The sequence below is a fragment of the Nelumbo lutea genome, chromosome 8 (assembly GCF_056320005.1).
Source record: "Nelumbo lutea isolate HS-2025 chromosome 8, American lotus-T2T, whole genome shotgun sequence".
NCBI lineage: Eukaryota > Viridiplantae > Streptophyta > Magnoliopsida > Proteales > Nelumbonaceae > Nelumbo > Nelumbo lutea.
The window spans coordinates 54101559-54245737 of NC_142691.1; the positions used below are offsets into that span (position 1 = coordinate 54101559).

At 40.8% G+C, this 144179-nt stretch overlaps 3 protein-coding genes, 1 long non-coding RNA gene and 1 pseudogene across 10 annotated transcripts in view; 3 read left to right on the forward strand and 2 right to left on the reverse strand.

The window, feature by feature from the left end:
* The first annotated feature begins 9894 nt into the window (after window positions 1-9894).
* On the forward strand, window positions 9895-65080 carry LOC148844222 (glutamate receptor 2.7-like). Of its 7 annotated transcripts, none has more exons than XM_088956750.1 (7): window positions 9896-11142; window positions 11249-11309; window positions 11852-11941; window positions 13043-14358; window positions 42790-43102; window positions 62435-62826; window positions 62917-65080. In XM_088956750.1, the coding sequence occupies exons 2-7, from the start codon at window positions 11279-11281 to the stop codon at window positions 63271-63273; spliced, it is 2499 nt and encodes an 832-aa protein (XP_088812876.1). In that variant the 5' UTR covers window positions 9896-11142; window positions 11249-11278; the 3' UTR covers window positions 63274-65080. The 7 variants fall into 7 exon arrangements, with proteins under 7 accessions (XP_088812877.1, XP_088812876.1, XP_088812874.1 ...); XM_088956748.1 differs by having other exon boundaries at window positions 9896-10795; window positions 10882-11142; window positions 11249-11941; XM_088956747.1 differs by having other exon boundaries at window positions 11249-11941.
* On the reverse strand, window positions 63551-65341 carry LOC148844223 (uncharacterized). Its single transcript, XR_016102881.1, has 2 exons — window positions 64837-65341; window positions 63551-64349 (listed from the first exon to the last, which is right to left on the reverse strand). It is a non-coding gene; the product is annotated as an uncharacterized LOC148844223 (long non-coding RNA).
* A 30130-nt stretch (window positions 65342-95471) lies between these two features.
* LOC148844224 (Nucleotide-diphospho-sugar transferases superfamily protein) lies at window positions 95472-96705 on the forward strand. The gene has a single exon (XM_088958378.1). It carries the CDS (start codon window positions 95617-95619, stop codon window positions 96604-96606), a length of 990 nt encoding a protein of 329 aa, XP_088814504.1. The 5' UTR covers window positions 95472-95616; the 3' UTR covers window positions 96607-96705.
* Window positions 96706-126547: 29842 nt separating this feature from the next.
* Window positions 126548-136878, forward strand: LOC148844225 (cyclin-D3-1-like; annotated as a pseudogene).
* A 7205-nt stretch (window positions 136879-144083) lies between these two features.
* The window catches only part of LOC148844226 (UPF0481 protein At3g47200-like), a 3719-nt gene continuing 3623 nt past the window's right edge, over window positions 144084-144179 (reverse strand). Inside the window, exon 2 of the mRNA XM_088959706.1 lies at window positions 144084-144179. This exon is cut by the window's right edge and continues 1689 nt beyond it. Within this exon, the coding sequence (XP_088815832.1) occupies window positions 144098-144179 (82 nt within the window). The 3' untranslated portion in view covers window positions 144084-144097.

Below are 144179 nucleotides of genomic sequence, written 5' to 3' on the forward strand. Positions count from 1 at the left end.
AGATTTAGAAAACAGAGGCTTGCTTTGCAACACTCCAATCCTTGGCTGAAGTTTGAAAAGAAAATGGATTTTGTTGCAAATATCTTCTGACCCTGGCTGAGGTATGAAGAAGAAATGGAGGTCTGCAATCGTCTATTAATGGTGTCTGCCCAGCCAAGGTTGGGTTTGCAAAATATTTCTCCTGTTTTGTTCTCTCTTAAACCTTCATTCTTTCACTTTTTCTCTATTTTAACTTAAAAAATATATATAGAAAAGAATAATGGATGAATCAGGAAAGTAAGACCCACACATGTGAGCCGAGATGCATGATAAGTGAGACGTGTCTAAATATGATTTGTAGTGCACCCCCGCACACACCAACATGAGTGCAGGAGATCCGGGCTCACCTCACGCACTTAGGAGCTATAAACCCGAAATACTTTCTAATCTCGTCAACCAGCACAAGCTTCTTCTTACCTTCAGGAATAAATATTGAGGATGTGAAATCAGATAGCTTGGCGACCCAGATATTGTCTAAGAAAAATATTAATGGGTCTAATATCTCTATGGATGATGACCTTGGGAGTACCCAACTGAACATAAGCGATCAACTTTGCAATCTCCGTTTGAAATCCTTTAATTTACTCTACCGTGGTAGCAACAAATAATTTCTTGAAAGGTCATCCTACTCTTTCTGAAGAATATGATCCAAGAGAAATCCATTGGGACCAAATTCATAAACTAGGCCAAGAGCCTTAGCCTCTAAGCAACATCTCAAGAGCCTCAAACTTCTTAACAACCAAAGTAGCACGACTTTCATGAATTCCTTCATCTACAAGACATACGATCCTTCCCATTGCAGAATTCAGTTTTCGGCATAGACATTTCTGCATTGATTTTTTCAATACAAACATTTTCTTTCTTCAAATAGAGTGTGCGGTTTGATGTGTTGATACCTTATCCATAATTAATTCAGCTTTAGATTTAGTGTTATTAATGTATTTGTGATTTGTATGTATTTCCCTAATATATTCAAGTGCTTCCATGTTAGTCATTAATAGCCATGTATTTTCAAAATACACCTATATCTATATCCCAATTGTCAATAACATACTTTAATCCTTAATTTCAAAAAAATCAAAATAGATATTCTCTATTTTCTTCCATCTCTTTCTTTTTGGTCTGCCATATTGAAACTCCATGACAAGCTCAACATTGACTTTTGGAAATTCTGCTGAGACTTAGTTTAGAAGGAGTACAAATACAAATATGTATTGTGCATATACGTACAAATTAATATAAAATATAAGATTTTGCACTCTACAAATTTGTGTTTGTACTCCTTCCCTGAGCCTGATTGTGTATGGAGTGTTTATACGTCAGTGGGCATTTGTCATTTATCCCCCAATAAGACACCTAGCCATGGCACAGGGCAATATGTGGAATTTTTGCAAGAACATAAAATGACATACTCAAATGCATGGTTTTCAAAACTGGATCGAATTGGATGATCAAACCGAAAAAATCAGTCCTAAAATCTGGATTTTCCCTCAAAACCATTGATTTTGGTCAATAAACCACTGAACCGGATGGTTAACTGTTCGAACGGTTTTGACTGTGTTTTTATTTTTTTGATTTTTTTGTCAACAGTCTGAACATTTGGTTTGACGCTGACCAGTTCGGTCATCGAGTCGGTTTTAAAAACCATGCTCGAATGACTTTTCCCTTGCCACTTCGTCAATGTTGATGTAATATCTGGTCAAATTTAAGTGAAATCCAAAATTCTGTGGGTGAATAAATAGTCAGAAGTTGCAGTAGAACAACCTATAGCAGTTGATATAAAAGAGATCTTGCCTGCTGAGCTAACATACGTCAGGTAATAGCCAATCAACAATTTACGTACATACCATGTTCACTCGTAACAAAAACCTATCAACATGTTTGTTTAGAAAAGCTTGTTTTTTTTTTTCTTTTTTTTTCTCTTTTCTTTTCTAGCTATGTTTGGTTTGAAGAAAAAGGTAGAAAAAAGAAAGAAAAGATAGAAAATTCAATATAAGATTTGTAAAAATTTTCTATCTTTTCCTACATTTTCCTTCAAACAAAAAATAGCCTAATTGAATGAATATTTGAATTTTCATAATTGGTGTTTACTCTCAGAATACATCCATAATTAGAATAAGGCATCACATATAGCCACTTCTGCTACTAACTTACTAGTAGTGCACAGTGTGCACACTTGCCCTTGGGTTCTTATCAAACTAGAACATTAATTTCAGTGAAAAAAATATAAAATTGAAATTGTCGGTTGCTAAAATCAGAGCTCACCATCACTGTAGTTCGGAAAGGTAACACATTTAAAAACTTTGCACTTCGAACATAAAACATATGCAATCCTCAACAAGAGTAAGAGAGGCTTGATAGTGAGTAAACACCGATATGAATGCCCGTCACTACAGAAGGGATCGCTGGTAAATATGAAGTATGTTTTTTGGCTACTAAAATAAGATCATTTATTGAAAAGGAAAAATTAAGATCATTTATTGAAAAGGAAAAATTAAGATCATTTATTGAAAAGGAAAAATTCTTGATTAGTACCTAATAATTTGGGTTTAGTGTCATTTTGGTCTTCAAACTTTAAAATGCAACAATTTAATATTTAAACTTTAAAACGCGACAATCCAGTATTTGCTGTTAAGTAACTATTAACCAATCGTTAAGTGATATTTAAAATGCAATAATTTAGTATTTAAATTTTTAAAACGTGACAATACAGTACCTGCTGTTAAGTATCTATTAACAGTCGTTAAGTGACATTTGAAAAAGATACAAATGCCCTTCGAGTGTCATCTAATTTTCTTTATCAACCGTCCAAACATTGGCAAAAAATTAACAGCCCCAAATCTTTGCCTCTTCCATTCAAGAAAGTTGGAGTCAAATTAGATGACACTCGAAGGGCATTTGTGTCTTTTTCAAATGCCACTTAACGGCTAATTAACAATTAGTTCACTTCAGGTACTGGATTGTCATATTTTGAAAGTTCAAGTACTGAAATTTCGTATTTTAAAGTTTAGAGACCAAAGTGGCACTAGGCCCAAATTATAAGGTACTTGATGCTTCGCGATCTGGGCACTCCTAACTGGCAGAAACCTGGCTCCTAGCTGGTGACGGACGGTACCTGAGACGAAGAGGAAGGTGAAGAATTCCCGAGGAGCTCGCCCGGCAGGAACACTCCGATGCTTAAGTTAGAACTCTGAGAGAACTGAAGAATATATATATATATATATAGCGAGAGAGAGAGAGAGAGAGAGAGAGAGAGAGAGAGAGAGAGAGAGAGAGAGAGAGAGAGAGAGAGCTAAGAGTGCAGATGGCGCAAGTTCAGTACCTTTGCTCCTTGGGGATCAGGGTCCTTTTATATTGGAGTTCTGTCAAATCAGGCGTAATCGCCTTTGCCGCAGCCGTTACTGCCAGAGTTGAGGTGGCGGGTGCAGGCAGCTGTTGTAGGGTACGGACCTGTCAGGCATGCCACATCTTTTAGAAATGGCAGGCACGACGCTGCCTGACGAGGGACGTGGGTGCAGCCTCCAGATTCGGCAGGTACTGTTGTCAGGCAGATCTTTCCTGCAGGTTGCCGAACTACTTTTGCACCGAGCTACCTTGGGTCGAGCTATCTTACACTAAGGTGCTAGGGGTGCGCCGAGGTGCTTATGCTTGAAGCGGGCCTTAGGCAAGTATGGACAGGAGTGTTAATGGTGCTGAGCCAAAGTGTTTCCACTTCGGGATACCTAGTCGCAGGTTGGGGTGTTCCCTTCTCAGGAAGGAAGAGCTCGGGTCTTAAGAGGAGCTCGGGACTCCTTGCTTAGAGGGAGCTCGGGGCGCTCCACCCTTAGAGAGAATTCGGGGTAAGCTGGGTGTTACTTCCCGGCGAGTTGCCACATCCACTGATTTGTCCGGCCGGGCTCCGACAAGTTCGTTATGCCGAGTTATGGCCAGGCCATCACGCTGAGTTGTCACTTATGCCAGGTCATGTCCACATGTCCCCGTCCTATGAGGTCAGGCCAAATCACCCCCCATCAATTGCCCCCCACTCCCCGTGCTGGGGGTTCTGACCCAGCGCGGGGAGTCCGTGGTATGCCGGGTAAATTTGACTTGGAACTCAGGCCTTTTTGTTAGACAACTCATTGGTCGGACCAATTCACTGCTCGACTCAATCAAGAGCAACCCGAGTCGCGTACGGTTCACGCGTGGACGTCGCGCAATCTATAGACTCCGCGGACGTCAAAAAATGCGCTAAATCGATTTCGCCTCGGGGTTGCATATCCGGTTTTCTTGAGAGCCGTCAGATCGTCTTGATCTTGACCGTTGATGCTCGTGTATAGTGGCTATAAATAGTGGGGGTCCTGGTCATTTTTCCCTCGCCATAAGCTCTCAGCATTCGTCTAGAGCTTGCGTCTAAGGTCTCCAGCTCGGGTCAATTCACCCCAGTTCGGTTGCTTTTCCTTGGTGAGTCCCCTTAGCTTTTCTTTCAGTTTCCTTATTTCTTCTAGTTCGTTTCTTTCTATTACCATGTCTAGTGTCGATAGTCAACTGAATGAGCCCGAGGTGGTACCTCGGCTCAGGGTGGTCCAACCGAAGTCCAGTCTTCTCATGAGGCACAAAAGGCCTCGAGTAACCTGGCGTCCACCTCTCACCGAGGTCGAATGTCGGATAAGTTCGGTCCTTCCATCATGACCCTAGAGAGACTCCGGTACCTTATCAGGCAGTACATTCTCCCCAAGGAGTACACTTACAGCTTGCCCGCGGGTAACTTTCCTTGGGAGCACAGTCCTGACGAGATCGTGATCTTTAGGGAGCAGCTCATAGCCGGGCTCTGCCTTCCTCTTCATCCTCTCATCGTAGAGGTCTTAAAACATTTCAACATCGCCCTAGACCAGCTCCACCCGAACTCCATTCGTAACGTGGTCGGAACCATCTCCCTCTGCTTTGACTACGTCCTCTTCCTAGACTTAGATATTTTTTGCTCAATCTTGTCAATAAAGAAGAGCGCTTCAAGCGTTCTCCCCGAGCACAGGCGGGCCTACTACCTATCCCCTCACCCGGGCTTCAAATTACTACACAAGCTTCCCAGCAAAGTTCCAACCTGAAAGCAGGACTACTTTGTAGTCTAGAACACCGCGGGGTGGCCCTTCCCCACTCATTGGAGGGCGGCTATTCAAGACCCCGACGTCATACTGGACAAGAAGACAAGGGAGACGCTCCAGTCATGGGCTGAGCTCGAGTTTAATTACAAGGATTATATCGCTGAGAGCAAGCTCATACAAGCCGGCTTGAGACCGGGTAGGTTCTCTTACTTAGTACCTTGCTTAAATAGCTAGTACTTTTGAGTTTACTAATGCTGAGCTCTATTGCAGGACCCATGGAAGAAGAGAAGCTTAAGGGGGAGAGGCTTTTCTACCAAATGAAAGGGAGAAAGAAGCGAGCTGCCAAGAGAGCTCGGGTCGAGTCTCCGCAGGTCCCCACCTCCGAGCCCGAGCCTCCGTAGGTCCCCACCTCCGAGCCCAAGCCCCCGCAGGCCCCTACTTCTGAGCCCGAGCTTCTTGATGCCCCTCCGATCATTGAATTAGAAGAGAGCTTGCCACCTCGGGAGCCCGAGACGACGGTAGAGCCCTTTTCTAAAGCAGCTGTGGAGCCCGAGGTCGACACCGAGGCCACTGATGCAGATGTTGAAGCCTCCACCGAGCCCGTTCGCGCAACTGAGATGGCAATTTCTAGTTCAGGGAGTCAAGAGGGAGCCCGGAGCATTCTGATCCCACGGTGCAGCCTTCGGAAGAGTAAGAGGGCTGTCTACGTCGAAGAGGTCTCCGACTGGGCCGACCTCACTCCTGCCACCCACTCAATGGTGGTAAGTTCTATCACTTCAAAGAGTCCCCCTCTCTTTTTTTTTTTAGCCACTACCTCTCTGGTGCTAATCGACCTTCTCTTGTCAGGTGAACTCCATCGTGCACGCCCTGACCCTTCAGTCTAAAAGGTACCTGAAAAGGGCTCTGGCTGCCGAAGACTCAGCTCGTGCAGCCCACTCCAATCTGAGGGCAGCTCACTATCAAATCCATCGGCTGGAGAGCGATGCTACAACCCAGAAGAACTTCATAGGGGCACTACTGGTAGAGAAGGAAGAGTTGGTGCGCGAGAGGGACAGGCTGATGAGTGAAGTGAACGTCCTCCGGGTAGACAAGGAGGCCTTAGAGCTCAAGGTGAAAGGCCTTAAGAAGGATAAAGGGGTCCTGAAGCACGAGGTGGAGTTCCTCAAGGCCGATATTGAGGAGAAAACTGAGATCTTCAACCAGGCCATAGAGGAGACCAAGGTTAAGGCCGCCCTAGACTATGTCAGATCGGACAAATTTGACGCCGTGCTGACGGAGGCCTATCGTAAGGGCTTCAAGCTTAGTAGGTAGTTGATAAGGCACACATACCCCGAACTCGACACGAGCGCCATCACCACCTCACGGATCACGGACGAGATAGCCCACCAGGCCACAGAGGACCCGGATTCTAAAGAGGAGAGCAACGGCGAAGAGGCAGATGCCACTGACCTGGCTAAAGCTCCTGAGGAGGTCCCGAGTAGAAATGACAAGTCCCCCAAATAGTTTGTGTAGTCCTTGTACCTTGAGCCTGCAAGCTCAGTTTTAGTTTCTTTTCTTTTTTACTGAGCTCGTTGTATGGAACTCTCAATCAATGAATTTCGCTTTTTTTTTTTGCTAAGTATTGTGCACTTAATACTTTTGCTAGAGTGACTGCTTTATCCGAACTGTTAAGTGTCCGAAGTAGGGTTTTTCATTTGTCGCCTCCCCGAACTATCTCCCAGTACCTTGTAGGGGTGGCTTTTATAACGTACACCGAGGTGAGAGACATAGTAAGGCATATGCCCGAACTGTCTTCCAGTACTTGACTTGCTGGCTATCCCTAGCGGGTCCAACCCATTGTATGCCGAGGTGGGGCTAAGCGCCGTAGGGTCCATACCCGAGCTGCTTTCATCCTTGGCATACTATGCACTGCAGTGCTGAGGCCCTTGGTCCATACCTGAGCTGCTTGCGTCCTTAGCATACTAAGAAGTCGTGGTTGAGCCTCACTATGCTAGGCCAGGTGCCGACTTCCACAGGTACTGCAATCCTTCCCACGGGCCTGACTTCCTCTCCGCTGAAGCCTACCAGGGGAGTATTCGCGGGCTTGAGGTCGCTTTCTTGGAGTTGGAGCTGGTTGAATGCTGCTTTGGAAAGGACATCCGCCGAGCTGCCCGAGTCGACGAGGACTCGCCTGACTTCAAAGTCATTAATCTTTATCTTTATGATGAGCGCGTCATCATGGGGGTAGTGGACCCCGTGCGCGTCGCCCTCTGTGAAGAAGATCGGGTCTTCCGTCCTCGGCCGCTTTGAAGGATTCTGCTCTTCTCTAGCGGCCTCGCGAGCCGACGTCCGAGCTGCGGCCAAAGTGCAGCCCGTGACAATCGAACCTCCGAAAATCACATGTATAGTCCCCCAAACTGGTCTCTCTTCCGGGGGTTGCCTCTGCGGTTGCTCTGCCTGCCTATTGGGTTCGGGAGCATTTCTACTCTGCTCCCCCTGTCGACCTGCTTTATTATTATTATTATTCTGTACAAAATTCCTCAAGTATCCGTGACGGATGAGCTCCTCTATCTCGTCACGAAGGTTCTTACAGTTTTTGGTACTATGACCGTGGTCTTTATGGAAATTACAATACAAATTTTTATTCCTTACATTAGGGTCTGCCTTCAACCGAGGTGGCCACTTCACATTCGGGGCGCCCTTGATGGCCATAAGGATCTCGGCCCGCTTCGCGTTCAGGGGCGTGTAGTCCGTCCTTTCTGCTGCTGGAGCTCGGAAAGGCTGTCCTGGCCTTGCCCCTCGAGCTTGGTCCTTCTTCTTCTTACTATCGCCCTGAGTTGAGGGCTCTGTCTCCCTTTTTTTTTCTCAAGGGCCTGTTCACCTTTCTGGTTGATCTCCTCCTCCGTCCCTATAAACTGATCCGCGAGCTTGAGAAACTCGGTCACAGTCTTGGGTTGATTAACAACTACGTGCTACTTGAATTCTTTATGGGTGATAACTCGCTTGGCCGTAGTGAGCCAAACTGCGGGGTCCAGGTCGGGTATTTGCAAACAAGCGTCATTGAACCGCTTGGTATAGCTTTAGATGGACTCCCCTTCCTTCTGGACTACGCCAATGAGGCTCTCTTGAGTTCTTGGGCATCTCTTGCTGGTGACAAAATGGGAAACAAAGACTTGTACGAACTGTGCCCAGCTTCTTATCGATCCGGGCACAAGGTTTCGGTACCATGTGCAGGCTACCCCTTTGAAGGTGGTGAAGAAAGCCACGCACATACAGGATTCATTGGCCCTTGCTAGGTGCATCTGGGACTGGAAGGCATCCACATGGTCGTTCGGGTCGAAGGATCCATCATACTTATCCAGTGGGGGAAGCTTGAAGTCCTTCGGCATAGGAACAACAAGAAGTTCCAATGACGCCGGAGCTCGGGCAGATCGTGAGTGGGAGCTCGGCGAGCTTGGCGGCGCCTCTACTGCTTCCTTGCTGGCTCGGCGTTGGTGCTGCTGGCTTTGGTATTACCGAGCTCGATGGGCCCAAGGAGGGGCTCGGACTGCTGTTGGTAGCTACGAACTGAGGGGCCTTGCCTCAAGTCTGCGGCCAGCACCTCGAACTGGTTTTCAGCAAGTGGGAGCTCGAACTGCGAATGCTGAGGCGACGTAGGCCTAACTGGCTAGGAGCCCCCGACTTGATTGCAGGCTGCGAGGCAGGGGTAGCTGGTCTCTCTTTCCCACCGCGAGACGATGTCGAGGTCTCTTCCTGGCGAGAAGGAAGTTCGTTCTGGTGGGGTTTGGTTTGCCGCATGGCCGGATGCTGAGGAGGGAGTGGCTGCTGGGCCTGAGGCAGTGGGGGAAACTGTTGTTGATACTGATACTGGGAAACTTGGTGCAGCACTTGCTGCTGATAAAGTTGAAGCTGCTGGAACTGCTGCATTTGAGCTTGCATAGCTCGCATGCGTTGCATCAGGTCCTCAAACTGGCTTTGGCTGGCCATCGGAGGAATGATGGAGGGTTTAGCGAAGGTTGTTCTGATCGTAGAGGGAAGTGAAACGTTCACGGGTGCCACTGTCCGAGGCACATTCAGAGTGGGAACTCCGTCCGCAGAGAGGGGGACGGTGAACTGTCCAATGCAGACAGTGGTAAACTGGGGTTGTTCCTCAGAGGCGTTTTGGTTTGTACCTCGTCCGACATTGTTGAAGGAAGCCATGGATGCTGAGTTCTGAGAGTTACAGAGATTGGAGGAAGGCTTTTTGAAGCGGTTCCCACAGACGACGCTAAATGATGCTGTGCCATCTGCACTCTTAGCTCTCTCTCTCTTTGTATTCTTTAATTCTCTCAGAGTTCTAACTTAAGCATCAGAGTGTTCCTGCCGGTCGAGCTCCCCAGGAATTCTTCACCTTCCTCTTCGTCTCAGGTACCATCCGTCACTAGCTAGGAACCAGGTTTCTGCCAGATAAGAATGCCCGGATCGCACAACATCAACACTAATCGAGAATTTTCTCTATAGAAAATAAAGAGAGATTACATCAGGAGGAGATTCAAACCACAACTTAGACTCGACCAACACAACGAGTAAGAACATAGCGAATGAGCTAAAACATTATGAGTACAAGGACCTTATTTGATTAGGTGACTGATTCCGTTTTACCCCAAAACTGTTATTTCACCAAAAACCTTATTTGATCAACAAACCGTTGATCCGGACAGTCTAGCCATCCAATGGTTTGACTATTTTTTAATTTTTTTTGTTATGACAAGCCGTTCATTCGATACAAACGATCGAACCATTCGACGTAGGAACCATACCCTGACCGCTTCGTTTTCCGCTTCGGTTTCAAAAACCTTGGATTATAATGAGACAATCATCGATGAAAGAAGCAGAAGCCACATGAAGCTTGATAGCTAATTGTACTGCATGCCACAGCCCCCACAATTCAGCCAACAGTGGTTCATCACCCACTACTGGACCTGTAGAGTGATTGCTATACATGCCATACCTGCACCACTGCACGCCCATTTTTAAAAGTGCCATCAAAGTATACAAGATATCTGCATCAATGGAGTTGGAAGGGGCCAAAGAAAACGTTTGCGCTCGAGTGCAAGGTTGTCACCTGCATGAGCTGCCAAGAAATCCCTATGTTGTCTATTTACTTCTCTAATGATCCCCTAATTCATTCTTTTGATTTTTTTTCTGGGTGTCTGGTAAACGAAAAGGAATCAGGAGAGCATTTGGTCAAGAAGTAAAACAAGGAAAGTATGAGCGGGAGGATGTGTGTAGATCGCTGACTGTGTGGAGAAACTCACTCTAGCTCAGTTGTAATGGGTTTACGGTGATCGATTCTGACGGGAAGTTGGTTTTTAGGGTTGACAATTATATGGACGGTCATAGGGAAGAGATCCTCCTCATGGACGGCTCAGGCAACCCCCTCCTCACCATGCGTCGCAAGGCCTCTCTGTCTCTCTCTGAATTCTTAATTTTTTTCATGAATCTTCTGAGCTTTAATTCGAGTGTGCTAGGCCATTTGTTTAGAGGATCTTCTTCACCCAACACCAGATTCGTTTACGTGATTGAAGACTCCTACTGCCAAAGATCGTGCCAAGTGCTCGATGAGTCGAGGAAAGTGATGACAGAGATTAAGAAAAAGGAATCCATGTCCCAAGGAGGAAGAGGAGGAATCTCCTTCTGTGTGTGTCTTTCTTTTGATCGTACGATCCGGTTTCAATTATGTCTTGCAACGCTCCTCGTTTTATTTCTTGACTAAATGTTCTCCTGATTCCTTTTCATTTACCAGACACCCAGAAACCGCCAGTTGAAAAGGGAGGGAGTGAGAGTGACTGGCGAGGGCAGAGTTCGGCGAGTCTCGGGCGGAAAGTAGAATGGAACGAAGGAGAAGCTGACGGCGCACGCACTAAGCAAATACACGAATCAAAAGACGCATGGCGTGTCCTCATGCTGCGCGAACGGTGCGAGAATGGACTCTGCCCTGATAGAAGCCGAACCCCACATTGACGTCTTCGATCTTGACGCAAGCGTCTTTCGTTCAAAATACCGAGTCTCTGTCTACCGATGGACACGTTCTAAGGCTTATTTATATATTTATTTATTTTTCTCTCAGTCTGGTGTTCAACCTGATGCGAATTTATCTTCGATCATTGCAGGAAGGACGGTAGTGTGGTCGGATTCCTGGAATGAGTGGAAAATTTTCCCCTTTTTTTAAAGGTTGGAATAATGGAATTAGTTTTTTTGATGAATTTATAATGGAAGAAGTTGACTGCAAATATGGAATAGTGAATGTGAAAACGTTGACTGAATTAACTCCCTTTGTCCCTTCTCTGATATTAATTGGTGGAGCTCTCTGCTTCACCAGTTCAAGTTTGGTTGTTTGTTTGTCTGCTTTTTTTTTTTTTTTTGAGGGGGGGGGGGTGTGTAAAACTTTCAAATTTCAAGTCAATATGTTGACCATGAATTCCCTGTATCTTGCTGGAACTCTCTGGCTCAAGGTTTGAACCCTTGAATTCTTTCCCAGTATTCCTTTTAAATAGTCTGAGATAGCTTAGAGGTCGGCCATACAAATATACAATTTCTTTGCTCACGGATGAAGAATCTAGTACACCTCTCTGTTCTCTTCTCTCTTTCTGTAAACTTCTACTCCAATTGGGCGACAGCCCAAACTAGCAGCAAAGTACATATCGGCGTCATTCTTGATTTGAATTCAACAGTTGGAAAGGTTGTTCATGACTGCATTTACATGGCGCTCTCAGATTTCTATGAAGCTCACCATAACTACAGCACCAGGCTTGTACTCCATCTACGGGACTCAAAGGGAGATTCCATTAGAGCAGTGTCGGCTGGTACCTACTATTATCTTATCTTTTCTAAATGCTTAAAATAAGAATTAATCCAAGCAATTTAGAACTTTAAAGTTTCTTTGGCCAACTTTCTAACTACCAAAGAGATGTAATTGGCAGGGTTGACTCATCCCAATACATTGGTTCCACATATGAGTAGAATGATTTTTAAATATGCTAATTTAATGTTTCTAGATGAGTAATACCAACCAACTGTTTGATTCTCAGAATTTTTAAAATAAATATAAAATGTAACCTTCTTTTACTAAGCAAATTATCGAATAATATTAAACAATTAAATTTAGGAAGTTAAATCATCTTTGGAGGGGCCCTATAAAACTAGGTAAGATTCTATGTTATAAACTTTAGCTTTAGCTGCAATACTGTTGGTTGCCTTATCATATTTTCTACCTAGGCATACAAATTCTACAATCTAACATCTATTCAAGTACAAAATGCTCTCAACAAGGGGAATTAAACAGTAATGAAAAAACATAGAAATTACCATTAACAGCCTGTACAGTTGTATGGGAATTTGATTCTACTATAATTCATTTTCCAAAGCTCCAGTGAAAACTAGAAGCAAAACCTCCCTTTGGTACAACAAAACTACCAATATTACTTTGGGAAAACAATCGTAAGGTTATATAACATACACAACTTTAACCTTGCTTGTCAGGAAATTAGACCACATTTGTGGCAATGGCAACTTTGGAAAATTCCTGTATCTAAACTTTTCTCCCATAGAAAACGTATAGTTAAAATGTACAAGTTCCTTTATTTATAAGGTGGAATTTTTCCCTTTGGCTCCAATAAAAAAAAAAGAAAAAAAGAAAAATCCTCTAAGCCCACAAGCCCAGTTGCACTGCATATGTTATCATGAAGCTGGTCTGTGCTTGGTCTTGATTGCATGATGATCCCAATTCCCTGTTTCATCATGGTCTTTGCTAGTCCTAGAATCATCCATGGCAAATTATCAGTTCTCTAGTCATCTTATGCTACTGGATTACATCAAAATCTCTTTTCCTTGTACAACACATTGGTTCAAGCTTGTCTATTCTCATGCTTTTTGTTTCAGTCTGTTAACTTGTGCATGGAATGCAGCTATCGATCTGCTACAGAATTTGGAAGTGCGGGCAATCATAGGACCAGAAACAGCAGCCTTGACTAATTTCATTGTTGATCTTGGAGATAGAACTCATGTGCCAATTATATCTTTCTCTGTGAATAGCCTCTTTTCATCCTTAATCCCAAGTCCTTATTTCATCCAAGCAGTGCAGAATGAAGTCTCCCAGGTAAAAGTAATTTCCACCATGATTCAAGCATTTGGATGGAGGGCAGCCACTCTAATATATGAGGATACTGATTATGGAAGTGGTATTATACCTTATCTGACGGATGTCTTCCAAGAAATAGATATTAGCATCTCATATAAGAGTGTTATTTCTATTAGTGCTACAGATGATCAAATCCTGAAAGAACTCTATAAGTTGATGACTATGCAGACAAGAGTATTTATTGTGCACATGTACTCTACACTTGGCTCACGCCTTTTTCTCAAGGCAAAAGAGGTGGGAATGATCACCAGAGGGTATGCATGGATTATCACAAGTAGGCTTGCAAATTTAATAGATTCAGTGGACTCCTCAGTTCTTGATTCAATGCAAGGAGTGCTTGGGGTAAGATCTTACATTCCCAGATCAAGGAAACTTGATGATTTCATATTCAGATGGAAAACAAATGATGTAAAAAATAGACAAACCATGGGAAGTGGTAAGATAAATATCTTTGGATTGTGGGCATATGATGCAGCTTGGGCACTTGCAGTGGCTGTAGAGAGGACAGAAAGGGTTAATTCTTACTTCCAAAGGCCATCTATTGACAAAGGCTTGACCAACCTATTGACTCTGGGAATATCTCCTGTCGGTCCAAAGCTTCTTAATGAGATCTTAAAAGCTGAGTTCAAAGGTCTAGGTGGTGAATTCCACTTCATAAATGGACAATTACAACCATCTCGTTTACAGATAATCAATGTGAATGGAAGAGAGGAAAAGGAAATTGCATGTTGGTCCCCATCAAATGATCTTTCCGGAGGACCAAACCTGAATAGCACAAAAACATATGCTTTTTTCCTGGCAAGTCTAAAATCTCCTGTTGTCTGGCCAGGCAAATCAACAGAGGTGCCTAGAGGCTGGGAAATGCCAACTAGTGGGAAGAAGCTGAGGATTGGTGTTCCAGTTTGGGGATTCAAAGAATTTGTGAATATGGAAAAGAATGTTTACAACAATTCTACAAAATTCTCTGGCTTTTGCATAGACTTGTTCGAAGCAGTAGTGAAGGAATTACCATATGCTTTGCCGTTTGAGTTTGTCCCATTTTCTGGGAGTTACGATGATCTTATTTACCAAGTCTATCTTCAGGTACATTGAACTCTTGATTCTTGGAAATTGTTCCCAATATCTAAGTGGATCTAACACAGCTAGCTCCCCCCCCCCCCCCAAAGAAAAAAAAAAGGGAAAAAGTACATTTTGTGTTTCCCTAACAAGGCACCATAATTATTAGGATCCTACTATTTTAGACAATTATGTTCTTGAATATTTATGTATCTGTTGGATGATATATTTTTACTTACTGCAGACTTGTAGATAGAACTAAAATCCCAATCAATTGACTCCTCCATATAATCTCTTTTCTCCTTTTTCTTTTTCTCTTCTATTCTACACTGATCTTATATATTTTTCTTTGTTTTTGTTCTTCTTATCATCAATATAAATCACAAGTTAGTATCAAAGCAGTAAAGCTACTACATTTTCCTCACTTTTCATGAGTTTGAAGCACATTCATGGTTAAAGTCAGCAACCTGTATTTAGATCAGAGATTTTTCCTGGTTTTTAGGGATTATTGGAGATGTTTCGAGAAACTATTTATATCCTAGGAAAGGGTCCTAGAGATCTGACTTCCCAAAAAGCAGAAAAAAAACAGAGTTGTAGTTATTTGTTGAAGTTGTTTGCATAGTTTTTAAGGCGCCAAGGCGAGGCTAGGCGACTGGGGGGCACCTCGTCGCCTAGTCGCCTAGGCGATGGATTTTTTTTTATGTTAAAAACATAAATCCTAGGGTAGTTCCGTAGGTATCAGAACCATATTTCTTTAATAATTATTCATGATTTTCATAAGAAAAGTATAAATTTCATATTAAAGCATAGAAAAATCAACATATTCATAAAAGAAAAGGAAGAAGGAAAATAAAATTAAAAAAATATAGGGGCTGAACCCTTATTTTTGTTATAGGAAAATAAGAAAATAAAAAGTATTGGTAGTAGTAGAAGAATTTAGCAATGTTTGTGTTGATTAAACCCTAATAAATAAGAAAATAATAAAAAGAAATTAGTATATAAACACACAAAATTATTATTTTTGTTTAAAAATTTCTATTTTATAATTATAATCTCAAAAAAGAATGAATAAAAAAGTATTTTATAGTAGGAAGTAGAAAACTGCTTGGTGATTAGGCGAGGCGAGCCTCAAAGGGCGCCTCGTCATCTAGGCGTCGCCTTGACAACTATGGTTGTTTGGTTGGATTTAGATTATTATTTGCTTTTAAGAAGAAGAGAAATAGAGAAGAACAAAGAGTGGGAAAGAAAAATTGAGAGGCACACAGATGCCTAATCTCTTCTATTGTTCATTACGAAGAGGTTTGTACAATAACAAATTTACCCCTGATATGTGTAACATATACCCTTAATAGCGTATTTCTTAACCTATTTGATATTAAATCCTAAAAAATAGATCAATCAAGTTAAAAGGCTACTAGGCAATTCGAACTTTTTGTTAGGATACGAACATACAGAAATTGGTATACAGCTTTGGAACTTGAAAATAGTTAGGATATCAAGTATAATATTTCCCTTCCCATGAGATAGGAGCCAAAGACCTATCAATCACTCTATCAGCAATGGATACTTTCTTCTTGCCCAAACACTATTGATAGGAATGAAATAAAAAAGGGATACTAGCCATTTGGTCCATCCAAGGAATGCATTGATTGCAGATGTGGAAGCAAGATTTGCAATTTCTCAAGTAACTGTAAGGACACAATTGTAGTAAGTCCTATACCAGATAGTGAGGGTTATGAAGGTCCAATTGGACTTCCCACACTGTTCTCTAGTTGGCATAAAAACTAGATGTTCTAGGGTTTGTAGAAGTAGAGAAGGAGAAAGAGAGGAAGAAGGATGTATTGAAGAGAGGAGTGTGTGTTACTATTCACACCCTCAAAAAGGTACTTATATTTTGAAGAAAAAATTACAAGAAAGCCCATACTTGGGTGCCCGAATACAAAAGATGATGGCAAGACTAAAACACCATTGTCCAAGCATTTTCAACACTCCCCCTCAAGATGAGCATATATGTCAATCATGTGCAGTTTGACAAGGTTTTTGGCAAACTTTGGATGGTGAACACCCTTAGTGAGGCAATCAGCTAGTTGGTCTTTCGACCTTACAAATGGAAGGCAAATATCTATACTAGAAATTCTCTCTAATAAAGTGTTTGTCCACCTCAATATGCTTTGTACAATCATGTTGAACAGGATTGTAAGCAATATTTATGGCTACTTGGTTGTCACAATACAATCTCATTGGTGTATTTGCTTGGATGCCCATCTCAGTTAATAAGGTCTTCAACCAGCGTAGTTTAGACACTTCATGAGCCATCACCCTGTACTTTGCTTCAACACTAGAACAAGCAACAACAAATTATTTCTTACTTCTCCAAGAAACCATATTGCCTCCAACCAAGGCACAATAACCAAATGTAGATCTTCTATCATCAATGAACCTTGCCCAATTAGCATCTGTGTAAGCTTCAATGTTTAGATGGCCATGATTGGAATACAACATCCCTTTATCAGGGCATCCTTTTAGATAAGATAAAATTCTATTGACTGTTTGCATATAGGATGTTTTGGGTTCATGCATATATTGGCTAATCGCTCCAACTACACAAGAGATGACCCACTCCAACTATAGTAGCACTAAACTTGTGGTTGGGATCAATTGGAGTTTGTACATGCTTACACCCTAACTTACCAACTTCATGGAGCAAGTCAAGAACATACTACCTTTGTGACAAAAAAAATCCCCTTCTTGGATCTTGCAACTTCAATGCCAAAAGTATTTGAAATCACCAAAATCCTTAATCTTAAATTTTGAAGCAACGAAGAATTTTAACTAAGAGATACCTAAGATGTCATCGCCAACCACAATAATGTTGTCAACATATACTATCAACATTGTTACTCTGCCATCAACTCTTCTTATGAACAAGTTGTGATCTTCTTGAGATCAAGAGAATCCAATCTTTAAGATAGCATTTCTAAATTTGTCAAACTAGACTTTAAGGGACTGCTTGAGCCCATACAGGGACTTCTTTAAGCAACAAACTTTTCTTTCACTATTAGGAAATCTTACTCTAAGTGGTAAGTCTATATAAACTTCTTCTTGCAAGTCCCCATTAAGGAAGGCATTCTTTTCACTCATTTGATATAAAGGCCAAGAGTGAGTAGTAGGCAGCAAGAGACATGATCACACGAATAGAGTTCATTTTAGCAACTAGAGCAAAGGTTTCCAGATAATCAATGCCTAAGGCTGAGTGTATCCTTTGGCCATAAGCTCTCGATTGAGCCATTTGCCTTGTGCTTAATAGTGTAAACCCACTTACACCCGACAAGAATCTTATCAGTGGAACAAGGAACAATTTCCCAAGTTTGGTTCTTTATTAGGGCCTTCATCTCTTGGTTCATAGTTTTTTTTTTTTCCCAATGAGGGGGCTGCATTGTCTCTGTAACACTACGGAGGATGGAAGAAGAAGAAATAGCAGAAATACATGCACAACAAAAGGGTGAAAGACCATCATAAGATACATAGTTAGTAATAGGATATGTGCTATATGTCCTCTTTCTTTTTTGGTTGGCAATAGAAAGATCAAAGTCAGGATTAACAACAGAATTATTAGGAGGTTCAAGAGTACCTGAATTTGAGAGATTTGATTGTGATGGGCATTCATTTTTAAGAGACACCCTCTTATTGTGCTTGACGAAAAATTGCTGCTAGGACCGAGGTTGATACATAGGAGGAGGAGGAGGAGGAGGAGGAGGAGGGGAAGGAATACCATCGTTATAAGGAAGAGAGGGAGGAAAAGGAGGAACAAGGACAGGAATCGGAAGACAAAAGGAAGTTTGATCTTCACTTGAATTTTCCCTCTGAAGAGAAGAATGAGATGACTGGAGAAAAGAGGACTCTAGAAAGGTAACATCCTTAGAAATATATCGCTTGTCCGAGAGAGGATTAAAACATCTATAGCCTTTCTAGACTGAAAAGTAACCAAGGAAAACACATTTAATTGATTTAGAGTCAAACTTATGTTGGGTAGGATTCGTATCATGATCAAAACAAATACAACCGAAGATCCCAAAGGGTAGATTAAAGAGGGGTTCATCAGGGAAGAGAAGCTGATGAGGAGACCGAAGGTTAAGGACCCTTGATGGAAGCCTATTATTGAGATACACAACTATCTCAACAGCATCACCCTAAAATTAGGTGGGAACATGAATTTGAAATAGTAAAACTCAAGCTACGTTAACCACATGCCTGTTCTTCCTTCCAATAACTTCATTTTGTTGTGGAGTATGACTGCATGAACTTTGGTGAATAATTTCCCGATCTTTAAGGAACCCATGCAAATGGTTTTCAAAGTATTCCTTGGCATTGTCAAATCTTGTTAATTATTTTCTCAAGCTGCAGCTTTACCATATTCATGAAATTTTAAACAATCATATGAACCTTATCCTGACTTTTCATCAAGTAGAGCCATGTATACCGACTATAGTCATCAATGAAGAGAATAAAGTATTTATACCCACCCATGCAAGGGATAGCATATGGGCCCTAAACATCAATATGAACCAAATGGAAAGCAATATTACTTCTTTTACTAATCGCAAAATATGTGGTTTTACATTGTTTGGACAAATGGCAAACTTTACATTTAGGGTTCATTTTTGACACCGGATTAAACAAGTCTGGAAACAAAATTTTTATAGAACCAAAAGACATATGACCAAGATGACAGTACCATAATTTCAAAAGACTCCTTTTCTCATGAGAACAAAACTCAATTTGGCTCGATATCCATGCTCTGAAGGTCCACCAAAGAGGTATCAACTTCATGCCCACTTTCAATCATCTTCCTCGTGCTCAGGTCCTAGAAAACACAATGGGTAGATCCAAGAGAAATTATAGGACTTTGTAAAAGAACTTACAGACAACAAATTTTTATGTAATTGAGGTACATGAAGAACAAATCCGAGAAAGGTTTTGGTCAAGTTGTAAATCACACCTACAATAATCTGATTTAAAAGAAAAGAAATGGGAGAAAAGAGATTGAAGAGAGAGAAGTGATGGAGGAAGAAGATGGAAGAAAAGGAAGAAGAAGAGAGTAGTTCAAAACCTCTCTTCAGCCTCTAATGATCTCTTTTATTCTTTTGTTGTAAAAAATAAGGACAATTACAAGAATGCCCTTAGTAGGGCATCCATCACTAAAGACAACAATAAAAAAAGAGAAAATTGGCTCATAGCTAAGCCTACTACCTACTAACACAAGTCATGAACATAACTTAAAGAAAAACAAAGAAATTAAGGCCCATTCAATCCATTATCTCTACACTCCCCCTCAAGCTATAGACATCAATCGTGCCCAGCTTGCTTGCACAATGTTGTAACTTTTCCTTGGGGACACCCTTGGTGAAAGCATCTGTTAACTGTTGCTATGAGGCAATAAAAGGAAGGAAAACTTCTCTGGAAGCTACCCTTTTTCTCATAAAATGCCAGTCAATTTCAATATGTTGTCCTGTCATGCTGAACTGGGTTGTGAGCTATGTTGATCGTAGCTTGATTATAGTAGTCGATCAAGACTATAGTTAGTCTTGGATTCCAAAGGATTTCAGATTGAGAAAAGTAGAAGGAAAGGGAGAGAAGAAGAAGAAAGCAAAAGTACACAAGGGTTTTGAAAAGAAGGGATAGATCGAATGAATCTGTCGTCGCCACTCTCTCAATATTTATATGTTATGTTCACTAATTGTAGGAAAGGACAGAATTGCCCTTAATGCTTACATGGCAAATAAAACAATAATAAACTGAAATAACAAGCTGTCTAAAATAACTACCAACTAACACTGACATAACTAACAAAGATTACATGTGCTGTCATACGAACACAGTGGGGACCACAGCCGTGGGGCTCACATCAGTGTTTTCTACACTCCTCAAGTTGGGAATAGATATTTGTCATTCCCAACTTGCATAGGTCTACCTCTAACTTCTTCCTTGGAACAGCCTTGGTGAGAAGATTTGCGAGATGCATGTTGGAGGTGATATACGGGAGACACACTTTTTGTGATGAGACCCTTTCTCTGACAAAATGTCGATCAACTTCGATATGTTTATTTCTGTCATGCTGCACCGGATTGTGAGCTATATTAATAGCCGCCTGATTATCGCAATACAACATCAAGGGCTTCTCATAATCAATACCCAACTCTTCAAGTAGTGATTTCAGCCACTCCATTAGCCATTGATCTGTATTCAGCTTCGGCACTAGAGCGAGAAACAACACTTTGTTTCTTACACCTCCAAGATTACCTCCTACAAGGGCACAATATCCAGAGGTAGACCTCCTGTCATCAACACTCCCAGCCCAATCAACATCTGTATAGACCTCCACCTTCATGTGATTATTATTCTTGAACAATATACCTCTACCTGGACATTTCTTCAAGTATGCTAATATTCTCTCAACTACAAGAAGATGAGTAGTTCTAGGGGAATGCATGTACTGGCTGACAACATCGACTGCATAACTGATGTCTGGCCGTGTGAGACAGAGATATAGGAGCTTTCCAACCAACCGTTGGAACATAACTTTGTCTTCAAGAGGCTCTCCACCCTCTGCACTGATCTTGTGATCTGTTCAATGGGTGTATCTGCAGGCTTGACACCTAACTTTCCAGTTTCTGCCAACAAATCTAGAATATACTTCCTTTGAGAAATAAAGATCCCCTATTTAGATCTAGCAACCTCAATACCCAAAAAATATTGCAGTACACCAAGATCTTTCACCTCAAACTCTTGATGAAGGAGCTGTTTGAGGGACTCAATCTCACTATTATTATTCCCTACCACTACAATATCATTCACATGTACAACAAGCAAGGTCAAGGAAGAGTTCACTCTTTTAACGAACAATGTATGATCTGACTGGGCCTGTACATAGCCAAATTTTCCAAGGGCTAGTCTAAATCTATCAAACCAAGCTCTAGGGGACTGCTTTAGTCCATACAATGCATTCAGTCGGCAAACCTTCTTACCCGTCTCTGCATCATAAAATCCAGGGGGCAACTGCATGTAGACTTCTTCCTTTTAGTCTCCATTCAGAAAGGCATTTTTAACGTCCATCTGGAACAAGGGCCAAGAGTAACTTGCTGCAAGGGCTAATAGAACTCGAATAGTGGTCATCTTGGCTACTGGGGCAAAAGTCTCCAAGTAGTCTATACCATAAATCTGAATAAATCCTTTTGCAACCAACCAGGCTTTGTACCTTTCAATGGAGCCATCAACATTATGTTTTACAGTAAATACCCATCTACATCCAACCGGTTTCTTTTCTTTGGGTAAGTCAACTAGCTTCCAAGTATTATTTTTCAAAAGGGCATCCATTTCAACTTTCATTGCATCTTTCCACTCAGGAACTGACAAAGCTTCTTGCACTGTTCTGGGGATAGGAATATCAACAATGGAAATAAGAAAGGACCTGTAAGAAGGAGACAGACGATCATAGGATAGAAACTGGGAAATGCAGTGAGCTGTGGATGTGGTGCAACGCCGTTTCCCTTTACGAACCGCAATAGGGAGGTCAAGGTCATCCGAAGGAAGGGAAGCAGCAACAGTGGAAGGTATCTCAGTGGGTCCTGGACCCGATAAGGGGACTGCAGTACCTGGATCTGGATCCGCAGAAGGAACTGGGGCTGGCCTGGATTGCTGATGACCAAAATCAACCTGCCTCAATCGCTTGTGATAGACTTTCAACTCCTGATCCCTCTGACAACCCTCACCATTACAGCCCTCATCACTCAATGGAATGGGTAAAGGAACCTCCGATGAGTTAACCCCACTCTCACTACGCTCCCCCTGAGGAAAAAGACCCAAATTCTCACTACTCTCCCCTGAGGAGAAGCCCTAGGATAATAGGATACCTCCTCAAAGAAGGTGACATCCATCGAAACAAATCTCCTCCCCGAAACAGGATCATAGCAGCAATAACTCTTTTGAGATTGTGCATAACCGAGAAAAATGCATTTGGAGGCCTTAGGGTTAAATTTGGAATGATGAGGTTCAAGAATCTGAACAAAGCAGGTGCAACCAAAGGTTTTAAGAGGAACAGTAAACAACTCCTTGTCTGCATAGAGAAGGGTAAACAGAGGCTTCATGTCGAGAACCCGTGAGGGAACCCGATTAATGAGATACACTGCCGTGAGAATAGCATCACCCCAGAAACGGATAGGCACATTGGAGGTAAACATAATGCTTCTAGCCACCTCCAAAATGTGCCTATTCTTCCTCTCGGCAACCCCATTCTGCTGTGGTGTATGAGGACAAGTGCTCTGGTGAATAACCCCATGATCGAGTAGATAAGAGGCCAGTGGCTTGGCAAAGTATTTTTTTGCATTATCAGATCTGAGGATTTTGATTTTGACCCCAAACTGGGTTAAAATCATTTGATGAAAGTTTTGGGTCAGAGCGGGAACCTCATCTCGAGAACGCATTAGGTAGACCCAAGAAAAATGGGTATAGTCATCAACAAACAAAGGAAAATATCTATACCCCCCCCCCATAGAAGGGATGTGATACGGGCCCCAAACATCGGTGTGCACAATATCAAAAGAATTACTACTTCTTTTATTATTCAAGGAATAAGATGTTCTACAATGTTTGGCAAGCTCATAACTCTCACATCTCAAATTTGACATTTCAACAGACTCAAATAAAGTAGGAAACAAACTCTTCAAAGACCGAAAAGATAAATGATTTAATCGATTATGCCAGAGCATAACCGGACTCACAGACTGAGAGACAAAAGACTTCTTATCCATAGGCTCTTTCCAATGAGAACTCTCCCCAAGAAGATAGATCCTGTTCGTCTCACGGCCAGTCCCAATCACCTTCCTCGTCTCCAAGTCCTAAAAAACACATCGGTCAGGGAAAAAGGTTACTGAATAGTTCTGATGTTTTGTAATACTACTGACTGAAAGCAAATTAGTATCAAGTTTAGGAACATGCAAGACTGAGGATAAGGAGATAGTATTAGATAACTTGATGGCACCCTTGCCAGAAATGGGAACAAGGGAGCCATCAGCAATGGATACTTTATCTCTACCAGAAGATAAGTGATAAGTAGTGAACAGTGATGGCAAGCTAGTCATATGGTAAGATGCACTTGAGTCTATTACCCAACAATGTTCAGTGTTACCTGGAGCTGAAGCATGGTAAGCTGAGGCCCAAGTACTTGAATGAGCAAATGCTGATGTGGTAGGGGCTGATGGTGACTGAGATGACTGAGCTGAATTCCCAACCTCCTTTTCCAACTGTATTAGGTCAGCCCGAACAACAACTAAGGTATCTAGGGGCGTGCCTTTTGTGCTCGATGAGGATGTAGAATCGGTATTCATAGCCATATGAGCATTACCCCTTTTATTCCTTAGTTTTGCTGGGACTAAATGAGGGTGCAGCTTCCAACATGTATCTTTCTTATGCTTGGGTTTCTTATAATGTTCACATACTAGATCTTGCTTATCTTCCTTCTTCATGTCCCTTTCTGTATCACCCCCAGACTTAGGTTTAACTGCTGCTAGGACTGGGGGGAAGGGCTGATGCTGCATCATAACCTTTCTTCTAGTCTCTTCACTATGCACTAGGGAGTAGGCTTGAGATAAGGTCACACTGTCTCTTGTTAGTATTTGTTGTCTCACAATGTCATAATCAGAATTTGGGCCACCAGCTAGATATTCAAACACCCTATTGGTCTCGACTTGCTTTCTATGGGTCTTTGCATCTTTTGGACTTTTCCACTCAAGACTCTCCAAATGGTCAATTTCATGCCATAGAGATTTCAAGGTAGAGAAATAAACAGAGACTGGTTTCTCTCCTTGTTTGAGGTTATTTACTTCACACTTCATTTCATAGGCTCTAGCAACATTAAGGGGTTGGGACTAGGTCTCTTTCATGACATCCCATATCTCCTTGACTGTCTTTGCCCACAAGTAATTTTGGCTGATATGTGGCTGCATAGAGTTGCATAGCCATGTCATAACCAAGTAGTTCTCCTGAACCCACTTGGTATACATTGGGTCCTCCTTGGAAGGTTTCTTTCACATCTCCCAATAGGTAGCTAAGTTTTCCCCTTCCCCCAATAGCCATTATGGCCGATTGGGCCCATTCCAAGTAATTGGATCCGTCAAATCTCACAGTTGTAATCTGAAATGCAGTCTCAGACATATTACCAGAACTGCTGTTCCCAAAGACACCTTCCCCCTGATTTTTGAACTCCATTCTTGGTTAAGAAACAGTAGTTAAGAACTATTAGGGCTACTGTAATAGAAAACAACAGTTAAATAACTGATCACAATCAGAAATCTGTATGAAATCAGTTCAGATCTGATCTGAAACCAATCGGCAGTCGGAATATAATCAGTCCGATAACAGTTCTCACCCCCAAAATAGGCTCGGAAGCCGAAACAGGTCTAGAAACCACTTAGAAAACAACCTGTAATGCTGAAGTAGAATTAGGGTTTTAATCGTAGGATTAGGAAAACCTTTGTGAGAACATAAACAGTGCTCAGCCGTACCTTTCAAAGGATTCACAGTCAAGTCTGGTCGTAGGGTTAATGACAAACCCTAAAAAAACTGATCACCTCTGGGAAAATAAAGGAGAGTTTGGCCGCTCCTCCCAGATAGGTCCAACTTATCTTGACTGACAACAATCTCAAGGGAAAAATAAAAACTTACCCAGAAAACTCTGATCGCTACCTTCAATCGTGGCCCGAACCCTAACCTTCTCTGATTCTTCCTGATTACCAGAACACTCTCCAAGCCTCTACAAGCCTTCGGACAACTGCGAAACCTTTCTGGTAACCTCCAAGAATCAGCCAACGAACAATCCTTTGTAAGCTTCCAGCCCTAGACAGTTCTCATGTGGTCGACTGGACTAGACACACATGAGAAACCCTAGATAGGCTCTGATACCAAGTAGTCGATCAAGACTACAGTCGGTCTTGGATTCCAAAGGATTTCAGATTGAGAAAAGTAGAAGGAAAGAGAGAGAAGAAGAAGAAGAAAACAAAAGTACACAAGGGTTTTGAAAAGGAGGGACAGATGGAATGAATCTGCCGCCGCCACTCTCTCAATATTTATATGTTATGTTCACTAATTGTAGGAAAGGGCAGAATTGCCCTTAATGCTTACATGGCAAATAAAACAATAATAAACTGAAATAACAAGCTGTCTAAAATAACTACCAACTAACACTGACAGAGCTAACAAAGATTAGATGTGCTGTCATACGAACACAGTGGGGACCATAGCCGTGGGGCCCACATCAGTGTTCTCTACAATTATCACAATAAAGCATTAAGGGCTTATCATGTGTAATACCCATCTCCTCTAGAAGTGACTTGAGCCATAACAACTTTGAAACTCCATGTGCCATTGTGTTGTACTTTGTTTTAGCTGAAGATCTGTCTACTACTGACTATTTCTTACTTCTCCAGGAGACGATGTTCCCTGCAACCAAGGCATAGTAACTAGATGTAGATCTCCTCCCAATCGACATCTGTGTAAGCATCTAGCTTCATGTTTCAATGCCTAGAGAATAGGATACCCTTTCTTGGAGTTCCCTTCAGTAACACAGAAGCAACCATATGTATGTGTCTATGGGCATTCATAAATTGGCTAATCACACTAACAACATATGAGATATCTAGTCATGTCATGCAAAGGTATAGTGACTTCCCTAATAGTCTTTGGAACACTCCCCTGTCTGCCAAAAGCTCACCATCATCATTTGAGAGTTTATGGTTAGCATCAATAGGTGTAGAAATAGGTTTGGCACCAAGTTTTTCAATCTCCGTGAGAAGATCTAACACATACTTCCGTTGGGTGATAAAGATGCCTTCTTTACACCTAGCAACTTTGATTCCCAGGAAATATCTCAATTCCCCTAAATCCTTAATTTCAAATTCTGAGTTAAGGAATGTCTTGAGTGCCTGAACTTCCTCTGTATCACTCCTTGTAATGACAATGTCATCAACATAAACAATGAGGAAGGTAACTTGAGTGTCTTTCCTCTTCACAAACAAGGTATGGTTGGACTGTGTCTGTGTATAGCCAAACTCAACAAGTGCAGCTCTGAATCTATCAAACCAAGCTCATAGGGATTGCTTGAGGCCATAAAGAGATTTCTTCAACTTGCATACCTTGCCCTTTATTTCCTTATCATACCCGGTGGAAGTGACATATAAACCTCTTTAGTCAAGTCTCCATTTAAGGAAGTATTCTTTACATCAAATTGATATAAGGGTCAATCATAACTTATTGCTAAGGATAACAAAACTCTCACTGTGGTCTTTTTTGCAATTGGTGAGAAAGTCTCCATATAATCAACTCTATATATTTGAGTTTAACCCTTGGCTACTAGCCAAGCCTTATACCTCTCAATGGTGCATCAATATGATACTTGATTGATAGTGAACACCCACTTACATCCCACTGGTTTATTTCCATGAGGCAAATCCACAATATCCCAAGTATGTTTTTTACGAAGTGCTTCTATTTTATTTCTCATAACCTACCTCCATTTTGGCTTAGACAAGGCCTTTGTAATTGACTTGGGTATAGGCTGAGAAGAAATGGAGGCTAATAAAGAATAATAATATAGGGATAACAGGTTGTATGGGAGGTGTTTGAAAATACAATGTGTTGTACATTTCCTCTTACCTTTTTTCACGGCAATAGGTAGCTCCAAGTCTAGGAAGGGAGGTTTTGGAGCAGGGTAAAGGATTTGTCCTCTCTTCAGGGAATGAGAGTGTTTGAGGCTCAATTATAGATGAGGGAAGAATCTAATCATGTTGTAGTCTTTGTCTCTAATACCACCTTTGAACTTTGAACAAAAGAATGAGTATTAAAAACTGGAGGACTAGTAGGAGGAGCAATAGGAGTGGTAGAACTAGGAGACAAAAGCTATGCCATTGGAATAGAAGGAACCATAGGAGACTCAACATCAGGATCAAAAGGAGAAGGCAGAGGAAGTGGTGAAGAAAACACTTCACTGGAGTGCTCCCCTTTAGAAGAATGACCATAAAATGGAAGTGACTCTACAAAGGTAACATCCATGGATACTAAACAATTTCCACTAGTGGAATCAAAATGGCAATAGCCCTTTTGTGTAGAGGCATAACCTAAGAAAATGTACTTCTAGGTCTTCGGTTCAAACTTTTGTCTCTAAGAGCTTGGGACATGAACATAACACGTGCACTCAAAGACACACAAGGGAATAGGAAATAATTCATTCTCAGAAAACAGGACAACAAAGGGAGATTTGAACCCCAAGAATCGAGAAGGCATGTGGTTAATAAAGTAGGTAGTTGTTATCGTTGAATCACACCAAAATTTCATTGGAACATAGGAGGCAAAAAAGATGCTCTTGGCTACTTCAACAACATGTCGGTTCTCTCTTTGCTACCCCATTTTGTTCTGGAGTATGAGGACAAGAACTTTGATGTATAACCCCAAACATTTCAAAGTATGAAACGCTATCATTCTCAAAACATTCTTTAGCAATATCTGATTAGAATATCTTGATGTGGATATCAATTTGGCTAAGCATAAATTCATGAAATTGTTTTACAATTTTGGGTATTTCAGCATGAGAATGCATAAGACAAAGCTAGGCTTAACAAGGAAAATCATCGATAAACAGAATAAAATATTTATAACTACTCATGCAAGGTAAATGGTATGGCCCCCACACATCAGTTCCAATACATACTTCCTTTGAGAGATGAATATCCTATTCTTGGATCTTATAACCTCAATCACCAGAAAAATATTTTATTTCACCTATCTCAAATTCTTATTGTAGTGACTTCTTGAGTGCATCAATCTCCCTTAGATTATTCTCTGTAACAACTATATCATCCACATACACAATCAGTACTGACACAAGTGCTTCTCTCCTCTTCACAAAGAGAGTGTGACCTGACTGGGTCTGTGTATCCAAAATGGATCAATGCCCCATAAACCTGTCAAACCATGTCCTAAGTGACTGTTTCAAACACTATAATGAATTTTTCAGCCTGCAAGCTTTTCCCTCACCAACATTCTCATAGAAACCGATTGGAAAGTCCATATATACCTCTTGCAAATCACTATTAAGGAATGCATTTTTAACATCAAGCTAAAAGACCAACCATGAATAAGTAGTTGATAGAGACAAGAGAATCTAAACTGAGCTCATATTAGTTATTGGTGCAAAGGTCTCTACATAATCTATACCATAGGTTTGTGTATACCCTTTTGCAGCCAACCTTGCCTTGTACCTCTCTATGTTGCCGTTAGCCTTGTACTTCACATTGAATATCCAACTATCTCATTGTTTGTAGGAAGAGCAACTACCTCCCACGTCTAGTTCTTAATATGAGCCTCCATTTCTGCTTTCATATCCGTTCTCCACTTAGCTTTGAAGAGAGCCTCATTGACATTCCTGGGTATAGACACAAAATCTAGAGAAGAAAGGAAAGAATTATAGGAAGGTGATAGAGCACTGTAGGAGAGATGGTGTGAAATGCAATGGGCTGTACACTTTCTCTTTTCCTTGTGAATTGCAATGGGAAGACCGAAGATCAAGTCCATCTGCAACATTAGTATTGGGTACAAAAACATCACCAATGGGATTAGAGGCAATAACAGGCTCAAGGGAAATACTTGGAACTGTATTAGCTGAACTTGGAATCTCGGATGGACCAATGGAGTGTTAGACAGTTTTGTATGCCCTTAGCTTCAATCTGATTTGATGTACTTTTGTTATTTAGTGGAAATAAATAAAGTGCATGTTTGATTCATGTTGTTTGGTTTAATTCTGTGTAAAACCCTAAAACTGGACATTTATAGAGACTCATGTTAGTTTTAAATGTTCACAGCTGTTGGATAAGTCTGGGGAGATTTATCCTGCCAAGGCTGATACTGGTGTGCCACCAAGTGTTGGGATGGCCTGTCTCAGCCATCAGGGTAAGACCCGAGGCACATGCAGTATGGGATTACTTGAATCCTTGAACCGGACCAGATTTCCAGTATTGCCCTGGACCTTGGAGATAGATGGGCAAAACTGGAAAGTTACACCTGACCCCTAGACTCGATTATGACATTTCACTAGGTGTTGGATCAGGCTGCCTTTGATATGCCATTCAGTGAGATCCTTAGCGGGGATCAAAACCTGGGTATGTTGGGGCAGTTTGAGAATTCATCTGAGTGGGTGATCATAGTGACAGAATCAGCCACTTTGTCGGACAAAGGGTAATGATCGGGAATGCACTCTCTCTGATGGAAACCAAACTGCCGGCAGTTGATTTCAATCGTTGGAATTTTGTTTTGCAAAATTAATATATTTATATATATGTACGGTTTCGAATTGTTTGCAAATGGTTTTAATTCCCGGGATCCATGTGAGAGGAGAGTGCGGCACTGTTCCTTGCAGCCGAGGGAGAGGTCCTCTCTTGTCGGGCAGTGCTTGATCATTAAGGGCTGAGAGGTTAAGTGTAAGACCATTGAGGATAATACCTGATGGGCTAATCTTGCACCTGCCCACAGTCCCTGGGTTTTTATAAGATGGCTTGGCCCAGGGACCACTTAATGTAAGTGTTGGGCCCATAGGGTCCATATGATGGACTCAAGGGGTTCATTGAGTTTTTCAGTGAATTCGGCTGGGCCTTGTATTAAAGGCTGGGACGAACCCATGTGGCTGGTGTGTAGATCAATGCTTGGGTCCCACGCCATACAAAGAAGCCCAACTGGGCAGCAGATTGGAAAGTAATTAGACACTGAACACTTAATGGGCCAAAAGCCCATTTCGAGGTGGGCTGATATGATCACCCATCCATGGGGCGAATTTGAGATTAAAGTTAGTAAAAGGATTGGGCCTTTTAGCCTTATCCACTCTAAGAGACCAAATTCAAATTAGATTTGAATCTGGTAACCTCCTGATAAGATCAGGAGTAAGCTAACTCTATCTGCAGAAAGGATTAAGATTATCCCCTATCCAAATACTGATTTGGATTGGGATAACTCCTAAAAAGGAGGTTTCTTAATCAAGAAGAAAGGAGGAGATTTCGAACCACCTTGAAGAGGTATAGGATACCTCCTGCGAATTTAGATCTGATCTGATTCATGATCTCCAGAAAAAACAGAAAAACAGTTTAGCCTTTTTGTTTTGGAAATCTCCTCCTGCCGCCGCCATCTGCCATTGCAAGATTAGATCTTTGCAGAGAAGAAAGTCAAGAAATCTATTCTTGACATCAGTCTTGCAAGAAAGACTAAAAAGGATTCAGTGTTTAGTACTTCCAGAGGATTCTTGTGAAGGATCCAGTGTGTAGGACGCACCCTGCTGGTTCTGTTCCATTCACAGCTGTGTCATCTTCAGCAGGAACGGATCTTGGAGCATTCTTTGGGCGTGAACACCAACTTTGGGAGATACTGTTTCTCCGGATCAGGTATATTCCCCCCATTTTCTTTTGGTACAGATCTGGTTTGATTATGGTTCAAGTAGGATCCTTGAATATTGTATTCTAAATTTAGGGAATATGATTCCCAGTTGAGAGAAGGTAGGAAATTTTTGAAATTCGCCCACCCATTCCGCAACCTTTATGGCGTCCATTATTTGGATCCTACCATTCTTTCAGTGGTATCAGAGCCATAGGTTCGAATCTTGAACCAAAAGAAAATCAGATCTGACTCTGCGCAGATGGATAGAAGGTGTTCTTTCAGGATTTGCGCAGATTGTTTTCTTTATTTCAAGAAACTGTTTCTTGTTAAGGGCGATTGATCTGAAATTAATTTTATTAAATCCAAAATTTATTTAGAATTGTTCTTTATTTATTTTTGATTTAATGGACTGTTCGAACCTGGAGATCACAGTGCAGATTTGGCGCAGATAGTCTGCGCACCCTTTTACTTTCCTTTTATTTATATTCGGTTTGTAAATAATTTTTTTTATTTTAGACTGAATGTATAGGATTTGATCAAGAATGTAATTAATAGAAATAGGATTTCTGTTATTTTTCTTGATTAAAGAAGAAGGAAGAAGAAGGCGGCGCTGGAGATTTGCAGTTGGAGAAATCGCTTTCTGCGATTTGCAGTTTGTGAAACTACAACCCTTGTGATTAACCTCTGTTTTGCAGGTGGTGCGAACAGTCCATAGTTTGTTTTGTGATTGTTTGCAATCAAAATTATTAATTTCAGATCTTTCATGAAATAATTCTTGAATTGAAAATCAGTTTTGGATCCTCTCGGACTAGATTGGACCAAAAGTGTTTGGACCGAATCTGGGGTTCGATAGGGACTGTTTTTCAGTCTGTATTTCTCACACTTGCTGTTCCAAATCTGATGTTCAATTACAAGGATTAATTCGGCCCACCTGTAAAGCCCAGTTTTAAAGGGTTAAAACTGCAAAAGGCCCATTACTGTGAGATAAGCTGTATGGGCCAAACTGCTATCTGCGATTCAGCCCATACACCTAGTAGTCATTAATTGTTAATGACTTAGTTTTTAAATGGGCTATTCAATGGGCTTTACAGCAGTTAATTGATTGGATCAATTCCTCCTTTACATGTGATGTTTGGATGTTTGATGTGCTGCGACCATGGGCCATAAGTACTTGGCCCATGAAGACTCGTTAGTGGCTCTTGCGCACACCATGGCTGAATGCACATCATTGCCATGGTGTCCTTCAAGGTCATTGGATGACCCCTCTTTGCTTGGTGGGCCCCCACAACCCTGAAAAGGGATGCGTACGGAACCCCTAGCCGATTAAGGCCCACCAGAAATCTGACTTTATGAAAGTCAGTGGGAGCCACTCTGGTTTGACCTAAATTAAAACTAGGGCGTTTTTGTTCCCTCCAGCAAATATGAATGCATGTGATAGGGAGACCCATATGATGGACTTTCTGAAGGCCTTCCGTCATTAGCACAATGATGGGTCCTTCAGTAATGAGGAAACACACCATGAAATTGGGCTATCCATTTGCTGTTGGATCTATTAGAGTGTTTAATAAGATGATAGGGGCGTCATAGACCGATGTGGGAGGGGCTTCACCAGAAAATGGGAACTCTCTCACGGTACCTTGGCGTAACCTGAATATGATGGGTAAGCACTCACTGGACAGAAAGGTTTACCTGAAAACGGCTCTGAACCTTGTTTGATAGAGGCCAAAGGGAAACTCATTTGGTGAGTAGATATGATCCGTCACAGAAAGGTGGTGAGGTTATGCAGCTGAAACAGTTGGCTTCACGCACCCCATGTGATTTCCCACATTTCCAGAGACATTTCGTCGTCTCCGTCACTGAGAAAGGAGGGAAATCTCAGAGATGAACAAATGGGAATGGAACATAGATTAAAAGCCATATCTATGTAGGTAACATGAATCAAACTAAGGTTGTGGACTAATGTTTTTGCTATTTTATCAGAAAATGGCAAACGGTCAATTTGCAAAGCTTCTAGTCGATAACAAGCTAAAGGGCCCAAACTATGCCGACTGGTACAGAAATCTTATGCTGGTCCTAACTTCCGAAAAGTTAGACAAGGTGGTGAAAAATCCTGCACCGGAACGTCCGGGTGATAGGGCTTCTGAGGCCCGTAGGAGGGACTACCAAGAGTGGGAGGATAAGAACTCCCTAGCCCGTTGTTTTGTCGTTGCCTCATTAGACAACTCAATACAGAGGCAGTTCGATCAGATCGAATTTGCCAAGGACATATTGGACAGTCTAAGAACAATGTATGAAGAGCAGAACCGTTCTACTCGACAGAAGGTCCTGAAATTGTTCATGACCGCGCAGATGACCAAAGGGCAGAAAGTTCATGACCATTGTCTTCGGATGATGGGTTACATTAATGAACTTGAAGCTCTTGGATCCGGGCTAGATCTTGGCACGCAAGTGGATGCCATCCTCAATTCTTTGCCCTCTTCCTTCAATGCGTTCACAATGAACTACAATATGAATAAGCTGAATGTCAGCGTCCAGGAACTCAGCAATATGTTGCAGAGAGCCGAGGATCTACTCAAGAAGGATGAGCCAGTGGTTATGCTTGCTGAAGCTAACAAATCGGGCAAGAAAAAGAGAAAGGCAAAGAAGCCTCAGAAGAAGGCTACCAATCCTAAGAAGCAGAAGAAGAACAAGGCATCTGATGTCTGTCACTTCTGCAAGCAGACCAGCCACTGGAAGAGGAATTGTCCTGCCTACCTGGAATCTAAGAAAGGTAACATCGAAACTTGTGTCATAGAAACTAACTTGTTAGTTACTTCTGTGTCCTGGTGTGTTGACTCCGGGGCTTCAACTCATGCGTGTAACTCACTGCAGGGGTTCAAAGTTAGCAGAAGGTTGAGTGAAGGTGAAGTGACATTATTCTTGGGAACAACTGCAAGTGTTGCAGCAGCGGCAATAGGAACCGTAGAATTAGTTTTTAAAGAAGGAATACTTGTACTTAAAGATTGTCTTTATGTACAGAACTTGAGAAGAAATTTAATTTCTGTTTCAAAACTGTGTGCTGATGGATATACTGTTTATTTTAGTAATGTGATTACTGTTAAACGGAATAATAAATTCATCGCATGCGGGGAACAAGAGAACGGTCTCTATGTTCTACATCCTTCTTTGGAAACTAACTTAACCGAAACTACGTCGGTCGAAAATCCCAAGAAAAGGAATCGTGATACAGTAAGTCCCATGTGCCTCTGGCATTGCCGACTTGGCCATATCGGTATTGATCGAATCACAAGGTTGGTAAAGGATGGTCCTTCGGATTTTCTAACTGTAGAAAATCTTCCCACTTGTGAACCTTGCCTTCAAGGTAAGATGTCTAAGCGGCCATTTGACGGTAAGCCTGAAAGATCTGAAGGCACACTTGACCTGATACATACTGATGTATGTGGTCCCCTGAGTGTTAGGACACGGAATCAACACGTGTACTTCATCACCTTTACAGATGATTTTTCACGATATGGTTACGTGTACCTAATGAGACATAAGTCTGAATCATTTGAAAAGTTCAAAGAGTTCAGACAGGAAGTCAAGAAATAGTTAGGGAGAGAAATTAAGGCCCTTCGATCAGATCGAGGTGGCGAGTATCTCTCTGACGAATTCAGGGACTACTTAAAGGCCAATGGGATAGTGTCACAATTAGCTCCTCCTGCTACACCTCAACTCAACGGTGTTTCAGAGAGGAGGAATAGGACCTTGTTGGACATGGTCCGGTCACTTCTCGTACGCTCACAATTACCCACATCCTTTTGGGGATACGCATTAGATACTGCTATCTACGTGCTGAATCGGGTTCCAACCAAATCAGTTCCGAAAACTCCATATGAACTTTGGACCGGAAGGAAGCCAAGTGTAAGACACTTGAAGATTTGGGGTTGTCCTGCACACGTTAAAAGAACAAGTGCGGACAAGTTGGAATCTAAAACCAGTCGTTGCCTGTTTATAGGCTACCCAAAGGATTCGGTGGGTTATCTATTCTATGACCCGAGTGAGCAGAAAGTGTTCTGCAGTCGAAACGCCCAGTTCTTAGAATCCGATTACATCCTGGACACCCATCGTCAGGAAATAGTTCTTGATGAGGAGAGCTCAGGAGCAGTGGGAGATGTCCCACAAATTCCAGGTAATTACCAACCTAGAAGAACCACCCGGGTATCCAGACCACCAGTCCGATATGGTTATGACCAGGATAGTTACCTGGTGGAAACCTTGACTAGTGAAGAGGATCCCGTGACTTACACGGAAGCTATGTTAGACATAGACTCCCAGAAGTGGGTGGAGGCCATGAGAGCTGAAATGGACTCAATGGAGACCAATGGAGTCTGGACTCTAGTGGATCCGCCCCCCGGGGTAAAAGCAATTGGTTGCAAATGGATCTACAAGAGGAAGAAGGGCCCCGATGGCAGGATTGAGACCTTTAAAGCTCGCTTGGTGGCGAAAGGGTATACTCAGAAAGAAGGCATCGACTATGAGGAAACCTTTTCGCCCGTGGCCATGCTTAAATCCATTAGGATCCTGCTAGCTGTAGCAGCGTACCATGACTATGAGATTTGGCAAATGGATGTCAAAACCGCGTTCCTGAATGGAGATCTTAGTGAAGATATCTACATGCAGCAGCCGCAAGGCTTCATTGCTGCTGGTCAGGAACACATGGTATGTAAACTTAATAGATCCATATATGGACTTAAGTAGGCTTCTAGGAGTTGGAACATCCGTTTTGATTCTGCAGTCAAAACGTTTGACTTTGAGCAGAATCCGGATGAGCCCTGTGTTTACAGGAAGTCCAGTGGGGATAAGATCACCTTTTTGGTGTTGTACGTGGACGATATCCTACTCATTGGGAATGATGTAGGAATGTTGACTTCGGTCAAGGTATGACTATCACAGCAGTTCTCCATGAAAGATCTTGGAGAGGCTTCATACATACTGGGTTTTCGACTCTATAGAGATAGATCGAAGCGGATAATTGGATTATCCCAGGCTGCTTATATTGACAAAATTGTCAAAAGGTACAGCATGGAGAACTCCAAGAAAGGAAACGTTCCTTTCAGGCACGGAGTCACTCTCTCCAAGAAGATGTCTCCCAAGACTTCTGAGGAGATTGAGAGCATGAGAGACGTTCCCTATGCCTCAGTCGTAGGGAGCATCATGTATGCCATGCTGTGCACTCGCCCTGACATTGCTCAGGCGGTGAGTGTAGTAAGCAGATTCCAGGCAAACCCAGGGCAGGAGCATTGGACTGCTGTGAAGAACATACTCAAATACCTTTGAAGGACAACAGAGTTTTGTCTGGTATTCGATGGTAGTTCACTGCAAGTTCTAGGGTATACCGATGCCGATTTCCAGTCGGATCCAGATGATAGAAAGTCTACATCTGGGTATGTTTTCACGATAGGATTGTGTGCTGTTTGCTGGAAAAGCAGCAAACAGGGGTCCACTGCAGACTCCACAACCGAGGCCGAGTACATTGTCGCAAGTGAAGCTGCCAAGGAAGCCGTGTGGATGAAGAAGTTCATACACGAATTGAGAGCGATTCCATCCAGCACATCTCCCATCCCGTTGTTGTGTGACAACAATGGAGCGATCGCTCAGGCTAAAGAGCCTCGGGCTCACTCGAAGTCGAAGCACATCGAGAGAAAGTACTATGTACTGCGGGAGATCGTTGGTAGAGGGGACGTCCTGATTCAGAAGGTAGCATCAGTGGATAATGTGGTAGACCCATTGACTAAGCCACTGACACAGAAGGTGTTTGAGAAGCACGTGGAAAGTATGGGACTCCGGCTTGTACCAGATTGGACCTAAGTGCAAGTGGGAGCTGTTAGACAGTTTTGTATGCCCTTAGCTTCAATCTGATTTGATGTACTTTTGTTGTTTAGTGGAAATAAATAAAGTGCATGTTTGATTCATGTTGTTTGGTTTAATTCTGTGTAAAACCCTAAAACTGGACATTTATAGAGACTCATGTTAGTTTTAAATGTTCACAGCCGTTGGATAAGTCTGGGGAGATTTATCCTGCCAAGGCTGATACTGGTGTGCCACCAAGTGTTGGGATGGCCTGTCTCAGCCATCAGGGTAAGACCCGAGGCACATGCAGTATGGGATTACTTGAATCCTTGAACCGGACCAGATTTCCAGTATTGCCCTGGACCTTGGAGATAGATGGGCAAAACTGGAAAGTTACACCTGACCCCTAGACTCGATTATGACATTTCACTAGGTGTTGGATCAGGCTGCCTTTGATATGCCATTCAGTGAGATCCTTAGCGGGGATCAAAACCTGGGTATGTTGGGGCAGTTTGAGAATTCATCTGAGTGGGTGATCATAGTGACAGAATCAGCCACTTTGTCGGACAAAGGGTAATGATCGGGAATGCACTCTCTCTGATGGAAACAAAACTGCCGGCAGTTGATTTCAATCGTTGGAATTTTGTTTTGCAAAATTAATATATTTATATATATGTACGGTTTCGAATTGTTTGCAAATGGTTTTAATTCCCGGGATCCATGTGAGAGGAGAGTGCGGCACTGTTCCTTGCAGCCGAGGGAGAGGTCCTCTCTTGTCGGGCAGTGCTTGATCATTAAGGGCTGAGAGGTTAAGTGTAAGACCATTGAGGATAATACCTGATGGGCTAATCTTGCACCTGCCCATAGTCCCTGGGTTTTTATAAGATGGCTTGGCCCAGGGACCACTTAATGTAAGTGTTGGGCCCATAGGGTCCATATGATGGACTCAAGGGGTTCATTGAGTTTTTCAGTGAATTCGGCTGGGCCTTGTATTAAAGGCTGGGACGAACCCATGTGGCTGGTGTGTAGATCAATGCTTGGGTCCCACGCCATACAAAGAAGCCCAACTGGGCAGCAGATTGGAAAGTAATTAGACACTGAACACTTAATGGGCCAAAAGCCCATTTCGAGGTGGGCTGATATGATCACCCATCCATGGGGCGAATTTGAGATTAAAGTTAGTAAAAGGATTGGGCCTTTTAGCCTTATCCACTCTAAGAGACCAAATTCAAATTAGATTTGAATCTGGTAACCTCCTGATAAGATCAGGAGTAAGCTAACTCTATCTGCAGAAAGGATTAAGATTATCCCCTATCCAAATACTGATTTGGATTGGGATAACTCCTAAAAAGGAGGTTTCTTAATCAAGAAGAAAGGAGGAGATTTCGAACCACCTTGAAGAGGTATAGGATACCTCCTGCGAATTTAGATCTGATCTGATTCATGATCTCCAGAAAAAACAGAAAAACAGTTTAGCCTTTTTGTTTTGGAAATCTCCTCCTGCCGCCGCCATCTGCCATTGCAAGATTAGATCTTTGCAGAGAAGAAAGTCAAGAAATCTGTTCTTGACATCAGTCTTGCAAGAAAGACTAAAAAGGATTCAGTGTTTAGTACTTCCAGAGGATTCTTGTGAAGGATCCAGTGTGTAGGACGCACCCTGCTGGTTCTGTTCCATTCACAGCTGTGTCATCTTCAGCAGGAACGGATCTTGGAGCATTCTTTGGGCGTGAACACCAACTTTGGGAGATACTGTTTCTCCGGATCAGGTATATTCCCTCAATTTTCTTTTGGTACAGATCTGGTTTGATTATGGTTCAAGTAGGATCCTTGAATATTGTATTCTAAATTTAGGGAATATGATTCCCAGTTGAGAGAAGGTAGGAAATTTTTGAAATTCGCCCACCCATTTCGCAACCTTTATGGCGTCCATTATTTGGATCCTACCATTCTTTCATGGAGAGTGGTGCAAGTTCTTCTACTAGAGCATGCATGGAGTCAACCCTCTTGTGTTGGTGCTAAAAGAATTGTGAAGCAGGTTATAGTGAGTCGGGGACTGAGGTTGGAGCTGATGGTGGACCAACAGGTGGAGCTGATGGACTAGATGAAGGAACAAAAACAGTAACAAATTGTGAGCTCTCTTCCCCAAAACACTCCCCCTAAGAACCACTAAGGAAAAAGAATGTAGACTCAAAGAAGGCTACATCAATAATGACAAACTTTCTCCCCGGATCATAACAATAATACTTCTTCTAGTATTGAGCATACCCAAGAAAAAACCACATTTCTTGGCCTTAGGACCTAACTTCCTACGATGAGGATGAAGAATGTGAACAAAAAAAACGTACTCAAAAGCTCTCAAAGGTATATGAAATATCTCCCTATCTGAAAAAAGAAGACTTAATGGCACCTTAAACCATAGGATGCATGAAGGTACAGAGTTAATCAAGTACACAACCGTGAGAACTGCATCCCCCCCAATAACGAATATAAACTGAAGCACACATCGTAAGACTTTTTGCCACCTCCACAACGTGTCTATTTTTCCTCTCTGCTACCCATTCTGTTGCGGTGTACAAACACAACTACTGTGATGAATCACCCCATGCTCCAAAAAAATATGTAGCCAAATCCTTCTCAAAATATTCTCTAGCATTGTCTAATTTGAAAACCTTATTCCTCACTCCAAATTCTATGATAACCATCTAGTAGAACTGTCGCACCAAAATAGGTACCTCATCACGCGATCTCATCAAATATATCCAAGAATGTTGAGTGTAATCATCCACAAACAAAAGAAAATAACGATAACCACTCATGGAAGAAAAATGATAAGATCCCCATACATCAGTGTGAACAATATCAAAAGCAGAAGAACTTTTTTTACTTAGTTGAAAAGAATGTTTATAACGCTTTCCCAACTGGCAATTTTCATACTCTAGACTAGATAACTGAACAAAGTTAAACAACTTTGGAAACAAACATCTCAATGAACTCAAAGAAAGATGACCCAAACGATTATGCCAGAGCATAATTTTACTCACTATCTCTGATCCACTACTACTGCTATTAACATGGAACATGGTCGGCCTAATGTCTCAGAATCTCATCTACAAGGCAGACTCCATTCACCTCACGACTACTCCCAATCGACCTCTTTGACTCCAGATCTAGCAAAACACAATCACCAGGAAGGAAAGTCACTAAATAGTTCAAAATTTTTGTCAGACTATTCATAGAAAGAAGATTAGTATAAAGTCTAGGAACATGTAAACAAAAGACAAAGTAATGCCATCAGTCATAATTGTTCCTTTCCCAGCAATGAGAATATGGGAACCATCTGTTGTGGAGACTATCTCTTCCAAAGCACAACTGATAAGAACTGAAAAGGGTAGACATCAGTCATATGTTGAGATGCTCCTGAGTCTATAATCCAGTGAGGTCCCTTCTTACCTGAGGTGGATGCATAATTTAAAACCACATATGAACTACCTATATGAGCAAAGGAAGTAGTGTGACTAGCTCCTAGATTTCTTACACTCTACTGCCCACCTGAAGAACTAGAACTAGCCAAGTCCTTCCTACTCTTAAGCTGTCCATACTTCTCAAATTTAGTTCTGATTACTGCAATTGCAATGGACTCCAAGTCGGCTTAGGTAAGAGGTCCCGAAGAGTCTCTTGTAATTTCCACATTTGCATTTACCTTCTTGTTCTTGACCCGAGCTGGTATAAGATGTGGATGAAGCTTCCAATAAGTGTCTCCGATATGCTTAGGCTTCTTGCAGTAGTCACACACTAAGTCCTTATCCTCCCTCTTGATCTCACTACTTCCACTGTCTGCATTTGGTTTAGGTTTGACTGTACTAACCATAGCTGATTGGTCAACCCCAGGTTGTCTCAACATGACATTCCTCCTACTCTCCTCTCCACACATAAAGGCATAAATTTGAGAGAGAGTTACACTTTCTCTAGAAAGGTTGTGTTTCTTGGCAATATCAAATTCAAGGTTTAGTCTAGCCAAGAACTCAAAGACCCTATACTTCTTTACCAACTTCTGATAGGTTTCTGCATCCTTCATACTGTCCCCATCCACAGTCTCTAAGTGATCTATCTCTTGCCAAGGTGCTTTTAGCATGGAGAAATACATAGCAAGGGGTCTATTTTCTTGTTTTGTATTAATCACTTGATTCCTCAACTGATAGGCTCTAACTACAATCTGCTTCTGGGAATAGGTCTCAGTCACTCCATCTCAAATCTCCTTTGTAGTATTAGCCCACAAAAAAGTTTTACCAATGTGAGGTAACATAGAATTACACAACCAAGATATCACCATGTAATTCTCTTGTACTCACTAGGAGGAATTTATATTAGGTTTCTTTTCTTCCCTTGTCATGTACCCAATTTCCTATGAGCACCAATAGTCATATTGGCTAATTGTGCCCATTCTAAATAATTTGTACCAATCAATTTTACTATGGTAATAATCTCAAATCCAAAGGGATCACTGTACTTCCTACACCCAGACTAAGGTTATCGGTCCACTTCAGCTCAATACTCCAACCCTCCATTTCAATTTCAATCAGTTCAAAAACAAAAAATAACCAGGTAGAAAGCCTCCAAGATCATATTGATCTCACCCACAAGGGTATAAGACCTTTCAAAAGGAAGTAAAACCTACACAGAGAGAAATCTCTCTTCTCCCACCTTCTCTCATAGGAGAGAAAGGTGAATCGATCTTTCCAAAAGGCTCAAAACCTGCTAGAAACTAAACTGCTCTTTGTAGAAAACTAAAGAAGTCCAGAAAAGTGTGAGTGCCCAATACCAGGTAAAAAATGAAGAGTCCAACTTGACTAGGGCTCTTCCCCGCACTCTAGTTCTTCCTGATTTTGATGTCAAAACATAGATCACCTTCTTGATGATTGAAACCCACCAAAAAATCCAAGAATTAGGCAGTCTAAAATAGATCAATCAGCCCTTTATCTCCTCATGCAATCGGCCGATCTAGGGCTGCATGAAAGAACTCCAAGTAACCCTAGCCTTGCTCTAATACCAAGTAGAAATCTGCTAAATCAAAAATCTGTAAAGAAAATAAGTGTTTGTTGTGGAAGAAGAGAAAGAGAAGAGAAGTTGAGAAAGAAAGAGAGAACAAATCAGATCTGGCCACCCTTTCCATTAGATTTTATATTTTAATTAAAAAAGAGAGTACAATGATTAATATGCCCTTATAGGATGGCTAACACATAAAACAACATAAAAACCATAAAACATCACTCCAAAGGATCCTAACAAGTGTGTTATGGTGCTGGCTTCTATCTAAACAAACAAAAACAACTAACAAATCGGCTAATAAAAAAAAACAACTAACAAATCTGCGCAAAATCCTCAACAAATAACAAAAGCATCAAAGAAATAAAAGGCAAGAAGATCAGAATCAGGAAAAGAAAGTAGTAAAGAGAAGAGAAGAAAAGAAATTAGGAAGAACATAAACTTGAGTGTGTATGAGAAATAAGATTCTGAATACCCAAAATCAGCCATTTCTTGGATGGACATTTCATTTCACTAGGCATTTTCTATTTGGAAAATACAAACATTTTCTTGTCTTCTTTATATTAAAAATTTGAAGATTAAGGCCTGTTGTTTGAAGGGAAACAACAACATACAGAGGTGAGATATTGGACTAAGATTATTCTTTAGTTTAAACTTGGGGAAACAAGCTCTTGAAGGGAGAGTTATTCAAGAAATATGTTCATACATGCCAATGAACTCTAAAATAGTTTAACTTGATCTTTCCACAAGATACAATCATAGGGAATTTGCAACTAAAACCATTCAGAATGTGCATGGCTGCTAAGGAAGCATATGTTTATTGGCGCATGGAGGTAAAGGGGGAGTTAATTATAGGCATCACAAGTTACAACTTACAACACCCTCTTCTACTTCCTCTCTCGATAGAAGTACTGAGACCATAATATCCTGTTTGGGTAACAATAGCTACCATATTAATTATTCCAGATCTAAGTTTTAAGTGAATTCCAATGTAATGGTTTACATCATTTCAGCACATAAAATGCATTTTTGTTTTATTTTCCTAGGTTTCTTATTTTCTGTCTTTTACCTTGTACAAGTTCATGATATTTCCTTTACAATGTGATGTGCGAAAAATAGGAATATGATGCTATGATAGGGGATACAACAATAACTGCACATCGATCTTTGTATGTGGACTTTACATTGCCATATATGGATTCCGGTGTCGCAATGGTCGCACCAATTGGAGAAAATGAAAGAAAGACAATGTGGATCTTCTTGAAACCATTAAAAGCAGATCTCTGGTTGACTATCGGAGCCTTTTTTGTCTTCATGGGCTTTGTGGTCTGGGTTCTTGAGCATAGAATAAATGATGATTTTAGGGGTACACTTTCCCAACAATTTTCTACAATTTTATGGTTCTCTTTCTCAACCATTGTGTTTGCTCATAGTAAGTGCTCTTTCACTTTTTTAAGTTATCAAATTCCAGTAAGTAATAGAATTTAGAATAGGATAGATGAAAGGCAAGCAGTACAAGGCTTTTATTTTTATTGTCTTGTTTCTGTAATAATTATAAGTGCATTAAACATATTTCACACATTTGAACCAATGTCTCAATTTATATGGATCCCCACAAAGTGTTCAAATATTTGGTGTAAGATGCACTTTTACATCCTAGAAGAAAAAAAAAAGTGTCACTAACATTTCTTTAGATAGATATTGTATAGAAATAAATAAAGGTCAGATGTCCATTGAATAATGAAAAATTTACAATATCCAGGTTTTATTGAGGAAGAGAACAAGAAGAAGAAGAGGAGAAGAGAAGAGAAGAAGAGAAAAAGGTTCGAATGGAGAAGAGAGTTATTATTGACTCTCTCAAACTTGGGATTTTATACTATTGAGAAAAATTACAAGCCCTCATATTGGCGCCCAAATACAAAAGAACAAAAAGGACAAGAATACCCTTGCACCCAAACAATCTCAACACTCCCCCTCAAGTTGAGCATATATGTCAATTATGTCGGCTTATCTAAGTTCTTGGAAAACTTTGGATGACGAAGGCCTTTGGTGAGACAATCAGCCAGTTGGCAAATCTCTTCACTTGCTATCCTCTCTTTAATAAAATGTCTATCCACTTCGATAGGTTTTGTATGGTCATGTTGCACCAGATTGTGGGCAATGTTTATGGTTGCTTGATTGTTGCAATAAAGTCTCATTGGAGTATTAGCTTGGATGCCTATCTCAGTCAATAAGATCTTCAACCAGAGTAATTTTGACACTCCATGGACCATTTTTCCCTATATTTTACCTCAACACTAGATTGAGCAATAAAGCATAGTCACCGAATGTAGATATTCTATCATCAATAAACCATACTCGGTCTGTATTTGTGTAGGCCTCAACCTTTAAATGCCCCTGATTGCCCCTTTACCAAGACATCCCTTCAAATAGGCTAGGATTCTATTAACAACCTTCATGTGGAAGGTTCTGGGCTCATGCATATTTTAGCTAACCACCCCAACTCTATATGATATATCAGGTTTAGTCAAATATAGATAAAGTAGGTGGCCCAACCACTCTCTAATGACCCCTTTGTCTAGAAGAGCATATCTTTCAGTAGTACTCAACTTGTGATAAGGATCAATTGGAGTTTCTACAGGCTTGCATCCCAATTTCCCAACTTCATGGAGCAAATCAAGAACATACTTTCTTTTAGAGAGGAAGATTCCCTTCTTGAATCTTGTAATTTCAATTCCAAGAAAGTACTTGAGATCATCGATATCCTTAATCTCAAATTCTAAAGCAAGAAAAGACTTTAACTGAGAGATAGCTGAGATGTCATCCCCAGTCACAACAATGTCATCAACATATACTATCAACACAGTCAATTGACCCTCAACCTTATGAACAAGGTGTGATTAGCCTGAGATTGAGAGAATCCAATCTACAAAACAACATTTCTAAATTTGTCGAACCAGGTTCTAGGGGATTGCTTGAGGCCATACAAAGATTTCTTCAAACGGAAAATTTTCCCTTCATTGTTAGGGAAGCTTACATTAGGAGGTAAATCCATATACACTTCTTGTAGATCCCCATTAAGAAAGGAATTCTTCACATCCATCTAATTTAAAGGCCAAGAGAAATGGGCAGCAAGTGACATAATCACACGAATAGAAATGATATTCCCTCCTCAGATACTAGTTCTTCCATTTCTCTTTGTCGTTCCACTCATATTTCTCGACCACCTGACCGCTATGGTTTTCCTTCAAACCATAGCTTTTTTTCCACTATCTTATTTTCCACAGATATTCTGCATTCATACCAGCAAGATGTTAGTAGTCCATACTAGAAAGAGGCCATGGATGCAAAGATTCATGCTTTACATGAGAATGACACCTAGGATCTTGTACCGGTATAAGGCTTGATTGGTTGCTCAAGGATACAAGTAGGAACATGGAGTTGATTATCAGGAGACATTTGCTCTAATTTCTAAAATTACCACAATCGGTGTCCTCTTAGCCCTGTTTGTTGTTCAGTCTTGGTCAGTTCACCAGTTAGATGTGAAGAATGCCTTTCTTCAGGGTCAATTGAAGGAGATTGTTTATATGAAGCATCCTCCTAGATATTGTAGTGATGCTTCTCTTGTTTGCAGGCTAAAAAAGTCTTTATTTGGGTTGAAGCAAGCTCCCTGAGCATGGTTTGAAAGGTTCTAGGTTGTTGTTGTTGTGGCGGGATACAATCAGAGCTCCTCTAACTACTCTCTCTTTCTCTGACCTTAAGGCATTACTGTCCTCTTATTATATGTTGATGATATGTTGTTGATTGGGAATGATGGTGAGGAAATTTGTGAGCTAAAGTCTTTTCTAAACTACTCCTTTCACATGAAGAATTTAGGTCCTCTTACTTGTTTCTTGGGTTTGGAAGTTCGTCATAATGCTCGGAGATATTTTATGTGCTAGCAAAAATGTTCCATTGATATTGTGAAACTAACCAGCATTACAAATGATAAACATGTTAACACTCCTTTAGAGTTAAGTTGTCCAAATCAAAAGGCTCATTTTCCTGATGCCCCTCTATATCAACAACTTGTGGAGTCTCTTATTTATCTCACTATGACCCAACCTAATAGCTCTCATATTGCTCAAGTTGTAAGTCAGTTTGCCTATGCTCCTTGTCAGCCTCACTTGAACATGGTGCATCGGATCATCCGTTATATTTGTGGCACAATTACTCAAGGTCTCTTATTCTCCTCCTCTTCACCCATTAAGTTGAGAGCATATGCAAATGCTGATTAGGCTGGTTGCCTAAATACTCCTCTCTCTACAACTGGGTGGTGTGTGCTTCTGGATGATTTTCTCCTCTCTTGGAAATGCAAGATGCAACAGACTGTCTCCAAGTTCTCCACTAAAATAGGGTATAGGGCAATGTCTTTTGTGTTTAGTGAGGTAGTTTGGCTACAATCTCTATTTATGGATCTTGGTGCCCCCATTCCTACACCTATTCATCTCTATGAGGATAATACTAGTGCTATCAAGATTGCATCAAATCCTGTGTTTCATGGGAGGACTAAGCATATTGAGGTGGCCTCTCACTTTATTAGAGACATGTTTCTTGCGGGGTCTATTTCTCTTCCTCATGTAGCCTCCAACATGCAAATTGCTAACATCTTCACAAAGGCTATGTTTTGACTGAAGGGATGAGAGATCCATCACATGGATGGCCAAACCCTGTAGGAAGGTAGGGCGAAATTTCAAAAATTTCTCTCTCCCATCTGGGAATCTCATTCCCTATTTTAGAAAACTGCATTTTCAAGGATCAATCTTGAACCAAATTGGACTAGATCTGAAACTAAAAGGGAGGAGAGGGATATACCTGATACGAAGTAACAGTAACTCCCAATGAAGGTGTTCACGCCCAAGGAGAAAACCAAAACCCGTTTCCACTGAAGATGACACAGTGTGTAGAGAAGTAGGATCAGCAAGACGGCTCTTCAGCAAAAACCGAATTCTTCAGCAAGAATGGAGTAGAGGGTCATGAGCACGACTTCAGATTGCTTCTTCTACCAAGAAGCAATATAAAGAACAAATCTTGATCACTCCCACAAGTAGAGATCGAACTAGGTAGGGGTGGCAAGAACAGGGAAGAACTCTACAGATTGATGTGATGTATATAATTGAGGAATTCACCCCCTTTATTTATAGCCTTCTCAGGATCAGCCTCCTAATCTAATTAGGAGAGAGTTCTTTAGTGCAAATCTGATATTGGGATCTGGACTCTTGAATGGATAAGACTTATCTTATCCTTCAGCTAATCCTAATCAGATTATAAATCCTATCTTGGCTCCTTTTAATTAACTGACTTAAGCCCAGTTCGAATTGGGCTTTAGGCCCATTAAGTTTATGTGCTCATTTAACCTCTTAACCTGCTGCCCAGTTGGCTCTCTTTGTATGGCGTGGGACCCAAACATTGATCTACACATCAACCACATGGGTTTAGCCCAGCCTTTGTTACAAGTTTTGGCTGAATTCACTATAGGAGACAATGAACCCCTGAGTCCATCACCATGGGCTCTTAATGGGCCCAACATTTACACTAAATGGTCATTGGGTCCAGCCACCTTATGAAAACCCAAGGACTGTGGGCAGATGCAAGATTAGCCCACCAGGTATTACCCTTAATGGTCTTACACTTAACCTCTCAGCCCATAATGAGACAAACACTTCCCGACAAGAGATGACCTCTCCCTCGGCTGCAAGGAACAGTGTTGCACTCTCTACTCACATGGATCCCGGGGATTAAAACCTTTTGCAAACATTTTGAAACCATAATATATATATATATATATATATATATATATATATATATATATATATGTATATATCTAATAAATATATTTTGCAAAACAAATCTCAACGTTTGAAATCAACTACACGCAGTTTAGGTTTCCATCAGAGAGAGTGCATTCCCCGTCATTTACTTTGTCCGACAAAGAGGTTGATCTTGTCACTATGATCACCCACTCAGATGAATTCTTGGACTGTCCCAACATACCCAAGTTTTGACGCCCTCTAAGGATCACTGATTGGTTTATCAAAGACGGCCCAATCCGATACCTAATGCAGTACCATAATCAAGTGTAGGGGTCAGGTGTAACATTCCAGTTTTGCCCATCTATCTCCAAGGTCCAGGGCAATACTAGAAATTGGTCTGGTTCAGGGTTTCAAGAAAACCCGCACTACATGTACCTCAAGTTTCACCCTGGCAGCTAAGACAAGTCACCCCAACCAACGGCTGTGAAGATTCTAAACTAACATGAGTCTCATAAGTGTCCAGTTTAAGGGTATTACACAAAAATACACCAAAACACATGAATCAATTATGTACTTTTATTCATTTACAATAAATGTTAGCAAGTACATCAATCTGATTGGAGCTAAGGGCATACACTGTTTAACAGCTCCCACTTGCAGTTAGGTCTAATTGGGTATAAGCCAGAGTCCCATACTTTCCACGTGTTTCTCAAACACTTTCTGTGTCAGTGACTTAGTTAATGGGTCTGCTACATTTTCCGCTGATGCTACCTTCTGAATCAGGACGTCCCCTCTTCCAACTATCTCCCGTAGTACATGGTACTTCCTCTCGATGTGCTTTGAATTCGAGTGGGCTCGTGGCTCCTTAACCTGAGCAATGGCTCCAGTGTTGTCACACAACAATGGAATGAGTGATGTGTTGGATGAAACTACTCCTAATTCCTGAATGAACTTCTTCATCCATACGGCTTCCTTGACAGCTTCACTTGTGGTAATGTACTTGGCCTCGGTTGTGGAATCTACCGTAGACCCCTGTTTGCTGCTTTTCCAGCTAACAACACGATTCTATCATGAAGATATAACCAGAAGTAGACTTTCTATCATCTGGATCCGACTGAAAATCGGCATCAATATACTCCTGGATTTGTAGTGAACTACCATCGAATACCAGACAAAACTCTTTTGTCCTTCGAAGGTATTTTAGTATGTTTTTCATAACGGTCCAATGCTCCTGCCCTGGGTTGGATTGGTATCTGCTACCACACTCATTGCTTGAGAAATGTAAGGATGAGTGCACAGCATGGCATACATGATGCTCCCTACGGCTGAGGCATAGGAATCTCTTTCACGCCCTCAATCTCCTCGGGAGTCTTGGGAGACATACCTTTGGAGAGAGTGACTCCGTGCCTAAAAGAAACATTTCCTTTCTTGGAGTTCTCCATACTGTATCTTTAGACAATCTTGTCAATGTAAGTAGACTGGGATAATACTATTATCCTCTTCGATCTATCTCTATAGAGTCGAAGACCCAATATGTAGGAGGATTCTCCAAGATCTTTCATGGAGAATTGCTATAAAAGCCACACTTTCACCGTAGTTAACATTCCTACATCATTCCCAATGAGTAGAATGTCATCTACATATAGAACAAAGAATGTAACCTTATCTCCCACTGTCTTCCTGTAAAAACAGGGCTCATTCGGATTTTACTCAAAGTCAAACTTTTTGACAGTGGAGTCAAACCGGATGTTCCAACTCTTAGAAGCTTGCTTAAGTCCATATATGGATCGATTGAGTTTACATACCATGTGTTCCTGACATGCAGCTATGAAACCTTGCGGTTGCTGCATATAGATATCTTCAGTAAGATTTCCATTCAGCTTCGCAGTTTTGACATCCATTTGCCAAATCTCGTAGTCATGGTACGTTGCTACAGCTAGCAGGATCCTAATGGATTTAAGCATGGCCACAGGCGAAAAGGTTTTCTCATAATCGATTCCCTCTTTTTAAGTGTACCCTTTTGCCACATGACGAGCCTTGTAGGCTTAAACTTTACCATCGAGGCTCTTCTTCCTCTTATAGATCCATTTGCAACCAATTGCCTTTACCCCAAGGGCGAATCTACTAGAGTCCAGACTCCATTGGTCTCCATTGAGTCCATCTCAGCTTTCATGGCATCTACCCACTTCAAGGGATCTATGTCCAACATAGCTTCTGAATAAGTCACGGGATCCTCCTCATTGGTCGTGGCTTCTACCAAGTAACTTTCTTGGTCATAGCTGTAACGAACTGGAGGCCTAGAAACCCGGGTAGATCTTCTAGGTTGGTTATTTTCTGGAGCTGGTGGGACATCTCCCACTACCCCTGGGCTCTCCTCATCAAGAACAACTTCTTGATGAAGATTATCTAGGATGTAATCTTCCTCTAGGAAGTGGGCATTTCGACTGCAAAACACCTTTTGCTCTTTTGGATCATAGAACAAGTAACCTACAGAGCTTTTTGGGTAATCTACAAATAGGCAATGATTGGTCTTGGATTCCAATTTGTCAGCACTAGTTCTTTTAGCATGTTCTAAACAACCCCAAATCTTCAAGTGTCTCACACTTGGTTTTTTACCGGTTCATAGCTCATATGGAGTCTTAGGAACGGATTTGGTTGGAACCCGGTTCAGCACGTAAATCGCAGTCTCTAATGCGAAACCCCAAAAGGATGTGGGTAACTTTGAGTGGACGAGAAGTGATCGGACCATATCTAATAGAGTTCGGTTTCTCCTTTCTGACACACCGTTTAATTGTGGTGTAGAAGGAGGAGCTAGTTGTGATACTATCCCATTGTCCTTTAAGTAGTCCCTGAATTCGTCAGAGAGATACTCGCCACCTCGATCTGATTGAAGGGTCTTAATTTCTCTCCCTAACTGTTTCTCGACTTTTTGTCTGAAATCTTTGAACTTTTCAAAAGATTCATACTTATGTCTCATTAGGTACACGTAACCATACCGTGAGTAATCATCAGTAAATGTTATAAAATAAATGTGTTGGTTACATGTCCTAACATTTAGGGGACCACATACATCAATATGTATAAGGTCAAGTGTGCCTATAGATCTTTCAGGCTTACCGGTAAATGACCGCTTCGTCATCTTACCCTGAAGGCAAGGTTCACAGGTTGGAAGATCTTCTACGGTTAGAAAATCCAAAGGACCATCATTTACCAACCTTGTGATACGATCTATGTTAATGTGGCCAAGTCGGTAATGCCATAGGCGCGTGGGATTAACTGTATTACGAGTCCTCTTCTTGGGGATTATATCCGACGTAGTTTCGGTAATGTTTGTTTCCGGAGAAGGATGGAGAACATAGAGACCGTTCTCAAGTTCTCCGTATGTGAGGAATTTGTTATTCCGTTTAATAGTAATCACATTACTAAATAAGATAGAATAACCACCCATGCACAATTTTGAGATAGAAATCAAATTTCTTCTTAAATTAAGTACGAAAAGGCAATCTTTAAGTACAATTGTTCCTTCTATGAAAACTAGTTCTACAATTCCTATGGTTGTAGTTGCAACTGTTGCAAAAGTCCCTAAGTAGAGCGTCACTTCTTCGTCACTCAGTCTTCTGCTTATCTTGAACCCCTACAGTGAGTTACATGCATGAGTCGAAGCCCCGGAGTCAATACACCAGGAAGCAGAAGTGACCAACAAATTGGTCTCTATGATAAAAGATTCAAAATTACCTTGTTTCTTAGTCTCCAGATATTGAGGACAGTTCCTCTTCCAGTGGCCGGTCTGTTTGCATAAGTGATGGGCATCCGATGCTTTGTCCTTTTGCTTTTTCGGTTTGCTAGTATTCTTCTGAGGCTTTTTCTTTGCCCTCCTCTTCTTCTTACCCGAGTTGCCACCTTCAACAAGCATGGCTATCGGTTTATCCTTCTTGATTAGTTCTTCAGCCCTCTGCAACATATTGTTGAGTTCCTGAAGGCTAACATTTAACTTATTCATGTTGTAGTTCATGATAAAATTGGAGGGAGGAAAGGAATTTAGGATGGCATCAACTTTGGTGACATGATCTACCCCTGACCCAAGTGCCTCCAGTTCATTAATGTAACCCATCATCTTGAGACAATGGTCATGAACCATCTGGCTCTCGGTCATTTTTGCGGTCATGAACAGCTTCAAGACCTTCTGACGAGTAGAATAATTCTGCTCCTCATACATTGTCCTCAGACTATCCAGGATATCCTTGGACACTTCGATTTGATCAAATTGTCTCTGTATCGGATTGTCGAGGGAGGCTATAATGTAGCACCGAGCAAGAGAATTCTTATCTTCCCATTCTTGATACTCTTTCCTACGTGCCTCAGAAGCCCTATCACTCGGATGATCCGGAGCAGGGTTCTTAGCAACCTTGTCCAATTTCTCAGACGTTAATACCAGCATGAGGTTACGGTACCGGTTAGCATAATTTGGGCCCTTAAGTTTGTTATCGTCCAACAACTTGGCGAATTGTCCGTTTGCCATTTTTGATAAAAGGCAAGGCAGATTATTAGTCCGCGACCTAAATTGATTCATGAGTACCTCATAGATATGTCTTTTAATCTATGTTCCATTTCTATTTTGGGCATCTCTGAGATTTCCTTCCTATCTCAGTGACAGAGACTGAGAAATATGTCTCTGGAAATGTGGGAAATCACATACAGTGCATGGAACCAACTGTTTCAGCTGCATAACCCCACTACCTTCTGTGAAGGATCATATCCACTCATCTAATGAGCTTTCCCTTTGTCCTCTGTCAGACAAGGTTCATTACCATTTTAGGTTAAACCTTTCTGTCCAGTAAGTGCTTACCCACCATATTCGTAAACGCCAAGGTACCGTGAGAGAGTCTTCCATTTTAGGATAGGCCCCTCCCACATCGGTCTATGACGCCCCTATCATCTTATGAAGCAATCAAACTGATTGCATTAGCAGATGGATAGCCCAATTTTATGGTGCATCTCCACCCACCAATACAACCAACCTTCATACTAATGATGGAAGGCCTTTAGAGAGTTCATCATATGAATCTCATGCACTTATATTTTCAAGAGGGAACGAATAATTACGCCCTAGATTTATTTAGGTCAAACCAAAGTGGCTTCCATTGACTTTCATAAAGCCAAATTTAGATTGGCCCTAAACGGCTAGGATTTTACACGGTTCATTTTGGAGAGGAAACTGGTGTGGGGCCCACCACGTAGGGAGATCATCCAATGATCTTAAGGACACCGTGGCAATGATGTGCATTCAGCCATGGTGTGCGAAAGAGCCACTATCGTATCAGCATGGTCCAAGTGCTTGTGACCCATGTTCGTAGCACATCACATATCCATACATCACATGCATGAAATCCATAATTGATTCAATCAATTAATTAACTGTAAAACCCATAAATAGAGTCCATTTAATTCCATAATATTATTTGTTGAGTGGCCTGGTTTTGTTTTAGTTTGTTTTTATTTAGTTAGGAAGTTGTTGGGCCTAGGCCCATTAGTTTATATTTTTTAAAGTTGTGACTATTCAGTTTTAGTAGTCGCCCTACTAAGGGCATCCTTGTAATATCTCATCTTTAAGTTAAATATAAATATAATGAGAGGTAGGCGGCTAGGGTTAACTTTTCTCACAATCCTGGCTGACCTCCTACTCTTTTCTTCTCCTTCCTTCTCTACTGCTGAAATCTCCACCTTCCCCCTCTTTCTTTCACAAGAAGCTTTGACTGAATCCGCAAATAGTGATTTCTACTTGGTATCAGAGCAGGCCGAAGGTTCTTGAAGTTGTTCTCTCATGCAGCCCTAGATCGGACGACTGCATGGTGATTTAAGAGGCTGATCGAAGCTCTCAGGTAAGCCTAGTTTTTGGATTTTCTTGATGGATCTGTGTGCCCTGTAGTTGGTCTAGGGTTTCTCATCAGAATCAGGAAAAACTGGAGAAAGGGGAAGAGTCCTATTTTTGTTGGACTCTTCATTTTTTACCTAGGAAGTGGTGCCCTAATTTTTTAGGGTTCCTTGGAGTTTTTTGTAAGGGGCGGTTCAAGTCCTACCTAGTTTGGAGGCTTCTAGGGAGGGCGGCTGCCTCTTCTCTCTCTTCTCTCATCCCACAGAAAAGGAATCTTTTGTGGGAAGAAAGTCCAGGACACCAAGAAAGTGTTGTTGGTTCCAAAAGGTGTTTTGTTTGATCTTGATGCAAATTTTAGTTATTTTCTTTACCTTTTTTGAGAAGCATGGAGGGCCACAGAGTTGAAAATAAGCCCGGGAGTGAAATTGGACCAATGGGAGGAGGTGCTGGAGACCCCTTTGGGGCTGGGACCGTTACTACAGTTAGGTTGGATGGTGCAAATTACTTGGAATGGTCACAATCTGCAAAGATGGCCATTGGAGCTCGTGGGAAATTAGGGTATATCACTGGTGAAGAGGTGAAACCCGAAACTAGCAACTCCCGGTGGGTGCAGGAGAATTATATGGTGATGACTTGGTTGTGTAATTCCATGTTGCCACATATAAGTAAAAATTTTTTATGGGCAAATACAGCTAAGGAGATATGAGATGGGGTTGCAGAAACCTATTCATAGAGGGAGAATGTTGCTAGGGCTTATCAACTGAGAAATCAGATTATTGCTACAAGACAGGGAGATAGATCTGTTGCAGCTTATTTTTCTGTCCTTAAAACCCTGTGGCTGGAGATTGACCATTTAGAGACATTTGCTTGGGAAACCACTAAGGATGCAGCTACCTATCAGAAACATCTAGAGAAGTATAGGGTGTTTGAATTCCTTGTTGGCCTTAGTCTTGAGTATGATATTGCACGACAACATCTTCTTTCCAGGGATAGTGTCACTCTCTCCCAAGCATATGCCTTTGTGTCAGGGGAGGAGTGCAGGAGGGATGTGATGATGAAAAATCTCATTTCTGATCAGTCTGCTATGGCAAGTGTTGTGAAACCTAAACAAAGTGGCAGTGAAATCAAGAAAGAAGACAAAAAAGATATGATCTATGACTACTATAAGAAGCCTAAACATACAAGAGATACTTGCTGGAAGCTTCACCCACATCTTGTGCCGAGTAGATTGAAAAATAAGAAGGGCAATGCACACATGGTAGTTACTGGTGACACTCCAGCCCCTCCTACTACAACTGCTTTGGAGTCTGTTGCAACTACTGCAGTAAGGACCGAACTTGAGAGGTATGGGCTACTTCTGAACCAACGGGATACAGCCAGTTCCAGTTCAGCCGCAAGCGGACAACAAGGTACAGGTGGCACTGGTGGAGTCCACTCTACCTCCTTTGCTCACATAGGTAGTTCACACGCCACTGCAAATTATGTTTCCACTTCAGGTAAGGAGGGACCTCCTTGGATTATAGATTCTGGAGCATCAAAGCACATGACCCATAGCTCCACTATTTTTTCTTCTTACCTGCTCTGTTCTGGCAGAGACAGGGTCTCCACAGCTGATGGATCCCATGTTCCTATTGCTGGGAAGGGATCTGTCAAGATTAGTGATTCTATTTGTCTACCCTCTGTCCTTCATGTTCCTAGATTGAGTACTAATTTGTTATTTGTTAGTAGTTTGACTAAGAACCTGAACTGCTCAGTATTTTTTTCTCCTGGACGTTGTATTTTGCAGGGTCTAGATTCAAAGAGGACGATTGGGAGTGGTCGTGAAGTGAATGAAATCTACCTCCTGGATGTACTTCCTCCTCATCAGAGTCATCATGTCAGTAGGGATAGTGAGTCAAGATCTGTGAGTCAAATTATGCTTTGGCATAACCGTTTGGGTCATTTACCTTTTTCTTCGTTGAGTTCTTTGTTCCCAAAACTTTTTGAGTCTGTTAGTCTGTAAAGTCTAGAGTGTGAAGGTTGTCAACTTGGAAAGCATTGTAGACATTCATTTATACCTAGTAATAAAAGATGTTCTTTTTATTTTGATGTTATTCATTCGGATGTGTGGGGCCCTTACCATGTTCCTTCTATGGGAGGCTATCGCTATTTTTTTTTATTTGTGGATGATTTCTCTCGATACTCTTGGATTTACCTGATGAAATCCCGCGATGAGGTACCATCCTTGGTGAGGCAATTTCATCAGATGGTACTAACACAGTTTGGAACAAGAATAAAGGTGTTCAGATCTGACAATGCCAGAGAATATTTTGAAAGACCTCTTGCCTCATATCTGTTAGAATATGGTGTTGTCCATCAGAGCAGTTGCCCCTACAGTCCACAGCAGAATGGTGTTGTAGAAAGGAAGAACAGACACATTGTTGAGACCGCAAGAAGCATGATGATCACATCTATAGTTCCGGTTCGGTTTTGGGGTGATGCAGTTCTCACAACAGCACTCCATTCAGTCTTCTTTTTCCTCAGGGGGATATGTTTCATATTCCTCTCAGGGTGTTTGGGTGTGTAGAGAATCAGAAAGGGTACTACTGCTATATCCAGTCTCTGGGAGCCGATATGTTACCATGGATGTCACCTTTTTTGAATCCACGTACTTCTTCTCAAAGAATCATTCTCAGGAGGAGTGTTTTAGGGAAGTAAGTTAGCAATATATTCCTCTCCCAGTTCCAGTCCCTGTGTCTACTCCTGTGCTTGACCACCACCCTGTGGCACCTACCTTGCCACCTCCTTTGCATTTTGTTTCTCAGCATTACTCATGACAGAGACTTCACAAGGCGGTTGATTCCACTACAGCAGAACTCACACCACTTCCTGTCGATCCCTTGGAGACTCCAGATTCGGCTCAACTGGATTCAGGTATTCCTCTTGGTCCCGCTACTATTTCAGTTTCCATTGATCCTATTAACTCTGTTACAAATAATCTTGATCTTCCTATTGCTCTCAAAAAAGGGAAGAGAAAGTGTACTGCTCATTGTATTTCACAGTACTTATCCTACAGTGGACTTTCTCCTTCCTACCGTGTTTTTTTCTCCTCTCTTGATTCAGTGTCTATACCCAAGGGTGTTAGTGAGGCTCTCTCCAAACCTGAGTGGAAGACAACTATGCAGGAAGAGATGGAAGCTTTGATTAAAAATCAGACATGGGACATTGTGGACCTACCAGAAGGCAAAGAGACAGTTGGATGCAGATAGGTTTACACAGAAAATATAAGGCAGACGGAAGTATAGAAAGGTATAAGGCAAGACTTGTTGCAAAAGGGTACACACAGACCTATGGAATTGATTACTTAGAGACCTTTGCGCCAGTTGCAAAGATGACCTCCGTTCGGATACTTATTTCTCTTGTTGCCTCATACTCTTGGCCCTTGTTTCAACTGGATGTGAAGAATGCTTTCCTAAATGGGGATCTACAAGAAGAAGTGTATATGGATCTTCCTGCTGGTAAGGGAAAGGTATGCAAGCTTAAGAAGTCACTCTATGGTTTGAAGCAATCTCCTAGAGCATGGTTTGACAGATTCAGAAAGGCATTGATTGCTTTTGGATACACTCAGACTCAATCTGATCACACTTTGTTTGTGAAGTGTAGGGGATCTTTGGTGTCAGTCCTAATTGTTTATGTGGATGATATTGTTGTCACTGGGAATGACCTGAGTGAGATTGATAGTCTGAAAAGGAACCTTGGAACAAAGGAAGTATGTCTTGGACCTTCTTCAAGAGACAGGGAAGCTTGGAACAAAGGCAATTAGCACCCTTATTGATTAGAACCATAAAATCAATGCATCCGAAGGTGAACCAATAAAGAACATTGGGAGATATCAGATACTTGTGGGTCGTCTGCTATACTTGTGTATGACAACACCAGACATCTCCTATGCAGTGAGTGTAGTAAGTCAATACATGCATGCTCCACGAGTCTAGCATTGGGAGGCAGTTGACAGGATTCTTGCTTATCTGAAGGGACACCCGGGCAGAGGCATATTGTTCACTAATCATGGATAGTTGAAACTAGAGGCTTATACAGATGCAGATTGGGAAGGATGCCTTGATGACAAGAGATCAACTTCAAGAGTGTGCACCCTAGTTGGGGGTAACCTAGTCTCATGGAAGAATAAGAAACAAACAGTAGTGGCAAGATCAAGTGCTGAAGCCGAATACAGGGCCATGGCACATGGAGTTTCAGAACTTCTCTGGATCCATTCTCTGTTAGAAGAAATTGGTGTACGGGCAGAAGAACCCATGATGCTATACTGTGATAACCAGGCAGCAATTAATATTGCCCATAACCCAGTTCAGCATGACCGAACTAAGCACATTGAAGTGGATAGACATTTTATTAGAGAAATGGTAACTTCTTGAGAAGTTTGTCTTCCATACATTGCTTCTGATCTGCAGCTTGCCGATGTTCTCACAAAAGGTGTTGCAAAGAACAAACTGGAGCATAATCTACGCAAGTTGGGAATGTGTGACATTTACTCCCAACTTGAGGGGGAGTGTTGAGTGGCCCAGTTTTGTTTTAGTTTTTTTTTTATTTAGTTAGGAAGTTGTTGGGCCTAGCCCCATTAGTAGCCGCCTTACTAAGGGCATCCTTGTAATATCTCATCTTTAAGTTAAATATAAATATAATGAGAGGTAGGCGGCTAGGGTTAACTTTTCTCGCAACCCTAGTTGACCTCCTACTCTTTTCTTCTTCTCCTTCCTTCTCTACTGCTGAAATCTTCACCTTCCCCCTCTTTCTTTCACAAGAAGCTTGACTGAATCAGCAAATAGTGATTTCTACTTTATCAATTAATATTATCTAGGTATATGGGCTGAACTGCAAAGTGCAGTTTGGCCCATATAGCATTTATGCTGAATTGGGCTAAAGCAGTTTTAACAGATTAAAATTGGGTTTTATAGATATGGGCTGAATTGCGTCTTGCAATTAACCATCAATCCCTCGACCCATGAAGGAAATTATAGGGTTGAGAACAGCCCCCATCACATAGGGTGCATGGAGCCAATTGTTTCAGCTGCATAACCCCACCACCTTTCTGTGAAGGATCATATCCACTCATCATATGAGTTTTCCCTTTGGCCTCTGTCAGACAAGGTTCAGAGCCGTTTTTAGGTAAACCTTTCTGTCCAATGAGTGCTTACCCGCCATATTCGTGAACGCCAAGGTACTGTGAGAGAGTTCCCATTTTCTGGTGAAGCCTCTCCCACATCGGTCTATGACGCCCCTATCATCTTATGAAACACTCAGACAAGCCCAACAGCAAATGGATAGCCCATTTTCTGGTGTGTTTCCTCATTACTGAATGACCCATCCTCATGCTAATGATGGAAGGCCTTTAGAGAGTTCATCATATGAATCTCCCTATCACATGCACTCATATTAGCTGGAGGGAACAGTTAATTATGCCCTAGTTCTTATTTTAGGTCAAACCAAAATGGCTCTCACTGACTTTCATAAAGCCAGATTTTGATGGGCCTAAAACGGCTAGGGTTCCGCACGTAACCTCTTGATGAGGCATGGGGCCCACCACTGAGGGAGGTCATCCAATGACCAAAAGGGACACTATGGCAATGATGTGCATTCAGCCATGGTGTGCGCAAGAGCCACTGTCGATTCAGCATGAGCCAAGTACTTATGGCCCATGTACGCAGCACAACACACATCCATACATCACATGCAGGGATGAATTGATCCAATCAATTAACCATCTGTAAAGCCCATTTGAAGCCCATTTTAAATCCATAATATTAACCATTAATATTATCTAGGTATATGGGCCGAATGGTTCAACCCATATAGCTTTAAATGTTAAGTGGGCTTTTAGCAGTATTAACCTTTTAAAACTGGGCCTTTACAGGTTGGGCCGAATTAACCATTTAATTAAACACCAATCCTTAGGCCCATTAGTGGGAAAATTAGGGCTGACTTTCAGCCTTGATTAAACCCTAGATTCGGTTCAAACTATTTGAACCAATCTTTGATCGAATGGGTCTAGGGTTTGATCTTTAATTAAATCTTTAATTCAAGAAAATAATCTGAAATTAAATACTGATAAAAGAAAAACAAGAATCAGTCAATCAGGGCTGTTCGCACAATCCATACTGCAAAACAGAGGTTAGATCACAGAATGCAGTTTCACAAACTGCAAATCGTAGATAGCGATTCTCCCATCTACGAAATCTCCTTCTCTGCGAAATCTCCTTTTCTGTGCCGCCATCTTCGATCCAAAATAAAATAAATAGAAATCCTATTTCTATTAATAATTACATCAGATCGAATACCTATACATTGAGTCTAGTAAATAAAAAAAAAATTATTTACAGACCAAAAATAATTCAAGAACTGCAAAATCGCAGGTTCCCTGCGCAAACCAAGAATTCGATCTCCTCTTGTACGAACATCCCATAAATCAAGAAAATCATAAAGAACAATTCTAAATAATAATCAGATTTATGTAAAATTAATTTCAGATTATTCGCCCATTAATTTTGGGAACAAATTTCCCAAAACCCATATCTGCGCAAATCGGATAGAACACCTTCTGCCCATTTGCGCAAGTTCAGATCTGAAACAAACTGGTTCAAGATTTGAACTTAGCTCTGATACCACTGAAGGGATGAGAGATCCATCGTATGGACGCCCAAAGATTGCGGAATAAGGGGGTGAATTTCAAAAATTTCTCTTGCATTCCCTATTTTAGAAAATCATATTTTCAATGCTCATTCTTGAACCATAAACTAAACCAGATCTGAACCAAAAGGAGTAGGAGAGGATTATACATGATACGGAGAAATAGTATCTCCCAACAAAGGTGTTTACGCCCAAGGAAGGATCCAAAGATTGCTCCCACTGAAGATGGCGCAGTGCAGGATGAAGCAGAATCTGCAGTGTTCTTCTCCAAGAACTCTGTCCTTTGCAAGAATCAGTAGGGTGGCACGTGAGCACAGCTTCTTATCAATCATTTATCAAAGAACTGATACCAAGATCAAATCTTGACTTCTCCCACAACTGGAGATTGAACTGGCAAACAGGGCGGTAAGAACAGGGAGGCGGCAAGAGAGTATTCGCAGGGTGCAGAATTCTTTTTTCTTGATTTTAGTACTAAAGAAAATCTGATGTATTCTAAAGGTTGCCGCCCCCTCCTTCTTTTGTTAACCTAAAAAGATCAGTTCCTAATCTCATTAGGAGCTGCTTATCCAAATCATATTTGGATCAGCCTTCTCTTCAGGTGATAAGGATAAACCCTTATCTTATCTACATATTAGATTAGCTTTCTCCTAATCTCATTAGGAGGTTTCTAGATCTGAATCACATTCAAATCTGGACTCTCTGAGTGGATAGGGTCAAGACCCTATCCTATCTGCTAATCCATCTCAGAATTTGCCCCATTATTAACTAAATAAACAGCCTAGTTCGAAATGGGCTTTAGGCCCATTAAGCTTATGTACTTAACCTTCCTAACTGCTGCCCAGTTGGGCTTCCTTGTATGGCGTGGGACCCAAGCATTGATCTACATATCAGCCACATGGGCTCGGCTCAGCCTTTATTACGAGGCCTGGCCGAACACACTGTTAAGGACAGTGCACCCCCTTAAAACCCATCAAATGGGCTCTATGGGCCCAACACTTACCTTAAGTGGTCCCTGGGCCAAACCACCTTGTAACACCCAGGGACTATGGGCAGATGCAAGATTAGCCCATCAGCCCATAATGATCATACACTTCCCGACAAGAGAGGACCTCTCCCTCGGCTGCAAGGAACAGTGTTGCACTCTCTACTTATATGGATCCCGGGAATTAAAACCTTCATGCAAACATTTGAGAAACCATAATATATATACTTTTATATCTTATATAAAATATACTTTGCAAAACAAATCTCAACGGTTGAAATCGGCTGCCGGCAGTCTTGGTTTCCATCAGTGAGAGTGCATCCCCGATCATTACCTTTGTCCGACAAAGGGGCTGATCCTGTCACTATGATTATCCACTCAGATGAATTCTCGGATTGTCCCAACATACCCAGGTTTTGACCCCCGCTAAGGATCTCACTGATTGGTACATCAAAGACAGCCCAATCCGACACCTAGTGTAGTATCATAATCGAGTCTAGGGGTCGAGTGTAACTTTCCAGTTTTGCCCATCAATCTCCAAGGTTCAGTACAATACTGGAAATCTGGTCCAGTTCATAGATTCAATTAATCCTACACTGTATGTGCCTAGGGTCTCACCCTAGCAGCTGAGACAGGCCACCCCAACCGACTTGGTGGCACCACAGTGTCGGCTTTGTCAAGATAGGTCTCCCCAGATCGACCCACTGGCTGTGAACATTCTAAACTAACACGAGTCTCATTAAGTGTCCAGTTTAAGGGTATTACACAGAAACATACCAAGGGAACATGAATCAAATATGCACTTTTATTCATTTACAATAAACTCATAAAGTATATCATTCTGATTGAAGCTAAAGGCATACAAAACTGTCTAACATATACAAATGAATAATAGCTATGACAAGCATTAATGTTATTTAAGTGAAGTGATAAGCTAATTGCTTTAAACTTAGATGATCATCATTCACTTGGATCATCTGTTTTGCTTGCATGATACTAATTCAACATCACATTTGTCTACCTGATTGTTGGAATAGCAATATTTACTAGAGATAACAACCAAGACAATATAGCTGGTTAGTTTCATTTAATGCTTATGATGCATGAATAAACCCCATAAATTATATGGAGAGGAATTAGAGTTCTGAAATTTAAGTAGAAAATTCTGCATCAAGTGTTATAACATAGATTGTTGGTTAAGATCCATCTGAATCCAATTACATATTCACTTAGATGATTGTAAAATGTGATCAACTTATAAGGGCTTTACAGATTATGTTCCTGAATTTTCTATGTACATTGAAGCGCCGAAAACTGGCATGTGATTTATCTTATCCATTTTATTCGTAACTGTTTTATGCTTTAATTGCTACCGTGTGTCACAGGTTCAATAATGTACTTAACCATGAACTTTCATAATTCTCATGCTGGTTACAGGAGAGAAATTAGTGAACAATTTGTCAAAGATTGTGACCATCACATGGTTATTTGTGGTGCTCATACTAACACAAAGCTACGCTGCAAGTTTGTCGTCAACATTGACCGTTCAACGACTTCAACCTGTCCTTAACTTGAATGGAAGACAGATTGGATACCATGAAGGCTCCTCGTTGGGACAGTCTTTGCAGAACAACTTCGGTCTGAATAAATCAAATTTGAGGTCTTACAAGACTAGCAAAGAATATGCAGAGGCCTTATCAAGGGGAAGTAAACATGGAGGTGTTGATTTCATTTTCGATGAGCTGCCTTACATTAAAATCCTCCTTGCAAAGTACTGTAGTAAATTTGCCATTGTTGGACCCACTGCAGATAGTGAAGGATTCGGCTTTGTTCGTCTCTCTCTCTCTCTCTCTCTCTCTCTCTCTCGTGGGTATTAGCTTCATTCCGGTTTCTTATTTGTTACAAACTTACTTTTGCAGGTCTTCCAGAAAGGTTCTCCTCTTGTGAAAGATGTATCAACGGCAATTATACGACTAAGAGAAGCTTCCCAAATAACAGATATGAAGAACAAATGGTTCAAGCAAAATATTTCGTGCCAATACCTGGACGAACCCAGCACCCAATATAGTCTAACACTTGACAGATTCCGGGGCCTCTTCCTCCTTGCAGGAGTTGTATCAACGTCTTCTCTCATCATATTCTTAGGTTCTTTCCTCCATGAATATTACCATATGTTCACATATGCTGGCTCTAAGGTTCCTACATGGCAAAGACTGGTTGACATGTTTAAATACTTTGACCAGAAAAGAACCTCTTCAAACAACGGGGTCCAATAAACATCTTAGGGGCTACAAATATCATATCAGAGTCAGAGTTGTTAACGTTCCATGAAAGAATGGAGGGATTATTCATTTACTCAAAAAGTATCAGTGTGGTAATCCTTTTCTTTCTTCATCTCTAGAGGCTGTATGTCAGGAATGTACAAGGAAAATGCCAGCAGCACTAAAACCCTAGATCTTGATCGTTTGCAAAAGATTTACATACACATTCCATCGTTGTCTCAGTTCATTATCAAAAATCATTATTGTCTCCATAATAGAGACTTTGAAGTTACAAAAATGCTCTTACTACTTGTTAGAAAATCTTTTAATATAACCAAAATGTCATATTTGCCCTTTTAGACATCATTCAATCATATTGAATTTACAAAATTAAATTAGGGTAAATTACAAAGACCCTCCCCCCTTATTATTGGGGTCTGTGACAAAGACCCCCCTTCTACTTTGTTTTGCAACAAAGACCCCCCTGTACTATCCCCTTCCGTTAACATTCAGTCCAAAAAGGCCGCTATAATATTTTTTAATTCCGATATTACGTTTGTAATAATCATTCAGACAATTAAGAAGAAAACTACTATTCATCTTCCCCGCAGCAATAGCAGTAATCCCCTTTACCTCAGATTCTTTCACATTTCTCTCTCCCCCAATTTCTCTTCTTCCCCTTCCCCTTTCTCTCTTCGTCTTTTTTCTTCCCACTTTCCTCTGTTTTCTGTTCCACTCGGCCATAGCCACCACAGCTTGTTGCAGCGGCTGAACCTGTTATTATCAGAAGATAAATCATTTTCTTTGTCATCACTTTCTACTGCATCCTTATCTCCTGCGCCATTGGAAGTTTGGTGTATAGAAAGATCTCTAGAGTCCTTTCCATCTTGGGGTTTGTATCTTATGATGACTTCTTCATGTCCACTTTCTCCCTTTGCCTTTAAAGTTGGAGGAAGGGGAGGATCTTTCTGTTCCAAATCCTTCTCAGAAGTTGATATGGAGCTTGCTTCACAGATTTGAACATTTGTTAACACTAAATGTAGGTTCTTCATAATAGGGGATTTCTCCGAGGTCCCACTTACTCTTCGGAACTGCAACACTGTTGTCAATGTAAGAAACTAAAAGAAGTACAAACGGAGTCTGTAGGAAGAGAGAACAGAATTTCGAGCCTTAACTTTGTTGTCAATATAAGAGACTAAAAGAAGAAGTAATAGAGGTTTAGTTTAACATTTAAGACCAGCATAAGAAGAACAATAGAAGCTTGGGTTAAAAACAAGGAGGTTGAAATTAATTTAGATTAGACAAAGTGAAAGCAACATAGGAGCAGATTTTAGTCAGAGGAGAAGGTGAATGATGGAACTTGTAGACATTTTAAGTTGCATGCAAACCAAATGACAGATCTGGAAATAGAAACAAATAAACAACCTAGACAGTGAAAAAGAAAACAAAATCGATCTAGGTAACAAACGGGGGAGATAAAAATGTCAGGTTACACAAAATTAACTGCCTAACCATTGAAATCCGCAGAACTGGAGCAAAAACCAAGCGGAATTCGTAGTAAAACGAAAAGAGATAGACCTATAACTCATCAACGCGCAAACAAAACCAGAAACGATTGTCCAGGCGTGATAGATCAGGTGCAATGAAATCCACAAACTTGGGGGCTTCGATGTTCTCATAGAATTCGTCATCGTCTTAATTGTTGTGGCGGACCACTGATAGGGGTTGTTGCTCCATCTTCTCGGACCTTCGCTCGGAAGTTGCGCAGGTGGAGAGTGTCAGAAAGGGGTAATGAGATCTGAGTTAAAGAAGAGATGTGTTCGTTCTTTCATTCACTCACTCGCACTGGTTTAAATACCCAATTTTCTAACTAGCCGTTGGAGGGGAGGGGGGACTTTTTGGGTAATATTTGGATTTTGGAGAGAAGTCGAGAACTAAATCTCGGTGGAGAAGAAGGAACGGAATTAGATGCTGCAACGAGCTGTGGCCGCTGTGGCCGAGAGGAACGGAAAACATAGGAAAGCAGGAAGAATAAAGAGGAGTGAAAGGGGAAGGGGAAGAAGTGAGATCAGGGGAGAGAGAGAGAGAAATGTGAAGGAATATGAGGTAGTGGGGATTATCACTGATGTGACGCAATCCGGCTGCTCCCTGGTGGAGATGATCTGGGTACCAGCAATTATGGGAACTGAGGAACCTGTAAGAGATGGATCAGAGAATCCGGGGTGGCTAACCCAGTGAGGTCACTCCGATGGTTAAGTTAGTGCTTAGTTATGAGCTTGAAGATGATATCAGATTATGAAAGAGCTAGAGAGAAGAGATTACGCATACCTTCGCCCCTAGGGGGTGAGGTCTTTATATACTGGAGTCCTTGCAGGTTTGGTGGAGTAGTTCCTGGATTCCCGTTGTGATGGGATCCATTTCCGTGTTAGCTAGGGATAATGCCACCAACCGGTAAGGTTGCCCATTTCCGTCTGAATCGAGGAGTGGGTGAGCGAATATAATCGTTACAAGGTATGATCCCGTAAGACGCGGGGTACGATGGTGAGATCCTTGGAATTACCATGCGGAAGTTGGTGAACATCACCTGAGCTCGTGTTCTTCAGACCCGACCTGTTGTGAATGCCGAAGTGCCTTAGTACCGAGGTGATCTTGCATCGAGGTAGGCTTGTCCCGAGGTGAACTCTTTCCGAGGTGGTCCAGCTATCCGGGCTCGATCTATAGCGGACCTGATGTCCCTATCCGGGCTCGAAGTAATTTTAGTTCGGGGTAACAGGGGACCCGAGGTTGCTTTGTAGCGAACTGAGTCCACATGTCGAACTGATCATGCTGAGTTATCACTTACGTCGAGTCATGCCCACGTGTCTCCCTGTTATGAGGTCGGGCCAAATTACCCTTCATCAATTGCCCCCCACTCCCCGAGCCAGGGGTCTTGTCCTGGTGCGGGGAGTTCACGATGCGACAAGTGGATTTGGCTCGAAATTCAGGTCGCTTTGTCGGATAGATCGTTGGTCAGACCAGTTTGGCTGCTCGGTTCAACTAAAGATAACCCAGGTTGTATGTGGTTTACGCGCGGACGTCACGCGATCTATAAATTCCGCAGACGCCAAAAAATGCGCTAAACTGATTTTGACCTCGAAGGTCGTGCAACCGGTTTTCTTAGGAGTCGTTAGATTGCTTTGATCTTGATCGTTGCTTCTTCGGTACAGTGGCTATAACTAGGGGGGACCCGAGACTTATTTTCTTCGCCAAAAGCTTACTAGCCTTCGATCTGAGGTCGTGCTTAGCTTCTTTAGCTCGGGTTTTCTAGTTCGTTGCTTCCTTCCACTTCGGTCTTTCTTCTTGGTGAGTCTTCTTTAGCTTTTCTTTTCAATTTGGTTCAGTTCGTTATCATGTCTTCCTTTAGTTTTGATAGTTTTTTAGATGAGGCCGAGGAAGGTACCTTGGCCCAAGTCGATAGCCGAAATGAGGCTACTTCGGGTCCAGAGGTAGTCCATGGCCCTCCCGAGGTGCAGTCACCCCGGGAGGTGCAAGAGGCCTCGGGTAACCCAGCATCCACTTCCCATCAAGGTCGGGTGCCGAACAACTTTGGCCCTTCAACGATGACCTTGGATAGGCTCCGGGCTTTAGTGTATCAATACAACCTCCCGAGCGAGCTTTCCTATAGCCTCCCTGTAGGTAACTTCCCTTGGGAGCACGATCACAATGAGATCGTGATTTTTGAAGAGCAACTCGCAGTTGGTCTTCGTTTACCTTTGCACCCTTTAATAATAGAGGTCTTGAAGTTTTTCAATATTACCATAGACCAGCTACACTCGAACTCCATACGTAACGTAGTAGGGACCATTTCACTTTTCCATGATTATTGTCTGCCCCTCGACCTCGATACCTTTTCTTCAATCCTGTCCATCAAGAAGAACGCTTCTTGTGTCCCTCCCGAGCATAGGCAGACCTACTATCTGTCTCCTCGTCCGGGCTACAAGCTTTTACACGAACTACCCAATAGGATCCCGGCCTGGAAGCGGGGTTACTTCGTGGTCCGCAGTCCCGAGGGGTGGCCTTTTCCAACCCATTGGAGGGCGGCCATTCAGGATTCCGGTGTTAGCCTGGACCTGAAGACAAGGGAGACGCTCTAGTCTTGGGCGGAGCTCGGCCTCAACTTCGCGGACTACATCGCCAAAGATAAGCTCGTGCAGGCCGACTTGAGTCCTGGTAGGTCGTCTTGGTTTAGAGTTAGCACTTCATTTTTGATAGTCTTGGCATTTTACTCCTGATAATGTCACTAACGCCACGTTTTTGTTGCAGCTCCCATGCAGCTTAGTGTGGACAAACTTCTTGGGTGGATGAAAGGGAAGAAGAAGCGAGCTTCAAAAAGAGCTCGCACTGAGTCTCCGCAGCCCGCCGTCCCTGAGCCCGAACAGCCTTCTGCTACGCCTCCAGTAATTGACTTGATTGAGGAGGAATCGGGGAAGACCCCGCCTCGCGCGCTTGAGGCGTCTTCGGAGCCCACTCCTGCAACAGCTGGTTCTTCGAGCAGTGAGGAGGCGGTTCGGAGTATCCTAACTCTGAAATATAGCCTCCTCAAGAGAAAAGGTGCAGTGTACGCCGAGGAGGTTACGAGTTGGGCTGAATTATCTGTCGCTCAGCTTGGATCTCGGGCGGCTACCCACTGCATGGTGGTAAGTCTTGTTTTATTTCTTAAGTTTTGTACTTGTAACTTTGCTGTCACTAACTTATGTTCTTTTGGCAGGTGAACTCCGTCGTGCATGCCCTGACGTAGCAGTTTGAGCTGCACTTGAAGTGGGCTCTAGCAACTGAGTGCTCGTCACACGAGGCCCATATCGAGCTAAATTTAGCTCGTAACAAGATCAATCAGTTGGAGAACGATGCACGGGCTCAGAAAGAGCTTATTTCGGTGCTGATGTTGGAGAAGGCGGAGCTGAAGCACAAAGTGGAGGACCTTGAGGCCTTTGTCAAGGAGCGAACTGAGATTCTCCTTAAGGCCATGGAGGAAGCCAAAGTCAAGGCAAATGAAGAGTATAAGAGCTCGGAGGAGTTCGAAGGAGAGCTAATCGAGGCCAGGTCGGAGGGCTATCGCAAAGGCTTCAAGCTCAGTAGGTGGCTAACCAGGCGCAAGTTCCTGTAGCTCGATTTGAGTGCCATCACCACATCGCAGATTACAAAAGAGATGGCCCTTGAAGCGGCTGGAGACCCGGACTCCGAAGTGGAGAGCGACGAAGAGCTACTTGATATCGAGGAGGCCGAGGCTAATGACAATGTTGGTTCTTCTGCCGAGGCTTCGGGCAAGGGCGATGGGCACCCGGAGTAGTTCTTTCTTTCAAATTGTATTCTGAGCCTGCAAGCTCAGTATCTTTCTCTTCTTTTTCTCCCCCTTTTTTAATGAACTCTTTATTAATAAAATATACTTTTTGCTAAATACTGTGCAATTATCTTTTCTAACTGAAACAACGGATGTATGGGTTACCCCGAACTGTCAAGCTATCGAGCTAGATAACGAGTAAGGGTAACCAAATTGGAGATTTTTCCAAGTGGTTGTCACCCCGAGCTATTTGCTAGGGCTATTAGTAGGGACGACTTTGGTGAGCAACATCATAGGGTATATACCCGATCTATTCGCGCACGGACTACTTATTTTAAATGTTGGTTCCCTGATGGGCCCGACCTGTTGTTTTATGCCAAGGTGGATTAGACATCGTAAGGCTCATACCCGAGCTGTCTTACGCCTTAGGCATTAAAAGTACTTTGCCTATGCCAAAGAGGCGACTAGGTCTTATATGTCCATGCCGAGGAGGCGACTGGAAGTAGTTCGCCCATGCCGAAGAGGTGGTTGGGTCTTATGTGGTTCCAAGGTCTTTTGTTAGCTTGGCACTTTAGCCCTTAGGCTCTGGGAGCGACTCACAGTCCACTCTCCTTTAGATTTTGCCCATGCCGAAGAGGTGACTGGGACTTTGTTATAGTGTCGAGGTCTGTTATCAGCTCGGCATTTTAGTCCTTGGACTTCTGGGAGTGACTCGTAGTCCTCTCTCTAGTTCGGCAATCATAGGTAGTATCGCCTTAGGTTGACGATGTTCCACGCCCGAGGTACTTTCTTTCCTTCTAAGGTTTCGAGCTCGTACGTACCTTCCCCAAGTACCCGCTTTACTCGGTAGGGACCTTCCCAGTTCGGTCTGGTCTTACCTACACCGGGCTCAGGCACCATAACTTTCCGAAGGACCAGGTCCCCGATACGGAAGTGCCGCTTCTTGACTCGGGCGTTATAGTACCGAGCCACTCTTTGCTGGTAGGCTATGGTCCGGATATATGTGAGGTCCCGTACTTCTTCCACCAGGTCAAGGTTGGTACGGAGCTCGTCATCGTTTGCCTCTTCGTCGTATCCCTCTAGACGTAATGTAGGCACCTTGATCTCGGCTGGGATTACTGCTTCCGTGCCATAGGTGAGGTTGAAGGGGGTTTCATGTGTGACGGTCTTGACGGTGGTTCGGTAAGCCCATAGTACACTGGGCAGCTCGTCTACCCATAGTCCCTTAGCTCGGGCTAAGCAAGCTTTTAGTCCACGGAGTATAGCTCTGTTTGTGACTTCTGCTTGCCCGTTTGCTTGAAAGTGTGCCACCAAAGTGAAATTCTGTTGTATCCCCATCTCGGCACACCAGTTTTGAAACTTGATATCTTTGAACTGCTTACGATTGTCAAAGATAAGTACCCGAGGTAGTCCGAAGCGGCATACTATACTCCTCCAAAAGAAGTTTTGTACATTTTGTGCTGTGATCGTTGCTAGGGGTTCCGCCTCCACCCACTTCGTGAAATAATCCACTGCTACCACCAAGAATCTCCTCTGTCCTGTCGCTGGCAGGAACGGTCCAAGAATGTCGATTCCCCACTGTGCAAAGGGCCATGGGCTAGTGAGGTACTTCAGGTTGACAGCAGGTTGGTGGTGGATGTTGGCGTGCCTTTGGCATTTATCGCACTTTTTGACAAGCTCGAGTGCGTCTTCCTTCATGTGGGCCAGTAGTACCCCTACCGTAGCGCTTTCTAGGCGAGTGCCCTACTCCCCAAGTGTCCGCCACACAGACCTTCATGAGTGTCACGAAGAACGAGCTCGGCCTCTAAGGGTCGCGAGCAGTGCAAGTAGGGGAGCGTGTAGGATCTCCTATACAGTTGTTCGTCTATTTGGACGTACTTGGTTACCTGGCACTCTACCCTTCTGGCCGCGTTGCGATCTACAGGGAGGGTCCCGTGAAGCAAGTAGCTCACGAGTGGGTCAATCCAGCTCGGCTCTGCTTGTGCAACAGGAGCGACCTCTTCTGCCCCCCCCCCCCCGAGAAAGTTGGGTCGAGGCAAGTTTTCTGTATACACGGTCCTCGGGATAGGGCATCGGCCTCAACGTTCTCGGACCTCGGAATCTGCTTGATGAAGTACAACTAGAAGCTACGTAGAACTTCCCTGGCTTTGGCTAAATAGGCAGCCATGGTGGGGTCGCGAGCTTCGTAATCGCTGATGACCTGATTGACCACGAGCTGGGAGTTGCTGCAAACGACGACATGTTTCGCTTGTACCTCGTTCGCTAGCGTAAGCCCGGCTATCAGTGCTTCGTACTCTACTTCGTTATTAAATGCCGCGAACTCGAACTGAAGTGCGTACTCCAGCTTCACCTCACTTGGCCCGTGTAGAATGACGTCGGCTCCGCTTCCATGTTGATTGGATGAGTCGTCTACATGGAGGATCCAGGGCTCCTCGTCCTAAGTTGGCCTTGCTCTAACCGAGACCGGTGCCGCATTGGTCGAAGCCTCTTCTTTGTGTTCGAGCTCAATCAATTCGGGGACTGCGGTGCCGAAGGTGCATTCTGCAACGAAGTCGGCCAAGGCTTGGGCCTTTATCGTTGTTCGAGGCTCGTACCAGATGTCGTACTCATTGAGTTCGATGACCCACTTTGTAGTCTGCCAGATACCTCGAGCATGAGTAAGATTTGCCTCAGAGGTTTGTTGGTGAGAACGACGATTGTGTGGGCTTGAAAGTACGGACGAAGCTTCCGAGCTGCTATGACCAGTGTGTACGCTAACTTCTCAATCTCTAGGTACCTTGTTTTTGCATCCTGCAAAACTTTACTAACATAGTAGATAGGTCGTTGGACCCGATCTACTTCCTTTATCAGTACCGAGCTGACCACCTCATCGCTCGCGGAGAGGTACAACTTCAAAACATCACCCTCCTCGGGTCGGGTCAGAACTGGGATACTAACTAGGTATTCTTCAGCTCGTTGAAGGCGAGCTGGCATTCTTTAGTCCATTCAAAGCCCTTACTTTTCTTTATTGCCTTGAAAAAAGGCAGGCAACGATCTGCCGACTTGGACATGAAGCGGCTCAGAGCAGCTATACAGCCATTCAGCCTCTGAACCTCTTTCAACTTGCGAGGTGGCTTCATATCCAGGATAGCCTTTATTTTATCGGGGTTCGCTTCGATGCCACGTCGGTTAACTATGTAACCCAGGAATTTACCCGAGGTGACACCGAAGGCACACTTGTTAGCGTTCAACTTTATATTATATTTACGTAGAATTTCAAAAACACAATGTAAATCATTTATCAAACAATTTGAAAATCGGGTTTTGACGACCATGTCGTCTACCTAGCATTCAACCTTATTGCCGATCAACGGCTCAAACAGTATGTTTACAAATCTTTGGAAGGTCACCCCGGCATTTTTTAGCCCAAAGGGCATGACCTTGTAACAGTATAGTCCTAGTTTGGTTATGAATGTTGTTTTTTCCTGGTCGGCAGTGTCCATTTTGATCTGGTTATAACCTAAGTATGCATCCAGAAAACTCAGCAACTCATGCCCTGAGGTCGCGTCCACTAGACGGTCGATTTTAGGGAGTGGGAAACAATCCTTCGAGCAAGCTCGATTCAGGTCGGTATAATCGACGCACATGCGCCATTTACCGTTGGCCTTTTTTACCAGAACGGGGTTAGCTACCCAGCTCGAGTAATGGACCTCCCTGATGAAATCAGTACGAGGAGTTTCCCAACCTCCTCATCGACTATCCTCCAACGCTCCGGGGTGAGGTTGTGTTTCTTCTGTCTAACTGGCCTGACTACAGGATCAGTATTTAGCTTATGAGTTATTATCTTTGCAACTATAACGGGCATTTCTGCCGTGGACCATGCGAATATATCTAAATTTTTAAGTAAAAAGCTTACTAATTGAGAACGGAGAGGCTCCTCAACTGACGCCCCGATCTAGTGGGTCCTGCCTAGATCTTCTTTTGAGGTCGGGATATGGACCATCTCTTCGGTTGGTGTAGCTCGTTCCTCAGAATACTCCACGGGTCGCTCTAGCTCGACGTCGTCCGCCAGCTTGGCTTTTCCTTTGAGGGCAGCGACATAGCACTTGCGAGACTCGAGCTGGTCACCTCGCGCTACCTCTACTCTGAAGTCCGTGGGGAACTTCATAGCCAGGTAGTAGGTGGACACCACCGCACGAAATGCGTGGGTGATGGGCTGACCTATAATGGCATTGTACAGGGAGGGAGTCGTGGCCACCAAGATGGTGTGCTCAAACCTCGCAATATTGGGCTAGGTTCCGACCTCCACAGGTACTGAAATTTGTCCTAGGGGCCTGACTTCTTCTCCGTTGAAGCCTACTAGAGCAGTACTTGTTGGCTTGAGATCGCCTTCCCGAAGCTAGAGATTGTCGAGCGCGTCCTTGAATAAGATATTAGTCAAGCTCCCTGAATCCACTAGGATGCGCTTAACTTCAAAATCGTTGATCCTCATCTTTATGACTAGCGCGTCATCATGAGGGTATTGAATCCCGCGCGCGTCGTCTTCTGTGAAGAATATAGGATCTTTGGGCCTTGGTCACTTCAGAGGGTTTTGTTCTTCTCGTTCTAGTTCGCGGACCGAGGTCTTCCCCGTTGCCGAGGTGCAGCCCACGACAATGGACCTGCCAATAATCGTGTTGATTACTCCGCGAACTGGTCTTTCTTCGGGTGGCTATCTCTATTCATTCTGTCTGTTGCTGGACTCGGGAGCATCTCTCCTCTGCACCCCCTGCCGATCTGTCTGGTTTTTATTACTTTTTTTGTACAAATTTTTTCAAGTATCCGCGACGGATGAGTTCTTCAATCTCGTCGCGGAGGTTTTTACAATTTTCGGTACTCTGACCGTGATCTCTATGGAAGTGAAAAAATACATTTTTGTTTCTAGTGGCGGGATCTCCCCCCAACCGGGGTGGCCACTTCACATAAGAGGTGTCCTTGATTGCCATAAGAATTTCTCCCCGCTTCGCGTTGAGGGTGTGAAGATCATTCGTTCAACTGGGGGAGTTCGAGAGCGTAGATCTGACATGTTCCCTCCCCTAGTTGGGGACTTGCTTTTCCTCCTTTTACTGCCTCCATTGCTCGAGTTGTTTTCTTCCCTCTTTCTTTTCTCCGCTGGGGCTTTAGTCTTTTGATTCATCTCCTCTTCGGTCCCGATGAACTGATCGGCGAGCTTGAGGAATTTGATGATGTCTTTAGGTTTGTTTGCCACCAACGTGCCATTTGAATTCCCTGTGGGTGATACCCTTCTTTGCTGCCGCAAGTCTTACAGCGGGATCTAAGTCTGGGATCAGCAAACAGGTGTCGTTGAAGCGCTTGATGTAGCTTCGAATCGACTCTCCCTCCCTCTGGACTATGCTGAGGAGGCTTTCTTGTGACCTTGAACACTTCTTGCTGGTGATGAATTGCGAGGTGAACATTTGTATGAGTTGCGCCCAACTCTTAACTGTCCCAGGTGCGAGGTTTTTGTACCATGTGCATGCTACCCCTTTGAAGGTCGTGGAGAAGGCAACGCACATGCAAGCTTCGTCAGCCCCAGTGAGGTGCATCTGGGACTAAAAAGAGTCTACATGATCACTTGGGTCGAACGACCCGTCATACTTATCCAGGGGAGGCACCCTGAAGTCCTTCGACATCGAAGTGGCTAGGAGCTCGGAGGACAAAGGAGAGGGCACAGAGAGGAGGGGAGCGGTTTTTGTGATTTTCGAGCTTACCTCCACCTTACTCTTAGGCTGCCCGGGTCGGCTAGGTCCCGCGAGCTGACTTGGATCTACTGTTCGATGTGCCTTAGCACGTTGCCTTCACTGCTTCTTGATTGGTTCCACAGCGGTGCTGCTGACTTCCGCGCTATCAGGTAGTGTCTTGGCTTGAAGTGATTCGGATTGCTAATGCTGGCTACTATGGACAAAAAGACCTCGTCTGGAGTCCGCGGCCAAGACCTCAAACCGGTTCCCCGTGAGTGAACCTTCAGGTTGCGAGGGCCGGGGTGGACTAGTTCTGGTGGGTCGAGTATCTCCCAACCTGTTCACTTGCTACGAGACGGGAGGAGCAACTTGCCTTTCCCTCCTGTTGTGGAATGAGACCTAGGAAGTCTCTCCCCGGTGAGGAGGACGACTGTTCTGACGGCGAGGCTTGCTCGGTGTGACCGGGCACTGAGGTGGGGTTGGGTGCTGATTCTGCTGCTGCTGGTAGATGTGGTGCAAAACTTGCTGCTGGTAATGTTGAAACTATTGGACCTGTTGCATTTGGGCTTGAATAGCCCGCACACAGAGTACCAGGTCATCCAGTTGGTTCTGTCCGACTCCAGGGGGAACCACAGCTGGTTCAGCAAGAGTCGCGCCCACTACAATGGGAAATGGGGCGTTCACGGGCACAGTTTCTTGAGGCACAGTCAGTGCTGGGATCCCACCTGCAGAGAGCGGTACGGTGAACTGACCTATGCAGACAGACGGGAACTGAGGTTGCCCCCCGGAGACGTTCACTTCGTTGCTTTGTCCAACGTTGCTGGAGGAAGCCATGGATTTGATTATGAGTTTGAGATTTTTGAAATGGAGACAGAGGCTTTTAGTAGTGATTTCCCACATACGGCGCCAAATGATGTAACGTAATCCAACTGCTCCTTGGTGGAGATGATCTGGCTACCAGCAATGGCAAGAACTGAGGAACCTGCAAGAAATGGATCAGAGAACCCGGGGTGGTTAACCCGGCGAGGTCACTCCGATGGTTAAGTTAGCACTTAGTTGTGAGCTTGAAGATGATATCAGATTATGAGAGAGCTAGAGAGTAGAGATTACGCATACCTTCGCCCCTGGGGTGAGGTCTTTATATACTGGAGTCCTCGCGGGTTTGGTGGAGTAGTTCCTGAATCCCCACTGTAATGGGATCCATTTCCGTGTTAGCTGGGGATACTACCACCAACCGGTAAGTTTGCCCATTTCCGTCTGAATCGGGGAGTGGGTGAGCTAATATAGCCGTTACAAGGTATGATCCTGTAAGATGCGGGGTACGATGGTGAGATCCTTGGAATTACCATGCGGCAGTTGGTGAACATCACTTGAGCTCGTGTTCTTCTGACCTGACCTGTTGTGAATGCCAAAGTGCCTTAGTACCGTGGTGATCTTGCACCGAGGTAGGCTTGTCCTGAGGTGAACTCTTTCCGATGTGATCCAGCTGTCTGGGCTCGATCTGTAGCGGACCTGATGTTGCTATCCTGGTCGCGATCTGGTACCGAGGTGATCTCAGTTCGGGATGACCTTGGCTCGAAGTAATTTTAGTTCGTGGTAATAGGGTACCCGAGGTCGCTTTGTAGAGAACTGATCATGCTGAGCTGTCACTTATGTTGAGTCACGTCCACGTGTCAAACTAATCATGCTGAGTTGTCACTTACGTCAAATCACGCCCATGTGTCTCCCTGTTATGAGGTCAGGCCAAATTACCCTTCATCAACCACCATTGTTGCCTCAGGTCGGGAAAGATGAATAGTGTTTTTCTTCTTAATTGTTTGAATAGTTATTGCAAGGGTAATATCGGAATTAAAAAATATTATAACTGGATGGAAGGCTAATGGAAGGGGATCTTTATCTCATGGTAATAGTACAAGGGGTCTTTGTTGCAAAACAAAGTACAGGGGGGTCTTTGTCACAAACCCCATAGTACAGGGGGGTCTTTATAATTTATCCATTTTTTATACTTTAATCTGACTTAGAGAATTTTTTAGTTAAAAAATTAAAAGTGTATTTTGGAGTATTTTAATAAATCTATATCTAAATTGATAGACATAAAGGGTAAAATGGATATTAAAAAAATAATGTATTAGGTCAACGTTCTGGGATAATGATGGAAGGGAGGCAACTACAGGATTTTTTTTAACTACAGGAGAGGTTTTTGTTAAAATGAAACTTCAGGGGAGGTTTTATGATTGTTAGAAACCTCAAGGGAGGCTTTTATATTTTACCAAATTATTTAGATCTACAATGGACATTGCTATTAGATATTGACGAAAAAATTGCTCTCTATTATTTCTCAAATTTTCAAAATAAAACTCAACTGATAAAAAGTTCAAAAAGAGGTGGAGAATTAATTGATACAATACTTGATTTTTACTATTTCTCTAGTAAAACGCAAACCTCCAAATTAGGAAGCTGGAGAGATGTTGGAATTCAAAGAAAGAAGTGTTCGACATGTGGAAGGTGTTGGAATAATCCCTATATATTTCCTTGTAAAAAATCACAGAAATCTTAACCACAAATATCGAGCATGCAACAGTAATAAAACAAATAACCAAACACAGAGCAAGTAACAATAATAGACACCAAGATTTACGTGGAAAACCCCTCAATGTGAGGGTAAAAACCATGGGACCAAAGTCCAAACCATCCACTATCAACAATAGTAATAGGGTATAATGTTTTTCTATCTAGTTACAATTAGATGATGAACATCAAGAAAGCTCTTGGATACCAATAACAAAAAACATCATTGAAATGGATAGCAAACAAGAAATCTCTCATCAAAGGTAGAAGCACAACAATGGAAGAAAGAGATGTTGAAAACGGATTTGTCTTCTTCGTTTCAGTCCTTGTAAATCTTCTTCTTCTCCCAAAGGCCTTCTCTAAACCCCTTTTCTGTTCTCTGATATTTTCTAGAGAGTTGTTAGAGTTGAGAGAATATAGAGAAGTTCTCTCCAATTCATTGGTTAGCCAAGGACGTGCTGGCTTGGTTTGCAAGCCAATGCAAAAAGTCTCTTGACTTTTCATTCATTTCTTTTTTGTCATTTTCTTCTTTCTTTTCTCTACCTTTATTAGTGTCTCCCACCTCATAAGGAGGGAACCCCAATAGAAGGCAATGGCAGTATGTTGGAATTTGGCTTTTGAAGATGAAGGAGAGATTGACTACCTAGGAGACTAGTAATCGGCCAATGAGGTTTCCCCTAGAATAAAAAATCTGATAATGATTCATTATTTGATGAGAAAAGTCAGAGGCTAGACTAGAATAAAGAAGTAGATTCAATTCAACGTGGTAACCAAGAAAGAGAAGGAAGCTCGTAGGCAAAGAAAACTGGGAGAAGCAATGACATGACTAAATCAACTCGACCTAGCTCGGATGGGAGCAGGAACAAGTGAAAACACAGTGAAATTAATGAAACAAGTGATGGAATGAATCAGAATAATGTCCACTCCCGTCTCATGCAGATGGGTGGAGTAGTTGGTATGATTCATTTATACGAAATAGACCTCTCACTTACCTCACTAAATCATCACCGACCAAAGCCGATGCCATCATTATACTTTTTCCTACACTTCATGCTATTGTCTCACAGAAAGTATCTGCCAGAAGTGCGAATCAACTACCAGAACCACTAGAAAATTTACTTAAGCTCCCAGGTATAGTCAATGAAAGAATAGAGTGAAAGAAAGCAAAATTCTTTTCCTTGATACTTTCAAATGGATGGTTCTGTACATACATAGATACAAAAGGTGACTAATAAATATACAAAGATTTTGAATTTTAAATATTTTGAACAACTGTGCAAGACCAATATTCTCGAGCACGATCTGCCATCACTTCAGCCCCCCTCAAGTGAAACGTGGGGGATACACAGTGAGCTTGTTTCTCAAGGAAGTGAACCTGGGCCCAGGAAGTGGTTTAGTGAAGAAGTCTGCAATCTGTTGAGAAGTAGGAAGGAACTTGACCTGTAACAGTCGATGAGAAGCATGTGTTTGGTTCTTGCATGAGCAATGGGGTTAGAAGATAGGTAGGTTGCCCCTAAGTTGTCACACCATAGGGTAGGGGGAGCTAGGAGGGAAACCCAATTCGATGAGAAGCATGTGAATCCATGAGAGGTCAGCTACAGAAGAGGCAATACTTTGATATTCACTCTCAGTGCTAGAGTGGGAGGTTGTAGACTATTTCTTAGAGTTCCATGAGACAAGGTTACGGCCTAAGAATATGCAAAAACCTCCATGTGAACGTCTATCTTCAGGGCATCCAGCCCAATCTGCACCAGAAAAAGGCTTCAAGTGTAAGATCCTTAGATCGTTGCATGAGAAGTCCATGAGTAATGGTAGCCTTGAGATACCGGAGTATTCTTTTGACTAACCAATGTTCAGTGGTCGGTTTTGCCAAAAATTGGCACACCTACACAAGTCTCGTTGTACTGTTGAGTTTTATTTTAAAATTTTTTAAAATAATGAAGGGCAAAATCGATTGTAGAAAAATTATCAGTCATGTAACATCACATGCAAACGGATTGTTACAGCACATAAACGTGTCATTTGATGAAACTACCCACACTCTCTAAGTGTTTCTGTATATACAAGTCTTTTCAAATCGTTGAGTTATATTTTGAAAATTTATAAAATAATGAAAGACAAAATCGACGTAAAAAATTGCTGTTGCTGGGATTGAACTCTGAAAGTCAGCAAGTAAATTCCCATGGATATCACTGCACTGGATATTATGCGAGACACGACCACAAATTATGGTTCAAAAGGCCTATTCCTTGTATCTCATACTCTTAATCTTAATCACTCTTTTGCTGAAGGGCAATCATGCATGGCCTCTTCCTCAACAGTAGCAGAATTCTGGGCGATTGCAAGAGAACTGAGGAGGAGGATATCCTTAGGCCTCACTAATAAACAACTTCTCTCATATTTTGTTAGTATAAAACTTATATATGTTGGACGGGCTGGAGTTATTAAAGCCTATAACATGGCTAGACTAGCTAGATTGCGTAGGTCTTCTGTTTCAGCATTTTACCCCCTTTATCTCTTAACTGGCTTTTTGCTTCATGTAACAAGGGACTAATCATATATTCTTAATGTTTCTAATGGTTCCTTTAAAAAAAAATAAAGAAAGAAAGAAAATACATCATATAGAACAAATTATTATCACGCATAAATGGTAGGGAAGGATTTTGTCCATTGTGAAAAAACTTGAGAATCCTTAAATAATTTTTTCAGAAGTAGGGTAGGTTTTTATCCAATTACGGTAATTTTAATTATTTATCCCTAAAAAAATTTCTGGGTGATTGGGGGCTTGGGTCCAACTTTTCAACGAGATCAAATTGTCTACGGTTCTATTTCAAATGCTGGGCCATTAGAAATAGGGACATTTGAAGCAATAAAAAAAGACAAAAAATTGGTGAAGCTGTACATTTGTATAACACTCAAAAGTATTATCTCCATCGCTGAATCCCAAAAGAAGTAAAATTCCTCCATGCACTCAATTACTTTGGCCCAGGTAAATAGTGAATTGAATTTGGGTAGCTCATCCTCATAACCATGCCTAACAGTGCAATCGAATTGAGCTTAGATGGAATAATTGGGGTGGGTTTGAATTTGAAATTCAAATTCAAATAATAAAACGTTTGGCTTCTTGTAAGTTTAGCTTAATTAATATTAGTTTTTGTTATTCTAATCAAATCGAGCCAAGGCATGCCAGGATTTACCTCACTCAGGATTTACCATAACCTCTTCCCGCCCCCGGCGGCAGTAGGATTTGAATCTGACCATTGACGTTCTGCTTTGTAGGCATTTGTAGAGGGACACAAATCATTCAATTCAAAAACAGGCTTCCCCTTTTTTTTTGGGTTTAAGTGTTCTTTTATCAATAACAGTGCATTTTATTAAAAATTGAGACAGTACATAAATAAGAAGCTAAAAACACTTAACTCCCCAATACATCAAAGTACATTAAAGTACACCCAACTGAAACCAACTATAAAACAGCCCAAAAAACAAAGTTTCTCTTCACCCCTTGCCTAGCTAAGCCGTCTGCCAATGAGTTTTCACTTCTCTTTACTCATGTACATCTAACTTCCATGATTTTTGGGCCAGAGACACACAGATCTCAAATTGTTAACTCAAATAAAAAACACCCCAATCAACATCTAGCACAAAGGTAAGACCTCCGAAAGTTTGCACATATACTGAATGTATAACCCACAACCCAGCGACCAAGTCAAATAGGTTAATGGTTCAACTGCCCAGATCAAATGGCTTTAAACGAAAAAGCAAGTTCTAAGAAAACCTGACCCATACTAATTGGGTAATTGGTTATGAAAGGAAAACGAAAAAGGAAAGAGATACATTAAGCCACAACCCCCTAACAAGATCTTCGCTGAAGAGTCTAGACTTTCTCCCTACAACCCTTCACAGCTGCAATAGGAAACATCTCCCTTGCCATTCATAGGATGGAGATGTTCTTAGTGTGTGGCTTGTCAGGAGTGCCATTTTATTTCCCCACAAACAAAATCCAAAATAGAGAACATAAGATGGTGTACCCAAATTGTTTTATAATAGTCAAAAGTTGTAGCAGAGAAACCTAGGAGCAGTTAGGATACCTTATAGGATGTTTAGGTCTCATTCCTTTTTTGGTTAATCATTTATCTAGGTGAATGCACTTATCCAGGCAAGTGTTTCCTGAAAATACTTGTCCCATAAATGTATTTACTGGTGTTCTTTTACTTTCCAGATAGTGTATAATAACCAATTTATGCAAATAAATGACATTATTGAAGAGACAATATTGTCCCATCATGTACTAACCACCATTTTCAACACGCATAAGTAATTTGCCCAAAGCAAATAAGCCGCTTGAAAATAATTCTTTATCCATGACCAATTCATAGCAAATAATGAATGTGGGTTTATTTCTTTTCCATGGGACCTACCAAGTTACCTGCCCCTACTTCTCGAAAAATGAATAAGGCCTTAAGTTAAAGAAAATCAACCATACCATGTTCACAAAATAAAAACCCATGATTATCTTTATTCAGAAAAGCCTTTTTTCTCTTCTTTCCTTTCTCTTTTTTTCCTTTTTTTTTTGTTTTTGCTCTTCTGCTTTTCCTTTAATTGTATAGGATGAACATTTGAATATTCATTTGGTATTAAGTTAATAATTCAGATTACATCCGCAAATAATAGAATAAGGCATCACATAACCACTTAGTTACTAGTAGTGCACACTTGCCCTTGGCTCCACTCAAACTAGAACCGGGAAAAAAATACAAAACTGAAACTGTAAACAGCCAATTGTTACAAAGAATCAGAGCTCACCATCACTGTAGTTTGGAAAGGTAACGCATTTAAAAACTTTGCACTTTGAACATAAAGCATATCCAATCTGCAACATGAGACAGCGGCTTGATAGTGAGTAAACACCAAAATGAATGCCCTTCACCATAGAAGGGATCTCAATGCTAACAATGACATTTATTCACAGCCATAGAATCACTATGTCAAAAGCAAATTGATCAAGTCAGATGGTTATCAAACCAACCCGTATCCTTCTAAATTGATGTAGTTTTAAAAATTTGAAAAATTACATGGTGTTAGATTCCATGAGTCTAAGATTTTGGAATTCAGTGGGTTTAGACATTTAGTTTCACTTAATTTTTTTATGATATCCCTTGGTTTTACGTAAAACAACTTATGGAAATAAATGTACTATTTAAAACATAAAAAAAAAACCCTAAACGATTAAAACAATATATTGGATACATCAATAAATTAGGCAAAGGAGAGAAACCTCTCAAAGTCTCATATCAAAATCTTTTTCTACGTAGACTCAAGATCAGTTACACATTCGAAAGAATCTTTCCAGCATAATATATATTTCATTTTGAATATGTTGTAAAACATGTCAGATATGGACCATCCATATAATTAATACCACTTAAAGAAAAATATCAAATTCAAGAACCAGATATTGGTTGAATCCAGATCTAGGGCTTGGTGCTTGGTCCGGCCAGATGCTTAAAGTTGGCAATTATATTATTCTGTTTACTGCTACATGACATGAAATAGATTAGGTTAGCTGATAAGACAATGTTAATTATATATTAAAGTCATGGTTAATAAGTTTCTTAATGGAGACAATCGTGTCTGAGAAACCCTTGGTTATAGGAAACTGATCCAAGCTTGCTTAAATATTTTAATACCCTACATGTCTGATTCTGCTCTGAGAGCCCCTCTCATCTGCCATTGAACAAGTGACAGATCTAATAGGTTCTACCATTTAGTTATGGTGAATGCAAAGTTGTCAAGGTGACGCCTAGGCGACAAGGCACCCTTTGAGACTCGCTCGCCTAATCGCCAAGCAGTTTTGTACTATGTATTATAAAATACTTTTTTATTCTTTATTTTTTGACATTATAATTATAAAATATACACTATTAAACTAAAATGTTCATTTTGTGTATTTATATACTAATTTATTTTTATTATTTTTCTTATTTGTTAGGGTTTAATCAATATAAACATTGCTAAATGCTGTATTGAACACCCAAAGACTTTAAAACCTAAACCAATAAGTAAGGAAGAACTTAAAATTTTGTCTAATCAACACATTTTCTACTACTACTACTACTACTTCTTTTTCTTTTTATCTTTTCCTATAACAAAAATAAGGGTTCAGCCCCTATATTTTTTGAATTTTCCTTTCCTTCTTTTTCTTCTCGTGAATATGTTGACCTTCTATACTTTAACATGAACTCTATACTTTTCTCATGAAAATTATGAATAATTATTAAGGAAATATGGCTATGGTACCTAGGGAACTACCCAATCTATGTTTTCTACAGAAAAAAAAAATCCATCGCCTAGGTGACTAGGCAACAAGGCGCCCCCTGTCGCCTAGCCTAGCCTTGGCGCCTTGAAAACTATGGGTGAATATAGATTGTTCTCTACTGCCTACCATTGGGAGCTAGATGCTTCTCTAATTCAACTGGGATGTCAGTGGTGGAAAAATTCCAGAAAATACTCTTTGTAGAGAAACCCAGGTGTCTCTCAAAAAGAGGAAAAAAAACATTGATCAAAATCACTCTAGCCAATTTGCCAACCTATTACTTATCCATTTTCCCAATACCATGTCATTATTATCATCATCCAAGCCTTATCCCAACTATATGGGGTTGGTTACATGAATAAAGTCATACCCATTGCTAATTTATTGGCACTTAAACCATTTCTTATTACTTTTACCTATGTCCTTTTAGGTATACCCCTAGCTCTTCTAGCCCCTTGCAACAAATCACTTCTTTCTAACAGGTGTTTTTGATGACTTCTATGCATGTGGCGAACTACCTTAGTCTACTTCCTTTCACTTTATCACATATTGGAACTACCACTGGGGGTTCCTTCGAACAACATCAGTGTTGTTTGGTAAGTCTTTTTAGGAAGATCTTCCAACAGCCTAGATGACCAAAAGATGTAATGAGCTATTGCTGTCTTGTCTTTAAAGATCCAGACTGTTTGGTAAGTATCCTAGTCTACCATGATGTAAGGAGCTGTTAATGAAAGATATATTTTAGGTGCAAAAAGACGGGGAGCTTCAAATGAAGCTTCCATATTTTTGGCCGTTTTGAGATTCCATGAGCTTAATAGGTCTTTCAGGCTTCCTGTCTTTCATGCCAAACAGAGAAAGACCACATTTTGGTCTTCCAAGCTTTGAAAAGCCAGAAAGAGCACATATAAAGACTTGCCAAACACCTCCATTTCTGATCCCATCCATTGTAGTTTCTCCACTCATCTATCTCATGCCACGTTCAGGAGTGCTTCAACAAGCTTTTTGTGCTTTTCATGTTGGGGAAGTCAAAAATCATTTGGTGTAAATGCTCAAAAAAGAGATTCTTCTGCTTTTGATGCCATAATCTTTGCTCAATTATTTTTCCCAGTACCATGTAAGATTGTGAAAACCTTGAGAAAATGCAAAGGAACCTTCCAATGGAAAGGCTGGACAGAGTAAAAAAGGTGCCATTTGGTGGACTGGGAGAAGATTTGCAAACCAATAATGATGGGTGATTTGGTCTTAACAAAATAATAACTATTAACAGAGCCTTGGAATATGGCAATGGAGGTTTAGTTGTTGATGGAGGCATCTAATTGCTGAAAAATATGGGCTGAGGAATGAAAGTTAATGCGGGTCAATCATCCAAGGGGTGTGGAATATTTTTACTAGAGGTTCTCAAGCGGAGAGGGTTTGGGGAGAGATGGTGCAGTTGGGTAAAGGGATGCATTTCTTCATGTCATTTCTCAATATTGGTGAATGGTGTAGCTAGGGGTTTCTTTCCTGTAAAGAGGGGTATTAGGCAAGGAGATCCATTGTCCCCATTCCTCTTTACCCTAGTAGCTAATGTGTTGAATGCCATGATTTCGAGGGCCGATGCTAACAATTTGATAAGAGGTTGGAGGATTGGTAGGGAGAAGGTGGTGGTCACACACTTACAATTTGCAGATGACATCATCTTGTTTTGAGACGGGGAGGAAGGGGAATTACGGAACTTAAAGAGTCTAGTGCTTCAATTTGAAAGGAAGTCCAATTTTAAAGTGAACTAGGGAAAAAGTTGTGTGGCAAGGCTCAATCTAGGGGGAGAGGAGGTGGATTCCCTAGCTAGGATTTTGGGGTGTGAAGTGGGGGACTGGCCTTTACAATATTTGGGGCTACCACTGGGAGGGAACCCAATGGTTGAGAGTTTTTGGTACCCTATAATTGAAAGATTCTCAAAGAGGTTAGCAAATTGGAAGAGGAATTACATCTCTTTAGGGGGTAGGATAACCTTAATCAAGTCAACCTTAGCCAACCTGCCAGTTTATTTCCTGTCTACCTTTATAGTACCAATGAAAGTAGCTAACCGGTTAGAGAAGATAATGAGGGATTTCTTGTGGGAACCAGGGGATACTAAGAATGATCACTTAGTGAAGTGGGAGGTGGTTTCTAGGAGTAGGGATGATGGAAGCCTTGGATTAGGAAATATAAGATTAAGAAACATGGCTTTGTTGGGGAAATGGATTTGGAGACTACCAATGGAACAGGACAGACTTTGGTCTAGAGTGATTGTTAGTATTCATGGATTGGCAGATAACGGCTGGGATGCAGGACTCGACCCTGGGGCTTCTTAGTGTTCTCCTTGGAAAGCTATTCAAGGTATTTTGCATCTTATGCTTCCTTATTTCAAATATGATGTCTACGTTGGAAATAAAGTCTTGATTTGGGAAGATGTTTGGGTTGGTGAAAACTCCCTTAGAGATAGATTTCCTTCTATTTACTCCTTGTCTGAAAACAAAAGAAAAGTGATCTCTTCAATGTTTGTTGATAACTCTTGGGATTTGGGCTTGAGAAAAGGTCTAAGGGATTCTGAAATGGGGGTGGTTGATGATTTGATCACTCAATTAGGGGAAGTCTTTCTTGATCAGTCCTGTAGAGATAGCAGAATTTGGAAACCTTCCCCTTCTGGTTTTTTAAATTGTTCTTCTTTCTATAACATTTTGCTTCAGACCTCTAACCTTGTAGGGAACTTTCCTTCGAAGGAGGTGTGGGGTAGCCCTGTACCCCCTAAAATTCAGGCCTTTTGTTGGGAAGTGGTACTCCAAAAAATCAACACCTTGGATTTATTGCAGAAAAAGAGGCCAAATATGTGCCTCTCCCTCCATGTTTGTTGCCTCTGTTTGGGTTCTGGTGAGACAATTCACATTTACTAATCTCATGTCCCTTTGTGTTCCTTATTTGGTCTTGGTTCTCTTCTCTCTTTGGCTACAGGTGGACTCCCTCCTCAAGCATGGTGAACCTCTTTGATCCAACTTTTTACAGGCAACCAACGGTTCGTGGAAGGATTATGTGGAGAGCCACTAGAGCTGCTGTATTGTGGTCAGTGTGGAAGGAAAGAAACAATAGGATCTTTAAAGGCAGGTGTAGATCCAAGGAAGAGGTGGAAGGAATAACTACTAAGGTTATCCATTGGTTGAAATCTTGTGATCTTTTTAAGGATTTCTCAGTTGAAGACATTTATAGAAGTTGGGGTATTGTGGCATCTACTATTACTTCCAAAGATACGATATAGGAAGTTTGGTCCCCACCGGTTCGTCATGGGTCGGTCCACGCGGAAAACCTCCTGTTTTCCCTTGTTCCTTCCTGCTCTTGATGAACCTATCTTGGCGCCTCTGGTGATTTGTCCAAGAGATCACCAACTCTCCTAACTCACTTCTTTAACTGAATATACGATATCCTCATTCAATAATGGTGTCTCCTTAAATAGGAGATTACAAGAGTCCTAATCTTAGGGAGTCTCCTTGCTGAATAGGGAGACTTCCAGTTCTATCTTGCTAAGGATAAGATAAGCTAATCCTAATCTGATAACCTACCAACAAGATAAGATAAGAGCAATAGAATAAGATAAGAACAATAAGATAAGAACAAGCAAGATGATCTAATCTAATCTAGATAAGGCTGTTGTTGCCGAACTGGGTAGGATGAGAATCATTGAATCACTGCTGCTGCTGGCGGTGGGTCAGGTGCCTGTTGCTGCCGGCTGCGATGGTACGTCTTCCCGAGGAATGCGTCCATAACATTACTCCCCTCCTGGACTACGAGCTTGTCCTCAAGCTCGAACTCCGGATATGTGGCGTGGAACTCTACCAATGGGATCCATGTGGCTCCAGCCGATGGTAAATTACACCATTCCACCAAGACTTCAAGGATTCCACGATTGAAACGAGAGCGGGTGCATGCTTTAGGTTGGGGAACCAGCTTGCCATCTTTCAAGGGTGGCAGGGAGGGGACTTGGTCCGAGGGAACACCCGTAAATGGCTTCAGCAAGGAGATGTGGAAGACATTATGAATCTAGCTGGTCTCTGGCAATTCCAGCTGGTAGGCCACACTGCCAATCCGTCGTAGAACCTTATAGGGCCCATAGAACTTAGGGGCCAGCTTCGGGGCAGCCCGGTGGCGCAAGGAGCGTTGCCGGTAGGGCTGGAGTTTCAACCAAACAAATTGTCCTGGATCGAACGACAGTTCCCGATGGTGTTTGTCATAGTTGAGCTCATGCAGAGCTGGGCCTGCTGTAGGCGAAGGTGGACGTCGGCTAGGAGGGCGTCGCGTTCTTGTAAGGAGTGATCAATTGCTTCCAAACGAGTAGAACCGGGCTCGTAGGACAGCAAGCGGGGAGGATCCCGGCCATAAACAACGCGAAAGGGAGTCATGCCGAGGGAAGAATGGTAGACTGTGTTGTAGCAGTACTCGACCCAAGGGAGCCAATCCACCCACCGTCGCGGTTGATCGCCTACAAAACATCGGAGATACATCTCGATTGTGCAGTTGACCACTTCCATCTGATCGTTGGTCTGTGGCCGATAAGCCGATGAGTAGGCCAGGGTGGTGCCTTGTAGCCGGAATAACTCCTTCCAGAAGGCACCAGTGAAGACTGGGTTCCTATCGTTGATGATGGATTCTGGTAATCCATGTAAGCGAAAAACATGTGTAAAGAAGGCGAGGGCAACTAAAGTGGCACTGTACGGGTGTGATAGAGGAATGAAGTGGGCGTATTTAGAGAAGCGATCGACTACCACGAAGAGAACTGATTTGCCACCCACCTTGGGTAGTCCCTCAATGAAGTCCATGGAGATGTCAGCCCAGATCTGTGTTGGAATGGAAAGGGGCTGAAGGAGGCCTGTCGGGTGTAGGTTTTCCCATTTATGTTGTTGGCACATGGAGCAATTCTGGACAAAATCTCGAATAGAAGTCTTCATACCTCGCCAATGGAAATCAGCCCGGACGCGGTGTAGTGTTTTCTGAACGCCTTCATGGGTGGAGTTATGGATGCTGGTGGGAATCAACAGGGAGTCTGGCGGAAGATGGACTCGTCCCTTATATAGTACCAACCCGTCTTGAAGTGACCAATTGGGGTCGGCAGTGCCTGACTAGATCTTCTGGACCAAGAGCGACCACTCTGAGGACTGTGGTGTTGCCTTCTTAATGTCGTCAAACAGAGAGATCCGAGGTTGGGAAATGCTATACAGAGCCATCGCGTCTTCATCTCGCCTAGACAAGGCATCAGCTGCGCGATTTGAGTACCCCGCCTTATATTCCACCCGGAAGTCGAACCCGAGCAGTTTGCTAACCCAATGCTGCTGAGGGGAAGTGGTGAGACGTTGCTCTAACAGGTATTTGAGGTTGTAATGATCAGTTTTGACGACGAACGACCGCCCCCACAAATATGGCCTCCAGTGCTGGACGACTCGGGCTAGGCCGATTAGTTCGCGCTCATAGGCTGGAAGCTTCAGATGTCGATCGGCCAGTCTGCGGTTGAAGAAAGCAATCGAGTGCCCTTGCTGCTGTAATACAACCCCGATACCTACTCCGGAGGCATCGCACTCGACTGTAAATTCGAGGGGGAAATTTGGTAATTGCAAGACTAGGGTGGAAGACAGGGCATTTCTTAGTGTCAAAAAAGCTTCATCGGCTGCGTCGTCCCACCGGAAGGAATTTTTCTTTAACAGGTTGGTTAACGGGGCCGCCAACAATCCATAGGTTTGTACAAATTTGCGGTTGTAACCCATTAATCCGAGGAACCCGCATAAGGCCTTGGCTGAGTGAGGCTTGGGCCATTCTTTTATAGCCTGAATTTTGGAACTATCAACTGTCACACCCTGCCCATGGATGATGTGGCCGAGATAAAGAACCTGTCGCTCCCCGAAGGAGCACTTGGACCGTTTGAGGAATAATTTGTGTTGGCATAGGAGCTCGAAAACGGTCCGCAGATGGTGTACATGCTCTACCCATGATTTGCTGTAAACAAGGATATCATCAAAGAAAACTAAAACAAATTTGCGCAGATGGGGCTGAAATACCTCGTTCATTGATGACTGAAATGTGGATGGGGCATTGGAGAGTCCGAATGGCATGACTAAAAATTCAAAGTGGCCATGGTGGGTGGGAAAGGCAGTCTTCTTCACGTCGTCGGGAGCCATGCGAACCTGGAAATACCCGGACCTGAGGTCCAACTTAGAGAAACACTGAGCACCATGCAACTCGTCCAGCAGTTCGTCCACAACGGGAATAGGGAACTTATCTTTGATCGTCCGGTCATTGAGTTCTCTATAGTCAACACAGAACCTCCACGTTCCATCCTGCTTTGCCACCAACAGAACCGGCGAAGAGAAGGGGGAGTGACTTTTGCGTATGATTCCTTGGTTCAGCATCTCTGTACACTATTTTTCTATCTCGTCCTTCTGTAAGTGAGGGTAGCGATAAGGCCGGACAACGACTGGTGCTGAACCCGCCACCAAAGGAATACGATGGTCGCAAGCTCGGGGAGGAGGGAGTCACTTGGGTTCCTGGAACAGATCTGAAAACTCGGCGAGAAGTTTTTCCATGGTTGTCGGTTCTGTCTGAAGTGCATGGACCTATGGTGTCTTTTCTTTAACCCTGCAACCGTGCCATGAAACTTGCTTTCCATTTAGGTGGAAAGTCATTGTGAGTGCGCTGTAGTCCCACAAAATCGGGCCTAGGGTAATTAACCACTTGACCCCAAGAACAATATCGAACCCATCCAATGAGAGTACAAATAAATCAGCAAGAAACAATTCAGAATTGACCTGTATCGGCACGTCCTTACAAATTCTTGGACTGTGAACTCTCTCACCATTTGCGACGGCTACCTGTAGTCGCGGTCGGAGTTCCATTGGTAGTTTTAACTAAAGGGCGGCATGTTCACTTATGAAGTTGTGTGTGCTCCCTGAATCAACGAGAATGCGCACCGGTTGACCTGCTATCTGTGCCTGTAACTGCATGGTCTGAGAGGTTTTAATACCGGTGATCGCATGGAGAGAGATCTCTGGCTCGAATATGACGGGTTCTTCTTCATCCTCCTCTTGTTCATCGATGAGGAGGCAAAAAAGCATCTTGCATCTATGTCCTGCCGAGTAGAGGTCATCACAGTTGAAACATTGGCCTCTCGCTCGGCGTTCTGCCATTTCTGCCCTAGTCAGACGCTTAATGGGTGGAGCGGCCATGTTACTACATGTACTTGTCATTGGTCTAGAGGTGGTGGTTGTGTGCGATTTCAGTTCCCGGCTGGGAGCAGAAGAGGGGGTCGTTGTTGCTGATTTTGGGGGTACCCATGAGTTTGGTGGACGACCCACATTAAAAATTCTGCGGCTGAGCTGCAGCTTGCGCTCGAATGCGCGGGCTAAGTTCATGGTTGTGACCAAATTTGGAGGATTATGCATCTCGACATCCACCCGCAGGGGTTCTGTTAGCCCTACCGTGAACATATCCACTTGTTGGTCGGGTCGCACGGAGGATGCCCTCGCGAGGAGGGTTTGGAACTGTCGCTGGTATTCAGCCACTGTGTTTAAGGTTAATCAGCTCGCCCAGGGGGTTACTGGTCAGTGGGGGTCCGAACCTAAGAAGGCAATAGGACTTAAACTGGGGCCAATTGAGCCCGGGTTCTTCTTGCTCTAACCGATAAAACCAAAGTTGTGCTTCCTCTATTAAGTGAAAGGCGGCTAGACTTACCTTATCCCGGTCATCTGTCTGTTGATTCCGAAAAAACTGCTCGCAGCGATACAGCCAGCCTAAGGGGTCTCCGTTGCCGTTGTACGACGGGAATTCCAGTCTGCTGTACTTGGGGATGACTGTGGTTCTTTGGCTAATGGACTGCTGTTCGCCGGAAGACTCTAGCAGATCTGCTCGGCGGCCGTTAGCGGCTGTCCCTCCTTCAGAGTTCCCTTCCCTGCTAGAAAGGAATAGCTCCATCAGGCGTCGCAGCTCCCTCACTTCGTCTTTGATCTCACGGACTTCGGAGCTGGTCTCCACGAGTTGGTGCTCAAGGTCGTGGACCCTAGATGGTAGCTGCTCCAGATCTCCCATGATGCCTTGCTCTGATACCAAGTTGTTGAGGGCCCGGGAATAGGATCTTGTCACGGGTCAGTCCACGGGGAAAACCTCCTGTTTTCCCTTGTTCCTTCCTGCTCTTGATGAACCTATCTTGGCGCCTCTGGTGATTTGTCCAAGAGATCACCAACTCTCCTAACTCACTTCTTTAACTGAATATTCGATATCCTCATTCAATAATGGTGTCTCCTTAAATAGGAGATTACAAGAGTCCTAATCTTAGGGAGTCTCCTTGCTGAATAGGGAGACTTCCAGTTCTATCTTGCTAAGGATAAGATAAGCTAATCCTAATATGATAATCTACCAACAAGATAAAATAAAAGCAATAGAATAAGATAAGAACAATAAGATAAGAACAAGCAAGATGATCTAATCTAATCTAGATAAGGCTGTTGTTGCCGAATTGGGTAGGATGAGAATCATTGAATCACTGTTGCTGCTGGCGGTGGGTTAGGTGCCTGTTGCTGCCGGCGGCGATGGTACGTCTTCCCGAGGAATGCGTCCATAACAGAAGGCAAGATAATGGCTTTGTTTTCAGGTCCAATAGGAGTTGGAGATTCCTTAAGAGCAGAAATCTTGGCACTACATCAAGGTGTAAAACTGGCCAAACAGTTGGGGCTACAACAGATTGAGATAGAGGGAGACTCCAAGTTGGTAATTGGGTGGATGCAATCAGGACAGCTGGGAATTTGGCAATATAGACAGCTGATAAGGGAAATTCCTAGCATAACAAGGGAGGTGGGTGTTTGGTTCAACTGGGTAAGGAGATCAGCAAATGGTTTTATTGACACCCTAGCAAAACAAGGGACTGTAAGGGAGAGTCTTTTTTGGGCAGTGCTGTAATGTTTGATGTTTATTGGATCAACCTTTTCTAATAAGGGTTGAATTCTGTATTTCAGGTTAATTTATCTCTAATGAAAGTTATCATTTCTGATAAAAAAAATCTCAGATATATGCTATCGGATCGGATTCAGATATACCCTGATTCGAATATAATCCGATCTGTTTGCACCCCTACTCATATTGGATTGGACCAAATCCGGTCCAATTGAGACACCTATTTGGAATCACTAGATCAATCCATAAAAAATGTTCTCTATTAATTATGAAAAACAGTAACATAACAAAGACACAAACTAAAAGAGAAAAGATGATGTCTTTCAAAAAAAAAAGAACAGAAAATGTGATAGAGCCAAACTGGACTGCTTTCACATAAAGAAACTCAAGGATTAAAGGAAAACAGAGAAAAAAATATAGAAAAAATTGTCACCCGATCTGATCCAATAGACTTTGGCTTTGCTGTTGGAAATTGCAGAATGCAGACGTGTTTTACCAAAATCCTGGATTGGCCTTGGTTGAACGGTCTGTCCGTTGGACGGATCGTTGGACAATTGGTTTATGTCCACTTCGATCCGATAAAGGAATGGACCTTTTTAAGTTTGGACCAGTCCACTCCATTATGACTCATTGGACCGTCCAGTCTGTTTGAATTGGGTATGGATCATATCAGGTTCAATCCAAATCCGGTCCATTTCTAGATCATAATATCAATTCAACTAGCAGATTATATGAGATAACTCATGATCAGAACTGTCATTTTTATGTTTTAATACTTCCAAACATATAAAGGGACCACTTACAGCTCTACAAGATGGGCAGCGTCGGTAGATCCGATTGTTTTCTGCTTTGACGTTGGTCTTCTGTCCATTGCAGAAACTGCAAAGCAACCACCCCTTTCCTCCACAAGGTTCACATATAATTCCAATGTCCTCCTTCCAGAACTAATATAATTAGGTTAGCATAGGTGGAGGATAATATAACAGATAAAGCAAATGATATAGAACCAACAGAAAAAAGTGGAACACTAGAGGCTCAGAAACTTCTGAAGGAGGTTATACAGCACTGTCTAACATCAATAAAGATATAAGCAATTTACTGCTTATGAATATATGTATAATTAAGTGCGCCACACAGAAGGGATAACCTATGCAGTGATGGAAGACCTCACCACAACCTCCAAAATACTTTTTCATTTTATGCACAAAGAAACTTGAGGGAGAAATAATTGAACGACTTCCAACAGATTGAGGTCAGAAGATAACCCTCCTAATCAACTATACTTTGGTTTCCTCTGATGAAATCCAAAAAGCAATCTCATTAAGCTCTAAAGTTGTTCAGACCAAGATATTTGGCATCTTATCTCACAATCCAATATTTCCTATTTTAATTTATTCACAACTTTGGTTTCATACGCTCATACCCAAAAATGTGAAAGAAGCACTGGGTACAGGATACCAAATAGATACTTATTCTTCTTTATCTTGAAACTAGAAAATACAAAAACATACCTAGAAATCTAGAACATTATGTTTGGGGATCAACATGCTGGATGAGATGCATGTATCAAAATTCGTGTGCAGCAATGGGGCAAATATTGTTTTTAATATCATTTTTGATTTTCAAGCATCATAGATCAAAAACTATTAGGATTGGAGACCCAGAGATAATTCAATACAACAACTTTTGTCGCCTTGGTTCAAAAATCCATAACAAGAGAGATTAAGGTAGATTCACCATTTCACCCATAGAATTAGAGTAGGATGAGAAAAATGGAAGGTGCATTTGGAGTACTTTGTCATAAGAGAATACCACTTTGGCTAAAAAAATGAGTGTAGCAGAACTATGAATGTTGAGATCGATGACTGAGGAAAGTAGAAAAGATGTCATCAGAAATAAGCATTTGAAGGAACATGGGAATAGATCCAATGTTGATGAAATGAGGAAAAGTAGACTAAAGTAGCATGGTTGCATTCAAAGAAGAGCATCTACCGAACCAGTGGGAAGAATTGATCTGTTACAAGTTGAATGGTCTAAAAGAGGTAGAGGCAAACTAAAAAAAAGGCATGGAGTAAAGTAGTGAAAAATGATTTAAGGGCCCATAATTTAACAATGGAGAATAGCACTGAATAGAGCAGAATGATGGAATAGGACTCGTGGCTAACCCTGTATAGTTGGGAATTGAGACGAGGCTTAATTGAGTTAACTTGTGTCCAGTATAGCTTGAAAACCATTAGCACTGAAAACTGTAAAAGAATTTAGATGAATTCTCAGTTTACATTAGTCTTCTTTTCAAATATCTTAACCAGCTCCACAATGATTTAGAGAGGTTATGAACAATTAAAGAGATTGTGAAATATGAGCCAGGAAGCACGTAATAATTGCTTAAATCCAACACTCCAAACATTAACTAATAGTGGTGGGTGGAATGATCTCTATCAAGCCGGAAGCTGACCACAAGACCCCAAACTTGCAGGACATTTCTAAACTTCCTGCAGGATAGGAAATAGTCCCTCGCACAGAGATCCATATTTCAGAATGGTATGCTTCAGTTACAAAGCTAAGCTTGAAGCTAACCAGAAAAAGAGGCACTCCCTTTGCAATCTATCAAGTACATATGATCTATACAAAAGAATCTTCCTTCTTAATTAAGATAACAAAAATAGTATAACAATAACCAGATACTCAACCAATAAGGCAGCAGATGCACATTCAGACAGACCCAATGATGAATAACTTCTTATGGCAGATATCAGAAAGCCATATAAGCACTACAGAGTTGTATCAATGCAACTAAGCCTTCGTGGCTGTGTAAATTGAGTTTGTTCATAAATTGAACCAGGTCTCAATGTTAGACAGTAAAAAAATAGTGAATTTAGGTTGTGGGAATCTTCCCATTTGATCCAAAATGGATCCAAGACAATGTCTCTTGTCAGACCAATTGAGGATTGACGAACTTATTGAAACTTTTACCTGTTCTTGTGTTTGTTGGAGGGGTGTGCAGCGCACTGGCCTTAACGAACGCCTTCTTATTGGAGAAGAGAATGATGATGGCAGCTTATGTGAAAAATTGAGCCTTGTGGATGTCATTGAGATCGCCATTATAGTTCAAGAATTGCAGAGAGAGAAACAAACTCTCCTTCACAAGATTTTCTCGAGTGGATATGTTAAGAGAAGAAACCTCCAAAACAGCACCTATTTTTTATTTAAATAACGAAAATGCCATCCACGGACGTCCACAACACTTCTTAGCTGGGCCATGGGCTACATGTCCACCAATGGCGGAGTTTTACAGCCACCAACATGGAAAGCAGCCTCCCTGGCGCACGTTAGTCTCATACCATCCGATCTTGCAGAAAATGAGAAACCTGTAACCTCTCTCATTTTAAACCTTTTGCCTCACCCACTTTCCTCTTCTCCGCCGCATGGTTCCCTACTCACAACCCCCGTCGTCGCCGGTCTGACACACCCCACAGTCGGGGTCTTACACTCGAACGAAAAAAGCTGACACACTACTAATGAAAAGCATAATCTCCGTCTTCTTCTTTTTCTTCTCTTTCTCACTCGTCGTCGTCTCCTCTCGGCGGCCTATCTCCTCCGATCCATGCAACCCTAGAAACCTGCCGGACCCAAGAACCCTCCGACTGGATCAGGTAACCATCCTGATCAACGGCTACTCCGAATCACGGCTCCATCTCCTCCATTCGATCGCCATCACGTACTCCTCCAGTCCCTCCGTCGCCGCCGTATTCATTCTCTGGGGCAACCCCACCACCTCACACAGAATCTTAACCCAACTAAACGAAAACCTCACTTCCTCCTATCTCGGCGGCGCACCGATCTCCATACTTCGCCAATCCTCCGACAGTCTCAACGCGCGATTCCTCCCGAGACCGTCCTGGATCACAACGCGCGCCGTCGCGATCTGCGACGACGACGTGGAGATCGATTCCGAATCGGTCGAGTTCGCGTTCAACGTGTGGAGGTCTCATCGAAACCGCCTGGTCGGATTCTTCGCGAGATCGCACGATCTCGATCTGGTGTCGCGTACGTGGATCTACACCGTCCATCCGGACAAGTACTCGATCCTGCTGACCAAGTTCATGATGCTGAACACGGACTATCTCTACAGGTACAACTGTGGGGCCCACGTGAAGGAGATGAGGGAGGTGGTGGATCGGATGAAGAACTGCGAGGATATATTGATGAATTTCGTGGTGGCGGACGAGTCGGGTTCGGGGCCGGTTTTGGTGGGAGCGAGGAAGGTGAGGGACTGGGGGGACGCGCGTAACGATGACGAAGGGAGGGGAGTGAGGGATGTGGGGTTGAGCAGCAGGAGAGGGGACCATAGGAAGAGGAGGGGAGAGTGCATACGAGAGTTTCATAGGATTATGGGGAGAATGCCGCTGCGGTATAGCTATGGGAAGGTAGTTAATTCGGTTGGTGAACAGGGGCTCTGTGAGAAAGGAGGGAAGTTGGTGTTTTGTGATGAACAAATCCTCGTTTGAACTTTGAATGACAAAAGAAAAACGATTAGGAAGTGTATAATGGTTGCAATAATTATGTAACAAAAACCCTAATTTGATTATCTAGCCAAATGGGTTTAGTAAGGAAATGTCATGTCATTAAATCAAAATAAAAAAAAAATTGTAATTGTTTTTTGAGTTGATTTGAATGGAATTAGTCTAAGGCTAAGGTTAAGGACTATCAACAAAAAATATATATATAAAAAAATAATCATAGGATAATTCTTAGGGGGTGTTATTTTTTTGGATTTTGAGATGGGAAAAGTTTGTCAATCGGATTTTGTTTCCCATTATCAAGAATACCAAATTCATTTTTCGGATTAATGTAGGGATCAGGAAAAGTTTATTTGTCTAGGTATCTATGATCCATCTACTACATAGGTAAATAAATTTTTTACCTAAAAGAAAAGTTGATAAGATTTGAATGAAACAAAAATCCGATTGACCTGTGTAAGTAAATGCACCCAGGAAAAACTTATTTAGGTAATTGTATTTATCTGTGTAAGTAACTTACCAAAAAACAAACAGGGCCTTAGGTCAATTACACATTCACCTGTTTCAAACTTTGCTTTCCTACACCCCCAATCGCATCAGTTAATAAGGTTAATTGTGAAAGTGAAACTACCAAATTATCCCTTCAAAATTTTATGGGCTAACAGTAGACTTGTTCATGGGCCGAGTGGCCTGACGGGCCGAGCCGAGCCGATCCGGCCCGGCCTCCGGATGGGCTTGAACAGGTATATGGGTCCATGGGCTTAACCTCGACCAAAAAGCCCGGCCCGCAATAAATTCGAATCGGGCTCGGGATTTGCCAAAATAGGTTGGCCTGACCTATAATTAAACCTAAATACCCTAGTTGAATACCTCTTTTTTTTTCACCTCTTTCCCTTATTTTGCAGTCGAACCCTTCTTCTCCACATCCTCTTTCCCTTCTTTATATATATATTTTTTAATGTAAATAAATTTTGAATTTATATTCTTATTTTAATGTAAATAAAATTTGATTTGTATTGATTATTGAATAGGGAAAATTTCTAAATTTTTTATTAGGTCAGGCTTCGGGCTCGGGCTTCAAGCTTTTTATCAGGGTCGGGGCTCGGGCCCAAGTTGTAGGCTCGTTGGTCGGACCGGGCTCGGGCTCGGGCTCGGGCCTAACATATTTCCATTAATGAAGAGTAAAAGCCTGGCCCAAGCCTGGCCCATGAATAGGTCTAGCTAATAGCAACCATAGTATTTGAAGATCAACCGACTATTAAAGGCATTGAAGATGAACATGAACCGCTCGTTTAGTATCTCTTCCATACGAGGTGTTAGTAGACCTGTTCATGGGCCGGGCTGGGCTTTTACTCTTCATTAATGGAAATATGTTAGGCCCGAGCCCGAGCCCGGCCCGACCAACGGGCCTACAACATGGGCCCGAGCCCGGCCCTGATAAAAAGCTCGAAGCCCGAGACTGAGCCTGAAGCCCGACCTAATAAAAAAAATTAGAATTTTTCCCTATTCAATAATCAATATAAATCAGAATTTATTTACATTAAAAAAAGAATATAAATTCAAAATTTATTTACATTAAAAACATAATATAAAGAAAGGAAAGAGGATGTGGAGAAGAAGGGTTCGGTTGGAAAAATAAGGAAAAGAGGTGAAAAAAAGAGGGGTATTTGACTAGGGGTTTTAGGTTTAATTATAGGTCGGGCCAAGCCGGGCTATTTTGGCAAATCCCGAGCCCGACTCAAATTTATTGCGGGTCGGGCTTTTTGGCCCGAGGTTAAGCCCGCGGGCCCATATACCTATTCAAGCTCGTTCGAGGGCCGGGCCGGCCCATGAACAGGTCTAGGTGTTAGTCGACCCCATTGAATTGAAAAAATCATGCAAAGTATAGTATTATTTTGAGCTATTCTCCACATTGGCCTCACACTCTTGAATGAAAAATTAAAGAGGTATGGTCAATTTAGCAATATTAAAGAGTGGGTTCGCCTATCAAGAGACAAGAAACATTGGTTTACGTTTGAATAGAAAGCACAAAAAAGGCAATTTAACCTTGGATGAAAATAAAAACAAAAACAACAAAGAAGGCTTGAAAAGAAAAGAAAGTTACATTATTTACCGAAAATAAAGAAAAATAAAAAGAAATCCAATTTAATAGCCCTCTCGTATATCTTATGCATATGAATTTCTAACGTAAATTTCTTATTTTCGTAATGCAAAATAGGTGTGATCATTTCAGCCCAGCCCACACAAGCCCAACCTAGAAATTCCGAGCTTGGGCCTAGGTTTTTTGTTTAGGCCCGGCCTGGGCCCAGGCCCGCATATATTTAAACTTACACATTTTTTATATAATGTATGCATATGTATACATGTTATTTTATATTATATTATATATTTTATATATAAATATTATAACATAATATGTATAATTTATATTTATATGCATATATGTTATTTTACATATATGCATATGTATGCATGTTATGTCATTTAATATATATATAATATTTTATATATGAGTGACATTGACCCGGAATTAAGCCCAGCCCAACCTAGGCCCTTATGGACCTGGGCTAAGGCTTATGTTTCAGGCCCGAAATCCCAAGCCGGGCATGATCACCCCTATGCAAAACTTGTTATTAAGTTAAATCAAGAACTCAATTACCACATTGATTGATTACAAGTATTACAAGTATAAAATTGAGATAAAGTATGAGTTCTCTTATTTTCTTATTTATAATTGTGTAGTTCACTTAATAATTATATATGCTTACAATTTTTTCTTCTAGAAAAATATTTTCATTGATTTCTTTTGTACTTATATTTAAATTCTTTGTTCACTCAATTGTGTAGTTCACTTATTATTCTTTATTGAAGTAGTGTGATTAATGATTAAGCTTTGTTTCTCTATATTTGTATTTTAAAGATTTTAAATTATTTTTAGGGTAATTTCTTAATTATCTACTGTTTGATAATTGTATAACGTTACCCCTACTATTTCTAACAACTGACTAATACTTCCCTTAGTTAACGTTCCATCATAAACTGTTCATTATGCCATCACGTGACTTATAACTTTCAAAAATACTAAACTTATCCTTTTATATTGAAAAATGCCTTAATATTTGGGAGAGACGATTCTGCCCCATTATGGGGGAACGGGCTCGAATATGCAGCAGCTGTAACATGGGTGTCGTAAATATTTTTGACACGCATTATTGATTGAACCTTGAAAACAAATTTCTGGCTATGCACTGTGTGTATGTAATTTAAGTAAATTGGTCATATTACAGATAACTTTATATGCTACCTACACTACCCACAACATGCCACAACGCAGTGCACTTCTGGAATATGTTTCATATTTGTATGTTGTCATTGATAAGGACGGTTCTATATATAAGGCTATAAGTCGGATTGGGTTACGTTGGATTGAAGCCAATTCTAAGCTTGAAACCCTCAACCCTAACCTTAATCCAACCCAAAGTCAAATTCAGGTTTGGCCCAACCCAATCATCTTCTCATCCCTTAAAATCTCGTAGAACTCATCCATTTTAAAAAGGGTTATTTATTAAAATACCTTTTATAGTTTCATGAATTTATTAAAATCTACCCTATAGTTAGCATTTTACTAAAACACCACTTATAATTTACAATGGATTTAATCAATCTTTCATTAGATGACAATGGAAAATGATAATATTGACACTAATGTTCATCTAAATAAATTTAATCAAAAGAAAATAAAAATACCATTTTTACCCTTAATAAGACATGGACAACCACTCTATTGGTTATATTCGGTCAATTTTGTTTTCTATACAGAAAAAAAATGTTAAGAGTATTTTTGAAATAAAAATATGGGTCTAATGGCAAAACAAACACTCCTTAATGAAAGATTGATTAAGTAAATAAGTTGTAAAATATATGAAATGTTTTAGTAAAATGAAAACTATAAGGTAGATTTAAGTAAATACGTAAAACTATAAAAAATATAAGAATGCACTACAAGAAAAACCGACTAAGCCGATGCGACGTTTATAAACTGGTGGTTATACAAAATGCCAGGGTAGACCCATCTATATTGGCGATTTTAGCATAAGCGCCATAATAAGATCAAACCACCGATCAATAGAAAATAGGGCAGCGGTTCAATCAATTAAGTGGCGGTTTTGAAACATTGAACCAGCCGGTCATGAATTTTTCTTGGACCAGATGAATAACAAACTTTCCCTCAAAAAACATTGGTGTGTTCTTGCACCACTCTCTGCTGCTTCGTTTTTGATAGAGGAACGTCTCCTCTTCTCCACTTCGTCTCCCACCCAAAAATGGAAAGCTACCAATTGAGAGAGATTCAGTCAATCTCACCTTATATTATATCACCATTGAGAGCAATTGAACAAAGAAGTCGAGAAGTCAAGGAGGCATTCCAAGTTGTTCCAAGAAGCTAATCAGAAGTGATTTTGAAGAGTCGATAAAGGCAAGTTCGATCATCGACTATACTATTCCCATATTTCCCATTAAATTCTAAAACCCTAATCATCCCTTTTTTCTTCTTAGGGAAAGAACCATCTGCTACTCTGCTTTCCTGGTACATAGACGAACAAGGAAGAAAGGGGGGATTCAGAAACTTGATAGGAGAAGGGTTCCGTTTTACTGGTTGGTTAAATATTATGATTTTGAATCTCTCTGGTTCTTGCACACTTATATATGATAACATGCCTTTCTTAGTCTCTGTTTTTTTAAGGGGGCTCAGGGTGTTGACTTTCATTGAGATCATTGTATTAATGCTGAGTTTTGGGTAGTTGTCTTGAGGCTGGAATTCTCCTTTTATTTCCATTGCATAGTGCTGGTCGATGGGACTGTTTGGCTTTCTATTGTTGGCTATTCTGTCTATTGTAATGTAGATGCTTGGGATTTTCTGGTTTTTTTTTCAAAATTTTTTTGGTGGAACCACTGGTTTTTCTCTGTAGATAATTCCTATACATTTTATTCTTTTTGACTTTCTTTAGTTGACTGAATGCACATAGCCTGTAAACAAGGTAATAACCCACCCCCCCAAACCACCACCAAATACAACTCTGCCCTTCTTACTCTAGCTAGAAAATCACCATTGCATTAGCTGATCTTTTAATCCATTTTAAAAAGATCTCCAAACTGGAACTAGATCCTTGGCTTCTCTAGCATGATGATGATATGCCCACGGACCATCAGTGTTGTCTCTGAACCACCCAATTAAACAAAGGAGATTAAGGCCCTTAAGTGAGGATTTCATTTATGAAGTCAGCTCTAACTGAATACCCCAATCCCAGTATGATATCTCCTGCATTCCCATAATCCCCCCTCCCCTTTCCTGAGAATTCCAGGTTCCCCAAAGAGCATCCATCTCCTTGTGGAGAGAAATAATCCAATCCTGAACCATCATCTATGCTGGAGGGAGGAGACACAGCAGATCATCTTTGAACAATATCATCGAGAGTGTAACCTCTGAACTTCTTCCATCTCTGTACCCCAATATGAAATTCTGGTACTGATAATACAGATTGGGATTTACTCTGGTGGTGTCTAGTTTGAGAAGAACCTGCTAAGAAATTTATTGAGTTTTGTGGTGGAACTCCATTGAATAGTGGACTCTATTGGGTAGTTTTGTTTCAGATTTTGTACCATCAGCCCATATAATCTGCAAGGACCTAGAATGCATATTTTCTTGGGTAAGAGCCAGAAAGCACAATGAGTAACCCTTCCCAGCTCAAAATAGTATGCTGAAATCATTGTCTCAAAATCATCAATTAGGACAACCATAATATTAGTAAATCCTTCACATGTTGCATTCAGTACAGAGAGTGGTACAGTTGTGAGTTGGTAGCCTTTTCTTCAAGATTTTCTCAAGATTGAGCCCCAGTCTGGTTTTACTATCCTGCTCTCTTCCTGATGGCATATTTAATCTTGAGCATCCTACGTTTTATTGATAATTGGACCTACAGAATCTATACCATATAAACCAGATACTTGCCTTGGGTTCCATGCTCACCATAAAAGTTAAATTCACGTAACATATTATCATATATGGTTAATACTTGAACACATACATAGCATGTGCTCTTATACTAATGTTAAATAGCATTGTCAGCAAGGGGTATTGCATCAAATTCATCTCTTCTAGACTTCCTCATGAATGGCTGGTAAACTGTACGTTAAAATCAATGGGCAACCTCTGAGAAATAGGCTCTTCTTTTGGTGCCCATCATTTTATGATTCAACTTGTTTTAAACATAAATGATGCAAAACACTTAGTTTTACCTGCCCTATGATTCAGGAAAAGGTATCTGAGGTGATTATTGGTTCTTGTCACGTCTTCCTGTAACAAAGTTGAGCATACATGTGCTTCTATCTCATCCTTTTCCAATTTTGTTTTCGCTCTTTTTTTGGATGGATAAGTTTATTTTTGCTCTTAGTAAGGAAAACAAGTAAAACTTTTAAAGAGAATACACTGCAAATGTTCTCTTGAAGGGTATACCCAAAATAGTAGTCTCCATTGCATTATTTTTGTTGGAGCATGTAGGTGTTTGCAAAATATCCGAAGTATTATGCAAGCCAGAGGCATATTTAAGCCATCAAGTAACAGTTGTTGATATTAACAATCAATACTGGCAGAGGATTCCAAACTATGATGCAATTCTGGGTTACACTGAAGCTATGAATGATGACAACATTCACAATCCAAATGTTTCATATGATGTTTGTTTCATGGAACAAGGACTCGAGAAGTTGCTTTTAGTTAGAAAAAAGAATTGGTTTGAAATAGTGAGTGAATGACACACTTATTGGTGCCAAATATATCTACAATAACACCTGAAGAATTCTGAGATTTCATTTTGGTTTTCAAGAAACTTGAAAACCTAGGTGTGTCTATTGATTTCAACCAAGGTCTATTTTCATCATTTCTAATATGTCTGAATAAAATGGAAGTCTGTGATTTTTTTTTTTTTGATCTCAAATGAGATCTAAATGGTGTCACATGATTAAAATGTTGGCTGATTTTAGAAACAGATAAAAAGCATCAAGCATGCTAGCAAGAGGCCTCAAATGCTGAGACATTCAAACAGTTTATTTCAGTGTTAGAAGTTAATTAGACATGTGAAATTATATGAGCTATATACACAAAAAGAAAACAGTTGAAAGGGAAAAAAATAGAACAAATATACTTTTCTCAGTTCAAATATCTTGTTCACTAGTTTGGGAAATTCTGCTATGACATGTTCATTAACAAACAGGTTATTCATCAAAAAAAAAAAAGCAAATAGTGTATGGCCTACAATAATAGGATACTGGTTTGACAGAAATAGTGATCACCTCTTCTTGATTCTGTCATGTAGGGGTGCAACGAGTCGAGCTTTTCATGAGCTGCTCGAGCTTGGCTTGTGAAAATCTCAGCTCGGCTCGGTTTCAACTGAGCTTGAGCTCAAATTCAAGCCCAATTCATTGGCTCGATTATTAAACGAGCCAAGCTCGAGCATACTAGAGCTCGGCTCGTGAGCCGACTCGAATATATATATAATATATAATAATATATATAATAAATTTATAGAAAATAATATATATAATAAAAATATTATAATTATTAATTATTATAAATAAAAAATATTTATATATATAATTTTTTATTTTATAAAATATTTTTTCTCAAAGTCGAGCTCGAGCTTATGAACTTTTGACTCAAGCCGAGCTCGAGCTTAAGGTTCTGGCTCAAATCGAGCTTGAGCCTTGTAGAACAGTCTTGAGCCGAGCTCGAGCCTAGTACTATTCAGCTCAGCTCGGCTCAAGTCCACCCCTACATACATGAATATTTTATTTGAAAATCAATAAGCTCACAATACTTCTTTCAAGAAAGATAACATGTAGCTTGCATCTAGCATTCTTGTTACTATTAAACCTTGTTTGACGGTAGCATTAATGCCTTGTGAACATTAGACGGATAAAACTTAGGATACTCTAAAGCAATTCATATAGAACTTCCATAGCAAATGATCACTTTTTTGCTCTGACACCAAATTGGTGTGGTTTGAACCCAAGATCACACTAATACTTCTTTTTTTTTTTTTTGGTAAATATACCACACCACACAGTAACTCCACCAGTGTGATCCTCTCTTACACCGCCAGTCCCATGCCTAGATACAAGAGGGGGGTTGTGTCAGGTTGGTAGCCAGCATTAAAACTTTGGTCATGGGTCCTGATTTGTCTTTAACAGGACTCTTGTAGCCAACCCCATATAGTTGGGACTTGGGACAAGGATTAGATGATGACGATGACGAGACCATACTATACAGTGAAAGGAAATGCAACATTACTGACTTTTACTACTCTTGAAGCCAATCACAACCAAGAACATTGGTAATATAAATGAGAATAGAAATTATCTATAAAAAAACTAGGAATTAGCACCTATGCTCCTCTATAAAGAATCTACTAGATAAATTATTAGAAATTATCCACTAGTATGTTCTTGAAGGAATCAACACAACCAAAAGATTTGGAATGAGTGCATATTATAAATAGAATATACTCACGTTTTATTATTTGATGTCAAAATAGAAAATGGTCTTACAGATATTTATAGGTCAAAACAGGAAGGTTGATCAACCCTTGTCTATTACTTTTCTATTCAAAAACCAAGTGACAAACGCTACTAACAAGCTAGATAGTGAGAAACTAGTTGGCTAGGGACTATGGCTTTGACTTGGGATTAGGAATAAAACAAATCCTACTTTATAACTATGTCCCTGACTAACATGATTTTGGCTTGCTAGCATAGCTCTTATTCCAATTAGTACAACAAACTACTAGTCTAAAGGGAAACCAACTTCTCCTATGATTAGGAAAACAAACTCCTAATCTAACTAGGAACACTTCCTATAATCAGAAAATAGCTACTGAAGATGACAAAAGTCACAAAACCCCCTCTACCACATGGAAGGGAAAAAAAAGATATAGAAGAAATAAAAATTCCCAAATCTGACTTGTTACATCCTGCATTAATAGTGGAGTCTTTGAATTATATGTTCACTTCTACAGTCCATGTTAGCTCTATTACTGTTTTTGTACTGGAGCTTCTTCCTAGTGGTAGGAGCTTCTCAAAGTTTCAATTTTTCAATTTAAAAGATTCCTCCAAAGAAGGCTTCTGGTTGCCATATGACAAATGGTTTTAAGCTGAAGTTGGACCCATGAATAGAAGGTTGTGTGGTGAGTTACTGCTAACTGCAGGGGCTAATTTGAGCAGAAGTCCTAGCCTCCACAAGAAGAAGACAAGATATTTTCTGAAGGGTTGATGCCCTACCCCAATCATTATTTACCTTTTATACTTGTGATTCAATCCATTTGCATCCCTATCTTTAACTGAGGTGTTTCATCTTTCACGTCTGATTAGCCTATATGTGTTCTGGTTTGCATATTCATGTATAGGTTTTTCTTCTGATTTTTATTTTAAAAATTTTGATGTTCTCTAGTCACATGTAACTTATGTGACAATTTTTCTTCTGACATTGAATGCCCTCTCAATAGGAGTTGTTGATTTGGATGCTAAATTTTAATGTTAAGTTAAAGTCTTAAGATTATATCCTTTATATCATATAATGGAACTATTGGTGAAAAATAATAGACTAAATTAGATGCATATCAGTGAAAGCAACACTAAGCAAGCCAAGCTTGATGATACTAGATTATCAATTCAATTATTGATTTGTGCATTCATGTCCAACTCTTTTTACACTAAAAGTTTGAGGTTCTTTAGTCACATGGTATATATGTGACAGTGAACGTCCCCTGATCCCCTTGGTTATAATTTTAGTGTTTCCCACTTTGGTGTCTGTATAGCATAGGCCACAAACCACTAAATCTTGATATTCCAACTTCTATGATCTCTTCTAGGTATGCCTTGGAGAGTCTATCTGTGTTAGCACAAATTTCTATTACAGCTATAATCAGTGTGCCATTATTGCATTATATCTGTCTTCCGTACATAATCCAGAAGTTGATAAACTTCTATTGCTAGTCTGAAGCTGTGTCAAGCTTGAGACTGGGCTTGCTTGGTCACTTGGACAGTTGCTATCCAAAATCATTGACAATTGTAGTATGCTTATCCATTTTCTACCCATCTTGCATTTACCATCTAGTATGACTAGGTTTTCTATTTTTCAGCAATGGTACTATTATTTTCTCTTCCACTTAGATTTGAAACATTATCTAACTATCTGCAGATAAGATAAGGGCTTTCCTTATCTCTTAAAGAGAGTCCAGATCCAAATAAGGATTTGGATTAAGAAACTCCTAATGAGATTAGGAGCTCTCTTTAAGCCTATAAAAGCATGAAGGGGGGCAAACCTCCAGACACATCAACTGAATCTGATCTCAGATCACAGAAAGAGAGAAGACAGCTACAGTGAGACTGCGCCATCTTCTGCTCTTGTGCTCTCCTCCTGTTGTCGCCATTGCCAGTTCGATCTCCACTGTAGGAGCGATCAAGAAGGGTTCTTGATATTAGTTTTTGGAGAAAAACTGATATGAAGTTGTGCTCACATAGCCTCCATCGAATTCTTGCTGAAAGATTCGGTTCTTGGGAAGAACCACCTGCTGATTTTGCTCCACCCTACACTGTGTCATCTTCAGTGGGAGCAGTCTTTGGAGTTGTCCTTGGGCGTGAACACCTTCGTTGGGAGTTCCTGCTACTCCGTAACAGGTATATCCATCTCCTACCTTTTGGTTTCAGATCTGGTTCGGTTTAGGTTCAAGATTGATCCTTGAAAATGCAGATTTTCTAAAACAGGGAATGTGATTCCCAGATGGGAGAGAGAGAAATTTTTGAAATTTCGCCCAACCTACCTGCAGGGTTTGGCCATCCATATGATAGATCTCTCATCCCTTCAGCCCCTTGGTTGTGTCATGGAAATTTTATCTCTCTTTAGCAAGAAGACTGCTGAGAATGGGCTTTTGGGAGGGCTTCGCAATTGCTCTGAGAAAAGAAAAAGTTAATATTCTTCAATTTGCTGATGACACCTTATGCTTTGTTGATGCTTCTCCTAATCAACTGGAGGTGGTGCTTGGAATTTTGAGTTGGTTTGAGGTGGTGTCTGGCCTCAAAGTTAATTTGAATAAATCTTAGATCATCCCTGTAGGTCTTGTTACAAATCTAGAAGTTTGTGCAGAAGTTATGGCTTGTCAGACTGCCCATCTTCTGGTCAAGTACTTGGGGCTCCCTCTTGGAGCTAAATATACTTCCTCTCAGATTTGGAATCCAGTGGTTGAAAGAATGGAGAAGAAATTGGCTTCCTGGAAAGCTAAATACCTTTCTTTCGGGGGGAGAGTTATTTTGATTAAGAGTACTCCTTCTAATCTACCTACTTCCTCTCCCTCTTTCCTATTTCTTCCAAAGTGGCTAACAGATTGGAGCAACTACAGAAAAATTTTCTCTGGAGAGGTTGGGAGGAGGAGAAGAAGGTCCATGTTGTGAACTGGGGTCAAGTGTGTCTTCCTAAGGAAGTTGGAGGGATTGAAGAAATTCAATTCTGCCCTCCTGTGTAAATGGCTTTGGAGATTTGCAAATGAAAGAAATGCTTGGTGGAGAAAGCTGATTGTGGACAAATATGGAGTGGATTGGGGTGATTGGAGATTCAATTCTCCTATTTCAAGAGAGATAAGCTCCATTTGGATAGGTATAATGAAGAACGCTAATTTATTTGAGGAAGGAATTGGTTACAACTTGGGAAATGGGGAAAAAATTAAATTTTGGAAAGATGCTTGGTGTTCTAAAGTGTGTCTGAAAGATGCGTTTCCTCTCTTGTATCAAATTTCTGTAAATCAGGACTCCTCAGTGGCTGAGAATTTCAATGTGGATGGTAACTCTTTCAGTTGGAACCTAATTTGTAGGAGGCACCTCTTTGACTGGGAAATTGAGGAGTATGCAATTCTGTTGGGCCTGCTCCAGAACCAGAGGATTGACCCAAACATGGAGGATGCTTGGAGATGGAAATGGGAAGCTGATGGTAGGTTTTCTGTAAAGTCTATGTTCAGTAAGTTGATAAGTTCAGGTCAGGAAAACTTTCCGGCTAGGCAGATTTGGAGCTCAATCAGTCATTCTAAAGTGAACTTTTTTGCTCTGGACAATGACTTTAAATAAATGTCTATCCAAAGTTAATCTAGTGAAATGTGGCATACAGATTTCGGACATGTCATGCGGCTTATGTGGTGGGGTAGTAGAATCTACTGAACATCTGGCCACATTGCCCAGTCTCGAATTATATTTGGAGGCATTTTCTTCAGTTGGGTAATGCCAAATTCTGTGAAGGATCTGCTGTTGTGTTGGCAGATTGAGGGTCATAGCAAGAAAGGTATCTTGGTCTGGAAGACTATCCCGGCTGCTGTGCTTTGGACTATCTAGATTGAAAGAAATAACAGAATTTTTTCACGGCAAAGCTAAATCTTCAGAGGAAATAGTGCAAAAAGCTGTGGGTAAACTTCTGTCCTGGGTGTCGGCAACGGAGGTGCTTAAAAATCAGAATTTGAGTCTGTTGTTTAGATCTCAGAACTGGATGTATCTGTAATTTGTGGTGGCTCCAGGCAGCCTCTAATGGCCTAGGCTCCTTTGTACTGGTTCTTGTTTTAAAATATTACCTTACCTTTTAAAAAAAAAGTCTACTTTCTACAAGGAAGTACCTCAGAATAATTGATTTCTATTCACCCTTTGACTTTCCAAAGCATGCTCTAGACCATTAGTATTACTTTTATTCTTATACTACTTTCTTTTTACCATTTTCTTATTTCTTCTTTTCAATCGGCACATAAGTCACTGGCATAGTCTTTAACCCTGAATTGGTAAGTAAGAAATAAATTGAAGGAAAATGATCAAATGACTCAAGTGACTCTATGGTCAACTGAGACCATGGTCATTGTGACCATGAGTGATTGTGTATGGTAACTGATCAGGTTGGGTGGTTTAAGGTGGTTTGAGGTCAGTTCCATTCAGTTCTGGGTAGAACCTACCCATTTGCTCACCCCTAGCATTGATTTGGCTTTGGCTCTTGGTCTATTTCGTATTGAGGGTTATGTTGATTCTAGCTTATATCCTTTGTTGGGTTCAGTTACAACTCCCCTTGGAACCTTTGGTTGGTATATATGAACAACTAAATAATACGATTTAGAGACTTGATTCTTTCACTTGCAATCATATCCTCTGGGAAGGCAACCAAGTGGTGGATGGTCTTACAATTATGGCTTTATTTGAACTCTATCTGGTTTTGTTAGATAAAAAAAGAGTAGTTGTAGCATTCAAGGTAAAGAGACTTCTCCTTTTATGTCATATAGAATGGATAAGCTGCATAGGCAGTACTCTAGTCACCTTCAGCTCTATAAAAGTAGAAGTTTACAATTGAACAAGTGCAAAATTAATTGATCAGGGGTTTAGAATCTCTTAGATATACTTAAAATCTACATGAGCTATATAGAAACCCTCCAGGAACATCTAGCTCCCCTAAAAGGTGCAACCCAGTCAGCAGTACTGATACTCCATGACATAATATCAAGTGCTGAAACAGAATATCAAGCTTGCAGATCTATTTGTTAAATCTTTCAGTTAACTTAGAGTAGATTTTATCATAACTGTATTATTGGGGCAGGGGCAACCTTGTCATTGTAGTGGAGTACATCAGATAGCTAGGTGGTGATAAATTTTTTTTTTATAATTCTTTTCCTGTTTGGATTTTATAATAACCATTATCGGTTAAATTAGGAACTTTTCATTGTACTAGTGGTCTTTGGAGCAATCAGTCATATAAAATGGATAGGAGCTGGATTAATCTTCCGAGGTACCCTTCGTAGTACATAGCCTCTCTTCTAGGAATGATTTTTTTATTGAATAATTTATTTAAGATGCTTATAATAAATAATTTTTTACATTAAATGATTTTGTTTATGGAGTCGGTTCATCTCCATATCTTGTGCCTGTACAAGATATGCAGATGGACCAATCGATGGACGTGCTGCATTAATTAGCATGTATAGATCCTTCTGAGGAGAATGCAAAGGGGTAGAATGGGGAAGAATGTTTGGGTTGGGTTGGGTCAGGGGAGGTGGCTGGGTTGGGCCTAAGGCAAGTACTCAACCCAAGCATGTGGAAGAATGTTTGGGTTTTAGCAGATTGGCATGTTGGGTCAAGAACTGCAAAACTCAGTGTAGATATAAGGAGGTCCAACAGTGCTAGTTACTGGCATTGGCTTGGTATTGGGGTTTTGTTGGCTTATGCAGTGGCCTTCAATAGTGTGGTGACCCTTTCCTTGGCCTTCATGTTTTATGGAGCTATAGTTTAATTGCCACTTTTTCTGCCAGTAATGGTATGTGGTTCTTTATTACAACTCTGAGAAAGGCCCAGGCTGTGATTGCATTGGATTGCAGAGAAGATAATTCCAATAATGATCATGGGCAGTGTACATTCTTTATAACTTTCACCAATATATTCCAAATTTAGGCCCGTTTGGTTTGCAGGAATAGGGGTCTGGACAGTATTTTGACAGTGGATCACCTGAAGTCCAGAGGCTTTTGCATGGCCAATATGTGCTTTCTCTACAAATAATAGGAGGAAACTGTTACACATCTTATTAATTGTAAGGTTGCTGGTTTCTTGTGGAGCTTCTTCACATCAATGTTTGGATTTCCAAATTTTCTTCTTGGCCAAAGTTAAGAGGAAATAAAAAAGCAAGAGTTCTTTGGAGCTGCTTACCTTTCACTATTTGATGGAACATTGGAATATGGAAAAGATTGTGGCAACTATCAGTAACTCGGTTGCAGATTGGGTTCTGGTCTCTCCAGCTTTCTTTAAAGAAGATTTAAGTGACAGATTAGGGGAGATTTTGGAATATCAAATTTGTAAATTGGATGGTTTGTAGTATGTTGTTCTGTTTAGCTTTTGTTCTGGTTGTATGAGGGTGATGCCTCATCACCTATGAAGATGTATCCTTTTCTTCTTTTAATGAAATTTCTTTTTTATCTTCAAAAAAAAAGTTCAACTTACAGATCTGACCTGACATGTTATGTTCCTAGGGGTCATTCTCACTCATAACACACTTCTTATCTTGCACTATATTTTTCTTGTGTGCGTGAAGGAAAGATTAGGTGAGAGAGTGCGGGAGTGGGTTAGGTTGGATCTGTGTTTATTCTCAGTGCAAGGATTTTCTGTGAGGCCTTGTAATGATGAGAACTCTAGTGGTAATGCTAACGATGACAACAGTTCATGGTACCCCTCTTCTGTTGGATATATTCTCAAGGGTTTGGATTTTCTTGTTTCTGTTCTTGTTAATGTGGCCTTGGATTTTCTCCCAGCATTTGACTAGTGGTTCTTTATCTTTTATTATCTGTATCTTAACTCTGTTATCAGTTAAAAAAAATCAAGTTTTTTTTATTACTTGTGATCATGTCATTTCCATTGGATCCAAATTACCAATTCCTTAGCTTTTGGTTTATCAAGAGAGGGAATGGGAATTGGGCCCAAGCATGGGCTGGGATGGGTGCTTGTCTTCTTTGGGACCATTAAAGCTGCTACTAGCAACAGGTTTTCTATCAGCTTCTTATGCTCTGTTTACACATTCTTTCATCCCAACAATAGAAGTGGAATCTAAGGATTAGATCCTAAGAATACAACATTAGCATCCAAACGACAGAAATACATTATCAACTGATTCATATTTTATGGGTTTTGGAATCAGTTCTTTTTGTCCCACGGGAGGGGTTCATATTTTTGTGCTAATATTTCAACTGAATGCATTTGGCTTTTAATGCTTAGTCATTTCAGTTTGGTGTGGTTGCAGTGTTGCTGCCTCTTCCATGGATACTCTAAAACAACCAACAAATAGAGTTGTAGCTATCATAGCTGAATGTGTTCCAGAATCAGATATAAAGCAGCTGATTGCCAGTGATTTCCCTCATGTCAAGATAGTAGGCTCCTTCCCATTTTGAGAATTTATTGAGTTTATTTTAATCTCCCTGTTTTCCTTTTCTTGGTTTTGACTTCAAATTCTCTTACGAGTGCAGATATCTGCAGAAACAATGATAAATCTTAATGCAAAGCACTAATTAGCTTCACTTACCAATCACCATTTATTTTCATCTCATTTAAGAAGCAAGAATAATTTGCATTCAAAATCTATTGTCTGCTTTGAAATTGCTTTGCTCTTCTCCACCCTCCACCCACACATACACACATTAAGTTCATAGGTTTTACCTCATTCAATTTGCAATTGTTCTGCAATTAATGTTAGATGCCCCTTGTTTGACAGGTACAACGTTCATAGTTACAATTGATATATTGTGCTCATTGATTCATGATGAGCGAAGGAAGCCCCTCTTCATTCTATTTTTCAAATTAGTTAGCACCCCACCTTTTTCATTGGGTGAACCGGGTTTTGTTTGGAGTTCAGCTTTATGTGTCGGAGTTGGTATGACCACAACCTAGACCTAACCCAACCGGTCACCATTCCTAGGCTGAATTAGTTTCATTTTACATACTATTAATATGTATAGGAAAACCAAGACATAAAACAGTTGAATTAAGTAAGGGGCTTGGTTAGGGAGAAAACAACTAAACTATGTATAATTCCAACATTAGAATTTTTTTGAGTGGATTTTGCCTTCTGATTAAGGAGAAGATTTCTATTTAGTGGGGGTGGGAGCGGGTGGGAGTCGCATGAGAAGATTGAATCAAGTTCACACATTTTCCTTCCATGGCCATTTGTAAAACATAGTTGGAACTTTGTGCAACTGTTGTTCTCCCCCATAATCCACTACGAGTAAGAATCCAATACATTGCTTTCATCCTATAGAAATTTCTAACAACATTGTTTTCTCTATTCTTGTTTATAATAAAAATTGTTTTTGACAACTGAACTTGGATCCTGTGTGAGGCTTTTACACGAGGTTAATTTAGATCTAAGTACGCTTCCTTAGGTTGTGTGTGCTTGTCTTGGTTGAGAAAAACACAAAAACAGAACGCTTTTTTTTTTTTTTGTTGATTAGTGCAGAAACAGAAAATTGATGGAATTGTTCTTAAGGAACTTGGCAAAATTTGTTAAGAACATCCCCCTCAACTTTCTGTCTCCGTGTATCTAACTAAACATAGCCTTACAGTCAGCATAAAAAATGAAGGAAGAAGGCACACAAATTTTTACGTGGTTCACTTCCATAAAAGGAAGCTACGTCCATGGAAGGGTGTAAGGGTTGTTTTCATTATTCAGAAAAGTAGATATTGTAGTACACAATAGTAGGATGAGACAAACATACTATCTTCTTCTCCTCCTCCTCCTCCTCCTCTTTCTTCTTACTCATCTCTCCCTTTCTCCAGCTTTCTAATTTAACCACTCCAAATTGTGTCTCCTGTGGCCAATGATACTGAGGTAAAAAATGTGGGAATGGGACCATTGTACAAATTCCAGTTTTGTAGGTATCTGTCATCCCATATCTGATTTATTGCTGGTTGTGGTTGTAGACATTGTGGTAGTTGTTGCTGCCGCTGCTGCTGTTGTTATTCAACACCAAATACCCAAGAATCACATAACATGAATCACATCATACCAAAGATTCACATGATTATTTGCTTGCTGACTTGCCTGCAGTGTTATCTCCATGGGCTGTGGTTGTGGTAGTGGTGGTTGTTGCTGCTGGTAGAAAATCCCATCAGAGTAGGTATGCTGCAGCATAAGAACTGCACTATCCTCTTGTTGTGGCTGTGGTAGTTGCTGCTGCTGTTCTTTAATGCCCCCACTAGGTTGAACTGTATGAACTTCTGGAGAATAGCTATGATTTGTTTCAATCATTTCCAACAGTTCATTCATTTCCGCCTCTTCATCATTCACTGGGAACATCGGTACAGTTGCCACACTATTCCTCGAAATGTCATCATTTCTATGTTTGATCATTTCCTCTGCTTCCCTCATTTCCTCATCCCCCTTTGGCCACAACACTGCATTTGTAGTGTTGTCGGCACCCCGTTGATCTTGCAATATTGTTTCTTCCTGATGATAATTTCCCTGTTCTAAAAGTGGGATTGAGGATGCAAATGCATCATTGAAATTCCTGTAGTCCCCGGCCATGATTCCTCCTCCTTGTCTTTCTTCTGTATCATCGCCTTTTCTCTTGTTCTCTTTAATCCTACAAAGGACCCATTGTTGGAACTTGTTGCCTACTTGTCCATCATCTTCTGCAAGGCTGAACTCATGCATAATCCAGTTGGTTTTTTCACTGGATTTTCTAGATTTCTTAGTCTCCTTGTAGCGGTAGAATACAAGACTCTTCTTGTATCCCACGATCCTCCTTTCTGCATCAAAAATCCTTTTATTTCCTTGTGTAGCCTTCCACCAACCTCCTTCCTTGATAGGGTGAGTTACCACATGATTTTGCCTTGATGCATTCTGTGATTTCTTCTCTCTTGGAACGAAGTAATACCTTTCCTTTATCAAACCACCATATGTAGTAACCACTGTAAATGCATAAATTAATTAGAACAGCAACAAATCAACAACGTAGAATTATAGATAAGAAACGTGAGCTTGCCTTGTGGGTCAAGCTCCTAAAGTGTAGATATTTAAAAAATCATGAGCTAATCCCTTACAGATTTTTGAAGGAAGCTTCTCTAATCTGGAAAACAATTTGTAAAGCAATTCGGTATTTTTTGCCAAAATTATGGGTTCAAATTTGCAGGAATGCTGAAATTAACATGTGAAATTGTCCAATAGGTTCATGGATTAGAGGGGGATCAAGCTCCAACTGTGAAAGATTTGATCATGGAGAATGGGGATTGGGATGTGACAAAGCTAAATCTGCTGCTTTCTTATGAAGAAATTCAATTCATTTTAGAAACCCATGTCTTTAGGACCCTGGATAGGGAAATTTTTCGGTGGTTAGGAGCTCCTAGTGGTAAATTTTCTATCAAACTCTTTCATGACTATCTTTGGCAGGACTCAAATGTGGTAATGGAAGAAAATCAGAAAAGGCTAATTCAGAAGTCTTGGAAACTCAAAATACCTCCAAAATGCAAACTCTTTTTGTGGAGAATAATTAGAGGATTTATTCCCACTAAGTCCATTCTGACCAGAAATGGTATGCAGGTGGAGAATGTGTGTTCTTTCTGTTGTATGGAAGGAGAAGATGTTCTATAGCTTTTTGCGCATTGTTCATTTTTGAAAGTTGTTTTGTTTGCTTCTTTCTGATGTCTGAGAATTATGTGGTCTCATTTTGGTTGTCAATGAATTTCTGCATTTTATTTTATGTCAATGCCATTCAGAGGAGTTGGCTAATTGTATGTTGAGTAGGTTGGCCATTGTTTACTCTCATTTGGAAGGCTCGGAATGATATAATTTTTACTAATCTTGCTCATTCTCTTAACTGAGTGGTGAAAAAAGACAATTAGTAATTTGTGCTCTGAATTAGGTCTCTCACATCCTCAACAGATGTACTCCCCTCTTGAACCAATTTTCACTAGAGCTATGCCTCCCTCAATTTTATTCTCTATTAGCTCTTTTGGTGTTAATTGTACCAGTGATGGAGGGGTAATTTGGTTCAGAGGGGTCAGTTTAAGGCCTGGCTACCCTCTGAACCATGGTCTGACCCAACACCCCCCCTATAGGGGCATATTGGGAAGGTCACGATAAGATACATACGGCCGATATGGGCCAATACGTAGTGATATTTTAAACCTTGGGTATTCGTACGTTTAATTCTAACAAAGAAATTTTTATTTGCTGTAGGAGGTAGAATGAATTGCAGCAGAGCTTTTTGCTGTTTGGATGTGGTTGTCTTTTGCAAGGGAGCGAGGCTGGAACGTTGCTAATATTTTCAGATGCTAAATCAGTGGTTGGTATTTTGGACTTTGGTTATTCTCCTTTACCATGGGAGGCCTCTTACTGAGTGGATACTATTAAATCTTTAACTGCTACTTTTGTAAATGTTTAGTTTTTTTGCCTAGGTCTTTTAATGGGGCTACCGATTCAATAGCTTCTCTAATGAAGAATTCAGGTATAGTGTAGTTATTTTGGACAGCTCGCCTCATTGTATAGATTCTCTTTGTCTCTGTTAATTTAGTTTTTGTACCTATATAAAAAATAAAAACATAGATGAAAAAGATTAAGGGTCCAATTGTTTGGAATCCCATTCGCATTCTGAGTGGCCATTCCCTTCCCCTCCCTTAAGGAATGAGAATCCATTTCAACCAATTTCGAATCCGATTCCAATCTAACATGAACCAAACGGTATAGTAGACCGTTCCAATTCTGATTCATGTGCCAAATAGATCCTAATATGCATATGGGTGCAAAAAAAAAAAGTAAAATTAAAGAGCGTACATATGCATATGGGTGTTAACTGTTAACTGTTAAATTAAAACACGAAAAAAAAAGTCAACAACTATAGATAGATTAAAATATTTGTATGTATTATTGTGTAGTTCATGTATAAAATATATGAATAGATAAATTAAATCATCTACGCATATGGGTCCCGACATAAGATGATGATCTGTTATTCAAGAATTGGTCTAATCTTAGTACAACGACGTAGAAAAAAGAAATCAGAAACACGTAGTGATCAAAAAAGAAGGCAGCAAGAAAGCAAGAAAAACTTGTGATCAAAGAAAGAAGGCAATAAGAAAGCAAAAAAACGTACAAGGTAGAAACTCAGGTTCGCAGCGATACACATCAAAGTCTATAACATCGACTGAAGGAATATCAATACCAAGAACTTTGAATCTGAGAAAATAATTGATCAGCTCTTCATCGGTTGGCTGAAATCGGTACCCAACAGGAACAGGAATGAAAGTATTCTTGTCTTCCATTTTTTTGCAGTACGTACTCCACTCCAGTAGTATCAATATCTTGACTTCCACTGCTTGCAATTCCAATTCCAATTCCAAGATCCAAGATCGTACGTGAGACGCTCCCTAACGAATGTATATTACTTATTTATAAACAAAAGAAAAGGCGGTGAATGTGAAGTGTCAAATCTTTAGAGTTTACTTGAATAGATTGTCTGAGTGAGGACAGTATCAAGAAAACGAATAGCTTATGTATCGGAGGAATAGCGAAATCTGACATGGACTCTCTTATCTCTTTAGATTTTACTTAGATTATCTGATGGAGGACAGTATAAGAAAAGAAATAGGGGAGTCCAGATCCGTTTTCGAATCCAATCCGTTTTCATCCCTATGCAGCTGTGATTTCCTTTTGGTATATGTATACCGGTCGGTTTGGTTAACCGCTGGTTTTCTATATTGGTTAACCAAAACCAAACTGGTACCTTCGGTTTTTCAAAAACACCAAACCGAAATCCAATAGATTGGTTCGGTTAACCGATTTTTTGATTTGGTTTCTATTGGTTAACTGATTTTTCGTTTCGATTTTGATTGGTTTTTTTGATCGGTTTAGTTTTTTGGTTTTTTTGCTCACCCCTACTTAGACCTTGTAGTTAATAGCCACACCCTCTAATCAATTGAGCTACTCAAGAAAGTTGATGTTGTAGTGCTAGATAATATAATTGATTTTTTTTGCAACATTTGTTTAAAGAAATTTTTGCCATCATCATCACCAATCCTCATCCTATGCTACATAAACAATTTGTTCTCTTTACTGCCACGCATATCTATCATTGTTAAGGTTGCTCAACCGAGTTAATGAAAATGAAAATAAAAGAAATTGTTAATTTTATCATGTCTTCTTAGAAGGTTGATATGAGAGTAATAAAGGAGAGAGGTGCATGGGGTGCTCCCCCCCCCCCCCCCCCCACGCTTTCTTTCTCCTTCAATTTCAAATTTATTCTAAACTCTTTGATCACCAACACCTCCTTTGAAAGAACTTCTAAAAAACCTTATCTCTTTGTCCTTCTCCACAACATCCTTCTGTGCACCTTTTGTAGAAATGATCTCACCTTCTGTAGAAATGAAAGTCTCAGACTCTGACAAACTTGTGAAACCTAAGAAATCCATTATGGTCTCACCACTCTTAGCACATTTCTGTTGACCTCTGCACTTACCTAGCTCATGGGCTTAGAAGTAACTACTTCCTAAAAAAGGGAATTTTCTCACTATATAGGGTCTTGGGAGGGGTGGACTAGATCTTGACCTAGCCTCTATTTCTTTAGCATGATGAAATGGTTACTCTTAGAAGAACCTTATTCCTACATGTAGAAAATTCTATGTACCAAATGTTTTAAAACATGAATGTGTGACACAAGGCATTCCACCACCTTGAGGCATAAGGTATAGTTCAGAATGTAAAAAAGCGTAAGACTCCCAAACACAAGGAGGCATACACCTCCTTAAGAAAAAAGGGGATGAGTATTTTATTTTTCTTTTTTTTAATAATTTTTTTTTTATATTAAGAAGAATGAAGATTCTCAACACTAGTTGAAAGGGAGGAGGCATAATCTCAATTCTCTCTGTTTTTTAATAAAAAAATTCTTTGTTCTTTTTTCTTTTTAAATCTGTTTGTGAATCCTAAAAGAGGCAATATACATGGAAAATGGAGAAAAGATCCAAGGTTTGGTGGTTGATCAATGTCCAATCAAATCTATTTTTGACTTGCATGATCTTTTTAGGTGGAAGATTCCTTATTAGTGTTCTTCATGTTGAGCATCAAAATTTGGCCTTAATGCTTTTCTATTCTCACGAGTGTTTTAATGAAAGTCAATGTTTTAGAAATTAATGTCAATGGAAGTAAACTGTCCCATCACCAGTTACAACCAAAGAGTTTGTTCTCTGTTGCAGACTTGCGGTTAGCCTAGTACAAGAAGACAAAAATGTTCTCTGTTGCAGTTCCGATGGTTGTTTTCTACATTAATTTCTTAAACCATAGGTCTACATTATATAAGATGGACATGCCCAACTCCTGGGCGATGTTGTGTTGTGCCATAAGCTGGGTTGGTCCATGGGCTGAGCCTCGGGCTAGGCAGGGCCGTGGATTGGGTTAAGTTTTTTTTTTTTTTTTTAATTATAATAAAAATTTAAAATAAATTAACAAAAAGACAAAAAATAAAAAAAAAACTTAAAATTATATTTTATATGAATCTTGATGTATGCAATTGTTTACATATGAAATAATAAAATGAAATTAAAAAAATCATGATACAATTGGAGTAAAATATATAATAAAGTTGAAAATAAAAAAAAATTATATATATACTGGCCCGTTGGCTTAGAAGCCCAAGCCTGGAATGACCTGCAAGTCATTGCCTCAGGCTATGCCGAGTAGAACCAAAATTGTGTCATGCGGCATGATTCTGTTCCACCATTCTGTTCCACCATATGTAATCTAATGGATTTTACATGCATGCAAATTGTGAACAGATAGACTCATGCTTTTCACGAACTGATGTAGCTGCACATGAACAACTTTCAAAGTTTCAAACATTTTATGAAGATGATTCTCTAATCCACATTTTATTAAGCAGGGTTTCATGGTCCCTCTGTTTATAGCATGTTGTTCGGGTCATGGCTGAGCTGGCCTTGGCCAGCTCTGCCACATCATCCTAGCTTGGCCACGTTGGCAAAACTCGGCCATGTCGGCATAGCTCGGCCACGTCGGCCTAGCTCGGACGAGCTATGCTATTGTGGCCCCCATCTTATCCTTCCAACCACGTCAAATGGATGAGCACAACTACAGATATGGAGGAATGAGAAAAGACGACTTCGTTGGGGAATGAGACTCTATTCCGAATACCTCGACGGTTAACCTCATCTCGACAACCCTGGAAGCCTGAGGGATCTTCGGCTATAAAAAGGTACTCCATGCTCGAGGTAAGGAATCCAACTTTTGAGACACGTACTGCTACTTAGCTCGGACAAGCATCCTCATAGCTCGGCCCGACCACCCACCACCTCTTACTAACTTGAGCGTCGGAGTACTTACCCAGGGATAATTCCTCGGGCCTCTGACTTCTTTCTTGATCACAGGTCTTGAAGCGCGGCCTCATCCTTGCAACTTGGCCTCGCCCTGTCAGCAAGGACTATCTGGTTGCTCTCCTTAGTTCATACACCACCTCGGATTGGGTAGTATCAGATTGGTGCCATCTGTGGGAACGCACAAAAAGCCACCCCAAAAATCTTTCCTTACCGTGCAATCAAGAAAGCGATCAATATGCCCAAGAACTAGTCCGAGCGTTCAACTGGCCGATCCCCATCTCGGGAGTCTCACCACCGCAGATCTCCACATCAAGAGATTCCATAGCCCCCAGCCGCGGTCGATCCTGAACAATTCCGAGCAATGCAAGAAAAAGTCAACAAGATCTTCGAAATGATGCAGAACATAGGACCCGCAACACTGCCTAGCAAGATCGTCCCCCCTTACGCACCGATGCGCACGAAACACCTAAATTTCTCCTCCAAACAAGACATGCTACTTCACTAAGGCTGTGTTTGATTGTAGTGCAAATTTATTTGCACTAGTATAAATGTATGAAAGTGCAAATGTAAAAAATGTAAATTCCTGTTTAATTTATTTTAGATTTTACGAACTAGAGTATCGGTACATTCTGTTTTGTTCATTTATTTCTCCTCCAAACAAAGCATACTGTTTCTATAACTATTTGCATAAATTAATATGTACTTTATGTAGAACAACAGAAGTGGTTTGAATTGTTTTATTTATTAATGACATCGAATATTCTAATCTGGTCTAATCCAGATAATATTTGATTTGAATTCAAATTTAATAAATCAATTTTAGATATACCTTTATTAAATTTGATCCCATCGTTTTGAAGTACTATTATCAACCTATCCACTTGGTCTAATAGATCATATGCCGGACCAAACCGGATAATCGGGATGGTATTTTTTAACCCAAATCCGATTATTCCTAATTGCACTAGACCAGCTCTAGTTCTTAGGCACTGTGACTTGAGAGACTACTCAGTCGGCACTGATACAATCCTCAAGCTCATTGGGTTCTACAAAACATAAAGCAAGGGTCAAATCATTGAATTCCAAGCCATTAATATCTAGGATTGATAGAATTCGGATCAGATGATCCAGACAATGCTGCTTATGTCGAACCTGAACCAGGCTGGCTTGAGCACCGAGTCGCTGTGATCCGGGGTAGAGCCATATGGAGTAGTGGATCTGCAATCCGGGGGAGCCTGTTTGGAAGGGATTGTGCGTTGGTTGAGTTTGAATTGACTGAGCCGTTTAGGAAAAGCTACCTGAAATAGTTTCACCGAAAGGTTAGTTTCGTGAGTATCATAGATGGTCCTAATGTGCCACTGCACTGAGTGAATGTGGCTAGTAATGTGTTTTGATCAACAGATTTTATTGGCTTTTCTAAACCTATTATCATGGTTTTTAAACCACCATTGATCTGGATGGTCGGATTGTTTGACCTGCAAATCATTCAAGCAACCAGTTTTATGTCACCCCTAAATTGTTTCTTTGCTAAAAAGCCGTTGATTTGGTCAATGATCCGTTGACCCAGGTGGTCGAACTGTCAATCCGTTCAATCTGGACAACAGTTCTTGCCTTTTTTTTATTATTTTTATTTTTCTTTAAATTACAACATGCCATATGCTTAGACTGAATGGTTAAACCATTAACCCCAAAACTGGTGGCCAAAGTGGTTCTGGTTAAAAATGGTTTCAAAACATTGCCTATTTCTGTTTTGTGGGTTTTTATCAGATGTGACCTCAGGCTGTTTCGGATCTATATCTATATATTAAACCAGAACCTATATCTATATATTACAAAGAGCACTTAACAATTATGAAGTTTTTCTTTCCCATGCTTAATTATTTCCTATGCACACCTACCTAAACTTAAACCTAACCACAACAGTGAACATAAATCTATTTACACTCTTAGAAAAACCCAACCCACTTAGAAAAATTTATCACACTTGTCCCTTAAAATACCTAACCTACCCATAGAAAGATATCATCGTAGAACCTATTTTACTCACCAGACAAAGAAGATTGAAAACGCTAGTTAGGGACTCAGGGCCCGCCTAAGATTATTATATGCCATCTAATATTAAAATCGTGTGACAAACACGGTTGGTTTATTAATTGTGTAAAAATACTTTAACATTTACAAATAGTTATTTTATTAATTATTAATCCTACAATCAATTAATCATTACTAATTATTATTACTAATAAATATTATAATTTTTAATCTATTCAAAAATTGAAAATAATAAAAGATAATAACATTTAATAATATTGATTTTGTTAAGGTTGAATTGTTTTTGCCTTCGGCTAGTGGGTCATTGGTTTGACCATTTGAGTCAAATAAGTCAGACAATGCTGCTTATGATCCACACATTGAATTCCAAGCCATTAATATCTGGGATTGATAGATTTCAGATCATATGATCCAGACAATGCAACTTATGTCGAACCTGGCCCCACCAAGTGAACCAGGTTGGCTTGAGCGTCGAGTCGCTGTGACCCAGGGTAGAGCCATGTGAAGTATTGGATCTGCAATCCGGGGGAGCCTGTTTGGAAGGGATTGTGCATTGATTGAGTTTGAATTGACTAATCCGTTTAGAAAAAGCTACCTAACAAACTTTCACCGAAAGGTTAGTTTCATGCGACAAATACGATTGGTTTATTAATTATGTAAAAATAATTTAATATTTACAAATATTTATATTATTAATTATTAATCCTATAATCAATTAATCATTATTACTAATAAATATTATAACTTATAATCTATTCAAAAATTGAAAATAATAAAAGATAGTAACATTTAATAATATTGATTTTACTAAGGTTGAGCTGTTTTTGCCTTTGGGTAGTGGGTCACTAGTTTGACCCTTTAAGTCAAACAAGTGAAACCATAATAAATCAGCATTTATGTATGTATGTATGCACGAATATGTAATATATCAATAAAAATAATGTGTACATCATTTATATGTTATATGTATTACTTTATGTTTAGATTATATTTTTTATTTTATGTTTTAATTTTTCTTTGTATAAACTGTCAAAAACTATGATTTGAGGCCTATTGATGTTTGGAATGGGTCAAAGACAGCACAGTTATTTCACTCCTAAATCGAGGTGAGATCGAGCTACTTGAGGTCCGAGGTGGCTGAGGGCGGCCAGATTGGTCCTGCAAGGAGTGAGGAGAATACGTTAGAGGCCCTGGGTTGGTACCCGAGGCGGAGACTCCGACGGTCAAGTTAGTATGAGGTCAGTATGAGGTGACCGAGATTCAAGGTGCGAGGACTCAAACGAGGTCACAAAAGAAAGCAAGAGTTCTCAAGGATAGCTCAAGAGTCCTAAGTTCTGAGATCATTTACCTTGAGGGGGTCACCACCTATTTATACTTGAGACTACATGGAGGTGGACGAGCTCAGATGATCCGAATGCAATCTATACGCTGGGAGGGCGGCCATCCAAGGCTGCGAGATAACCCCACTCCATTGGTCCCGTAGTGCCCGCTAAGCTTTGCTGAGCCCATGCACTGATTGGGTCTGCTCTGGACACTGCTGCCTAACGCGTGCCAACCTCCCATTGGTTCAGACCAAGAGCGCCTACATCATTTTCCCCCACTCCTAAGGCCGGGGTGGAGGTCTGAGTTGAGGACCTCGGCTTCAGCCAAAGGGATTGTGTCAACTGAACTGGGAGCCACTGTTGGACCTTCTGGATAAGGATCTCGGCCCCGGCTTGTTGGGGATGAGCATGATGTGGCCTACGGTAGCGTCGACTTGACCTTCATTCTCTTCCATGATGGGCGAGAGGGAGTCTTGCCACCTGCCTTGCTTTCTGGCCATTGCATAGGTGGATCCATGGAGGCCTCAGCCTCGGCTAGTGGTGCCGAGGGAGTGATTGGGTAGTCCGAGCTTGGGACTTAGCCCCTTTCGGGGTGTAGCCTGCCGTGGTCGGTTTGCAAACCATGAAGGAGGTAGGTTTCAATGGCGGGTGCGGACTATGCACGACATGGGCGCCAGGACTGGGAGTCAGGCTTGTATACGTGATGGGTTGTGAAGCCTTGCCCGTAGGGGAGACGGGAGCCATGTGAGCCAGGTCACGCATCCTCCGGTTCAGCATGGTTGGGCAAACCAACAAGTTGCAGCGAGGGGACTGGCCAGTTTGCTCGGCGTCGTTTTGTCTTTCCGAGAAGAGCGACAGTGTTGGTCGACGGATAGGGCCGCAGAGGCGGTCGCTGCACAACCGTTGGATCGGATGCCATCTGGGCCATTCATTTTCCTCTAAATAGAGGCCTTAGTTGCATTTTTTCTCACTGTTTGCTTCCCAAAGCCCTTGTCTTCGAGTGATCCTTACTTCTAGTGCCCTCAGCTACTTGCTTTCCTTAGAACTTCCTATCCCTCATCTTCTTGTTCTTAGGTAAATGCCACACCACAATGTCTTATTCTGACTCTAGCTATGAGTGCTATGAACTCCCGAACCTCTCGAGGGAGAGCTCTTATCGGACCTCTTCTCCTACCAGTTTTGACCAAGACTCCTTTGTAGCCAAGACCCCAGCCCTGAGGCGAGAGGTCGAGGTGTTGAGGGAGAGGATTGCCCTCGAAGGTGCCGAGTGCAGCTAAGGGGGTGAAGATTCTCCCTATGAGAGTGTTGTGTCTACGATGCCAAGGGCGGCCGAGGGGTCCCCCTAGTGGTAGAGGGGGAACCGGTTCCCAAGCACATCACAAGGATGGTGGCTTAGTATGCTGCCCAAGGGGTGATCATAGAGCGTATGTAGTGCTCGTAATATGATAACATCCTGGATTATGACCAGGTGAAGTCCTTGGCCAGGAGGTACTACATCCCTCGGTCCTATAGACTTAGGATCCCTGACACTAGTGACCGGCCATGGACGCCGGAGGAGGGGAATATCTGTGTCTACCTACATTTCTTGGAGTTCGGCCTCAGATTCTCTCTTCATCCTTTGATCTCTGAGCTACTGAAGTGGTGCGGGATCACACTTAGCCAACTTGCCCCCAACGCCATTAGGACCATAGTAACCATGCTGGTGTTGTCTCGACTTCGGGACATGGACTTGACGCCAAAGCTATTTCGTGTCATGTTTGTACTAAGGTCACACCCTCATGAGAATGGTGTGTACTACTTCCAACCTTGGAGAGGCCGACCCATAGACAACCCCTCGCCGTCCGAGGGTTGATCATTTAAGTTGGGCTGGGGGAGATGTGCCTATTTTCTGAGAAGTCCAAGCCTTTCCTTCGGGATGATGAAGCTGCCGCGGTGACCCATCTACTTGTGTTGGGGACTCTTCGGGCCAAGCCCCTAGTGGAGGTGTCACTTCCCTTGGTTTTGCAGAGCCCAGCCTCACTCCCCTAGGTAGGAGAAGCCCTTCTATTGGCTTTTGACATGTCAGTTTTCCTTTGTTTTTTTTTTTACGATACTAACATCAACTCATCTTTTTATAGAGATGTCGTTGGACGCCAAGAGAATGTTGTTGGAGAGTGCTCTGTTTAAGAAGAAAGCCCCGATGGAGGGCACATTGGGGAGGCAGACCCCTCGCCCCTGCCTTTGCTGGGAGGACGTCCATGCCAATCGAGGTGGCGGATGTTGTAGCCGAGAGGACTCATTGGTCTTAATCCCCCACTGATGGGGGTGACTGGGGGAAGAGACCTGCCGAAGGAGGTCAGAAAAAGGAGGCCAGGAAGAAGAGGTCGGTTGAGGGCAACTAGGCTAAAGGAGGCCATCGGAAGAGGCTAGCACATAAAGACCGGCTGGCTGAGGGCAATTAGAGGAGGAAGAAGGCTCCTATTTCTCCAAGGGGACCTTACTCAAAGAGGCCCATGACTGGGCCTTCGTCGGCTTGACCATCTACATCAGAGCCAGCCGAGGAGGAAGAAATCCTTTTGCGAGTGTTCCGCCCTAGATGGAACATTCAGGAGGGGGACTCTATCAACTCTGAGGGGGTCGGTAGAGCCTTAGTTAAAGGTATGATCCCACATGGGGATCATCTTGATATGATGAATGCGGATCCCCTCGCCGTCCGAGATCAGAGCCTGGACTACTTGGCCAAGGTGAGTTTCGACTTCACTTTCACTTTCTTGTTTATCTTGTCTTCATTTTTACTAATAGAGATGCATTCATTGTAGGTCTCTGACACTTCGTCGGTCTGGGGAACCGAGTCAGGCTCCTCCTCGAATGCTTGGGCCAAGCCGAAAAGAAGAATGAGCAGCTCAACCTGCGGGTGGATTCGACCAATAATAGCCGAGACAAGGCCCTCTCGGCTCTAGGGGACCAGAAGCAGCTCTGACAAATGCTGGAGGATGACTTGAAGGCAGAGAAGTCTCGGGTCACCAAGCTTCAAGAGCATAGAAAGAAGTCTGAGCTGCAGCATGCTCACCTTGACGGGGTTGTGCTGGAGGCCCATAAGTGGGTAGCGGAGGCCGAGGCATGGGTAGTAGAGGCCAAGGTAAACTTCAGGGACATTGTCCGTGTTTGTAAGACACAGAGGAATAGCAGAAGTTTCTTGTTGACTACGTGGCCGAAGCCTACCTATAGGGCATTGAAGATACAAAGAGCGCGTTGCTGAAGCTAGTGCCCGACTTCTAAGTGGATGAGCTAAAGGTGCTCTCAGACATCGACAGCCTTCCCCCCAAGGTCCCTACTGAGGTCCCCACCGCTGTTGAGGACTTTGCTGTCCCTCCTTCTAGGGGTGGTGCGTAGGCGGCCTACTCTCCCGATGTGCTTTTTGTTTCTTTTTGTCAATCTTTTGCGCAGGGGTTCACCCCCCAAACCAAGGATGAAGAAAATCTTGGAGGACGGTGCCCCCTTCCGAGAGGTCACAAGTAGGCAAAAAATGTGGTCTGAGGTGGCCCGCTAGACGCTCACTTAGGAAGTTAAAGGGAGTCGGTCGTGGCTGATCTATGCCACCGTGGTGCTCGGGCTCCTTCCCTTGTTAGGGAGAGAAGAGGGTGTCAGCTGTCCTGGCTTACTCCTTGTCCCCTTAGGAATGACTTGGGCGAGATCAAGGTGGGCCACCGAGGTGCTCGGGGCCATGCTGTTACCTAACCTTTTTTTTGTAGAGTGCATGGAGTCGTGGTGGCCTGGTGTCGTTGACGTGCTCTAGGTGAAGGGTCGAGGTGACCTGGTGCTGCTGAGATGCTCGGTGCCATAAGTCAGGTTGAATGGAGTTTCTCCTGTGGTTGTCTGAGGTGTCATGCGGTATGCCCATAGGACGATGTTCAACTCGTTAGCCCATAGGCCTTTGGCTCTATCCGATCTATTCTCCAATCCTTTTAGGATGGCTCGGTTGGTAACCTCTGCTAGTCCGTTGGTCTGAGGGTAGCCTACCGAGGTGTACTACTGCTTGATGCCGATGGAGGCACACCATTCTGAAAACCTTGCATCATCGAATTGCTTCTCGTTGTGAGTGACCAACGAGAAGTGTCGTTAACCACTTCGAAACACCAGTTTCAATATTTATAAATTTTTCAATTCTCAAAATAACTACAAAACATAATTAGTGGTGAGAAATGGGTCGTATCCACAGGGAAGCGAGGGAAAAAATTGTTACGTACTTCAATTTGGACAAAATAATAAGATTTGAGATTGTAAAAACACAAAATTTAATTAATTGAACAGAAATCCATTAAAATAAAAATCTAACAATGCTAAAAGTAAAAATTGTAGAAAAATAAATAAATAACAGAAATAAAAAAACAAAATAAAAAATCTGCAATCGGTTAGAGGTAGCAGTCTCCAGATCTATCTTTTGACCCTCGAACTCCTTGAGTTAGGCCTTCCATCTTGCCTGGCCAAATTTCAGATCTATAGAAAGGAAGAGAAAAATTAAATTTGATAAAAATAATTTTCAAAAATAAAATAAAAATTAGAAATTAAAGAACGAAAAATAAAATCACGTGTAAAAAAAAAAAGTAAATCTAGAACTACGGGAAACTAGTTGGGATCCAGATTCAAAGGTGGCAGTAGTGGCTAGGCGAACTGCAAGCAAGAACCCCTCCTCTTGCCTGGGCGTTCTCCTCTTTCTCTACCCTTGAACTGCTCAAGAGCAACCTTCCATCTTACCTAGGGTAGAATCCAACCAGAATAAAATTAACATAAAAGAAAATAAAGAAAATGAAAGGAATAACTAATCAAATCCAATGACAGTAGTTGCAGATTGGCTGGACTGTTTGCAGGAACCCCTCCTGACAAGACCCGAGCATCTTTCCCATCTACAACCCTTGAACTCCTCAAGAAACTTTAGCCTTGTGAATTGGGTGAATTGACCAACCCCTTCTCAAGGGCCCCTTGGGTCCTTTTTATAGAGAAGGGTGGACATAACTAAGATTAGAGAGGAAGAGATGGGCAACTCTTGGGATTATGCACAAATAAGGACGCCCTAGGGTTTGAGAATAGAGGGTTAGGATTGTTCTAAGGAGATCCTAAGGCTGAAAAGAGGAGGATTGGGCGCCCAATATTATGTAGGGCTGAGATTTGGGTGCCCAGAATGGAGGGTGCAGATTTGGGCACCTATAGTTGGAGAAAGGTGATTGGTTTGTGTGATGTGGCGTCCTAAGGTGATTGGTTGAGGTTTAAGGAGTGAGGTGTAAAGCTAGGATGCTATTTAGGGAGAGATCTAAGGGTATGAGAGGTTGCTAAGTCTTGGATGGTTGAGATTAGAGGTTAGGAGAGAGTGGAGGGTGGAGATTTGATAGCCTAGGGCGGCCAAGACAGAAAAAGAAGAGGGGGAGGTGCCTAGGGTTTCGATGAGGAGAGAGAGTTCTGCTAATTTAGTGGGAGGGGCGCCTATCTAGGTTTGGCAGATAGGAGGTGCCCTCCTGTGCTCAGTTTTTCATAGAAAAACCCCCTCTCTTAGCTAGAACTCACAACAATTTCCCAAAAACTGCATTTTAGCCCTGAAACTTCCCAAGTTTTCCTCAAGATTTGCATAGGGACCCTTAGAGGTCATAATATTGAATTTAACTGGGAAAAGGGCATATTTTGATTATTCTAAGGCCTAGGTAACCCTAAAATGATGCCCATTAAGTCATCAAAATATAGAGTTATTAGTCGTTGAAGACATCAATGTGTTGTGAGTTGAGGTCTTTTGGGAGCTGCAATCCAGAAAGGAGGGTTTCGTACTCGACCTCGTTGTTGGAAGTCAAGAAGTCGAACCTCAACGCGTATTCCACTTCAACCTCATCTGGGGTGAGGAGTATAAGGACAATGCTCCACTTGCCTTGGAGTTGGATGATCCATCAACAAATAGCTTCTAGGTGGGCCGAGCTTCAATAGGCCAATGTCTTTCTTCTATCTCTTCTTCTGGGGCTCGGCCGAGGGGTTGGCTGAAAGTGCATTCTATCACAAAATTCGCCAAGGCATGGGCTTTAATTGTTGGCATCGGCTGGTATTGGAGGTCAAACTCAAATAGCTCGATGGCCCACTTGATTAGTCGTCCCGAGGTCTCAGGTTTGGTGAGGATGGATTTGAGGGGTTAGTTGGTCAGGACCATGATTGTGTAGGCTTGAAAATACGAACTGAGCTTTCTGGACGAGATGAGGGCAAAGGCCAGCTTCTCCACCTCAAGGTATTGGGTCTCGATGTTGCAGAGAACCTTGCTGACGTAGTAGATCGGCCTCTGCACTCCATCTTCTTTGATAAGAACTGAGCTGATGGCCTTGTTCCCAGCTGACAAGTACAAGTATAAGACATCTCTTGGGAGTGGTTGAGAGAAGAGGGGAGGTGAGGCAAGGTATTGCTTCAATTCTTCAAAGGCGAGCTGACATTCTTTAGTCCATTGAAAGTCTTTCAGCTTCTTGATGGCCTAGAAGAAAGGAAGGTAGTTGTCGACCAACTTCGGCATGAAGCGGCTGAGGGTGACCACTCAGCCGGTGAGTCTTTGGGTCTCCTTAACCGACCGAAGTGGTGCCATGTCTAGAATGGCTTAGATCTTTTGGGTTGGCCTCTATGCCTTGCTGTGTGACGATGAATTCTAAGAACTTGCTCGAGGTGACGCCGAAGGCACACTTGCTGGGGTTAAGCTTCATGCTGAATCTCTACAAGGTGTCAAAGGTCTCGACTAGGTCCGAGGTGTACTGGTCAGCCTTCAGGTTTTTCACCACCTTTTCATCCACGTAGGCTTTGACGTTCCTCCCCATTTGGTCCTTAAAAACCTTGTTGACAAGGCACTGGTAGGTTACGCCGACATTCTTGAGGCCAAAGGGCATGACTCTATAACAGTAAGTGCCATGCTTGATGATGAATGAGGTCTTCTCTCATCCTTGGGGTGCATCTTGATCTAGTTGTATCCAGAGATGGAATCCATAAAGCTAAGTAGCTCATACCCTATGGTGGCATCGATGAGGTGGTCTATCCTCGGCAAGGGAAAATTGTATTTGGGGTAGGCTTGGTGGCATCCCATTAGCTTTCTTTACCATAATCACATTTGACAACCAGTTAGGGTAATGTACCACTTGGATGAAGCCAACATCGAGTAGCTTGTCAACTTCCTCTCCTATAGCCTTCCAATGCTCTGGTGCAAAGTTTCTCTTTCTTTGCTGAACTAGCCTAGAGCTCGGGTCTACTCTCAGCCTGTGAGTAATGACCGAAGGGTCAATTCTGGGCATGTCAACGGTGGACCAAGCAAAGACATCGGTGTTAGTTCTGAGGAAACATACCAATTCGAATAAGCTTTCTGGGGGAAAGTTGGACCCGATGTGAACTATCTTTTCAAGCTTGGCCTCGTCTAGGGGGATCCAGACGAGGTCCTTGGTCAGCTGGCCTCAACTCGCTGGTTCCTCCTTGAGTTCAAGGCCCTCAAGTAGTAGGGCTTCTTGTTCTTATCCTTTAGTGCTGTCACATAAAATTGGCAGGCTGCTTGCTAATCCTCCCGAATGACTCTGACGTCGTGCTTGGTGGGGAATTTGAGGGTGAAGTGATAGGAGGAGATAGCTGCCTTGAGTGAATGGAGGGTCAACCTCCCAATGATGGTGTTGTAGGAGAGAGTCGATCCTCACGACCAGGAACCCATTCATCCTCATCACCTATCGAGGCTCTATCCCTACCATTATAGGTAGGGTGATTCTTCCTTCTGGCCTGACCACGTTGCCAGAGAAGCCGATGAGAGGGATGTTGGTTGGCTGAAGGCACTTGGGTGCCAGTTTCATCTTCTCAAATGTTTCATGGAAGAGGATGTCAGCCGAGGAGCCATTGTCCACTAGGATCCTCTTCACCATGAAGTTTGCTACAACGGCCGAGATCACAAGCGTGTCATCGTGGGGGACTGTGATCCCCTTCAAGTCCTCATCCGTGATGGTGAGGGCTTCTTCCTGGTTCAAATTCTTGGGAGCTGGCCCTTGGATCTTTAGCTACCTGGTGTAGGCCTTTCACGCCGAGGTCAATGCTTCACCCGAGGCCGTGCCCTTGGCTATGACTTCTATGACGCTGGTCAACTACTAGTGTTGTTGCTATTGGGAGAACAAGGCCCCGACCTCGCCTCTGACATACTGCTTGAGGTGGCCACAACGAATGAGGGACTCTATCTCATTTTTCAACTCGTAGCATTCCTTTGTGTCGTGGCCGATGCCACAATGGTTCTTGCAGTACTTTTTTGGATTTCCCCTCTTGGGGTTCCTCTTCATCTTCTCGGACCACTTCACGTACTCTTTTTTCCCGACCTGCATAAGGATCTAAGTGCGGGTTGAGTTGAGCAGCGTGTATTGATTGTAAGCCAGGGCCGAGGCCGGTGGCTTTTCGTGGTCCCGTTGTTGTTGTTGTTGTTGTTGTTGTTGTCATGGTGGTCTCCGTTCCTTCTCTTCTTCTCTGGGCCTCCGTGGGGGCAATCGGCCTCTCCCTCCTGAATGTCGCCGACTGAGGCCTCCTCGACAGCAATGTACTTTTGGGCCTTTTCAAAAATTCTACCTTGGACTTTGGCGGGGTCGTGGCTATCAAGCACTTGAGGGCCGAGCCGAGAAGGAGGCTGTTCATGGTGGCGTGCATGGAGACCATGGAGTTGAGGTCTCGGACCTCGAGCTCCCCTTTCTTGAAGCAGTCAATGTAGAACCATAGACTCTAGCCGCGCTTACTACTGATGAAGTGGGCGAGGAAGTGGTTGGTGAATTGCTCCTACAAGCTGATGGACCGAGGAGGGAGCCTAGAGAACGAACGATGAGCTACTCCCTTGAAGGTCGCTTGAAAAGTCTGACACATTAGGGCATCGGAATGCCCTTGAAACTTTTAGGTAGTCATCAAAGTCGGTGGTCCTATCATACATCTCCAGTGCTTGTTCCTTGAAATGTGGGGGTAGGGGCTCGAAGATGATGCCCAAGGTGAAGGCATCCATCCTCCCAGATGGATGGGTTTAATTGGCCGAGGCCTTCGCTCGACTCTCTCTGACTTGATGGCCTTGAGTTGGGCTTGCAAGTCAACAATCTTCTGGTCGAGGGATTCCTAGGCCCCACCTTGGTCCTCTCGGACCATATGGGGGTCGCCCCGGACCCCCGAGTACTCTAATGTGAGCCCATATTGGTTCTTCTTGGCTCGCTTGCCGTTCAGGAGGTCTTGGAGATTTGAGACGCGTGAAGAAGAGGTGCGGCTTTGGCCTTTGGCCCTCAAGAGGTTATACTTGAGGCTGCCAGGATGTGGACGAGCTCAGATGGTCTGGATGCAATCCGTACGCGGGGAGGGTGGCCATCCAAAGTTGCTAGATGACCCTGTGCCTTTGGTCCTGGAGAGCCTGCCGAACTTTACTGAGCCCGCACACTGATTGGGTCCGCTCTGGACGTCACCGCCTAACGCGTGATGGCCTCCCATTGGTTCACTCCAAGAGCGCCTACATCAAGGCCAAAAGGGGGGGGGGTTGGAAGAAATAGCAACACAAGGCACTTTTTATACGTATGGGCATGTCTTGAAAGATTACCCCAAATCATATAAATATTACTCTAATTAGGCAACTGAATGCAAAGTTATCACCTCTAGAAATTTGCTTATACATTTAGTGTGCAATCCGTAACCTAATGATTGGGTTGAATGGGTCAATGGTTCAACTGCCTAGATTGAACAATCTTTTTATCAAACCCTTAGTTTAAGGAAAACTATACCCAAAATCATGGCCAGGTGATGGTTTGAACAATTCAACCATCCAACTACGGAAGGTTCAAAACACTGACTTGAAATCCATTTAAATTTCACTTAAAAGTAATTATAAATTTATGTTAATATTTTCACTAATTTTAAAATTCATTTAATTTCTATTTAAATTTCACTGACTTGAGATATTTTCATTGATGGCCTCTTGTCAGTGTGCTAGATCAGTCCACTTCACTGAGAAAAAAGAAAGTTTTCATTTGAATGCAAGGTAGTCAAGATATGTCTAAAGTGAAACAATTTTTTGTGGACATTAAGTTGTCCCCATATCTGTCTGCTGTGCTCAATACTAAGCCTTGGTGGTTGCTATTGCATGAAATTTTCCTCGAAGCTAGGTTTAGCAACTTCTTGTAACTTTATACATACGCTCAAACTTTTCCGAAGTAGAAGTGGAATTTTATCCAAGTGTTATGGTGTCACCTCCAAACTCCATGAAACCAGAAGACAAAGGGAGATAAATGAAACAACATGGGCAAAAAATGAGTGTGGTAGAAATGCTTATGCAAAGATGGATGAATGGAAAGAGTTAAAAAGGGTAGGGTCTTATTGGAAAGAACTTAGGAGTAGCTCCAATAGGTGACAAAATGAGAGAAACCACCAACAGCACCCGTAATAAGAAGTGACCACCGACCTGTCCCCACCTTATAGCCAAGATACCCTAATCTTCCTTGAAACCCCACTGAAATCTGCACTGTTCATTTCCAGTATCTGGTCAACAAATTTAACAAGCATGTTACCAGCCAATTTCTTGTGTTTTTTCTTTTATAAGTAGTTAATTTCTTACTTCAACAAGCCCATCTCAAGCTGGATTTTAATAGAACAATTAGGTTCAGTTATTTTCCAACCTGACCAGCTCAACTAACTTTCAAATGGGACTACATTTTGTTGTGAACATAATTAAAAAATCCATGGAAGAGCACTATGTATCAACATTTATGAAACAGTTCTACCTAATATATTTTTATAAAATAATTTAGACAATAAAGCAAAAAGAGAGACTTGCCTTGTATTGGTATATTTGGTCAGCATTGTGAATCTCAAATTGGATAGTTGTAAAATTGGATCCCACGTGCAAGTTTTATATCCCCACTCACCAAATAAAAAAATATGATGTTTGGAGTTAATACTAAACGGGAAACTTAAAACAAAACAAAATAGAAATGAACTGATCATCCCATCATGAGATTTGCTTAGTTCACATTTAGCTTTTGGCTTGCCTATAGTTCAAACACCATTTAGGAACAACATCAATTGTGCTCTGATTGTTAAGGTTTATTATATTAACGTCAATTTTCTACACCTTCAAGTAAGAAGAATGGTTTGTGCAATCTTCTGGGTTGTTATTTTGTACACATGCCAAATAAAGGGATTTGTTAAGGTTCTAATATTCTCTGGAAACCCAAGGATGTTAATGTTTGGGAAACACAAGGCTTTCCCAGCCTATTGAGATTCTAATGTAAGAATTAATAAAGATATATATGAAAATAAGTCAATTAGTCAAACACACTGAATGCATACTACCGGCAAGCAAGAGGCAATCTAATTTTTACATGGAATACTCTTCAAACCAAAAAGGACCAAAGGATATTGGCCAAAATATCTAGTATGTAAAAATATGTCATAATTGTTTGTAATCTCAACTAGAGTCTACAATATTAATTTGTATTATGAGACAAAATTTACTTTGTTACACTCTTGAATCCTCGCTTCTATAAAATATCAGTAGTTTTTCTTTTGAATTGGTTGGAGCACAAATATTTGTGAAAATTTAAATATTTGTGTTTATTAATGTTTGTGATGAGCATGGATAGGTTGGAGCACAAATAGAAACAAGACTTAATGAGAAAAAATTGGGAACAAAAGATGCTCTTAATGCAACAAAGGTATCTTTCGGACTGTGATTCAAGCAAATCAGATTTGTTAATTCTTTGTGCAGGTTGGGTTGGGACCAAGCAAATCCTTGGACTTCTTGTTTTCTATATAGTTTGAATTTCAAGTGCAGTAGATTTCCTCTCTTCTGGCATTGGTTACTTAACATCATGCGGAAATAGACCAAAAAAGGACGTGTTTCTTTCTTCGTTAAGACATAGTTCTATTGAGGTCATTTCCTGATTCTCTATTCTGATATTTGCCATCGGTAGAGAGGTAAAGCTTGGATGATGCAGTTGTTATCTGTAGCCTGTTTGTCTCTAGCAGGCAAAGTGGAAGAGACTGACATGCCTCTCTCTCTAGATTTACAGGTGAAGCAACAATCAGGTTAAACGATTTCAATTATAAAAGTCATAGAACTGAAGGAAGATTTCTTTTTATAACCACTGTCCTGATCTTTGGGTTAATTGTCAGGTGGGGGAATCCAAATTCGTCTTTGAAGCTAGAACCACACAGAGAATGGAGCTTCTTGTGTTGAGTACCTTGAAATGGAGAATGCAAGCAGTGACTCCTTTCTCCTATAGAGACTACTTCCTCCGTAAGATTAACCATGATCAACCTCCCCCTAGTTCGTCCATCTCAAGATCCATCCAACTGATCTGAAGCTCAATAAAGGGTGACCTCACTCTCTCCCCCTCTTCTCTACACACACACACACAACACGGTTTCTTCTGCCTACAAGGAAGAAAAAGGTTAATTTAGAGCATGGACTGATCCAATGATGGGTTGGAATGGGGATGCAGGGCTTGACTTTTTGGATTTCAGGCCTTCTGAGATTGCTGCAGCAGTGGCAATGTCTGTATTGAGAGAAGCCAAAACAGGGGACATTGAAGGTGCTCTTTCTTGTTTCATTCAGCATGTAAAAAAGGTAAAATTGGTGCTTCTTACCGCACACCCAAAAGATCATTTTGTTGTCTAACCATGATTCATAATTTGTTGTTTACCCATTTGGTTAGTTAGCTTATGAATGGGTTGCCTGTTATGGGTTTTGCAGGAGAGGGTCTTGAAATGTCTTGAACTCATTCGGGATATGTCATTGATTAGTGGGTTTGAATTTGATAAGGTTGCGAATAGTTCAGTTCCTTCAGTGCCCCAGAGCCCAATTGGGGTCCTAGATGCCGCATGCTTGAGCTATAAGAGTGATGATTTAATAGTTGGGTCGGGTGCAAATTCTTCTCATACTAGTCCAGATACAAAGAAGAGGAAACTAAACAATCCTTCATCTGAGGTGGACCTTAAGTCATGAGATTGAGAGGTGGAGTTTTTGCTTCTCACCAAATCATTTGGTTTGGTTGAATGGAAGTTTTGGTGTGGTTTTTTCAGGCGCTCTCCACAAAGAGTCAGAGAAAAAGAAAAAGAGCTGGATGGCGTGCTCAACTGCATGGGTATGGAACTAATATAACTGAGAATAGGTATGGAGCTAATATTACTGCATGGCGTGCTCGCCTGCATAATCCCCCAAATAGGCTCCGGAGCATAGAATTTGAAGCTTATATATCCAGAAAGGAGCTCTTTACGGCTGAATCAAGATATTGGTACGAAGTAATAGAAAGCTATATCCGTGCTTTCCATTGGAAGAACTTAAAGATACGGAATGTGATGGATATGCAGGCTGGGTTTGGAGGGTATGGACTAGTGTATTTGTATTCTTCCAACATTTCCCCAATTTATGATCCCATGTTGGTTGAAGATAGTTTTTATTATTTTCAAGTTTCTGATACTTCTTTAAAGAAGTATGAAAAACCAATTATGATTATCCTTTTTTAGTGATTGGTTGAATAGTGTTCATTTCAGGTTTGCAACAGCATTACATGATTTTGAGATTGATTGTTGGGTGATGAAAAGCTTTTTTCATTAAAAAACTCAATATGCACCATGCATTCATTTTATTAGTTTTATGCTTTAGGTTTCAGCAAGTGTAACTGAAATTCTTTTTTTTTTTTTTTTTAATTTAAAAACCTAAGCCAGCGGTCAAACAAACCGCCACCTTTGGTAAAGTGTTACACTTAAGCCAGCGGTTCATATAATGTCTATGCCGGCGATCCTAACCGCCACCTATGCCAAAATAAAATATTAATGGTGGTGGTTTAATTAGATGAAAATTTGGTCTAATCTGGTGGTTTAATTAGCTAAGGTGGCAATTTATGGAAGTGACAAATTAATCTAAGTCGGCAGTCAAGGTTGGCTTTCCCAGTGGTTTGGGTGACTGCCGGCTCAATAACTAAGCCGACAGTTCTCTAAATACCGCCACCAAATGTATGTTTGGACCGGATCCCTAGGACGGCAGTCTTTGTATTCTAGACTGGCGTCCATGCCTTCGGGCGACACAACTTTAAACGGTGGCCATTGAGCCGGCAGTTTAAATCACTAAGCCAGCGGTTTAGCAAGTGCCAGCTTAGCCGGTTTTTCTTGTAGTGTAGCAACGGGGGCGGGTTCGGGGCAGGGATCATATTCCCCGTCCTCGACCTCGATTTTGAAATTAACCCCCATCCTCGATCCCCGACAGGGATGGGTTCCCTGTGGGGACCCGAATCTTCAAAAAGTTTTCAGATAATAATATTTTTTTTAAATAAATTTATTTAAAATAAATAAAAAGTTTAAATTATAAAAATTGTTTTAAATATGTTTTGATATATATAATATAAATAATATAATAGTATATTTAATATATATATATATATATATAATCGGGGTCGGGGCGGGGTGAGGACCTCAATCCCCATCCCCGACCTTGATTGGGGATTCCTATTAATCATTGTCCCCACCCCTGCCCTGCCAAAACAATCCCCACGCCCAGCCAAATTGGATTGGGGAAGTTGGGTCCCTGTCGGGGATGGGGAAAATTGCCATCCCTAAAGGTGTGTTCTAGTAAATGACCCTAATAGAAACACGTAAGAGTATACAATTGTTTTATATTTTCAAGTTTTTAAATAATTAATAATAATTCATATTTTACATACTACTTTTAATAAAGTTTTTATAATACAAAAATAACAATAATTAATTTTGGTTAGGTTTATTCATCAAAACGACGAAACCAACCAACTTGAGTTGCTTGGTTTTCTAGTATTTTAGGTCAGCTTTGGTTCAAAATTTTCCCAATTCGACCAAGTTGGATTAGTTTCACTTTGGCCATTTGTAAACCGACCAAAATTGAATGACATAACCATGGATATATATTAATATTTTATATTTTTAATATAATTTTTAATACAGAAAAGTAGGAAATTTCCCATACTTCTAAGTCTAAAATGTTTTATATCATAAATTTATTTTTAATAAGTGCATTGTAATTTTTAAAATTAAATTAAAATTTTAAAATCTTTTGAACTGATTGAACAAACCAAAAAATTGACCCAAACCGAAATAACTTGAGTGGGTCGGGTTTCACAAAAGGTCAATTGGTTTCAACTGACCAACTTCCCAACCTGACCAAGTCAAATTGGTTGGCCAAATAGCCTACGACCGAACCGAACTAGTTCATGAACACTCATAGTTTCACCTAAATTAAAAGTCTCATCTCTGATAAATAAGAATAGTTTAATCTCCAATAATTATTGAAAATTTATAGTGAAAATACACAATTATTGAAAATATATTGATAATGAAAAATACAATAATTACAAAAATACAATTAGTACTAAAAATATATTAACTTAATCAATAAATAGTATAATCTCAAATAATAGTTTAGTCTCTAATAAAAATTAATCAATAAGTTATAACAAAAATATAATAAATACAATAAGTACAATAAATTAAATTTAAAATTTTCAATAATGGAAGTTTAATCTTTAGTAATTATTTAAAGTTTTCTATTAAATAGAAAAACAAAATAAACTTATATATAATCATTGAAAATACATTTATCACAAAAACAATAAATTTTATCTTTTGAAAGTTATTTTCTTGAATTATGTTATAACTATTTCTAATTTATGCTATAAAAATATTAAATTATTATCCATAAAATCATAATTTATATTATTATTACATAATTTCATTTTTTAATTTTTAATATATTAAATTTTTAATAATTTCAATATTATGTTATAAATATTTTTCTACTTTGAAACAATTTTCTAAATTTATTACATAATTTCATTATAAATTTACTTATGTGTTTTTAATAAATATTTTAAAGTTATTATATAATTTTGTTAGAATATTTAAATAATTCTTAAATTTTTTTTAATGTAAACTTTCTTCAGATGGATATAGATAAAAAGTAGGGGAGAGGATAAATAGGAATTAGAAATAATTTAGGAGAAACTCTTTACTAAATTAGAGATAACTTTTGAGATAAATAGGAATTAGAGATAATTTTGGAGAAAGTAGGGGATAGTGGGGGAGGTAGTTTAGGAGAAGAGATTATTTAGGTTATTGAGAAAGTGCATCTCATTGGTTGTCTTGAAAATGACATGGAATAAAAATAATAAAAAATTCAAAAAAAAAAGAAAATTTCTTGTCCGCCTTGTTTTAATATATATACTAGCTAGGACCCGTGCTATGCAAGGGATTTCTTAAGAAAAGCTAAACAATAAAACACATAGGAGTATACAATTGTTTTATATTTCTAATTTTTTAAATAATGATTAATTATTTATATTTAAGAACTTTTTACAATACAGAAATAACAATAATTTATTTCAGCTAAGCTTGTTCATCAAACTAACAAAACCAACCAACCCGACCAACTTGACCTGAATTGTTCAGCTTCTAATATTTTCGGTTGAAATTGGGATCAGTTTCCTTGTGGCCATTTTTATATTATAAATTTATTTTTTAATAATGTTAATGTAATTTTTAAAATTTAAAATTAAGTTTTCAATGTAATCTTTTAAACCAATTGAGAAAACTGAAAATCAATCCAAACAAATACAACACGACCATGTTGATTTGATTGGCCAAATAGCCTACAACCGAACTAAACCAGATTGTGATCAGCACTCCTAATTTCATCTAAATTAATAATTTAATATCTAATAAAAAAAGTAGTTTAATCTCCAATAATTTTTAAAAAATTATATAAAAATGCACAATAATCAAGAATATATTGATAATGAAAATAAAATAAATAACTAATAAAAATAAAATAATTATAATTTTTACAAAAATGCTAAAAAATATGTTAAGTTAGTTAGCAAATATTGTAATCTCATATAATAGTTTAATCTCTAATAAATATCAATGAATAAAGTACAACAAAAATACAATAAGTATAATAAATTAAATCCAAAAAGTTAAATAATAGAAGTTTAATATACAATAATTATAAAAAATTTTCTATTAAATAACAAAAGAAATATAGATTTATACAAAATTATTGAAAATATATTTATAAAAAATATAAATAATTGCTGAAAATACACTAAATATTAATTTCAGTATAATATATATAATAAATATAGGTTAAGATTTTAAAATCATTATTAAGGAATATTATTTTTTTGAAAGTTATTTTTCTAGATTTATTAATTGATATAAGTGAAATTGGTTATTTAAAATATTATTTAGTTATTTAAACAATATCCATATTTCCATTTTATAATTTTAATTATTAATTGAATTTCATAACCTATAAAATTATAATTTATTCTATTATTACATAATTCCGTTATTAATTTTATAAAAATTTTAATATTTTGTTTTGATATTTTTCCTTTTTAAATTTATTTCATAATTTCGTTATTTTAACTATTTAAAATATAGTTATTTTAAATCTTTCATTATATAAAATATTTAGTTATTTAAATATTTATATACTATATAAAATATTGAAAAATACCATTATTTGAATTGAAGATATTTAGTTATTGAAATATTTAAATATTATTTTACTTTTTTAATGTTAAATTTCTATTATTTGAATAACATTTAATTTGAATAGTCTGAAAAATCATAATTTATATTGTTAGTTCATAATTTCGTGATGAATTTTGTAAAAATATAAAACTATTGATATTATGAATACTATTATATCTATTATAATTATTGTTTTGTATTTTTAATAAATATTTTGAAGTTTATACTATTATTACATAATTTCTTTATTAATTTTGTAAAAGTATTAAGTTATTATTAATTTGAATATTATGTTATGACTTTTTTATTTTAATATTTTTTTATTTTATTGCATAATTTCATTATTTTAATTATTTAAATTTGAGATATTTAATTATTGAAATATTTAAATAATTAAACCATTTTCTATGTAATTATTTATATATATTTTTTATTTATTATTGAAGATATTTAGATATTGAAATATTGAAATGATATTTTATTTTTTAATGTTAAAATTCTATTATTTGAATAACACTTAATTTGTATAATCTGAAAAATCATAATTTATATTCTTAGTACATAATTTCAGGATGAATTTAGTAAAAATATAAAAATATTAATAATATGAATATTATTAAATCTATTATAATTATTATTTGTGTTTTTAGTAATTATTTTAAAGTTTATACTATTATTACATAATTTCATTATTAATTTTGTAAAAATATTAAATAATTATTAATTTTTATATTATGTTATGATTTTTTATCTTAAGATTTTTTTATTGCATAATTTATTTATTTTAACTATTTAAAATATATTTATGTTGAATATTTCGTTAGTTAAAATATTTAGTAATTCAAATATTTAAATAATATTTAAAATATTTAAAAATACTCATTATTTGAATTTAAGATATTTGGTTATTCAAATATTTTTCTATGAAATTAGTTAGCTATTTTTAGTATTTTATTATTTAAGATATTTAGTTATTGAAATATTGAAATTATATTTTATTTTTTAATGTTAAATTTCTATTATTTGAATAACAAATAATTTGATAATCTGGAAAATCATAATTTTTATTGTTAGTAGATAATTTTGTGATGAGTTTTGTAGAAATATAAAACTATTAGTAAATCTATTATAATTATTTTTTATGTTTTTAATAAATATTTTAAAGTTGTTATATAATTTGTTAAATTTTTTAAATAATTTTTAAATTTTTAATTTAAACTTTCTTTAGATAGATATAGATAAAAAGTGGCAAAGAGGATAAATTGGAATTAGAGATAATTTGGAGAGAAATTCTCTAATAAACTAGAGATAAGTTAGGAGATAAATAGGAATTGGGGATGATTTAGGAGAAAGTGGGGGAGGTAGTTTAGATAAATTTTAGGAGAGGAGATTGTTGGGGAAGGAGAGCATCTCATTGGTTCTTTAAAAAATGACATGGAATAAAAAAACAAAAAAATAAAAAAAAAGAGAAAATTTCTTGACCGCTTTGTTTTATTATATATATATATATATATTAATCCTATGTTTCTTTAGTATTTGTATTTTTTTTATGTTTTTATTTGTTCTTAGTATAAGATTCGGAAAAAAAAATCTGTTTGAAGTAACTATAATTTATTATGAGCTATTACTTATGATAGATCTTTTATGGGCAGCAATCTATGAGCTATTACTAAGGTTAATTTTGAGTCATTCCATTTGGGATTAAGTGAAGTAATCATCTTAAAAGAAAGGCATAATAGTATACATTGGGGGCTATACAACTATCATGCATCTAAACAAATCAATCTTTTATATATCATATATAATGTATTAGAGTGTTGGGTTCGGGTTAGGCCAGGTTGCCCAAGAGGTCAACCCTAACCCGATCCAAAGTAAAGTCGGGTTCATGAATTTCAACCATAACCCTAACCCGAGCATCAACCTAACCTGGCCCAAGTTGCAGCCTTACTGGATATGCATCAGCTGTAATATCTTGTAGTGGCATTTGGAAAAGAAAGAAAAACTAATGACCTAACCAACTAATCTAATACAGATTAAAGCTGACCCTAGTTTACCATTTACCTGACCGAAAACATTATGGTTGTGTTTGGTATCATTACTGTTTTTACCTACTTGAAAACCATTTGGGCTAAACAATATAAATTGGTGAGAAGTATATTTTCACATTACATATAAGAATCGTTTCAACTATGACTAATACCCCTGTTTCTACCTAAAACATCAATTTGATGACTATACAAACAGCCTTTCACACACAATTTTTTCTTTCAACTATAAACAGCCACAAATAATAATTGTACGCCAATTTGTATTGATGAATCAAAATGTTTAAGGTAGAAACAGCTATGATGCCAAACACAACCTATTGATGATGATGATGATTCATGCTGAAACATTTCTCCAATGTACTAGTTATCTTACAGTGCTTGTTGAGTATCTTATTTATTACAATATGAATAAACCCAATAAAGAATCAGACTGTAATGCAGACAGCAAACGAGATAATTAATAAAATTAAATCCAATTCAAAACTGCATCAAAATTTCTCTTTTTACAAGGGATTGCTTTTTTATTAAATCCTTCACGGGGGATTTTAACTCTTAAAAAGATTAGTAGAAGTTTATAACCTATGTACATTCAGGTAGATGATCAAATACTTTTTATTGAGATAAGTAGTCTATTACAATTTTCCTGATACGAGGGAAAATTGTGAAATAGGTCTCAGTGGCACTGAAGACAGTA

Excerpts from the sequence above, each read along its gene's own strand:
- LOC148844224 (XM_088958378.1), top strand. The coding sequence starts at position 95,617 with ATGAAAAGCATAATCTCCGTCTTCTTCTTTTTCTTCTCTTTCTCACTC.
- LOC148844222 (XM_088956747.1), top strand. The coding sequence starts at position 11,686 with ATGAAGAATCTAGTACACCTCTCTGTTCTCTTCTCTCTTTCTGTAAAC. Across the intron at positions 14,359-42,789 it reads TTTACCAAGTCTATCTTCAG|GAATATGATGCTATGATAGG; the intron begins GTACATTGAACT and ends TGCGAAAAATAG. Across the intron at positions 62,827-62,916 it reads ATAGTGAAGGATTCGGCTTT|GTCTTCCAGAAAGGTTCTCC; the intron begins GTTCGTCTCTCT and ends TTACTTTTGCAG.